General features: G+C 41.5%; 3 protein-coding genes and 1 pseudogene across 5 annotated transcripts; 3 read left to right on the plus strand and 1 right to left on the minus strand.

Annotated features, from left to right (window-relative positions):
* Window positions 1–21036: 21036 nt before the first annotated feature.
* On the plus strand, window positions 21037–47796 carry LEO1 (LEO1 homolog, Paf1/RNA polymerase II complex component). Of its 2 annotated transcripts, none has more exons than XM_037143042.2 (12): window positions 21037–21219; window positions 25400–26158; window positions 28121–28225; window positions 31003–31097; window positions 32178–32323; window positions 33052–33136; window positions 36921–37015; window positions 37514–37648; window positions 39016–39151; window positions 41074–41260; window positions 42681–42778; window positions 47550–47796. In XM_037143042.2, the coding sequence occupies exons 1-12, from the start codon at window positions 21162–21164 to the stop codon at window positions 47652–47654; spliced, it is 2004 nt and encodes a 667-aa protein (XP_036998937.2). In that variant the 5' UTR covers window positions 21037–21161; the 3' UTR covers window positions 47655–47796. The 2 variants fall into 2 exon arrangements, with proteins under 2 accessions (XP_036998937.2, XP_036998938.2); XM_037143043.2 differs by having other exon boundaries at window positions 21091–21219; window positions 47554–47622.
* A 405-nt stretch (window positions 47797–48201) lies between these two features.
* LOC119047587 (60S ribosomal protein L39-like) lies at window positions 48202–49001 on the plus strand (annotated as a pseudogene).
* Window positions 49002–52566: 3565 nt separating this feature from the next.
* LOC119047596 (RNA polymerase-associated protein LEO1-like) lies at window positions 52567–62697 on the plus strand. Of its 2 annotated transcripts, XM_053669997.1 has the most exons (10): window positions 52567–52644; window positions 52764–52858; window positions 53694–53839; window positions 54549–54633; window positions 55932–56026; window positions 56582–56716; window positions 58400–58718; window positions 59581–59788; window positions 60579–60676; window positions 62509–62697. In XM_053669997.1, the coding sequence occupies exons 2-10, from the start codon at window positions 52778–52780 to the stop codon at window positions 62569–62571; spliced, it is 1230 nt and encodes a 409-aa protein (XP_053525972.1). In that variant the 5' UTR covers window positions 52567–52644; window positions 52764–52777; the 3' UTR covers window positions 62572–62697. The 2 variants fall into 2 exon arrangements, with proteins under 2 accessions (XP_053525972.1, XP_036998936.2); XM_037143041.2 differs by having other exon boundaries at window positions 52628–52858; window positions 58583–58718.
* An 8251-nt stretch (window positions 62698–70948) lies between these two features.
* Window positions 70949–136243, minus strand: TMOD3 (tropomodulin 3). The gene is made up of 10 exons (XM_037143039.2): window positions 136058–136243; window positions 112051–112243; window positions 107309–107465; window positions 91631–91753; window positions 90205–90294; window positions 86480–86610; window positions 84546–84653; window positions 81369–81512; window positions 80051–80195; window positions 70949–75002 (listed from the first exon to the last, which is right to left on the minus strand). The coding sequence occupies exons 2-10, from the start codon at window positions 112174–112176 to the stop codon at window positions 74968–74970; spliced, it is 1059 nt and encodes a 352-aa protein (XP_036998934.2). The 5' UTR covers window positions 112177–112243; window positions 136058–136243; the 3' UTR covers window positions 70949–74967.
* Between the last annotated feature and the right edge of the window lie 7936 nt (window positions 136244–144179).

Raw genomic sequence — 144179 nt, forward strand, 5'->3', positions numbered from 1 at the left:
TGTTTAATGCATACATTGGTAGAAACTTTTTAAAAAGTGCAGCATTCCCTGATTCCATATTTATCCCTCAAGGAAATGTGGTCAAATAGTGGAGCTTGAGACATGCTCAGGCTTGTTAGTGCAAAGTAGAAGGCCTGCATCTCTCCACAGAACACAAGAGTGCCTCCTTCTACTCCCAGCCTAGGAGAGAAGGAAGGGGAGGTCCAGAGGCGGGCACAGCTGACGAGACAGCAGGAAGGGGATGAGGAGTAACAGTACATAACCTCTCAGATCCCAGCAACCATGATTATGATAAATAGATTTACTTACATGACAGCATCTTAAGGCAATCTCCTTTAATTTAGCCTGTGGTTCATTCATCAGAGAAAAATTTCTTCCATTTTTAGAAGCCTCTGGTGAAGGTTTAGAGATACTGTTCCAAAGGAAAAATAAAAGGCAAACAATTTGGGGGGGGAGGGAAAAATTTTTAAACCATGATTTAGCTATACAGCAGATTACGAGGGAGAGGAAAAGAGATTAAAATGGTTCTTTCCCTCCTCCCTCTATGACTCAGAAATTAACCCTAAAAATAATGTTCATTCCAGTACGAGGAAGTTGAACGAAGACTCACATCTCCACATTGCAACTTCCGTGATGGCCTGGGAGAGGAAGGAAATGAAAGGCAGAGGGAGATACGGAATAGCTATTAAAAATAATCTGGGCCCTGGCTGGTGTGGCTCAGTCGGTTGGGCTTCATCCCACAAAGCAGAAGGTTGCTGGTTGGATTCCCGAGTCAAAGCACATGCCTGGGATGCAGGCTTGGTCCCCTGGGGGGGGTGTGAGAGCAGCTGAGCAGGTGTTTCTCTCATTAGTGTTTCTCTCTCTTCCTCCCTTCCCCTCTCTTGAATAAACAAACAAATAAATAAACAAATTTAAAAAGGAGATAATCTGGAAAAGACTACTTACTCAGAAATGGTGAGATGAAATTGAAGGCCAGTCTACCTGTGATGAAATAGGTATTTTCTGTTCTTGTCCTATTCTGAGCTATGTTGCATAAGCAAGAATGAAGCCTAAATTTGCCTTTTCATTCTTATCTCCTCTGAACTCTGCTGGTGATCCATATTTTACTCGCTCAGATGAATTCTCATCTTTCAACATCATACTCCTTTATATCAGCAACAGGAGGCTCCTTTTAAGGTGTTTCCTTTGTCACAATTTAAGTATGTTCATTTAAAACAAAAGCTATTTATTCTGAGAGTTTCAAGCTCACAAAAAAGTTGCACACATAGCATAATGAACTTGTTGGTTTTATCTGAACAATTTGAGAGTAAGTTGATAACATGATACCTGTGGTGGACATTGAGATGCATTGACCGGGCTGCCCTGTAAGGAAGGACTTGTCCCCCAGACGTGGGGACTGTGGTCAGCACACAGCTGCCAGTTTCCATTTCCCTCCTGGTTTCCCCCTCTGCCTCTTCTGCAGAGAGCCACGTTGCCCGAGGACAGGCCCCTTTCCCAGGTGACCCAAATTCAGTGACAGATCACAGCAAGGATAGAAAGGCCCGGCTGTTTCAGCCCCGTGCAGCACAACTTCCATGGGCCAGTTCTGCTCAAGAGCTCTCTCTGCGGTCAGCTGAGGCTATCGGCCCCCATCTCAGATAGGCTTCTTCCTCCGTCCAGTACTCTTTCTTTCCCCACCCATCCACAGATACTGATCCCAAGAGCTCCACCAAATAATTACCCTGAACACAAAGCCTACCTGAGTCTGCTTCCTGGAAAACCCAAACTGTTGGAGCCAGGAGAGGCCTGAGAGAACAGTTGACTGGAAGGGTTTTTCAGGCTGGATCACTTTAATGCCCAGCTGATGGGAGGACTTCGCCACTGGTGGTAGGTGGGGCGCAGATAGCCCCTTTCACAGGGTGCCAGCCAGTTATGAAAACTTTCACCAGTGGTGAGCTGAGATAGTTCACTAGTGAAGGAATGTATTAGCAGCACAATATATGATGGAAATAGTAACTACAACAACAATCGATTGGATGATTATTGCTTAGCTCTTTTGAAGCTCTAGGAAAAGAAAACAAAAAGCTAAGAGGGAGACTACTGGGCACCTGAAAACCAAGTGTGAAAGCTAGAGGGTCTCTGGTAGCATATAAAGAGGTTTTGTTACCTGCAGTGGGAGGGCGGAGAAAACCAAACTAGATGTTTAATGCACAAATTGCTGAAATTGCGGAATATTATTTGGCTATAAAAAGGAGTGAGACTCTGATACATGCTACAACACAGATGAACCTTGAAAACACTATGCTAATGTTTTCATGAAAGAAGACCATCATAGGAGGCCACATAAAGTATGTTCCATTTATATGTGTCCAGCATAGGCAAATCTATAGAGGCATACAATAAATTAGTCATTTCCAGGACTGTTGGTAGGGGAGGATAAGGAATGACTGCTAATTGGCACAGGGTTACATTTTGGGTGGATGAAAATATTCTGAAATAGATTGTGGTGATGGTTGCACAACCTTGTGAACACTCTAAAAAACACTGAGTTGTATACTTCAAAATGGTGAATTTTATGTATGTGAATGCTATCTCAATTTTTAAAAAAGAACTCACAGAAGTAGATGTGCTGGTGTGGATATACTCTGTAAAGCCAGAAAACTCACCAGATGACTGTTCCACAGGAGGACCTGCAGGGTACGCCACCTACCAAAGCAATAAACAACATTTTGGTGGGCCCTGGATGGTGCAGCTCAGTGAATTGAACACCACCCTGTGAACTGAGAGGTCACAGGTTTGATTCCCAGTCAGGGCACATGCCTGGGTGGTAAACCAGGTCCCAGGTAGGGGGTGTGCAAGAGGCAACCGATTAATGTTTGTCTTGAACATTAATGTTTCTCTCCTTCTCTTTCTCCCTTCTTTCCCTTTTCTCTAAAAAAGAAAGGAATGGATTGGTGAGAGGGCACCTGCATCACTATGAAATTCAGTGGTGGCTCACTTTTGCAGGCTGGACATGTTGGTAGGAGACGCCGTTGTCAAGCTGAGCTCCTATTGTCAGTGGAGATCATAGCCCAGAAGTAATTGAGCCGGATGACATCATGCACCTGTCATAAACCATATGGACATAATTATGATGATGAGTGGCAAGATCAAAGTGCCAACCAGGGGTACCTGACCTGCAGGGCATTATGGAGATATTTAATAAAACATGGTTCCACTTAGCCCTGGCAGGGTGGTTGGAGCATTATCCGTAAACCAAAATGTTGTAGCTTTGTTTCCTGGTCGGGGCACATGCCTGGGTTGCAGGGTGTATGATAGAGGCAACCAATCGATGTTTTCTCTCTCTCTCCTCCTCTCTCTAAAATCAATAATAAGAAATATCCTCAGGTGAGGATTTTAAAAAAACATTGTGTCACTTGATGAAAAATAGATGGACAACCTATAAGGGTACAATCAAAGAAAACAGGGTAAAGAGAATGGAAGTATTTGGGAGCAAAGCTTTTGTATACTTTTGAAATTAAACTGATGTTATTCTGAACTAGATTGTTAAGAATTACTAGTTAATTCACATGTATAAAGAACTGACAAGGGAATTAAAATGGTACATTGGAAAATATCTTTGCCCTGGCTGGTGTGGTTCAGTTGGTTGGAGTGGCATCCCATAACCAAAAGGTTGTGGGTTCAGCCCCCAGTCGGGGCACATACCTGGGTTGCATGTTCCATCCCCACCCAATCCAAACGCATACGAGAGGCAACTAATCGATGTTTCTGTCTTGCATCAATGTCTCTCTCTCTCTTCCTTCCTCTCTAAAAGCAATCTTTGAGTGAGGATTAAAATAATTTTTAAGGAAAATATCTTTTTAATACAAAAGAAGGCAACAATATAGAAATAGAAGGACAAAAGGATATGGCATATGGAGAAGAAAGCAAAATGGCAGATGTAAATTCCTCATGCATAAAACGACTCAGCCAGTTGATTTTGCCTCTGTCCCTGACCACACTGTTGCTGGCACAATGGATAAGCAAATAAAATAGCCATATCAGAAGAGACTGAGGCTATTCTGGGACCAACAGCATGGGTTCCCACTTATCAGGGTTGATCAAGTTATTGCCACAGGCAAATGTCCAACTTGACAGCAAAAGAGACCCAATACTGAGCTCCTGATACGACACCATTCCTCAAGAAGACCAACCCATCATTTGGTGGCAAGCTGACTATCTTGGGACCCTTCTAGCCTTAAAGGGTGGATTCGTTCTTACATGAATGGAGACATTCTGGGTAAGGGGCTTACATTCAGGCCTCACCCTTGGCTTGTACAATGTTTGATTCACCAGCAAGGGACCTTACATAATATTACATCAGACTAGGGGACCCAATTTAAAGCAAAGAAGGTATGAGAATGGACCCATGATATGGTATCTACTGGTAGTATCAGCTACTGCAGCTTCCTAATACTCCTGGCCTAAGAGAGCATTGAAATGTCTTCCTGAAAGCACAACTGAACTGTTAGCTCGAATGCAATGCTCTGTGAGTGCCATCTTGCAGGATACATTAAACATACCAAATCAAAGATCTTTATATGGTGCTGTGTCCCCAACAGGAAGAACACAGGGATGGGCAAAAGTAGGCTATAGTTGTTTGTATGGAAAAATAATACAATTAATAAATAAGACAAGAATAAACTTTGCATTTCGCACACTCATGACTATAAACCTACTTTTGCACACCCCTCTACATGAGTCTGAGAGCAAAATATGGAAGTAGGAGTGATCCTCTTTATCATCACTCCCAACGACCCCTTAGGGAATTTAAGCTTCCTGTTCCTGCTATTCAGGACTCTGCAGGGTTAGAGGATCTGATTTCTAAAAGGGGAATATTTCCACCAGGGGACGAGTGGGCTGAAAGTAGAGGAACAGTCTTGGCAGGAGTACTAACTCCAATCAGGAGGAGTTAGGTCTGCTATTGTACAACAAGGGTAGGGAAGAATATTTAGCACCTAAACAATCTACTTCGATGCTTCTTGTTAATTCTCTTGCTCCACTGCAATGGCGAATGGATAAAGGAGCAAGGACATGGCAACCAGGAACTCATACCTCTTTGGGATGAGAATCTAGATTATGTCCGCAGGTAAGTCAGCAAGGCCAAGAGAAGTGAGGCTGAAAAGAAGAGACATTTAGAAAGGCAGGAGGCTGTTAAGTTTTAACTGCAAATCTAAGAACAGCTGCAGTGATGAGGGCTTTTCTTCTAAGTTTCCCCAGGAGGAAAGGCTCATCAGAAACCTGGAGCAGCTGCTCCTCAGCATATACGGAAAAGTGGATCTGACAACAGCACAGGGAATGAACATGGAGGGAGATGAGCCACTGCAATTTCCCTTTGCAAAAGGACTTCTTGTCCCAGCTACTCGGAATACTGTCTGGCAGACAGCCTTCAGTTACCAGCTCCTACAGCTGCAGAGAGATGCCTCATCAAAGCTCACACACTCTTTGGGGGACAGCCCACATCCAATGACTAATCAAGGCATGGTTTTATTTTTTAAAGATTTTATTTATTTATTTTTAGAGAGGGGAAGGGAGGAAGAAAGAGAGGGAGAGAAACATCAATGTGTGGTTGCCTCTTGAGCACCCCTCACTGGGGACCTGGCCCACAACCCAGGCACGTGCCCTGACTGGGAATCAAACCAGTGGCCCTCTGGTTTGCAGGCCGGTGCTCAAACCACAGAGCCACACCAGCCAGGGCAAGGCATGGTTTTAGAGCCCAGACATGTCAGCCTGGTTTGGGACAATGCTGAAGAGCCATTTCATCTTCAGAGATCCTTGCAGGGTCAGTTGAGGCTGCTGGGCCTTCCTTACCGACAGCTTTCTTTTCCTTCCCCCTCAGCCTACTTCCCTCTCTTCCCTACCACAGGTGTTAATCTCAGAGGACCCCCTAGTAAACATCCTGGACACCAAACTCTGACTCAGAGTCTTCTTCCTGCAGAGCCTAAACTGTGAAAATGCCCCATCATCCCAAATACTTTCAGTGTGTGTTTCTTACTAATGGTAGCCTTCATCTACATAGCCCAGTCCAACTCTCAAAATCAGGAATTTAACATTGACATGTTACTGTCTAATCCTCAGTGGTTCCAATAGTGTTCTTACAGTAAAAGGTTCCTGCCCAGAAATTATGTATTGCATTTAATTTTGTCTATAGTATTCTTCAGTATTGAACAGTTCCCTAATCTTTACTTTCATGACCTTGACACTCTTTAAGATTACAGGCCACTTATTTTTGTAGAAAGTCCTTCATTTTGGGTTTGTCTGAGGCTTTTTCATGATCAGATTCAGGCTGTGCACCTTTGGTAGAACTGTTAGAAAAGTGGTCCATTGTTCTCATTGCCTCTTAGCAGGTGGCACAGGACTTTAATTTGTCCCACTACTGATGGTGTTAACTCGATTAAGGTGGTGTTCACCAGGCTTTTCCACTCTAAAGTTACTCTTTCTCTGCCTTGATAAGTATTTTGTTAGGGAAATACTTTGAGGCTATGTAAATATCCCATTGTTCACCAAACTTCTTATTTTTATGTATTTAGATTCATGTTGGCTAGCTAAGGAATTCTTATTTTACTCAATGGATTATAATCCATTACTGTCATTATTTTGATACTCTAATTGTTCCACATTTGGTCAGTGGAATCTCCTTCAAATTGGTTTCTTTATCCTTTCAACATGTCCCCATCATTCTTTTTATTTTTTCTGGTTTGCTCCTCAAGGTTGTCCAAAATTATTTTGTATTTTCTCTGCCCTAATCCTGGAAACAGCCATTTCTCCAAAGAGTTCTTGCTCCTTTGGGGGGAGAATGGCATTTAGAAACTAAGATCTCAGCCCTGACTGGTGTGGCTCAGTGGACTGAGTGATGGCCTATGAACCAGAGGGTCACTGGTTTGATTCCCAGTCAGGGCACATGCCAGCGTTGCAGGCCAGGTCAGTAACCTGATATTTCACACATTGATATTTTTCTTCCTACCTCCTTTCCCCTCTCTCTAAAAATAAATAAATAAAATCTTTAAAAAAATAAAATAAAGTCTTTAAGAAAAAAAGAAACTAAGATCTCAGTCCTAGGTGTTCTCATTATACTGAGGTGTCATTGTTCTCAGGGCCTTACAGTGAACAGAGCTAGGGCTGTTCTGAAATATATGTATGTATGTTGAATAAATACATATGTGTATTTCATATATGCTTACAAAAGCACACATTTACTTCTGTATTTATTTCTATATCTATCTATATATTGAAAATCATGGGTTTATGCCAACTATTTTTTTTTTAGAGAGGGGAAGGGAGAGAGAAAGAAAGGGTGAGAAACATCAATGTGTGGTTGCCTCTTGCACACCTCCTACTGGGGACCTGGCCTGCAACCCAGGCACATGCCTTACACTGGGAATCGAACCAGCAACCTTTTTTTTTTTGCAGGCCGACCGACACTCAATCTGCTGAGCCACATGAACCAGGGCCCAACTAATTTATTCTTGTTTTTTCACTTTTCATATATGTAACTACTATCTCCACCAGTGAGAAACCTGATTCCCATTATCTTTAACATGACCGCTTACTCATGATCAAATCTTCTGTACACAATATCCTGTGATTGTCCCTTACCCCCAGTCTGGACAAGCTCCTCACCCTCCATTGAGCTGCTGTTCTGCCCAGGTACCTTCTGCATCTTGTTGGGCTCCAATGCCTTGAGCTGGACCACCCCCTGCATAGTCACCCTCCTCACCCTGGTCTGACCCCCTGTGCCAGATGGCCTTCCTTCATGGATGCCATAGTCACCCATCTTGATCTCAGCACCCCTGATACACCTCCTCTCTTCCTCTCCCCTTTCCCTGCCCAATGTGGATAGCAATCTCACCCCCACTGGACTTCAGTGCCTGGCACCAGGATGCCCTCTGCAGAAACTCCTTTCTCACTCTGCTCAGGATACCACACTAGTATCCCCCTCCATGCAGAGACCCCTCTTCATCCCAGTCAGATCATACAGATGTCCTTCTCATCCTGCTTGGGCTCTGACACCTGCGCCAGGATGACTTCTCTTCAGATGCCCTCCTCATACCTCTTGACCACCATGGCTTCACACCCGTACCATAGACACCTACCTTGCATGGCCCCAACAGTGGTCTTTGGATTGATTTGTTCAGGAAGGGGATGGCAGAGAATGGGAAGGTGGAGGAAGAAGTGCCAGACCATTACTTCATTTCTGAGTTCATTTTTAATAGAATCATTTTTCTGAGATTCACTTGCATTTTGTTTTTGGCTAGATCTATTTCTGTCATCGTGTCTGTTGAAGTCGTGTGTGCTCCGAGAGCCCAAGCTGCCTGCTCAGCCCATTTTTTTTAAATCTATGATGGCTACCATCTCATTTACCAGAACCATTATGGCTCACACAGGTCAATACATAACAGGTCAATACATACATTCGGGTTTAGCAACCTGAGTTTTCATCAGGTTGCTAAAAATTCCCTTCTCTTACCATGCTTTTCAGTTGGGTTTTCAGGATAATATGTAGATGGGGCATGCGTATATGGGAAAGGGTATCTTGCTTCAATATTTTCAACTTCTCTTGCATTTCATTTATTCTCCTATGAGGACTCTGTTAATCTTGCTAGGTTAGTTTAAATAGGACCTCAGTTGACCCTAACTTTGTTAGAATTTTTCCCATAGGGATTTACTTCAAATGTCCTAAAGTTTTATAGATCTCAGATCTCACTAAGAATGGATTTAGTCACTTCTCTTAAAATGTGTCCAAGCTGTTCTACCTGTGTGCCCTTATTCATCCTGTGCTCCTGCCTGGTCCATCCTCTCACTGCTTCTCTGAAAGTCAAAGACCTACATCCTGCAAGGTACACTTCACTTTGCTACCTCCCACCCAAGTTTTTGCCAATATTCTGGGCTCTGGACCCCCAGAGAATATTGTATGTGTCCATAACATATATCTGTTCCTGACATATTCTGATTATTGTTCCTAGGAGACTGGAAACTAGTTCCTTGGGTATAAGAACTATTTCTTTTTCATCTCTTTACTCCCTAGAGGCCTTGCACATGGTAGAGGCACTACACATATTTGTTGAATTAAAACATAACAAAGGCTTATATATTTTTACACAATGGAATACTATTTGGCTGTAGAAAAGAAGAAAATTTCACCTTTTGTGACAGTGTGGATGGACCTAGAGAATATTGTGCTAAGTCAAATAAGCCAGTCAAGAAAAGACAAATACCATATGATTTCACTCATGTGTGGAATCTAATGAACAAACTGAACTAACAAGCAAAACAGAGATGGGCTCACAAATGGGGAGCAGGATGAGGGCTAGTGGGAGGGGAGAGGTTAGCGGGTGGAGGGATCGAGCAAAAAGGAAAAAGGACTCACGGACATGGACAACAGTGTGGTGATCGGTGGGGGGAGGGGTATAAGGGGGCTAAATGTAACGGGACAAAATACAGTAAAGATTTAAAAATGAAACATAATAAAAGTTTATATATTTGTTATTAATTTTTCCTTACATAGTACACTCTTCAAAACCCAACTTCCTAAATATTCTACCTGACACCTAAATATTCTACCTCAAAAGCAAGAAAGACCTTTACTTTTATTACCTGAAGGGCAAAGGAGTGAAGGTGTTTACCTTTTTCCAACATGATGCAATGGGTTGGGTTAGTATACCAAGAGATAAAAAAATCAATTCTCAAAGCAAACTTATATTTGCCTATGGAAGCTTATATTTTTATCCTGCCCAAATGGTACACCATTTGGAAGCTATTAGATATTGACAGTGTCTCTAGAACATATGTATTACTTTTCACAGTGAATAAAATCAAAATTTTCACTTAAAGAGAGATGGCCCCAATTCATCACTCCCCCTGGGGATTATGTAACTACCGTAGGAGACCAATCTTTTTTAATTAAAAAAATTAGATTTTATTTATTTATTTTTAGAGAGGAGAAGGGAGGGAGAAAGAGAGGGCGAGAAACATCAGTCAGTGGCCTCTCCCACACTCCCAAGCAGGGACCTAGCCCACAACCCAGGCATGTGCCCTGACTGGGAATTGAACCAGTGACCTCTTGGTTCGCAGGCCAGCACTCAGTCCACTGAGCCACACCAGCCAGGGCCTGACTTGTTTCTTTTGTGTCAGTCTTAGACTGGACTCTCATAATCTGTTCCAAAGTGGGCATTATACAAAAACTCAGGCTGCTTTGTCATATTTCCCCCTCTATTTTAACTGCTTATTGCAAGGGCAATCATTAGATTGTAAATTCTTTGACTCAGAGATATCTTCTATTTTGTAGTCTTCTTTTATGTATGATAATAGCACACTTTAGATGTGCAATGAATTATTTCACCAAGTGAGTCTTAAGCGTGCTTCACTTCCTAGGCTGTCACCAGTAATCTTGTGTTCACTAGCCCAAAATATGAACTTTCTGTGTTCTTCCCCTCATGCTTGATCCTCCAGAAGAATGTTAAGCTTCTCTTTCCCTTTTTTTGACACCTTTTAACTGTGCTTTTATTCACCCTGGCTGGATCAAAATGTACTTGTTTTAAGGATCCTATAAACACAGAGTGACCACTGACTAATACGGGACATCAGCCACCCCTCTCACCAGCTTCTCTTTCTTTGAAATTGGAAGAACTGAGTAGAGAAAGAAGGGTTGGGGGCCGTGAAGGGTTTTTCCTGCATACTGATAGAACTCTTTCTGACAGTTATCTGGGGTAGGCTGAATCAGTGAACATTTTGTCCATATATACTTGCCTATCTGTCAAATTATTTTCTCAGGATAAATTTCTAGACACAGATATGTTGAATCAAAGAGTATACCCATTTACAATTTAGACAGATAATGCCAAATTGTTTTTTTTAAGACTTTATTTACTCTTTAGAGAGAGGGGAAGGGAGGGGAAAGACAGGGACAGAAACATTGATGTGTGAGAGAAGCATCAATTAGTTGTCTCTTGCGCATCCCCAAATGAAGAACCTGACCCACGATGTGGGCATGTGTTCTGACTGGGAATCAAACCAGTGACCTTTCGGTTTGCAGGCTGGCACTCAATGCACTGAGCCACACTGGCCAGGGCCAGATTGGCCTTTCAAAAAGATTGTCTCATTTTTATACTCCCTTCACTAGTATATGATAATGCTCTGAAAAACATAATCTTAAATAATTACATATCATTTCAGTTTATGGATGTCTGATAATTTATTTGTTCAACTCCCTACTATGGTGTTTCCAGTATTTCTCATTTCTATAAATAATGCTATAATAAATACCCTTATACATCTTCATGTGAATATCTTTGAGATAAATTCTTTGATGTTGAGTTACAGAGTCAAAGATAAGAGTGTTTTTATGACATTCTGATATATACTATTTACTTCAGATCAATACTTAGAACTTAAAGTTGTTTTAAAAATTTACTTGATGCTGAATAGAAAAATATTTCTAATGAATAATATAGTTTTTGGAAATAGAGGCTTATGGAGTTTAAAAAAAAACTTTAGACTGTTTTCCCTTTAGTTACTTCTTTGGTATTTTAGGCCCAGGATTCTAGCTTATTCCCCCATCTGAATTTTGTTCCTGTTTTAAGTAGCAGATAAAAGGTATGTGTATGTGCCTTTGCATGTTGGAAAGTTAAATGTATCCATACATCGATATGAATCATTATTAACACAAAATGACACACCTATTTAAGGTAAGGGATTAACCCTTAATGAGTAAGAAAATAAACTGCAGTCAAGGAAATAAAATCTTCATTTAGCTCTTCAGGGAAAGTTCCTTTTATGGAGCTGGAGGAAAAAATTGACATTTTCCCAAAAGGTAACAGTTAAAGTGCATTGCTTATCAGTAGATAACAAAAATCAGAGTACCTGTAGCTGAAAAATAATTTCCTCAGTGTTGACCAGTCTTAAAAGTACTGCTTTTTTTTTCAATTGGGAAAAAAGAGAAACCAAAAACAATACTTTCAAGTTTTGTTGCAAGAAGTGTTTTGATTACCATCTAAAGTTAGTCAGATATTCAAATCTCTTCTTCACACCACCGCCTCTCTGCTGAGCCAATTTTTTGCTGAGGAAAATTGGCAAGGGGGTGGTTTTGTGTGTGTGTGTAATTTTGGGTGTACTATCACCCTCTTGTGGTCTTTAGCCATATTACCATTAAGGGTTTTGATGCCCCAGTGGGGTTTTTTGTTTTGTTTTGGGGGGTTTTTTGCAGTTGGAAGCGTGACTACAGTGTATCTCCTGTAGAAGTCCCTCTATAATGACATATGCTAAGAGTCAGATTTGGTCAGCATGCTCAGGGCTCCCACCTGCGTGAGATGTTATTGCTGCATTGATGCTGTGTTCTCATGTGGTTCTACAGTGTCAGATGGAAACCAGATTTATCAGGGGAATCACTAAGTTATACAATGCCCAATCACTGGGTTATACCCCTTAAACTAACATAATATTGTATATCAACTGTCATTGAAAACAAAAGAAATTTTAATAAAATAAAAATTTGAAATTTGTTTATCAAAAATAAAATTAAATAACTAGTTGAATAAGGATATCTGGTAAAGATATTTAATCCAAGTGATTTGGTTGTAAAGTGAAATTTTCACTTTGTAAAATATTTGAATGTATTGGGGTGACATTAATAAAAGGATATCAATTTTAGCTGTGCAATTTTATAACACGTCATCTGTATATCCCATTGTGTGCTCCTCATCTCGTCTCCTTCCCTCACCACTTCTCTCCCCTCTACCCTCTTTTATCTCTCTCCTCCCTCTCCCTCTGATAATCACTGCACTGCTGTTTACGAGTTTTGTGGGTTTTTTTTTTTTGCTTAACCCCTTCATTTTTTTTCACCCAGCCCCACAACCTCCTTCCCACTGAGAGCTTCAAATTTTTAGTTTTTGTTTTACGCTTGAGCTGAATCTGTTTTAGTGGTTCCTTTTGATGTGTAAGAGTATTGGCTGGCAGGGAAGTCTATAAAATCTTTTTTTTTTTCTGTCTCATTGGTTAAACTGTTGGTTTTCCCCTTTTTCTTTCAATAGTCCCCTATCTTAGTACAATTTTATTATGCTCTTTTTTCAAAAATGCCTTTTCTATCCTGTTCTCTTGTGGATGGTTCCTCCTTTCCCTTTGTCTTCTTCGTTAATTTTTTTCTTCTTTTCTCCCCATCCTCCCGCTTTTCATTTTCAGTTTCTTTGGTATCCCTGGTGCACGTCACTTACTTATTCAGCTTCCTCTACTAACACCCACACCCAAGGCAGCCCGCCCTCCCCTTTCTTTGTCCTCCTTTTTTGTTCCTTCCAATTCCTTCCCCCAGAAGTTGATGTTCCGGCTCAGTAGTGTTGAGTGCACTGACCTCATCCGGTCTGCTGTTTAGGTCTTTTAAGGACACAGCTCTCTCGTAACCCTTGAGTTTCCGGGAGGAACCTAAATCCTCCCTGTCCAAGGAAGCCAGTCCCTATGTTTAGCGATAGATTTAAGAGGAAAGGTTTCAAAGAGACAACCTTTGCTTCAGTCCTAAGAAATAGTTTCTGACTCATTACCTTTTGATCTTTTTTCTCAACACAAGTGCAGATTTTCATAGGACGTGTACTGGGACATTTCCAAGTCCATATTTGCCTGTCCAAACTCATATTTGCACAGAGAACAATTATGTAGCCGTGCTTTGGAGCTGACATTTGAATCTCATGAAAGTGAGTTAGATTAATAATAATGAGAGGAAAGAAATTTTGTGGAAAGACTTATTATCATTTTGGGAAACAGTTTAAATTTTATTATAAGGTGTTTATTTGATAGCCTGAAAACTCTTCCACAAGGTAACCAGTTTTACATGTAAATAGTTTTTGTCACTCCAGCTGAGTAAACAGAGCTCCTGTAGAAAAATAATTATTTGAGGACCACCATAGATAATGACAATAGCAACAACTTTCATTTGTTAATCCAAGAACCCCAGATTTACACATTCTTCAAATCTGAACATGTCTATAGTTATAAAATCTTAGATACCAAATTAGTAAGAAAAATATAGTTGAAGAATATACATACTCCCAAAAGAAGGGTTTCTCCTCTCCTATTCTAAAACTGATCCATGTTCATTGTAGAAAATTTAGAAAACAGAAAAGAAGAAAATCTCAGCATCCAGAGTTAAATAGGCAGTACTGACATTTTGGTATCTATCTTTTCACTACTTTTAAATTTAGTTTTGGGAGAAGGGTTTGCAGGAACAAGTATAAAGGACACATGGACAAAAACAAGCCGGGGGCGGGGTAGGGGTGGAAACAGGAGGGAGGTGGGAGGGCTGGGGGGTTGACTGGGATGGGGGTAAAAGGCAGAAAACTACTTGAACAACAATTAAAAAAATAAAATAAATTATTTTAAAAATTAGTTCTGCATTCAGTTACATGGGACAAAATTCAAATAGCACAAAAAGGTACACAATGCCAAGTGACATTTCTCTCCTACTGCCTTCCGGTCCCCTAGCTCCTCCCCTCTGGGGCAGCCGTGTTTCCAGCTTCTGCTGCAGTCTCCCAGAGGTAGTCTAGCCATTTCCACGTCACGCATACACACTTACATTTCAATGGCAGCTTTATACACACGCTAATCAGAATGTTTTTTCTCCATAGGTACCTTGAATCCTTCCATAGCAAGACGTGAAAACATTCCTTGTTAAAATCATGAGTGTGTGTGACATTATAAAAGTTAAGTATTACTACTACACTTAAAATATTCAGTGTTTACTATACTATGACTAAGCAAGTTTCAATAGCTTTGTGACCTATGGCAAAGCCACTTAGCTTCTCTGTGCTTCCTTCTGGTTCTTCAAGTATAAAATAGGAACATAATAGGATCTATCTTAGAGGCCTGTTGTGTGGATTGAGTAAGTTAGTTCTGGCCCACAGGCCCTTATCCACAACTCTGAGATCCATATAGCTCTAAAATGGAAAATTCTTTCATAATTAATTTTATGGCAAATGCTGCCTGGAATGACCTAAAGTTATTTAAAGTTTTGTGTATCCCTTTTAGTTTGTATTTTCATACATTTTACCATAGAAATTTAATTTTGGTTATAGGGTACTGCTCAGACATGACTGGATATGTTAAATAATAAAGACTATGTGTATGTACTGTTTTACCTTTCTAAAGTCTGGGAAAAGTTCTGACTTTTGAAACACATACAGCTCCATGGTTTTTGGATTACAGACTGAGGACCTATATATAAAAAGCACTTACCACAGCGCCTGGCACAAGGTATTATCAGTTATCAGTATCAGCTTAACCACACAGTATGCTGTCTGCACATTCATCTTGTTTTTCTTGGAGTTAATAATTACCTTGGTTTTCTGTTTGCTTAGTTTTAATGTGTCAGCTACAAATTTTTATATGCTCATCACAAAAAATACTCATTCAGAATATTCAAACATATCAAATATAAATATACAAAACTAAAAGTGTGTGTATAAATGTATGTATGTTTATAAATACAGTGTATTCTGTTATTGTCTCATCTTCTGCCAAAATGCAAGTTTCTGAGAACGGACAGTTGGTCTATTTTATTCTCTGTTGTATCCAGTGCCTAGATCAGTTTCTGACACAGAGAAAGCACTAAAACCTCTTTGATGAGTAAACATAGCAGGTATCTAATAGTTCGTTTCCTACTTAGCCTGCTTGCTCTTGGAACTTCTGTGCTCTTGCTCCAACCTGGACCAGTGCCCTCTAAGCCTGCAGGCCCAACTATCATCCTGCTAATTTTTTTTGTCTCTTTCCAATCTTGGGTTTCCTTCCTCAAAAACTTTTCTTTTTCTCGGTTTAGTCCCTCATTCTCATGGACTACAATTCATAGACTGTAAAATTTCTGAGTAACTATCCCAATTGGTATTGCTGCGTAACAAACCTCCTTGAAACTTAGAGGCCTTATGCCACAACACCCATTACTGTCTCCTGGTTTCTGGGAGGCAGAAGTAGGGGAAAGGCTCAGCTGGGCATTTGTGGCCTGGGGCCTCTCACTGAGGTTGCATTCAGACTGGAGGGGGAAGGCCAAAGGCCAAGCGTCTGCAGCCCCTGGGGCTGTCAGCATTCTGCACAGACTCAGGGCCTCTCCACTTCGTCTCTCAGTGTGGTCTACCTGGGCTTCTTCAAAGAATCACAGCCTCAGGGCAGTTACAGCGCTCACATAGGTGCAGGCTTCTGCCCAATATCACGATTCTTCCCTTGTCCTTAATGATAATTTGATGGGTATAGAATTCTAGTTTGGATCATTTTTCTTGATGATTTTGTTTTCTAACAATTCTTCATTGTTTTCTAACTTTCAGAATTGTTAAGTCCAATGTCATTTTAATGCCAGATTCTTTCTCAGCTGACTTTTCTCTTTAGAAGTTTTTAAATGTGCTTTTTATCCCCAGTGTTCTGAAACTTCATGTGAATAAGGAAATAGATTTGATAAACTAACTGAAGTCTCTAACTGAATTCCACTAACTTGGTGGAATTTTATGTTCTGCTCAATTTTATGTCCTGAAAACTGGGTTCCCTCCCGTTACTTCATCAATCTAGCTTGAATTATCCTATATGTCTTAGTCTCTCTGGGCTGCTACAACAAAATACCACTGACTGGGTAGTTTATAAGTAGTAAAAATTTATTTCTCACAGTTCTGGAGGCCAGAAGGTCCAAGAACAAGGGGCCAGTATAGCTGCATTTTAGTGAGAGGTGCTCAAAGCCAGCCTCTCCTGTGTCCTCACAGCTAGAAGTGCTAGACAGTTCTTTGATAAGAGCACTAATCCTATCCATGAGAGCTCCACCCTCATGACCTAATCATCTCCCAAAGGCCTTACCTTCTACTACTATCACTTTGGTATTAGGATTACAACATGAATTTTGAGGGGAGCACACATCCAGACCATAGCACTGTCTAAGCAACCTTACCTGACTAATCCCCATTCATAATGATCATTTTCTGATTTTCCATTCTTCAGCACCTGCACATAGTTTATAATTTACTTCTGAAACTACAATTCTTTAGATATGTTAGGCTGTTTCATTTCTCCCAAAACTCTTTTCCATATATAAACAAATCAAGTTTGCCATTATCTTTATATTCCTATTTTTTATATCCCTATAGCACCCATTGCAAAGGCCCAATTCAGAAAAGAATCTAAGGCAGACTTTGAGTGAATAAAGGCTTGGCGTCTGCCCAGAAATGAGCTGCACCCCACTGTTTACTGCAGGACTTTTCTCTTCCTTTCTTTAATTCCAATCAACCTGCCCCTTCCAAAGACTAGTTCCTTCTACAGTACGCAGAAATAAGTCACGTGATTCTCTTACAGAGTGGCAGTTTACCATAAATGGAGTGCATTTTCAGTTAATGTATTATTTAATCAAGCTGTTGATTTTTTTAAGTCTTTAAAATATTATACAAATCTAGCCCTGGTTGCTATGGCTCAGTGGATTGAGTGCCAACCTGCAAACCAGAAAAGGTCCTGGGTTGGAATCCCAATCCGAGCACATGGCTGAGTTGTGGGCTGGGGCCTCTCCCTGAGGCTGCATTCAGCTGGGGGTGTGCAAGAGGCAACCGATGGATGTATTTCTCTCACAGTGATGCTTCTCTCCCTCCTTCTCCCTCCCTGTCCCTCTCCCTAAAAATGAATAAATTAAAAAAAGATATTGTACAAACTTAAAAACACGTATTCCTATTTTCCTACTTGATATGAGTACATATTTTATGAGTTTAAAAGTACTTTTGCTACATTGTAAGAACACAATGGATACGCTGTGTTGTAATGTAAGCAATTAACCTAGCTGAATCTCTGTCCTTTGACTGGAATATCGTGGTGCCTCACAGGTCACTGTTCTGAGGATCTCTGTTCCTGTTATGAAGGCAGAACATGGGGGACAAAAGACAACCTCTCGAAAGCCAGGAAACAAGAGAAAGTTACCCTGGAGTTGTTTTATTCAATCTTACACACCTAATACATGAAATTCTTCACCCCTGAGAGGAAATCAAGAAATTACCTTGCCCCGACCAGTGTGGCTCTGTTGGTTGGGCATCATCTTGCAAAGCAAAAGGTTGCCAATAGGTTTCCAGTCAGGGCACATGCTTGGGCTGCAGGTTCCCAGAAAAGATATGTACTTGTACCATCATTTTTTTTCTTGCTCACATCAATGTTTCTCTCCTCTTTCTTGCCCTCTGTTTCCTTCTCTCTAGAAATAAATACATACATAATCTTAAAATAGATATATTATCTTGCCCTGACTGGTGTGGCTCAGTGGACTGAGCAAGTGCTGTGAACCAAAGGGTCACTGGTTTGATTCCCAGTCGGGGCATATGCCTGGGTTGCAGGCCAGGTCCCCAGTATGGGGCACGTGAGAGGCAACTGCACATTGATATTTCTCTCCTCTTCCCCCTTGTCTAAAAATGAATACATAAAATCTTAAATATACATATATATATATATATATATATATATATATATATATATATATACTCTTTTAACACCTTATACTTGGTGTTAGTCAAACACAAACCCAATAGGATAAACTTTTCTATCTCTGCTAGTAAACGAAAAGGTTATTCTAACACTCTATACATCAATGAAAGTGATCTGGGTGTGATCTCAGGCAAGCTACATTGGAAAACAATTGTGATTGATTTAGCTGAAATCTAATTGATTATATTATATCCCATCTGAAGAACGACAATGAATAGGTCAGCATGATGTGTGGTAAAAACAAAAAATATATATCAAAGTACTAGAAATTATTTGCTTTGAATTATCCATGTGGGACAAACACACTAATTCTGCTACCCATGATATGGGCACAGTGCGTCAGCATGCCTCACTGTAATTCAATTTAAGATTTAATCAATGCACGTTTCAAGGCTAGTACTTTATTTTTTTCTACTTTATTTTTATTTTCGACACTATTAGAATTGCCCCCCCCCCCGTTTCCTCCCTTTTTGCCCCCCTCCACCCAGCCCCTCCCTTCCCTCTGGCCATCACCAGGTGGTTGTCTGTGTCTAAGGGCTATGCATACAAATCATTTGGTTAATCCCTTCTCCCTCATCCAGTCCCCTCTCCCCCCTCTCCTCTGACAGCTGTCAGTCTGTCCTCTGTAAGGGACAGTACTCAAGTGAAAATAAAACTGAATCTCAATCAAATAGGATAGTTGTTTTTCCAGTATTCCACAAAGTTTTTGTATTTTTTAAAAGGTTTTATTTATTTTTAGAGAGGGGAGGGGAGAAAGAGGGAGAGAAACAGCAATATGTGGTTGCCTCTTGTGCGCCCCCTGCTGGGGACCTGGCTCGAAACCCCATGTGCCCTAACTGGGAATCGAGCCTGGGACCTTTTGGTTCAAAGTCCACTGAGCTACACCAGCAAGGTCCAGTATTCCACAAAGTTTTAAAGTGATCCCATCTACCTACTCTTACATCACCCACTTTATACACAACAACTCTAGGACTGATGACAACATACCAAGTTCCATTTCTTTCCCATTGGAACCCTGCCAGGCACTCTGATTTGCAACAAAAATATATCTCATAACCTCCAAACTAAAAACCCATGTTACTTGTCCAAGGTCAAATCCTCATAGTGGCTTAATTAGGTAATAATTTAACACAGGATGTACACTTTTAAAGAAAAATTGAAGCTTTTGAAAGAGACCCAGTTTTTGAACCTATGCAAGCCACTTCATTTTATTTTGAGCTTCTGTAAGGCAAGATGATTTACCCATTACTGTCTGATTTTCTAGCATACAACTGTGGTCATGTTTTCTAGAAAAGCAAACTTTTTCTCTGCAAAATAAACAAGCCAATGGACCCCTCCGAAGTGTTTCAGTGGTAATTTATAATCCATTAGCAAATCATGAAACCAATTTAGTGGGTGCATTCCCTGCCAGCATTAAAAATAAAACAAAAAAGGCGATGTGGAATAAAATAAAGGAGAATAGGAAATCTTAGATTGCATCTTACAGAAAGGAAAGTATTATTTTGTGAAATATTTATTTCAATATTTTTCATAATGTGTGTACTGCATTAGAAAGGAATTTTAAAAAATCCTCCTTTGAATACATGTTTATTGATTCTAGAGAGAAGTACGGAAAAGTCAGGGAGGGGAACCAAAGTAGAGAAAGAGAGAGAGAGAAACATCCATGAGTTGCCCCCAACCCGCCCCTGGTCTGTATTCGCCCAGACGGGTTCAAACCCACAACCTAGGTAATGTGGCCTGACAGGGAATAAGGGCCTTCACCTTTTGGTGTACAAACAGCATGCCAAACAACTGAGTCACTCCGCCACCAGGGCAACAATGGGAATTTTTAATGTGTGAGATAACACATTGCTCTAAAGCTACGGTTGCAAAAGAGTGGTCCGAGGAAGACCCTTTCTCCGGTGGGAGCTCTGAAAAGTCCTCCTTTTTCCAATCACATACACGTGCATGCGGCCAGATTTTCTTCATATGCCTTCAACCAAAACAGACTGAATGTATAAAAGCAGATACGAGAATTCAGCTGTCTTCTTTTAACAGATTGAATGAAAAAGCAGGTACGAGAATTCAGCTGTCTTCTTTTAACAGTGATTGTAAAAGCAGGTATGAGAATTCAACTATCTTTTTGTAAGCCAGATACTTTCAAATTTGTGAGGCAATTTCACTTTTCTAATCTTTTTCTTAGAAAAAAATTAGTCATTTTAAAATTTAAAATGCTACTTATGTTAACCTGTTTATTATTTTTAATGAATTTCTTAAATTTATGCTTTAATAATAATTCGGTAGCGACAGATACCCATATATAATAAAGCGCTTTGGAATTCGCAACAATTTCAGAACCACTTGTCAACATGAAACAAAGGACTTCAGGCCTTACTCCTGGCAGTTTTAACACGGTTAGAGCCCTTTCTAGGGAGCGTGCCAAGCACCAACCAATAACCGACACCCGGACGAGGAGAATCTTTGCCAATAAGAAGAGATTTTGATGAAAGGGCGGGGTTTACCCACCGTGTAAACGTACAAGAGTCGACAAATACACGTTAGTGGGGCACGCGAAATCTAGGTCACAGAAAGAAAGAAGCTTTTTAGCGGATCTTTGCGACACTGTCGCGTGTCGTTGGTTCTGTGCCGTAAAGACAGTCGCGGAGCAGACTCCAGCCAGGCAACGGTGGAAGTGCGCGGCAATGGCGGATATGGAGGACCTCTTCGGGAGCGACGCCGACAGCGATGCTGAGCGTAAAGGTGGGGTCGGCTGGGCTTCGCGGGAGGGGCGCGTGGCGGGACTTCTGCGGCCAGAGCCCAACCCCGATCCTGTTCCGGGTCTGCGGACCCTACGACGCTACGTGCGAGTGGTCGCTCTTCTTCCTCTCCTGCCTCAGCGCCCCCTGCAATCCAGGCGGTGCCAGCTTCCCTAGGTGTTCATAGAGCATTCTTAGTGTTCGTGGAGCATTCGGTACCTTGGCAGTGTTTGGAGAGAAGGGGGCACACGGTGCAGGGGTGCAGGCGCAGAATCTTGGGGTGCAGAATCTTGGGGTCCCGCTTTGACTTGTCTTGCATAACCTAGGGCAGAGTGTTTTTTGTAAGTAAATGGGAATTAGGTGTTCAGGAATATGAGGAATGGGGGGACAAGTTTACAGAGGACCTGGGAATGTCCTCTTGAATGAAACCAGATAGACCATGGTGTGATGGGCAGTTCCAGATGTCTGGGTAGAGGAATTGGGAGGGATACCGGGGTTGGGTGTGCATGGGCGTTGCACACCCGAGAGAATGTGTTTTCTGATAGCCTGTGCAGAAACTCGAGAATTTCTTGAGTCAGTCGTATTAGGTCCAGGTGGGTATGGGGTCTGTGTTTGGAGAGGAGAGATGAGGTATTTGCAGATGGAATGAATGAATGTTTATGGAGCATGGAAGTATTTCTGGCACAAGGACTGGACATTTTAGCTTGAAATATGAATAGGAGTTAATTTGAAGTAAAAAGGGGCCCAAGTTCAGAATTCTTGCAACCCTCCAGGCTCAAAGTAATTTTATCTACATTTTCCCTAAGCAAAGTGCATTATTGTGGTTGCTCTTGTTCCAATATATTGGAACAAGAAGTTTGTGGTTGCTCTAACTCCAATTTTTATATATATTTAAATATATATACACACACACACATATATATATACATATACATATATACACACACACACACACACATACATACACACATATTTTTTAAGAGTGTAGAAAGGGGAGCACCAGGTGGAAATCTAATCTGAGGGCTCTATCCAGGATTCTAGTCAGGATGAGTCTGGAAATACAGAGTCCTGTATACTACCTCTTGTTCCACTTCCCTTGCTAATGTTTTCATTCCCCCTCATTTTCGCTTGTCGGTATCCCATTTGCTCTTCAAGTCACACTTCTGTGTGAACCCTCCCATGACTCGCTTCCATGAAGTTAATTCAATTCAGTTAAGTTTTTATTGATCGCCTATCTTGTTCCGGCTACTTTGCTAGGTGTCGAAGATATAATGATGAAAAGATTGTCTCTGTATTCCCCCCTTCTCCACTAGCTTACATTGATGCTTAATGCATATTCGATAAATAATTAGATGGGTAAAAACAATAGTTTAGTAACATGTATCTTGCAGTGCCTTCCCACTCAGTGTATGGGGAAGTGACGTATGGAGGTAGCTGCTTCTCTGGGCTCCATGTTTTACCTTCTTTTAAGTTAGGGGTGTCAAACTCATTTTCACCCGGGGCCACGTCAGCTTCATTGTTGCCTTCAAAGGGCCGAATGTAACTTTAGGACTGTATAAATGTAACTACTCCTTAACTAGGGACAAGGGGCTCTGCGCTGCAGCTGGGTAGAAACCAGGTGCCGGGCCAGATAAAACAGGTGGAGGGCCGGATTTGGCCCATGGGCCTTGTTTTTGCCACCTGTGTTTTAAGTCTTTCTTTTATCTTACCATTAGATAATAGGCCTCCGTAGGACTTAGTTCCAAATCTGCCCGTGAAGGTTTCTGTAGCTCTTTAAGGTAGTGTGGATGTGACAGTGTAATTCCTGTTGTGCCTAGCATATTTTATTATCCCCCTGTAGGGCTAAAGGAGTTGTGGAAGATAACTGTGCCTGACAAATGTGTTGGCATAACAATGGGTAGAATCTGTACCAAGGTCCCGAGTGTTTGTTTCATGCACAAACGTGCTGCATAAATCCTGCACCTACTAGGTTAAATTTATTCCTAAGTATTTTATTCTTTTGGATACTATTGGAAATAGAATTGTTTTCTTAATTTCATTTTTGGATTGTTCATGGCTACTGTGTAGACAACTGATTTTCATACGTTAACCTTGTATCTTGTAAACTTGCTGAATGTGTTAGCTCTAATAGTGTGTGTGTGAGAGAGAGAGAATTCTTTTGGATTTTCAACATATATGATCATGTCATCTATGAATAGAGATAGTTTTACTCTTCCCTTTCAATTTGGATGTCTCTTTTTCTTGCTTAATTGCCTTGGCTAGAACCTTCTGTGCAGTGTTGATGAGAAGTAGTGAGTGAACATCCTTGCCTTGTTCCTGACCTTAAGGAGACAGCGTTATGCCTTCATACAGTATTAGCTGTGGTTATTACACAGATGCTTTTTATCAGTTGAAGAAGTTCCCTTCTGTTCCTAGTTTGTTGAGTCGTTTACACAGAACCATGTTGGTTGTTAAGTAAATCTTTTTTTTTTTTTTAGATTTTATTTACTTTTAGAAAGAGGGGAAGGGAGGGAGAAAGAGAGGAAAAGAAACATCATTGTGAGTACATTGATCATTTGCTTCTTGCATGCTCCCAACCAGGGACCTAGCCTGCAGTGCAGGAGTTTGCTCTGACTAGGAATTGAACTGGCAACTTTTTGGTTCACTGGCTGGCACTGAATCCACTGAGCCACATCAGCCAGGGCGTAAAGTGAATCTTTTTAGACAGCCTATAAATGGATCATTTTTAAAAATCCATTCTGTGAATTTCTGCCTTTTCCCAGAGGTTAATTGGAGAGGTTAATCCATATTCTATTTCAAGTAATTACTGATAAGAGAGGACTTCTGCCATTTCGCTGCTTGTTTTCTTTTATTTTTAACAGATTTCTTGGGGTGACATTGGTTCATAAAATTATATAGGTCTCAGGTGCACAAGTCTATAATGCATTATCTGTATGTTGTATTGTGTGTTTGCCACCCCAAGTCAAGTCTCTTTCCATCACCATTTACCCCCCTTTACCCTCTTCTACTTTCCCTCCGCCACCTCTTGGTAATCACCATGCTGTTGTGTCTGTGAGGTTTTTGGTTGTTTTCTTATTCCCTTTAACTTTTTCACCCAACCCACCAACAATTGTCAGTCTGTTCTCCATCTCTATGAGTCTGTTTCTATTTTGTTTGTTAATTTTGTTCATTTGATTCCACATATAAGTAAAATCATACGGTACTTGTGTTTATCTGCCTGGCTTATTTCACTTAGCACAATACTCTCCAGGTCCATCCATGCTGTCACAAAGGGTAAGATTTCCTTTTTTTTTTTTTTTACAGCCAAGAAGGGAAGGGAGGGAGAAGGAGAGGGAAAGAAACATGAATATACAGGAAATACATCAATTGGTTCTTCTCTCCAACTGGGGACCTGGCCTGCAGCCCAAGCACATGCCCTGACTGGGAATCGAACAGGCAACCTTTTGGTTTGCAGGCCAGCATTCAATATACTGAGCCACACCAGCTAGGCCTATACCACAGCTTTTTTATCTACTCATTTACTGGTGGATACTATTAATTGATTGATTTTAGAGAGAGAGAGAGAACCATTGATTTGTTTTCCTACTTACCGATGCATTCATTGATTGTTTCTTGTATGTGCCCTGACCAGGGATCAAACCTTCAACCCAGGGGAGGGGAGGGGAGGGGAGGGGAGTGGGTGGGGGTGGGTGGGGGTGTAAGAAGGTATAAGGGAGATGAATAGTAATGGGAAAAAATACAATTAAAAAAGTAAACATTAAAAAAAAACCCCAGCAACCTTGGTGAATCTGGACAATGGGCTGCCCAGTCAGGGCCTGTGATTCTTTTTGAATGAGGTCCTTTCTGCTCCCTCAGTAGTGGTGCATGTATCAGAAATTCAGGCTCTTATCTTCAAGGCACCACTGAGCTGGGGAGTCGGTGGCAGGGTGTGGTGGGTGACAGGTGTGTCTGGGGTACTGTAAAATACCACAAAGTTCTGTTTTCTTTCTGAAAATTTAGCTGGTTTTTTCTGTTAAGCATTCTCTTGGTTGCTGCAACTTGTGACTAGTCTCCAGAGTACCAAGAAGACTCATACTAACAGTTTTTGAGAATTGTTTTCATTGCTTTTATGTTGGGATGGGCTTTTAGTGTTCCTTACGCTGTCTTTTTTGCTGACATCACCCAGTGTTTATGTGATTCCATAGATTCTGATTCTGGATCAGACTCGGATTCTGATCAAGAGAATGCGGCTTCTGGCAGTAATGCCTCTGGAAGTGAAAGCGATCAAGATGAAAGAGGTGATTCAGGAAAACCAAGTAATAAGGAACTGTTTGGAGATGACAGTGAGGATGAGGGAGCTTCTCATCAGAGTGGGAGTGATAATCGCTCCGAGAGATCAGACAATAGATCAGAACCCTCCGAGCATTCTGACCATGAAGACAATGACCCTTCGGATATAGATCAGCACAGTGGATCAGAAGGCCATAATGATGATGAAGATGAAGGTCATGGATCAGATGGAGGGAGCCATCACTCAGAGGCAGAAGGTTCTGAGAAAGCACCTTCAGATGATGAAAAATGGGGCCGAGAAGATAAAAGCGACCAGTCAGATGATGAAAAGATACAAAATTCTGATGATGAGGAGAGGGCACAAGGATCTGATGAGGAAGAGAAGTTGCAGAATTCCGATGATGAGGAGAAAATGCAGAACACAGATGATGAGGACAGGCCTCAGCTTTCGGACGATGAGAGGCAACAGCTGTCTGAGGAGGAGAAGGTGAATTCTGACGATGAACGGCCTGCAGCTTCTGATAACGATGACGAGAAACAGAATTCCGATGATGATGAGCGGCCGCAGATGTCTGACGAGGAGAAAATGCAAAACTCTGATGAGGAACGGCCACAGGCCTCAGATGAAGAACGCAGGCACTCAGATGATGAAGAAGAACAGGACCACAAATCAGGTAATTCGTTTCTGAGGGTCAAAATGGATTAGTAGAAGCATCTAGGTACAGATATACCCCATTTATTCTTTTCGCAGCCTCATCTTCAGTGCCCTGTTTTTTCTCTCCTGTCCTTTCATTTCAGCCTTTTCTAAGTATATACATTTTGCTTTTGGAAAAGTTTCTTAATCTGTGTATTATTTCGATTCCCCTTCCATTTGTTAATTGATGATAGATCAGGAAGACTGATAATTTAATAATTTAAAGATGACAGTCTTAGAGAAGGACATATGGTGCAAGAGTAGTTAGAGGTGGTTCCATTTCTGTGGGTAACTGAGGAGCAAGCCTCCGGTGAGAATAGGTTTGCTTAGTGGGAAAAAACTAATACCATTGAAACGTTCCCATAGGGAAGCTGTACTGAGATGTGAACAACATGTTTCATCTCAGGTTTCTGAGGTACAAAACCTGATTATTCAGAGATAATTAGGCTCCAAGTCAACTCAAAATAATTGAATTCACAGAAACTAATTTATAAAAGTTGAATTGCAGAATTGTCTCAAGAGAATCAGTTATTTCTCTTCTGATAGTATTCTTTTTGGGGGGAAAATCCACATTGGGTGCCAATTTATAATAATCAGAAAGTTGCCTGGGGAACATAACATCCGGAAAATGAAGAAGAGCTGGATGATCTCAAGGAGCTATGACACTTGCAGTCTATGTTCCTACCCTACGGAGATGTGTTTGGGTCAGAAATGCATCCGCTGAAGCATACTGGGAATGTACACAGGGCCTTGGGCTCTGGACCCCTTTCTATAACAGTCGTCTACACTGTTCTGCTCGAGTTAACACATTCTTGATGTAGGATATTTTTTTTAATATGTAGAGATTTTTTTATTATATAAAATTCACCTAGATTGGGTTGGAAGTCTTTCAGAAGGAGTATCTGGATTGCTTCATTTCTGTAGGTGATTCATTATATAGTAATTCTATTTTCTTAACTTAAATATCAGGGGAAGGGTTTTTTCTCCTGCAATACGTATGTCATGGGGTCGTATTAAAGATCACATTTTGTCATAATTTGAGAGAGAAGGCTAGAAAATTTCCAGAAACATATGTAGGTCTATGTGGACTATAGGACTGCAGTAAGTGTTCAGTGACTAGTTCTGGGTGGAGTTACACTGTTGTCAGAATTGTTAAGGCTCATGTACTGCTTCTCAAATACCAGCAGACTGACCTAAGACTAGGGTCATAGTCTTGTAGCTAGCTGGTTATTCTGCTTAATTCTTAAATTAGTTCTGGCAAATTAGTTCTTAGTGGTTCAGTTGATTTTCTTAAAATTTACAATTAGGTAAACAGTCGAACCATCCAGAACATGATGTGTTTTTCTTTTCCATTGCAGTATTTTTACCTCTTTTTTTATGTGATGAGTTATAGATGAATTTAATCACAAGTTTCAGTGCAGCTTTTCTCATTCTACCAGGTTTTTCTGCTTACAGAAACCAATGTTCTTTTTATTAATTTTATTTCTAAATTAACTACAGTAAGTTGATTTTTATTTATGTGGGTACAGTTATTTTAGTGTTAATACACATACAGTTTTGTGCAACAACCACCACTACCAGTCAGGATACAGAGCAGTTTTGTCACCTTAAAAAACTCCCTCATAGCACCCCCTTTTCAGTCACATCCTTCGCCCACCTCTGACCCCTGGCAGGTACTGGTCTGTTCTGTCACTACTTTGGGTATTTTTGAGAATGTCATACAAATGCGATCATATGGTATGTAGCCTTTTTTCTTTCACTGAGGCTTCTTTCCGTTAGCACAATGCATTTGAGATGTATCAGTAGTCCCTTCGAAGTCATTGCTGAGTAGTTCATTGCGTGGGTGCACCAGTTTGTTTATCCCCACGGTTGCTTTTAAACCCAAAATTCAAAGTTATGATGTGACTGCGATTATGCAGAACCTCTCATTTTACTCTTACAGAGTCTGCACGAGGCAGCGATAGTGAAGATGAAGTTTTGCGAATGAAACGCAAGAATGCAATTGCATCTGATTCAGAAGCAGATAGCGACACTGAGGTTCCAAAAGGTACTTGGGTTACTTCTTTGTTATGTGTTTATTTCTGTTCCTCTTTCTGCATTTAACGATAGTACATGCTTAGTGTGGGTACACTGAGTGTACATGGGGAAGTTGTACAGATAAGAGAAACTGCTTATGCTGTTTCACTTGACGGACCTGTTTCTTCATTTGCAGTTAGAATGACTCTGTCGGTAGGGGCCGAGGCTGTGGTTCAGGCGGAGGCGGCAGGGTTCGTGCTTCAGTTTGAATGACAGTTCCAGAACAGCTTGTTCTTAAGTTCTTAACAGGTTAATATCAGATGAAGAACCTGGTTCTTTGAGCTCTGGGTTAGATGAAGCGTTCATAGAAACCAGTGTTAGATAAGGTAGGTTTGTTGTAAGGATAAAAGATCTACCTCTTCATCTCTATGGATGACTGTTTCAAATGGCAAATTACTGTGCATAAAGATGTTACAGCAAACATCTTTATAAAAGTTACAGCAAACAATTTTGATAGTTTGATTATGCACAACCATTATCGCGCTGACTGGTAAATAAGCATTAGCGTTAAATAGCTTATGTAAATTGTCATAAGTAACGTAACTAAAGCAAACCTTATACAGGCAACTAAAGAGAAAAGGTGAGCTGCACAGAACAGCATGCTCTTTGAATCTATAGCTAGTGGTTATATGTGTGGACCTCAAAATTAGATAATCCAGGTTAGAATCTTTGTAGCTCTACTTTCCAAACATATGATTTTGGTCAAATTAATTACTGTACTTCAATTTCCTTATCTGTAAAAGGGAGATGATCTTATAGGGAGTATTGGATATGTTCATTCTTTCATTTCATTCATGGTTATTTCTTGAGCATCTCCTGTGTATTGGACTGTTCTGGGCACTGGGAATACAGCAGTGATCAAACAGATAAATGCCGCTCTCTAGGAGAACTCACAATCAGGTGGGGCCCAGGGAGGGCAGGGAGGCTGATGATAACAACACAGTAAGTAAATTAAACATATAGTATTTTGGATGGTGGTAGAACTAAGAAAAGGAATCAAGAAGAGAGATGAGAGTGTTGATAGGTGGGTTGTAGTTTTTGTGAATTTTTTTCTTGTATAGATGAATTCTTTAGTACCTGACCATCCTTGTCTCCTCTTTACTATTATTGGCTTAATTTTTAGACCAATTTAAGTTTCATAGTAAATCTAAGGAGAATGTGCAGTGATTGTCTGTATACCCATAGCGGTCCCCGTTGTCAGCGTTTGTTACAACTGATGAACCTACACTGATACATAGTTACCACCCAGAGTCAGCATTGAAGCTCACTCATGGTGGTTTGTATTCTCTGGGTTTGGACAAATGTGTAATGACATGTATCCTTCATTAGAGCATCATACAGGGTAATTTAATTGCTCTACAAATTCTTTTTGTTCTGCATATTTGTCTCTCCTCCCTGCTGACCCCTGGCAATCACTGATCTTTCACTGTCTCCATAGTTTTGCCTTTTCAGAATATATAATTGGAATGTAGCATTTTCAGATGATTTCTTTCACTTAGTAATAGACATTTAAGTTTCTTCCATACCTTTTTATGGCTTGACAGCTTGTTTCTTTTCAGCACTGAATGACATTCCATTGTCTGGAAGTAACAGTGTATCCACTCACCTACTGAAGGACATCTTAGTTGCTGTCAACTTTTGGCAGTTATGAATAAAGCTGCTATAAATATGTGTGTGCAGGTTTTGGGGTGGATAAGTTTGCAGTTCTTTGGGTAAAAATACCAAGGAGGGGAGTTGCTGGAGTGTTTGGTAAGAGTATGTTTAGTTCTGTGAGAAACTGCTAGACTTCCAAAGTGGCTGCGCCATTCTGCATTCCGGCCGGTGAAGAATGAGAGTTCCTGTTGCTTCACATTTTTGTCACCATTCGTTGTTGTCGTTGTGCTGGGTTGTGGCCATTCTAATAGGTTGCCTCTCCTTTTTCAGTGATCTGCCCTCCACTTTGTCTCAGTAACTCACCGTTTTATCCTAGACTATGTCATCAGTAATTGTCACACTTCTATGATCTCAATTTCAAGCTGTCCACTTTCTGACCCCCCTCTTATCTTTCTCTTCACCCCTATACTACCCACCTTGGTTTATTACAGATTATTGTTGTTTTGCCCAAACCTAGGTGAAGTTCTGCTTGTGAAGAGGGGCCTGGGTAGATATGGACCTGTAATTTTTTGTGTTTTTTTAGAAGATGTTATTTATTTATTTATTTATCAAGAGAGGGGAAGGGAGGGAGAAAGCGAGTGAGAGAAACAGCAATGTGTGATTGCCTCTCACGTGCCCCGAACTGGGGACTTGGCCTGCAACCCAGGCATGTGCCCTGACTGGGCATCAAACTGGCAACCTTTGGTTCACAGGCCTTCCGGTACTCGATCCGCTGACTCACACCAGCCGGGGTGGGCCTGTAATTTTAAAACTTGAAGGACTGTGTAGAGAATAGGCCAGTATGGACTGTTGAAGCCCCAAATTTGAGTATGTGGACTGTAGGAGGACATTTGGGCTCCTGGGGTTAAAGGAAAGTAGAAGAACAAGGATGCTGTGAATGGAGAAAGAAGTGTCTCCTCTGCAGCTCTGCGTTTCACTGGATTTGCCCCATCCCCTCTCCACAGACATCTAGTCAGGTCTTCGAGAGCCAGGCTCAGAGTCGTGTTTGGGTGGTTTCCTGGTGTGGTCCAGAAACCTTGGGAATACGTTGAAGTGATAGCTTGGAAGAACCTTTGTTATGATGTTAATGCTGTGCACTTTTCTCCTAAATTGAAGATAATAGTGGAACCATGGATCTCTTTGGAGGTGCAGATGATATATCTTCAGGTAGTGATGGAGAAGATAAACCGCCTACTCCGGGACAGCCAGTTGTAAGTAAAATTACTGGTGTGAACTGGGCCCTTATTCAAGGTTAATTAAAAAGTTTCTCAGACTAAGGATCTCTCTTCCACCAAGAAGAGGAAGTTGAAAACTGAATTACAGTATGAAAATACAATGAACAGATGGCTTTCTTACTTATGTAGGGAACTCTTGGTTTTAAGGGGGAGTAGAAATAACTGACCTGGCACATCTGTCCTGAGGCAATAAAAAGGATTGAACTATTAATACATGAAGTTCAAGGAAAATGCTGAGTTAAAAAAAAAAGCCAATCCCAAAAGGTTACATACTATATGATTCCATTTATGTGACAGTCTTAAAGTGACAAAAGTTATAGAAATGGAGAAGAAAGTAATGGTTGTTGGAGATTAAGGGGGGTGAGGGCAAGAACCTAGTAGATGTGGCTGTAGAAGGTCAGCATGAATCTTTATGTATGGAAATGTTCTGTATCTGACTCTGAGGGTTAGCTTCCTGTTGTGATATTGTACTGTAGTTTTGCAAGATGTTACCATTAGGGGAAACTGGGTTAAAAAAGAAAGAAAGAGAGAGAGAAAGAAAGAAAGAAAAAGAAGAGAAGAGAAAAGAAGAGAAGACAAGACAAGATGAGAAGACAAGAGAAGAGAAAAAACTGCCTAGCATGAGGTTGGTGCCATGTTTTAAGAGACTAGACTGCAAGGGCCTGTGATTTGAAAACCGTTGATTTAAATGTTTTTCTTGTTCATGCCGAGTAGTGTATTGTGTGCTGTGTTGATAATCTTTGATCTTAATCGGTAGAGTGACTTCATAACATCCCATTGAAGTGTTGATTAATTTCTCACTTCTCTTGGTGAGTATGTGGAAGACAGGCTTATCACAGGAGATTTTCTATATCGATGCTTCTAAGCTGATCTTGTGTCTCATGAGGTTTTGGGGGCCGGGTGGGTAGGAATGGGGATCAAGGGCTGCTTTAGCCCTGTAGCAGTGTCTCAATGTGCTGTTGCCTACCTAAGTAATTAAAGTGCGGAGGTTGAGCTAGACCATTTCTAAGATCCCATGAAGCTCTGAAATTCTATGATTTTTTTTTTTTTAATTAGGATGAAAATGGATTGCCTCAGGATCAGCAGGAAGAGGAGCCAATTCCTGAGACCAGAATAGAAGTAGAAATACCCAAAGTAAACACTGATTTAGGAAATGACTTGTATTTTGTTAAACTGCCCAACTTTCTCAGTGTAGAGCCCAGGTAAGGGGATCAGCAAAAAGTTTCTAAATGTTGGGTAGGAATATGCAGGATGGTGACAGCTTTCTTAGTTTACATGAGTTGACCAGTCACAAAGTGGTAGACTGGTCATGTGTCTCTGAAGAAATAAATGAAAGATATTCTGTAATAGAAAAAGTGGGGACTATTATATCGATGAAGGAGATTTCTAATGCTTGTAATTGTTTTTAGCAGTTTGACACTTAGTCATTAACAGATATTGTAAGCCTTTGAGTGTTTTTGACTAGTACAGCCCTGAAAATACTGAGATTGAGAGTAGGAAGTTTGCTAGAATGTCCACCGGGGCAGCCATTGTGGATCTAGAAAAGCTAATGGTTTGGGACAGTTAAATGGTGTTCGTGGGTATTTTTCACTGCTAACATGCAAGTTATTGTGTGATTTAAACTTTTTTTCCAAGCAAAATGATAGAGAATGTGTGGCCTGTTTCTTAAAGACTTATATAAGAATAAAGAATATTTAGAATAGTTAGCCTTGCTTGCAGTCTATTTCAGACAACATGCATTAACACCAAATTTCAAGAAAGTGCAGTGATTTGAATTTTCTTAAAGTTGAACATGAAGATACTTGACCATTATGAATTTTAATTACATTATGATTTTTTAGTATAGTAGTATTAATATGTATGTTATTATATAGCAGTGATAATATTCTTTACAAAATATGATTACTAGTTTGTTTTTAAAAATTTTCAGACCTTTTGACCCTCAGTATTATGAAGATGAATTTGAAGATGAAGAAATGCTGGATGAAGAAGGTCGAACCAGGTTAAAACTAAAGGTACCATTTCATGTGTCACTCCTTTCTGTTTCTCTTTAATAACAAAGTAAAACACAGAGACCCTGACTTGAGACTTGGGCCTTTGAAAATGATTGTTTAGGGTCAGTAATCACACAGTACAATATACAGATGATGTGTTGTAGAAGTGTATACCCCAAACCTATACAATTTGATTAACCAATGTCACTCCAGTAAATTGAGTAAAAAAAAGAAAAAGGAACTTTTGTTTTATTAACAGATGGATTTTCTTCCTTTTCAAATTATTTTTAGGAAGAAAATATATAGCTTTTGCTCTGTAAATATGTTACTTCTTGGCACTTTTCTTGCTATTATACTTCTTTGGTTCTTTAAAAAGTTATTAGATTAAAAATTATTATTCCTTTAGAATAAATGGTACTATGGTTTGATGTTTTGAACCACTCTCTCCATGTGTACTGTGGGTTAAGTTGTAGCAACTTCCTGCAAGAGTAAATTGTCCAGGCTCTTTGATCTATGAATAAATAAATCATGTACAACGGGAGAATTTGTTACTCATACCTAACACGTCCCCTGAGGCTCTCTTTGTATTCTTCTGATTGCTCTACTGACTCTTTATTGTACTGAGTTCCTATTGACACTTCTCTTTGATGCCTTGTATAGTCTTGTTACGTCTGTCCAAGGACTGTCTCTAATCCTCCTTTAATGCAGGTGGGTGTAGATTAAGCAGATGCTTTAGCAGTTTCTGTCATCACACTAAAAAGAACAAGAAGCAGTTTCTCTCATTGCACTAAAACGAGCTGTGCATTTTAAATTCTTTTTTATTTGTTTATTTTTCTTTAATTATTGTTCAAATACAGTTTTCTGTCTTTTACTCCCATCCCAGCCCTGCATTTTAAATTCTTAAATCTGAAGGACTTCCTGTAAACACTTTTCTGTGAATGTTGCACATGGTGTTAGACTGTTAAGAAGTGGCAGCCTGGCATTCTTAGAATTCAGGAGCTAAATTTTTAGAACAGTTTCATCCCTTCAAGTGCGATAGATCCACAAGTGCCTGAAACGCTTGGTGTAAGATAGTTTCTATCCAAAGTGAGTGGGTGTCCAAAGCTTTTCAGCAAAATTTCACCACTCCTCCCTCTTAATGCAAATGCAAATCAAATGAGAAAATGGAGATATAAAGGGGTGAATAACTTGCTCTAGGTCACAGAATTAATAGGTTTGGGGCTCAGTGGTTTTTTGTTGTTGTTCTCTGTGTCCCTTGCCTTGCTTCTCCCCAGCTTCCGTTAGCCCATCTGTTAGTATTTTTCCGTGCAACATGTGTATCTATTTTCCACGCCTGTTTTCCTGCCTCTGGCATTATTCTGCTGCTTTTCATTATTTCTCATCATTTATATAAGTTAATGTGGTAGTTCCTTATTTGTTCACTTTTTACTGGTTTTTGCATTTTCCCTTATTCTCTATCATGACACATCAGTGAGTACATCAGTATATCTATTGTATTTTCAGATTATGTAACACCAGACTCTAGTAGAAGCACCGAAGTTTAGAAATAAACGTTTTCTCTAAAACTTTGGAGCCTAGAGTTCAAAATGTTGGCGTTTAACAGACTACTGTCTTAAAACCTTGGTGCACGATGGAAAATAACACCAGACCCTTTGTTTATTGAGTGATGTTCTTGAGGCTTAGGCGGACCACTCTCAGAGTGAGTTGGTGGGGTAATTAATTCTTTAATGTGCAGGGACTGGGCACAGTTTATGTACGTACCTCTGAGAGGTCCTTTGTCTTTAGAAATACCTTCATGTGTCTTTCACTCCAACAGGGAAAGACCTAGCATTATTATTACTATTTCTATTACTATTATTATTAGTATCACCTTATATAATAGAAAGCATTTTTTTAAAAGTGGCTTCTCAATTAATAATGGTCCATATGTGTTTCCATATTTACATGTGGCTAAATATTTTGTATGAGAGGGAAGAAAGAAATTAGTGACAGGTATTTTTTTTTTAAGATTTTATTTTTTTATTAATGTTTAGACAGGGGAAGGGAGGGCAAAACTGAAGGAGAAAAACATTAATCCATTGCCTCTTGCACACCCAGAACTGAGGACCTGGCCTGCAACCAGGCATGTGCCCTGACTGGGAATTGAACTGGGGTGCCCAAACCACTGAGCCACACCAGTCAGGGCATGACAGGTTATTTTGTTTTGTGTACTTAATTTAGAAAAATTTATTTTTTTAAAAAATATTTATTTATTTATTTTTAGAGAGAGGGGAAGAGAGGGAGAGAAACATCAGTGTGTGGTTGCCTCTAGTATACCCCCCACTGGGGACCTGGCCCACAACCCAGGCATGTGCGCTGACTGGGAGTCAAACCGGCAACCCTTTGGTTCACAGACCAGCACTCAATCCACTGAGCCACACCAGCCAGGGCTATTAAGAAAAATTTAAATATACACAAATCTAGTGAGACCTGTATAAGAAACTCCATGTACCAATCACTGACTTAAATGTTTGTCAAGTTGACAATCTATAGTCCCCATGCCACTGTACCCTCATTATTTTGAAATGAATTTAAGAATGACATCATATTTAATTAATGCATATAATTGAGTTTTTCATCAGCTTGCCTGACAGTTTGTGTATTTAACAAGGAATATAGAAAGAAAGGGGAAAAACTGGAAGGGAACCATTAGAAGCCAGTTGCAAAGACAGTCGCATCTAACAGAACGGAAATCCAGAAATTCTAGTGGAAGTGGGAGCATCTGCTTTTAAGGTTGATGGTGGGGGACTAGACCTAGGGAAGCATGGCCTTAGCCGTCAGTTTTCACAATGTTGGCTACTCATTACTGCCATCTTCATTCACAGTCTCTTTATCCTTGTGAGTGTATCCTTTTAAAATTCTTCACTGTCACATTAGTGGGTTTCAAGGATGCAGCAGAGATAAACTACATGCATTTAGTGTACTACATTTTTCTGGACATCCCACTGAGTTGGTTTTTTTTTTTTAAAAGATTTTATTTATTTATTTATCTTTAGAGGGGAAGGAGAAAGGGAGAGAAACATTAATGTATGGTTGCCTTTCGTGCATCCCCTGCTGGGAACTGGCCTGCAACCCAGGAATATGCCCTGACTGGGAATTGAACCGCAATCCTCTGGTTCGCAGGCCTGTGCTCAATCCACTGAGCTACACCAGTCAGGGCCCCACTGAGTTTTTGGTTGCAGTAACAGTGGCTTTCATTGTCAGAAGCTCTTGAATGTTTTTTTACGTCTGTCTGGTATTTCCCCTCTGTGGAGTTAAGATCAAGTGAGACTCTACATCTGCTCAAACCTGGGGTTTCTTTTTGCCTGCACACGTGTGGGGGCCTCCCTAGCTCCCTAGGCTGGTAGGCACAGTGTGTAGTCCCACGTTTACAGGGTGTGTAGCCTTGTGAGACAACCTGCTTTATATAAGGAGTTGCAGTTCTGAATTGTTCCCTCACATGGCTTCAAGCCTCACCTTCTGTCCTGGTAGCTCTTCCTGTGACTTAAAACATCCCAGGGCTACTGCAGGTTTAGTGTCTGCTCAGATGCTCTGGCCCTCAGTTCCTTCTGTGGTTCCAGCCCTGGGAGCTCAGAAATTCACTCCAGCATATTTTTGTTCTTGTAGTTGAATTATTCAGCATCTCTTAGGTAATTAAAATTAGAGGGTTTCAATGTTTTATGTTTTTCTGTCACTACCTGTGCAGGCTTATTTTATGATTATGTGTTTCTAGAGAAAAAAGGAAGCACAAACTATAGTGTTCTAAGGCACCTATGCTTTAAAACAGGTAGAAAACACTATCCGATGGAGGACACGCCGGGATGAAGAAGGAAATGAAATTAAAGAAAGCAACGCTCGGATCGTGAAGTGGTCAGATGGAAGGTGAGCACCAGCTGCCTGCGGAGTATTGGGATACCCAGAATCAAGTTTTAAAATAAGATCTTATTGATGAGTCACCTCTTATTAAAGAATTTCCAGTGCCCAGTCCCTGGCATTGAATAGAAAACCTGAAAGAAATAAGTAGGTGGTTGAGGGTCTTTCAGGCTGGTGAAGACGTTAGGGTGGGCCGAACATGTGATCATCCCCTTCGGCCACAGCGTAGTGGTTTGGAAAAGGTACACCGCTCCCCTCCTCCTGTGCGCTGCCCACTGTGAGTGGACATTTTAGAAAAACTGCCTTTCGCTGGGAAGGGAGGGAGGCTGAGTCAGTGTCACAGCACGTTGTACTTCTAAGCAGGTTGTTTTCCACATTGTGCCTTCTTTACTCTTCTGCGTTCTGTGTGAGGAGAGAAAGCAGCAGTCGAATCACATTTTCAGTGAAGTGAAATGGTAGGAGGAAAGCTTTGTAACTTTTAATACGCGAAGTGTTCCTTCTTCTCAGCATGTCTCTGCATCTGGGCAATGAAGTGTTTGATGTTTACAAAGCTCCACTGCAAGGCGACCACAACCACCTTTTTATAAGACAAGGTACCGGTCTACAGGGACAAGCTGTCTTTAAAACCAAACTCACGTTCAGGTAACTATTCTTACCAATGTACTGTTCCTTACAGTAAAGCAGCAAAATACAGGTGTCCAAAATGCCTGACTCCTGACTGATGTAATCTCACAGTATAGTTTGCCAAAGGTCAAGATCTGGCCCTTAGCTGTCTCGGTTCAAAGGCTATTCTGTCTCATGCAGTGAAAGTTGCTGTTCCACAGGAAACCAGGTCATGCTAACCAGACTTACAAAAGACTGTTATGTAAACCAGATTGTCAACTTATTAATTTCAAGTGGCTACTGTACCTGCCAAGAGGCCTCGAATACTTGCTAGGCAGTGTGTCCTGTCTTCATGGTGCAGTGGATCTGGGAGACTGATGACTAGAGGGTGTTAGCGTGCCTGCAGTCAGAGGAAGGGCGTTGGGGTGTGAGGCTGGGGGCTTCCTGTCCCTGAGGCTGCTGCATCCAGGACCGCTCCAGGGTGCACCCCCCTTGCAGTCCCGGACACACAGGTCAGCTGGTGAGAGCAATCATCTGCTCCAGACGGTGGATACCACACTGAAGTGTTCGTGTTTTTCTTTCCTTCGCACTGAGCAGATTATCCTTCTTCGATAATGCTCATGTTTGAAAGGGCATGATAATCTTGGTCAGGGCTTAGCTTTTTGAGAATTGTAATGGTCAAAAGTATAGGCTTGAAAATCAGATAAACCTGCCCTGGCTGTTGTAGCTCAGTGGATTGAGCGCGAGCCTGCGAACCAGACAATCACGGTTCGATTCCCAGTCAGGGCACATACCTGGGTTGCAAGCCAGTTCCCTGCAGGCCAATTCCCAGCAGGGGATGCACAAAAGGCAACCATACATTGATGTTTCTCTCCCTCTCTCTCCTTCCCCTCTAAAGATAAATAAATAAAATCTTTAAAAAAAAAAAAAAGAAAATCAGATAAACCTGTATTTGAGTCCTATTTCTACTTGTATGACCTTGTGCAACTCTCTCAACCCCTCTATGCCTTGGGTTTGTAATGTATAAAATGTAATCATTATCTCTTAGAGTAGCTGCGACATGAATTAATATAACATCTCAAACACAAAGCACAGGGCCTGGCACTTAGTGTTCAGCAAATGCTGCTTGAGCCTATCCATGGGCTGTTTTTAGAGGGTGATTGTTCTTTGTAAAGCCTTTTTGAGTCCAGCTTTCCATTCTTCACTTTACTCGTGAGATACCGTTTTGGTGAGCCATAGAATTAAGAAGGTTCAAAATGTCCCACTTGCTATATTCACGTTAGCGGCCCTGCCTATTTCTAGAGACTTAAGTAATGGTCACTGGCCCTTTGGTTTTGTGATGTTTGATGTGACTAGCTCACAAATATATATGGGAAGTAGTAACACGTTTTGTTCACTTCCTGCAGACCTCACTCTACAGACAGTGCCACGCACAGAAAGATGACCTTGTCACTTGCAGACAGATGTTCAAAGACACAGAAGATTAGAATCTTACCAATGGCTGGTCGTGATCCTGAATGCCAGCGCACAGAGATGATTAAGGTACGTTTGCTAAGCTCATTCTGGGACTTTTGGTATATTAACAACAGCATTTCCCAAAACGTTTGTTAATCACCTCTGACTGACCCACCTTCATTCCTTGCAGCTGGCATGAACAGTGAGCCGGGTTCGTGTCCTGAGCATGGGCTGCACAGCGGGTGCCTTGTGGTGGCCGTAAAGCGGCTGGTGACTGAAAGAATATAAATTTCAGCAGATACTTTCAAATATGACTAAATCATATGTCTGCTTTAGAATCCATGTCAAAAGCCAGTGGAAATGCTAGAGATTTAGTCTAAAATAGAATAAAAATAGGACAGAGGATTGACGGGAAAGTGCCTAACAGAGAATTGGGCAAAGAGTAGGTGTGGTTTTTTCGGGGCAGTTTATAACATTCTGCATGGTAGGCCGTCCACCCTGACACAACTGTCAGTGAGGCACAAGTGCAGCCGTGGGGCATGGCCGCTAGGAGCTGGAGTGTGTGTGAGCATTGACACCGTTGGCCTTCCTGCCGCACTTGCTTGGGGAAGCTGAAGCGGGGGCGCAGGCTCCCTCGCTCTCCTCCGCCTTCTCCGATCTGAGCCAGGTCTCGCCGCAGCCCTGCTGCTTCGGGAGGTTTCATTCCTTAGCGCACGCAGCAGGGCACGCTGAGGCGGGGGTGCTCTGGTTGCCTCAGGGTCTGTCTGAGCAATCTCGTCATCAGGTTCTGTGGAAGGTTTGGCCCTTTTCACTCTTTGTGTTTGCTTCTGGGGGGCAGGTGAGTGGAACCAGATTCAGTAGCAATGCCTAACTCGGTGTTAGGGGACATTGGCTTTGAAGTCTGACGTGTTGGTGTTTTCTTGCTCCATTTCCCCACCTTCTTTTCTTCATGGGAGCCAGAAGGAACTGCAGACTCCAGTCTCAGTGTTATTGGAAGACCCTTCTGGATCACCCTGAAAAATCCCCCAAGCTCTCCTCCACTTCCCCCGCCCTCCCCGGGAATTCACAAGGGGTCAGCTGGCTTGTTCTTGCGCCCTGTCGTGCTGACAGTGGTTTTTACTCTACAGGGTCCGGCACAAATAATGCCCCTCTTCATTACAAAATCTTTTATTACAAAATCATAAGCATGTGATTCTGTAACATAATATCATGACACTCAAACACACCATATGACATTTTAGGTGAAATGTTCAAATTAAAACTAAATTATTACACCTATATTATTACCCTACCAAGCACACTCAGGCAGGCATTACTGCTGCCAGACCCTGTATATTCATTCAGTACAGCCACATTCTACTCAATGAAACAATTTGCTGCATAGAATGTCTAGCAACAGAATCAGAGTTGTATGTAGTAATACAGAGCAAATGCCAGGGTATCCCTGACCTCTCATATCCTGCCTTTGCCTTGTGCACCCCAGCATGTGGAATGCCAGGCAGATGGACGGGGAGGAAGCCTCTACTTTGGGGCTCAGGGACCCTCCCCCACCCGCACCTCTCGTCAGCAGGTGCTGTGGGGAGCTAGCTGTCCGGGTGGAGGGCCCCGCACAGGAGTGTCCGGGCTCAGCGGTGGTGTGGTGGGGCCTGGGCAAGTCAGGTGTGTGTGTCGGGGTGACAGAAAGAGCCTCCCTCGGGCGTCTGCTGGGCACAGGTAGCGTTGCCGGGCTGGTCGCTGCTCTCCGGGCCCTGCCTGGCCGCACAGGGGACGCTGTGGCCCCCAAGGCTGTGCCCGAGCCAGTTCTGCTGAGACGGTGAGTGTGGGGGCATTCTGCCTCTTCACCCGTGTGCGGCCTTCACGCCCCAGAAAGCAACGCGGCGGTCACTGCGTGGTGACAGGTGCGGCATGGAGAGAGTGGTCCTGACAGAGGACATAGAGTGGAAGTAGGTTCCAGTGGGCACAGAAGCGGTTCCTTTGTTAGGTTCAGTGATTTCTTTGCTTCTTTACAGAAAGAAGAAGAACGTTTGCGGGCTTCTATTCGTAGGGAATCTCAGCAGCGCCGGATGAGAGAGAAACAGCACCAGCGGGGGCTGAGTGCTAGTTACCTCGAACCCGACCGCTACGATGAGGAGGAGGAAGGCGAGGAGTCCATCAGCCTGGCCGCCATTAAGAACCGATACAAAGGGGGCATTCGAGGTGAGTCTGTGCAGAAACTTTATTTCAGGGTTCAGGACTTCATCTTTGCATTGGACTTGCTCTGAATGCTCACTTACTGGACATTTTACTTTTAAGGGGTGGTACACTTCAAGGTCTAATGACTAATCGGTGCAGAACTCTTTCAGGTGAGCCCAAAAGAGAGAAAACTGCTGTCACTCCCACTTTCAGACTGTTGCTAAGCTTCTGCTTTTCTGGTTTGAAAGTTTCCCAATTATACTTGTAATTTTCCTCAACCTTTTAAAAATTACTAATTGGTACAAAACACCATGAGGTTGTTTTGACATTTAAGGATAATAGTACATATAAAGCACTTCGCCTAGTCCCTGCCGCATCACAGGTGCTAAATAGATGTTACCGAAAAGTGTTGTCATTGTTCTTACCACTCCTCCGCTTTGGGCGGGTGACTTCACATCTCTGAGTATTGCATCCTGTGTCTGTACATCGAGGCTTTGGTCCTCTCTCCAAATCAGCTTGGTGAGAGCTCTGGGAGTACTGTTCCCTGTAAGATATTACCGTGTATAACCATGCACTCCAGTTGTGTCCGTATTAAGGGATAAATTTCAAGTACACTTCAATTTTCCCTTCTGTGACTATTGTAAAACTCTTTTCTCCTTTTCTTTCAGTGATTGCCTCTGTTCTGGTGTGCTTCCTTCCTGCCAGTTCTTTAGTTCTGAGCTATATACAGAGACCTTTTATTTATTTATTTATTTGTTTGTTTGTTTATTTATGTTAGTGCTAATTTCCCACAGAAAGCATTCATTGTGGAAATAACCACACACACATGCAAACCAAAATAAAAACAAAAAATTGAGGATGCTTTTAAGGAGAGAGTTCTGTAATATTCAACTTACCAGAGAAGTAAAGCCTAACAGCCAAACTCATCAACACGTAGTGCCCAGGAGTCAGATAGGCAGGGACGGGGACACCGGGAAGGCTTTGGTTCCGAGGCTAGAGGTGCGTCTGGAACAGGCTGCTGCTCCCTGAGGCTCACCTGGGCTGGGGCATCGCAGGAGATTGCTGCTCATCCACATCTCCTTTTGAAATGTCTGCCTGGTAACAAAAGGTCCTCAGAGGACCAGGAAACCACCTCTTGCTTGTATCTTAAGCTTATTTTGGAATTATTTTGGAACTGAGAGCAGTGGTGTCTGCTCTCAGTCACCTTGCACACAGCCTTTTTCATGTGTCAAGTGGTCGTGAATCATTCTTGTATTTTGAGAGGGTAAGTGCTTTATTGCAACATTTCTAAATTTACATTTATCTTTGAGTCAAAACACTTTAAATTATTTGCTTTCTCTGGGAAAAATGAAGGAACTAATGACATTCATCAGAAGAAAAATCCAGAAATGAATAGCTAGCCATCTTTGAAAGTCGCTCACTGAACTCATTCCTTTGCTTTCAGAGGAACGAGCCAGAATCTACTCATCAGACAGCGATGAAGGATCGGAAGAAGATAAGGCTCAACGATTGCTCAAAGCAAAGAAACTTACCAGTGATGAGGTAAAACCAAATTTATTCAGTCCCCGCTTTCCTCCATGCCCACAGGGCGGCTCCTGGGATGAAGAGGTGCCCCCAGACAACCCGGGGGCACAGCAGCCGCCTGCGCCGTCACTAAACCTCAGATGATTGTAGTGGCCTGGACCAGGGCCTGCTGCCTGTTCGGGTGGGTGTTGGAAGGCTCAGAGAAGGGGACCTCCCCCGGCTGTGGAGGAAGGAGTGTTAGCGTGTAGGGCGTACTGGTCAGGATGGGCGTGCCAGGTGGACGGGAAGGCTAGTGAGGAAAAGCATGTAATCCTGAGGTGCCAGGGCTGGACTAGAGAACTAGAAATCATTCAGTGTGGTGGATCAGGGGTGTATCTTTTTCGTTTTAATTTTTATTTTCAATATATTTTTTGAAGTAATGGGAATAATTCTGATGGTAGAAAAAACTGATTTCTTTTTATTCAGGTGAAATAATATTTGAAATAATATTAACTCAAGAAATTAACATAAATTTACAATTTGTTATTGAAACATTACTTCAAAGTAACTTTTTATTTATATTCTTAATAGTATTCCTTTCCAATTAGAAGAGAACAGGCAGTAAATTTAAATTTTTTTGAGATATAAATTTATGTATATAGCATCAGTTTCAGATGTACAACATAATGGTTGATCGATATATGTATGAGGTCTGTCCAGAAAGTATCCAGCCATGGACTGTGAAAAATAGGGACATTCATTGAAGAAGCTACAAGAAACTGTATACATAGGACAACGACACCTAAGTCCTACTTCAAAGTAGGGTCTTGGGACCTCACATAATTCTCCCAGTCACCATCAGCTTCTCTGTTTCATTTTCCTGAATCTCATCAATGGTCTGAAATGTCTTCCCTTTCAAAGGTGACTTTAGTTTTGGGAAAAGCCAGAAGTCATAGGGCACCAAATCTGTGCTGTAGGGGGACTTAGTCACCTGGGTGATTTGATGTTTCACAAAAAAAACTGCACAAGATGTGATGCACGAGAGGGCAGGTTGTCATGAGGAAGCTGCCAATCACCAGTTGCCTGTCACCGTGGCCTTCTGAATCACCCAAATAGTTCCTGCAGGGGAATGTTCAAGCTTAACGCAAAAATTGATGCAGGTTCGTTACTCTACTTACTCACTCATTTTGATTGTGACGGCCACACAGTACACATGCTTACTCATTGGCATCCACGGCCCTCACTGACTAGCACAGTGAAATTGTCATTGTTCACACATGCACATTCTAGTCCACTCTCCTTGGCTGCCAGGTTACATTGATGCCGCACAAGGCATTCTAATTATATTAACAATGGCTCGACTTTTCTGGACAGACCTCATATATTTTGTGAAATGATTACTGCAGTCAGTCTAGTTAACTTTCATCACCTCATAGTTTTAAATTTTCTTGCAATGAGAGCTTTAAAGATCTCTCTGTGCAGCTTTCAAATATACAGTATAGTATTAACTCTACCCTCCATGCTGTACGTTATATTTCTAGGACTTATTTACATTTTTTAAAGTCTTTGGATTTTTAAAAAAATCTGGTGTTCTGGAATTATACTGTGATACCTATTTTGTGATTGGAATTTGTTAGACTTCTTAATCTGCAGATTGTTATCTTTTTATCAGTTCTGAATACCTTTTAGATATTAACCCTTCAGATATTAGTTCTGTACCATTTTTTCTTTCATTTGTGAAACTCTGATTAGAGCATGTTATTCTTCTCTACTCTCCGTAACTCTCAAACTGTCTTTCATATTTTTCATGTCTTTGCCTCTGCATTCTGGAATAGTTCTTCAAATCCTGCTTCTAATTCACTTCTTTCTTCAGCTGTCTTACGTGTTAGTATCTGTCATTGAGTTTTTACTGTGTTTTCATTTTCATTACTAGAGGTTTAGGTTTTCTTTTTTTTGTCTTTTTCTTTAAAAATCTTTTACATTTTTATTTATTTTTTGGAGAGATGGGGAGGGTGGGAGAAAGAGGGAGAGAAGCGTTGATGTGTGAGAGATACATCGAACTGTCGCCCCTTACAGGTTCCCAACTGAGGACTTGGCACGAAACTGAGGCATGTGCCCTGACTGGGAATCAAACTGGCGACCTTTCAGTGTGCAGGCTGGCACCCAGTCCACTGAGCCACACCAGCCAGGGCCAAATTGTCATTTTTAAAACTCTGGCTCCTAACTCATATTTACAGTTTCTCCTTTTTGTCTTTAAACTTTATTTATATATATGATCTTTCATGTCTGCTGTTTCCAGTGACTGGAATCTGTACATGTGTGATTTTACTGCCTGTTGCACAGGCCCTCAGATAATGTCTCGTTGAGCGTCGTTACGTTACACACTGACGTGCTGCCGCGGGAACTCGAGTCTGTGCGTTCAGTCGGCCTCAGCGTCCCTTCTCCTCACGTTGCAGGACCTACTGACAGTGGGGACTTACTGTACTTCTGCTGGCTCGATTTCATGATGACTTATGTCTGTGTGATCTGTAATTAAATCATTTACTTAGTTCAGCTGAGTGGAAGTTTTTGAGGCCCGGATTGATTGGTTTTCTCCCAAATTGGTTTATATTTCCCTCTGCCAGTTGCATTGGATAGCCCCTCCCTGGGCCCTCTCTAAACTGTATTCTGGGAGTAAGGTCTTTTTAGATTACCTGGAAGTAGGATTTCTGACTTACGGTTATGAATTTTCCTAGAATTTTGTTAAATCCCCTGCTAATTAGTTCTGATGTTTCAGATTAGAAATTACTCTTTTTAGTCACTTAGAACGGGGGCTGGCAGATTACACGGCACTTACTCACCTGGCTTGTTGGACTGGAGCCCATGTGTGCTTATTTGCGTGTCGTCTGTCAGTGCTTTCCTGCCGCGGTGGCAGCGTTGAGTAGTTGCAGAGGCTGAGGCATTTATTATTTGGCCCCTACCAAACCAGTTTGCTGACCTTCGCCTCAGAGAAATGGGCCTGGGCGTGTTTCTGGGTCACCGGTACATTAAAGAGGAAGTACTTGGGGTTTTCTGTTAACCGCTGCGCTTGGCCTTTGTCTCCTGTCCTCAGTCGCCCTAAGACATAAAAGCCCAAGCTCAGGTTCACAGAGTAGGGTAACTGTGTGCAGGGAGAAAGCCTGCTTTAGTGTCTGCTCATCTCTGGGTTTCTGGCTTCACTTCATTTTTTGGCCTCTGATCATACTTTGTTTTCTTGCCATTACATTGATTTGTTTATGTTTTCCCATCATTGTTAGTTGTTTTCAGTGGCAGTGTTGTTGAAAGATTATTCCGTCATCCAGGAAATAGATGTATGTTCTTGGTATCCATGGTTTCGGTGTATTTCGGTCAGTTTGGCCCTCTGTGACCCAAGCTCCTGGAAGCTCTTTTCTCATGTGAAGCAGAATTCCTTTCTTGCGTTATTGTTTGTTAATCACAACATGGAATATTTCTCAGTCATTCTTGGAAGTAGCATGCTATGGAAGATAACCAGATAGAAATTGTTAAATTATTCTGCAGCATATTTGTTGTAAATTATGTAGGAAACATCTTAGTGATGCATTTACAGTGTGTTGAACTGTTGGCAAGTGGGAATCTTCGTCTGAACAGATGCTGTTTTATTTCTTGGCAAGCAAAGACTGAATGAAAATTGAGAAGTGCCATGGGATTTCTCTTTATTCCTTGTATTCTCAGAAAGGAGATTTTAAAATGTGACCCATTAAATAGCCTTCTTTGAAGTTGAGCAGTTATCAACGTGTAACTGCCCAATGTACAAAGGTCTCTGTGAACGCCTCCCAGCTGTCTGTTTTAGCAACCATCCTCCGTCTTCCTCACCCAAATACTGTTAGGTCTTCCAAAACCCTCCCTTCCTTTTTTGTGACACCAAAGGTTTTACTTCTGCCCGGACCTCCCATCTCCCGCCACTACCTCTGCACATTACCCCGGGTCGGGTCCTGGCTGTGGGTTACAGGGGGAGAGTAGGAAAGGGCCATGCCTGCTCCAGGTCCCTCTCCAGTATGCGCTCATGAAAGCCCTACCTAAATGCCACGAGCCTGGGCGTGCCTCAGACACACAGGGAACTTTTCAGACCCCAGTTTCCCTGGGAACCACTGTTAATCGCCTGTCACAGCATTTCTTGGTATTTGAAGGAAGGGTCATGGGTCTAGATTAGACTGAACTGGATTATCGAGTCTTGGTGCTGCGCTTTCCCTCTCACACAGCCTGGAGCAGGTCACCTCTCTGTGTTTCCTCATCTGCGCAGCGGGATTTGTGCTTGCTGCCTTGTAAAGTCGTCGTATTACAGTACAGTCAGACGCGGAACTGGGTAGCACAGGGACACGCAGTAGCCGAACAGTCTCCCTTCCCCGAAAGGATCTGCGTTACAAAAGGAGACAAACAGAGCTTCTTATCTGCCCTTATTTTTGAAAGCGGTGAAAACTGGAAAACCTCAATTACTTCAAAGGTAGAAAAACGGGCAGAAGGAGAAACTGTGGGAAAGGGAAGGAGGAAACATGAGAACAGTGGAAAGGAAAGGCATCGTGGCCCGGCCTCAGCTTTTTGCGTCTTTATAGCGTGAGTTACTCTGTGTGGTTCTTATTTTGAACGTCTCCTGGTACTTGTTGGTTTGGAAACTGGCCATGACCTTGACCACTGTTTTTATTCATCTGGTGAATGTTCTTTTTAAAAACAGTTATTTTGAGTTATATGGAGTCATTCATCCCAGAGCTACTTTTGATAAACACTTCTAGAAATATTCTGATATTTAGATTGAACATTTTTTTTATCTGTTTAGGAAGGTGAACCTTCTGGAAAGAGAAAAGCAGAAGATGATGATAAAGCAAATAAAAAGCATAAGAAGTATGTGATCAGTGATGAAGAGGAAGAAGATGATGATTGAAGTACAAAATGTGAAAACATTTTATATATTTTATTGTACAGTTTGTTTTATAAATATGATGTAAACATGAGTTATTTTGATTGAAATGAATTGATTTGCTTCCCTGTAATTTTAATGTAATAAAATTTTTTTAAAAAAACAAGTCTTTGTTCAAGAAATCGACTTTCCCCAAGATGAGTTGGTTTTGTTAATGGTGAGTCCTAGGTTTTAGTGAATTGCTGCTGCTCTGCTGTACCCGGTCCCTCCCACAAAGGAGCCTCAGGGGCAGGACCAGATGAGGCTAGTGAGGTAGTCTTCTGGGGTACAGAGTTTGAAGGGGCACCCAAAAGTCCATAACTGGATGAGTTTGCTAGGGCTGCCATAACAAAGTACCACAAAGTGGGCGGTTTAAGCCCACTGAAATGCATATTCTCTCAGTTCTGGAGCCTAGAAGTTCCAAATCAAGTTGTTGGTGGGGCCATGCTTTCTCTGAAGGCTCTAGGGAAGAATTTTTCCTTGCCTTGCCCTAGCTCATGGGGACTCCCAGCTATCCTTGGTTTGTGGCAACATGACTCCAATCTCTGCCTGTCTTCACATGACTTATTTCCCTGTGTCCTTGCTCTGTTTCCCTGTATCTCCAGGTCTCTGTCTCCCAGCTGGACGCCAGTCAGTGAGTTCAAGGCAAACCCTAATCCAGTGTGACCTCATCTTAACCAATTAACATCTCTAAAACCCTATTGCCAAATTAAAATCACATTCTAAAGTTTTGGGTGCCTCCGAATTTTGGGGGATCCCAACTACAGTCACCAAGATAAATAATAATGTAATGCGACATTTAAAAATTGGCATTAGTGACCCTGGCTGGTATGGCTCAGTGGATTGAGCACTAGCCTGCTAATTGAAAGGTCACTGGTTCAATTCCCAGTCAGGCAGGGCACATGCCTGGGTTGTGCAGGTGGGAGTGTGTGAGAGGCAACAGATCGGTGTACGTCTCACATGATTCTCTTCCTCTTTCCCCCTTCTCTCTCTAAAAGTAAATAAGATCTTTTAAAAATTTAAATTAATGTAAAACCCATGATGAACAAAATGTCAACATTTTGTGTGAAGACAGGATGCGCTCAGTCTCTGCCATCGGGGGGTGCGGTTGACACTTGCCGTGTCTCTTCACAAGACTTGGAGGATACAGTGGTTCCTGCACAGGAAACAAGCAGAACTGGGCCACTCCCCAATGGACTCAGATGAAAACTTGCCATAAGATCAGGTACGACAACAGGAGGAGACATTGGAGCAAAACTAAGCTGGGTCTTTAAGGAATCACACATGAGGTGGCTGATGTGTGGTATCGGGTTGCTTGCATCTTACCATGTTACTGCTACCTGGACAGCGGGGGGTGTTATATTGAGAAATTATTGGAAGAATGATTTTTCTCCTTGTCACTATGCTTCTGCACTACTAGGCTGGTTCAGTGATCCATGTGTGAGACCTTTAAAAAAGGATGGGTTGTGACAGGGCCGGGTTAGAGTAAGGAAGTGAGGTCTCCTCGAGTACAGCTGGCTGGGTTCCCTCTACAATTCTGATATTTCATTCTTTCTTTTTTTTTTTTTTGGCTTGGAGTTTAAAAAATACTGCAGTATTATTTATCTTGATTACTGAGATTTTGGCCCCCCTCATATTTTTCACCCAGCGGGAGTATCTCACTTGTTGCATCCTGGCCCTGGCCCTGCTTTCTCCCAGCACGGTGGCTGGGTTGCAGAGGTGAGTACCACAAAGGAGCGCGCCGGGTGAAAGCCACGTTGCCTTTTCTTGGTATTTCCTTTTGTGACTAGCATCAGAAGTCACGTAGAAATCTACATTCTGTTCATTGGAGTGAGTCAACAGTGCGAGTGCATAAGAAGCAAAGCGTGGGGAGCTTGACACTTCTTGATGGTAGGAATGGCAAGGAATTTGCAGGTGTGTCTTAAATCCACCCCCCGCACTTGCATGTCTTTTCTGTGGCTCCTTCATAACACTGGTCCCTCGCGAGTGGACTGGAGCTCCCTTCCTTCCTAGAGCTCTTAGTACAGTCGGTGTGGTGGCTGTGGGAAGCTTATCAAGTTTCAGAAAAGTGACATCAAGACGAAGGTTCTGGCCCTGGCTGGGGTAGCTCAGTGGATCAAATACCAGCCTACTAATGAAAGGGTTGCCAGTTCAGTTCCCAGTCAGGGCACATGCCTGGGTTGCAGGCCAGGTCCTCAGGAAGGAGCCTCCGAGAGGCAATCACACATTGATGTTTTTCTTGCTCTATTTTTTTTCCTTTCCCCTCTGTCAAAAAATAAATAACATTTTAAAAAAATACACACTGCGCCCAAAATGAGCTCGAATTATTCTGAACTGTTGTAAACTGCTCTTTAAATAAATACATGTGACTGAGTCCCTACATGTTGGGAGTTCAACGGTATAACCAGAGTTCCCCAAAGTAACTTTGAAGTATATACAATTTTTGTTTAAAGATAAATAATATGCTCATATGAATACTGCATGTTATTAAAATAACATTCAACTGTAATTGCAGCAAATGTAAAAGTGGAGCAACAAAAGTTTTGCTTCAGGAAAGAACCTTGTGTCACTGACGTTACTTAGAATGGCTGGCTACCTCTACTGAGCAGTTCCAAGGTCGACCTCTCCCACCTGTCCTGTTCTGGACACCCCACTGTTAGGGGACAGTTTTTTTATGAGTGTCTCATACTTACTGTTTGGTGAACTGAGGCACTCACTTGTTTCTAGACTATCTTGCTAAGAAGCATAGTTTCTTTTTGTCTCTTCAGTCTTTTCAATTTAATTTAATTTTTTTTTTTTTTTAGGGAGTAGGCACTTGGGTGTCTCTCATCTGCAAACCCACCTAGTAGGACACCAAGCCTGGCAACGCTGGGGCCAATCAGGTTTCAGCTTCGCCAGCAGCCCCCTGTTAGGGGGCGCCACAGAAAGACTGGCAGCCTGCGTAGCCAGGACAAGATTGCTCCTTCCTGTTTGTTTATGGTCCTTTCCGGGGTTTCCTGTTGCCTTGCAGGGGCCAGCACTTCTTCCCCCCTGGAGAGGCAGTTCCCTCCCACGGCGGCCGGTCCGGTGTGCAGACTGCTGGCGCCTGGGGGGCCAGCTCCCCGCCTCCCCTGAGCTCCCCCTGAGAGTCGGCAGCACAGCTGGGCACCCCCTCAGGTAGGAGTTAGGTTTAATAATCCCCCCTCTTTGTTCCCTCATCTTCGGCCTCCTCCGAGTCTGCTACTTTTGTAACCCCTTAGACTTCTTATACTTTTGGAAACATAATTAACAACTTTAAACCTAATGGTGTTTTCTATGAATTCCTGTCTGTACAGACAACTGGTATGTTTTCTGTTGCTCAGCTGGGACCTGCCTGCGTGGCCCAGGAAATAAATCCTCAAAGATGAGATTTGGAGATTGGCTTGGGTTTGGCCACAGGTCTGGGCCCCCACCAATGGGGACGGGGGTGCTGGTGACCCACCGTGTGCAGGGGCACCTCCATGGATCCAGTCGCTCCCTTGGGGCTCAAGGGCTGCTGCCCTCATTCAGCAGGAACTGCTCCGTGGGATGGATACTTCTAACTGCTCAAAGCACTTACTGAAGAAAGATCGCAAGCTTAGGTCTCTTAGCTGGGCAGCTCGAGGCCTGCTCAGAGAAGCAGTGAGCTTTCGCGACAGCCCTAAAACAATCTCGTACTCACAGTCAGGGGGCTCTAGTATCTGGAAAGGCAAAGGGCACTCGACAGTGCGCTTGCAGAATTACCTCGCCCACTGAATTCGCAGCCTCTTCAAGTCTTTCATGAGAAGGGCCATTGGAGTGAGACAGAAGCTGGGGTGGGGAAATCTGGACTCGATGAAGCTAAAATACTCAAGTTTCCTGGTCACTCTGAGCCTCCCTGGCCTGTGAGACGCAGCTCGCCCCCCTTGTGCTTTCTGAGGAAGCTAGTCGTTCCCGTTGGAAAACGCTAGAACAGCATCGCCTGGGTTGGTCTCCACTCTCGGGACTCGTTCAGCCGAGCACTGTCTGAACCACTGTTTACTGGTAGACCCATCACTAGGGTATCAGCACTCTGGCAAAGAAAGCGCACACAGACTAGAAGAAATAGCTCATATACCAAAAGAATTACACAGTTTTGCTGACAAATACAGGCAGAAACCTGGGGAATATGTATGGAAGTGGATTCTAAGAATTCGAGGTGCAGGGCAGACTGTAACCCTAGTCTGGGCCCAATTTACCAATCTGGTTGCACTTGAATATTCTGAATTCGATGTGTTAGTGCGTATAGCTGGGCCTGGCTCTATACGTGGATGGTTAACTGCAACAAACTCAACAGTTACTTACCTCCGTTAATGAAGCTGAGATGTCAAAGCTTCCCTGGCATCATGTGGAGGGACCCCAAAGGCGGAGGGAGGACGGACTGTTGGAGAACACACCTCCTGTGAGTGGCATACCACTCTCCCCTTCTCAAACCACACCCGTGGAGGGCCAGCTGAAAACAAGCACTTTCTGTAACTCCCAGTGTCTGAGGGCCAGAGGCAGCTGAGCAGGGCGGTGCTGCCAGCTCAGGGTCTCTCCGGGCCTCTCCCAAGGCTGCAATCAAGACCTTAGGTCCTGCTGAGACTGCATTATCTAATGGCTTGCCTGAGGCTGTTTCCAAGATGGCTCGCCTGGCTCCCTGTGGGAGGCTCAGTTTCTTACCACAGCCTTTACACCAAGGGAGCTGGCTTTCTCTAGAGCAAGCGACTCAAGAGAGAAAGAGTGAGGCAGAAAAGCCACAGTTTGGGGCCTGGCCTCGGAAGTGAGGTGGTATCGATCACAAAACCACCCAGGATCCAGTGCTGGAGGGGACCCCGCCAGGGCGAGGACACCAGAGGCAGGAATTGGGAACCACCTTGAAAGCTGTCCGTCACAGTGGCATTGCCTTCATTGCCTTCCGCTGACCAAATTTGTCCCCTTTCGTCTCTATAGACACTCTCACCAGGCTTCCGAGATGGAGGTTAGGCTTGTCGAGTTTTGGTTAATGGATCTTGGGAATATGTTGAAGTGATAGTCTAAGAATCATGTGAAGGATTTTTCAGAGAAATTAATGCTGTGCATTTCCCCCCTACACTGAAGATTGTAGCAGAGCCATGGATTTGTTTGGAGACATAGACGACATTTCTTCAGAGAGTGACGATGACAGTCAACTGCTCATTCCAGGACAGCCTGCTGTGAGTACAGTCACTAACCCGCCTGGTCCCACTGTTCAGAGCGAAGAAGAGATTCCCAGAGGCTGACGGGTCTGACTCCCTCGTGTGGGGGGGCACGTGGGTAACTGAGTGGTGTTCTGAAACTTCCTATGAATGGGTGACTTTCTTAGCTATGCCGAGAATTCCTGGGTATTAATGGGCAAAGAGGGAACTGCTTGGAATGCGGTTGATATCAAACTTTAGGGTCTAGACTGTGAGGACTCAAAATTTAAAAACCTTTGATTTCCAGGTTATTCAGACCTATGTAAAAAGTGTGTGCTATTTGATATTCTTCTCTGATCTTTATAGTTACTTAACCTTGAGGTGTTGCATAATTTCACACTTCTGTTGCTATCTTACGCAAAGTAGATATGTCAGCAAAATAAAGTTTTTTTAAAAGATTTTATTTATTCATTTCCACAGAGAGGGGGAGGAAGGTAGACAGAGAGGGAGAGAACCATTAATATGTAAGAAAAATATCAATTGGCTGCCTCTTGCACACCCCCTACTGGGGACCTGGCCTGCAACCCAGGCATGTGCCTTGACTGGGAATCGAACCAGTGACCTCTCAGTTTGCAGGCATGCTTCTTAACCCACTGAGCCACACCAGCCAGGGCAGAATAGACAATTGTTTTCCCTGGTAATGAAGGCTACTGACTCTAGTGGATTTTGTGGGGTGCAGGGGGTGAAATTTTAGGGAAGGCCTGGAGGGGTTGCTGACTGCTTTATCCCTAAACCCGTGTCTAAATGTACTTCCGGTCAAACCTGTACCAGTCTGGTGTCACTTCAAGCCCTGACGTTCTGATTCTTCTCTTAGGATGTACACAGATCGCCCCAGGGCCAGTGGGAGGAAGTGCCGATTTCTGAAGCCAGGATGGAAGTAGAAATTCCCCATTTCGACCCTGATTTAGGAAATGAATTGTACTTTGTTAAGCTACCCAAATTTCTCAGCATCGAGCCCAAGTAAGAGAACTGATTAAAATTTTCTTTTTACTCAAGATACTGAATGAAAATATGTAAAATGTAAATGGTTTTGCTTATTTATTATGAGCCAGCTAATTGCAAAGATGGGTGATTTCTCATGTAACTGAAAAAAATAAGTTTAGGGTGTTCTGTGATAGAGAAATGATGGATTACTGGTGTGAGTTTAAATGCTAATGCTTCTAGCATTTTGGCACTTTCTTATAAATAAACAGACATCACAGGCGATAAAGGTATCAGAAAATGAAAGTAAGTTTGCTAATCGCGAATGTTCAGTACAAAGGCCATCGTGAATCTAGAAAAGACAATGACTTTTGGACAACGAGATAGTGTTCGGGATGATTTACACAGGCACATGAATGTAGCTCTCGTGCAACTAAACATGACAGTTTTCTTTAAAAATACAGAAATATACATCATGTGTTACCTGTATTTTAGAAGACATTTTTGTCAAGCAAAGAAGACTTTGAATTATAAGTCATGTTTGGAATCTATTTCATGTAATATATTTTAAAATCAAATTTCAAGAATGTATAGTAATTTTCATATTTCCTTGAAGTTTTTACATGAAGTGATCGGTCTACTGTGATTCTTCAAACATATTGGTACATGTTGTAAAGATTATAATTTATAGTATTAATCATATTTATTACTAAATGTGGCTAATATGATATTAAAAAACAATTTTTAGACCTTTTGATCCTCAGTATTATGAAGATGAATTTGCAGATGAGAAAGTACTTGACGAGGAAGAAAGAACCAGGTTGAAAATAAAGGTACCAGTTCACTTAAATCCCTTTTTTTTTGTAAGCTTTTCCTTTTATAAAATACAATGGAGGCATAACTAACTTGAGACTGGAGCTTATGAAATGATCTTTTATGCAAGGAATAAATGTCTTTAGGGGAAAAGGTATATCGTCTTTTGTTTACAATGTTTTTATTAATTTTAGAGAGAGAAGAAGGGGGTGGGGGAAAGAGAGAGATGAGAGAGAGAGGAAGAGAGAAACAGAAACATTGATTTGTTGTTCCACTTATTCATCCATTCGTTGGTTGGTTGTTGCATGTGCCTGACCAGGGATTGAACCCACAACTTTGGCGTGTGGGGACAACGCTCTAATCAACTGAGCTACCTGACCAGGGCCATCATCTTTTTCTAATCTCTGTAGAATTGTCACTTTCTAACCTTTTATTTGTTGTTGTAGCTTTCTGACAGAAGTAAAGACAAAAATTCTTGAAAATTGTTAGCTACTATTTTGAGATAAATGATAATGTAGTGAGGGACAAGGTACTGCCTGCACGTGTTATAGGGGATAGATGCTAGTGACTTCCCACAGCGGGAGTGTCTCAGGTCCTTTATGGACATTCAGACTGGGCACAAAACGAGAGTCCCTCTTGGGAAGGCCTGGGACGGTCAGGCACGACCGTCGCCCTCACAGCGCCTCACACGCGCGTCCGTCGGGGCTCCCGTGGCAGCCGTGGGCAGGATCCACTTCCAGGCTACTTCTGTGACTTGGAGTTCCCTACCATATGGGTAGGGTGAACGTGAACTAAAAAACAGGGCAAAGCACAGATCTTAGGTTTGAATTGTTGTTAATTCCTTGTTTATTCTTTGAAAATATTTTTTAATGTAATGCCCAGAGCTTTGTTGTCCTATTAGTCGAATGGGTACTTTTTTAGCCTTCTTTCATTGGATTCAAAGCCCTTCAAGTGGCCTTGCCACAGGTGGAGGTCTCAGCCTCAACTGCCCACCTCAGGGGACCCAAAGCCTCCTCTTCTCCCCCTCGGAGCTCTCAAAGTGCTGATAACAGCTCCGTCCACCTCGTATTTAGCTTCTGCTGCCACTGCTATCTGTGAACTGGGGCTCAGAAGAGATTTCACACAACATCTGGTTGGTTTAACCAGTACCTCTAGGTCTTTGTGGCAGGAGGGTGTCAGTGTGGCCCGATCAGCTGTTGTTCGTAAGCTCGTTCCATCACTGCCCATGAATTCTTGGCACGTGATTAGAAGTCGCTTGAGGGCAAAAACATGCAGGCCCATCACGCGGGGTTTCTAACGCCTTTGCGCTGGGAGCCAGGTGGAGAACACTATCCGATGGAGGGCGCGCCAGGATGAAGCGGGAAATGAAGTTAAAGAAAGCAACGCTCGGATCGTGAAGTGGTCAGATGGAAGGTGAGCACCAGCTGCCTGCGGAGGGAGCCCTGGGTCGCGTGTGAGGTCGTCTGTGTAGGACCTTCTTTTGGGGTCATGTTTTGTTAAACCGTGAACAAAGTCTACACCTCTGCCATCACCTGGAAAAGCTGAGAGAAAAATGGGGCGGCAGCCACAGTGCTGTGCACGAGGTGGGACTTGAGGACCGGACCCCGACGTGGTTCGGTTCAGGGTGTCTGCCCGCGCACGTGAAGCCGCGTGTTAGTTCCCATGTGTGAGCTATTAGATATTTTATACCGGTGTGTTTTAAAAAGTTGTTTGTTTGACTAATGAAGTGTAGAGACTGGGAAAATGACAAAACAACTGTATTTCCAGTGGAAAGGAGGATGGATTTTTACCACCTTCTGCTTTGAAAGGAGACAGATTAGTGATTTACAGTGTTTTTTCTTAGGATTTCAGCATGAGGACGGGGCCCTGCGCTCCCACAGCATTTTAAGTGAGGCTGACGGGGTGGAATGGAGGCTGCAGGACTGCTTGACTAGCCACCCTCATAACGGACCCGTTTCTCATTTCCAGCCTGTCCCTGCACTTGGGCAGTGAAGTGTTCGATGTCTACAAAGCCCCACTGCAGGGCAACCACACCCACCTGTTTGTCAGAGAAGACACCGGCCTACAGGGACAAGCCATCTTTAAATACAAACTCACCTTTAGGTAACTATTCCTACGGGTGCATTGCTATTTGCAGTTAAAGAGCCACAAGGGAGAGAGGTATGCAAATGCCCTAATGACCTGATTTTGAGGTGCAGTTCACCAAGGACCATGGGCTGGTTCCCACACTACTTTTCCCCGCTGCTGCAGTGGCAGTCTCCCAGGGGCCCGGTTCATGCTGACAAACCACCCTGAGAAAGCTACATAAACCAGAGGGCCACGGTAGTAATTCGCCTTGATCAAGGCGCCTCAGAAGAGGCCTGGAAGGCATGTTCATGCTGCTCTACTGGTCAGCATGTGCTTTCTCTGTACCGAAACTTACCTGGGAAGCGAACAGATCATGAGAACATTGGTGTGTGTGTGTGCGGTCGAGGAAAGGGAAGAGCTAGACGGTGCAGTGCTACAGGCGGCTGCCCGACCCACGCAGTCAGCTGCTCAGCGCTGTGCCCGCCCGTGCTCCGGCCCCTTCCCTGCCGCAGTCCGCTCCTTCCCACGCCCTCCCCCTGACGGGCACACCAGGCAGCTGTCCTGGAGAAGTGCAGCACTTTAAGACTGTAACAATGCGCAGAAGGCTTTTCTGAGGAGATCGTGGAAAAGCTCTAATATCAGATTGCAGTAATGGTCGCCAACTGTGTAAATTAAAAATCATTGAGTTATATATTACAGTGGGTGAATTTTATGGTGTGTAAATTACACGTGATAAATCGTTGTTCTGTTTTAAAGACGGTACTGGATAGCTCAGCGGTGCTGCTTCGCATCCGTCTGTGGAAGCTGGAGGAGGAGTCTCAGCCTCACTAGTGTTTACTTTCCTCGTCTGTAAAATGGAAATACAGCATCCGCCTCCCAGGAATGTTGTGTCACTTCAGCTCTGGCCAGGCGGTTCACTTAGGTGGAGCACCATCTCTTACACCAAAAGATTCAGGGTTCGGTTGCCAGTCAGGGCACATACATAAGTTGCAGGTTTGATTCCCTGTCGGGGCGCATACGGGAGGCAACTGATCCATGTTTCTCTCACATATTGATGTTTCCCCCCCTCTCTTCCCTCCCTTTCCTCTGTCCTTGAATCAATGAAAACATATTTTGGGGTAAGGATTTTAAAAAGCATCCTGTAGTGCAGAGACCTCGCACAATAAATGTTGCTCAATCCGACCTCCTGGTGACCTCCTCCACAATGACGTCCTAAGAGACAAAGGCTTCTGAGAGTGTGCCATTTTCATGGTGCCCCACGCTCCCCGCTGGGACAGCTCTTCACTGTCCAGCACGGTTTCATTCCTCACGTCCCATCTCTCACGGCCACGCCCTCCTTCAGATGCTCTCTCTGAAGGACCATCCTTTCTTTGCTATGATGTCCTTAAAAATCTCCCCTCCTTCAGGCAGGAGGTAGTGCTTTCTGCACCAGGGCCTCCTGTCCCATTTTGGTCCCCCTGAGCTGTCACGAGGCCCCCACGCCACTATGACCTGCCTCCTCGCTTTGACTTCCCTTTCAATTTTATTCAGACGGAGGGGCTTGTCTTTAGTTCTTAAACTGTGCCTTTTCCAACCTCCGCACCTCCCTCCCGGAACTGAGATTGCATAGCCCTTCTCTCCTGTGATTGTAGTGGGGGTTTTCTTTGTAAAAATCCTGACCCTGCCACGGGCCTCTCCTCCTCTCATCCCCCTCCCATTTCACCCCATGCTGTTCTCCAGCTGGTGGGCAGAGGGAGAAACTTCTCTGGAGGCAGAAGAGAAGGGAGGTCCAGAGGCACCAGGACCCGCGCACCGCCTCCCTGCTCTGCCCAAGGAGAGGTGGTCATTGTCTGCAGCTGTTCGTGTGGTACGATTGCCTCCAAATGTTCTTAGTCGCCAGACTTTCTTGTTCACGTCCTGCAGACCTCACTCTACAGACTATGCCACACGTAAGAAGATGACCCTGCCACTCACTAATATATACTCAAGAACACAGAAGATTAGAATCTTACCAATAGCTGGTCTCGACCCCGAATGCCAGCGCACAGAGAAGATTAAGGTACGTTGGCTAAGCTTTATCCTGGGATTTGGGGCATTAATAACTGTATTTTGCAGAATACTAATTCACCATTTTTATTGCCATAGTCAGTTTATCTCCTGTAGTTATCAGGGAGCCTTCTGATGAGTGGTTACCCACCGGCCGCAGGTGAGATACTGCAGATCAGGCGCTTTCTCTCCGCTCTGAGATTTCAGAGGAAAACTGGTAATTTCTTTTTAAGATGACGGCCTTTGGCAGAGGTCACAAAATTGTGTTAGCCTGATAAGAAGTGATTCAGGAAGGTCAAAAGGACATTCCTGACTCCTTCGAAACTGGCCCTACCTTGTGCACCCCAGCATGTGGAATGCCAGGCAGATGGATGGGGAGGAAGCCTCTACTTTGGGGCTCAGGGACCCTCCCCCACCCGCACCTCTCGTCAGCAGGTGCTGTGGGGAGCTAGCTGTCCGGGTGGAGGGCCCCGCACAGGAGTGTCCGGGCTCAGCGGTGGTGTGGTGGGGCCTGGGCAAGTCAGGTGTGTGTGTCGGGGTGACAGAAAGAGCCTCCCTCGGGCGTCTGCTGGGCACAGGTAGCGTTGCCGGGCTGGTCGCTGCTCTCCGGGCCCTGCCTGGCCGCACAGGGGACGCTGTGGCCCCCAAGGCTGTGCCCGAGCCAGTTCTGCTGAGACGGTGAGTGTGGGGAGCATTCTGCCTCTTCGCCCGCGTGCGGCCTTCACGCCCCAGAAAGCAACACGGCGGTCACTGCGTGGTGACAGGTGCGGCATGGAGAGAGTGGTTCTGACAGAGGACATAGAGTGGAAGTAGGTTCCAGTGGGCACAGAAGCGGTTCCTTTGTTAGGTTCAGTGATTTCTTTGCTTCTTTACAGAAAGAAGAAGAACGTTTGCGGGCTTCTACTCACCAGGGAACAATCCTCCTGGAGCAGCAGAAGCAAGAGGGGCCAAGGGTCCCCAACCAGGAGTCCAGCAGTGACAACGATGATGATGACAATGACAATGATGATGAGGAGGAGGAGGGAGAGGAGGAGGAAGAAAGGGATGAAGCCATTAAAAACCAGTGCTTCGGGGAACTTGGAGGTGAGTAGGTGTGGAGGTAACACTGCACCTCGGAGCCACAGGCCGGCTGCCCCGCTGGGCTCTTTGTTATTCCCCAACCTGCTGTTATTTACTCACGGCCACAGTCCAGAGGTCTTTTTGTTGGTTTGTTTTTGTTAGGGCCACTGTCCCACTGTAAAGCCAAGGTGGGAAAATAAGGCAAAAGAAAGAAAATGAAATAATTCTGTCCTTATGGAGGAAAATGTGTAACAGAGGCACTTTGCCTTCTTGTAAAATTAAGGACCCAACGGTTAAACTTGGTAGCTTGAAACACAGTGTGTGCTTCAAGCCTCTTTGGTGTTTAAACATGATCAGTCTGAGAACAAAACCTCTCCAGGCTAAATTATTTCAGCATGTCTGAGAGCTACACAGGGGTGGGAGGTGTGTGTGCAGTTGTGTGCGTTGCAGGGCTTTGATTATTCCAACAGCCTCACTAACCCAGAGACTGTCACGGTGGCGCGGCAAGTGCAGCGACGGGCTCCTAAGTGCTCACATCGCCGGCCTTCTTCATGCACACATCCTGCAGTCCACTTGCTACGCAAAAGCACACTTTGGCACAGAGTGCTCACCTACTTTTGCCCAGCCCTGTATAGAGCTTCTCATCAAAACTTTGAAAAAACTGTTGATTCATCAAGAAAACTTTGAAAAAACTGTTGATTCATCAAGGAAGAATGCGCAGTGGGAAGTAACAACAGCCAGCAGGAGAATTCAGTAATAAAAGGGTCTCCATCTGGGAAGGTCCGTCTCACGTCTGTAGTTGCTTCGCTTTCAGGGGAACAAAGTGGAATCTGTTCATCAGACAGCGACGCGGGATCAGAGGAGGAAACAGCTCAAGGGTTACTGAGAATGGAGCGACTCTCCAGTGATGAGGTAAAGGCACCTTTGTTTAGTTCCCGAGGGTTTGCTCTGTACCCAGGAGCCAACGTCTAAAGAGCAGCCCAGAGCCCGGGACACATCACCAAGCCTAGTGAGTGACAGCAGTGGCAGGACTGGAGCGGCCCAGTCCTGTGCTCGGGCGGGTGTGGGGCACGCCGCCGGGGTGGGCGGGCCAGGGAGACGGAGAGGCCTGTGAGAAAAGCTGGGGGCCTTACCCACCAGGTCTCGTCTGGAGAGCGAGGAAGAGTTCGGTGAGGAGAGCAAGGGGTCCGCCATGCTCACTGTGGTAACTGGGCGTCTTTGTTGTTTAGGTGTAACGGTAGTGGAGACATATTTCATTTCCATGTTTTTTAAAAAATATTTTAATTGTATGTTTCCCATTACTGCTCATGCCCCTTATAGCCCCTTCCCCCAGCAATCAGCACACTGTGGCCCATGTCCACGGGTTCCATTTCCTTTTCGCTCAACCCTCCACCCTTAACCACCTCCACCTTCGACAGCTGTCAGCTTGCTCTCCATCTATGAGACTCTCTTTTCCTTGTCAGTTCAGTTTTTTTTAAGATTTTTAAAATTTTATTTCTCTTTAGAGGGGAAGGGAAGCAGAGAGAGAGAGAAACATCAACGTGTGGTTGCCTCTCATGTGTCCCCTGCTGGGAACTGGCCTGCAACCCAGGCATGTGCCCTGACTGGGAATCGAACTGCGATTCTTTGGTTCACAGACCCCTGCTCAATCCACTGAGCTACGCCAGCCAGGGCTTGCTAGTTCAGTTTGTTTATCAGATTCCACATAAAAGTGAAATCATAAAGTATTTGTCTCTCTGACTTATTTCACTTAACATAATGTCTCAAAGGGTAAAATTTTTGGTTTTTTTTACAACTGAGTAGTATTCCATTATGTAAATGTCCCATAGTTGTTTTACCCACTCACCTACTGCTGGACACTTCGGCTGCTTCCATATCTTGGCGATTATAAATAATACTGCAATGAATACAGGGGTGTTTATGTTCTTTCGAATTAGTGTTTTGGGTCCCTTTGGATATATTCCCAGAAGTGGAATTGCTGGGTCAAAAGGCAGATCCATTTTTAATTGTTTGAGGTATCTCCACACTGCTTTCCAGAGTGGCTGCACCGGTCCGCATTTTTATGCTATTAAAATATTTTTTCTTTAGCCCTGGCAGGTGTGGCTCAGTGAATTGAGTGATGGCCTGCAAACTGAGAGGTTGCTGGCTCGATTCCCAGTCAGTGCGCATGCCTGGGTTGCGGGCCAGGTGCCCCAGTTGGGAGCATGTGGAGGACAGTGCAGGAAGCAGGTGATTGAAGCATCTCTTGCACATCGATGTTTCTCTCCCTCTCTTCCTCCTTTCCCACCTCTCTAAAAATAAATAAATAAATAAAGATATTTTAAAATTTGTATAAGGGAGGTATTCATTTTCACTCATTCATAAAAATATATATTTAAAACTTTAAGAGGACATAAACACCAGCAGTTGTTTAAAAAATCAATAAGCTTTAAAATACTGAATTTTAGACAGAGAGAGTAAAGTACCAAGGAAGCAGAAGGGAGTATTTCAAGACACTGATGGAAATATCAGTGAGCGCAATGAGAAAAGAGTGTCCCTCCGGCCATGACCACCTCCGGGGGGAAGGGCGGGTTTCCTTCGCCAACCCGCTAGACACAGTGTCTGCACACACAGGTCGCCAGTGGGGGGTCATCGAGTTCTCAGGTGAAGGTGGGCTCTCCTCAGTGAGCTCTGAACCACTTTCAAAAAAATGTCCGGAAACGTCTGATAGTGAAGTTTACCTCTTACCTCTCATGTTTTTTCAGGGGGCGAGCCCTCCAGAAATAGGAAAGCAGGGGGAGAAGAGAAGGAGGATGTCGGAAGCTTGAAACGTGCGCTCATTGTCTGTTTTGTTTTGAACAGTTTGTTTTAAAATAATGATGAAATAATTTGTTTTGTTTGAAGTGATTGAGTTGCTTTTGTAAATGCCAGTTGTGAATAAAGAATGTTCAGAAGCAAGTCCGTGACCTTAGAAAATTCACTTTGTAACTGTTTGCTCTGGGTCTTAGTTTCGTGTGCCTTCTTGCCATGCGGGCTCATCCGGGCCCTGGTGCGGCCCAGAGGTGAGGTGGCGTTTAAGGCTGATGTCTCCTCCTCTTGGATGTCCTCCCTGTTCTTTCTAGCTGGGTTCGGATTCCTCAGTGCTCTGTTATCTCTGTTGGCATGGCACTAACTTTCCATTGACCACATGGCCCTGTGACCTTCGAAGATCAGGTTCAGCAGGGGAGGGCTCACTGGACTCCAGGTGCTTTGCCAGGTGCTGTGCAGACCTTACCAACTCTAATCCTCAGAATGACGTGAAGGGCCAGGGCTGTTATTCCAATTTTACAGATGTGAAAGCTGAGGTGTACAGAAATTAAGACTGAGCCCTGGCTGGTGTAGCTCAATGGCTTGAGCACAGGCCTGTGAAGCAAAGGGTCGCTGGTTCGATTCCCAGTCAGGGCACATTCCTGGGTTGCAGGCCAGGTCCCCAGTAGGGGACACATGAGAGGCAACCACACATTGATGTTTCTCTCCTACTCTTTCTCTTTCCCTTTCCCTCTCTCTAAAAATAAATAAATTAAAAATTAAAAACCCCACAAATTTAAAAAAAGAAATTAAGACTGGCCCTGGCTGGTGTAGCTCAGTGGATTGAGTGCCAGCCTGTGAACCAAAGGGTTGCTGGTTCAATTCCCAGTCAGGGCACATGCCTGGGTTGCGGGCCTGGTCCCCAGTAGAGGGCATGTGAAAGGCAACCACACATTGGTGTTTCTCTCCCTCTTTCTTCTTCTCTTCCCCTCTCTCTAAAAATAAATAAATAAAATCTTTATTTTAAAAAAAAGAAATTAAGACTGCTATCCAAAGCCTTTTCTTCTCAAGTAAAGAAAAATTATCTGGTTCCCAGGTATGTGGGCTTGTGCACCCTCCAAAACCCTGTGGGTCTCTCCAACAAACTCTCCAACAATCATCATTTTTGATGATTTTGAAGTCATTTTGAAGTCAGGATCTTCTATGCACAGCCACAATGCTTAGCAGGCACATTAGTGACCTTATGGAAAAAGACACCCAAAATACCTACATGACATAAACAGCCAGCACAGAGCAATGGGAGACAAAACATAAGATTTGGCTTCTAATTTCATGACTGGTTTAGTAGCTGGAACGTAACAGGTACCTAGTAAGTATTTACTGAATGAACAAACCATCAGTGATATATTGGGCAAGTCACTCAACTTCTCTGATGTCAGTGTCCTCAAATCAGTGGTGTTTGGACTTGAACATGTAATACGTCATGATTTAATATTTGTATTTCTCTACCTTTGAGGATTAAAAATACTAATTAGATGTTTTAAAAATGTTTTATTGCTAACTAGCAGAAAACATGGATTTACATTATATTTCCCTCCCTTTTATACTTTAAGAATAATTTTAGCACTAGCTCTCAAAGGCAAGTTAGAGATTCATCAAGGACACTGAGAGGTACTAGCACAATTGTAAGTTTAGCTATGCTTCCCCCCATTTTTCATGTTTTTATTTAACTATATTTTATTAATTATGCCACTACAGTTGTCCTGATTTCCCCCCCTTTGTGCCCCTCCACCCAGCATACCCCCCCCCTCGGGAAATCCCCACACCATTGTTCACGTCCATGGGTCATGTGTGTAAGTTCTCTGGCTACTCCATTTCCTATGCTGTACTTTACATCCCCATGGCTATTCTGTAACTACCTATTTGTACTACGTTTTCTTTTTCTTTATTATTCAAGTACAGTTGTCTCCATTTCCCTCCCACACCACAGCCATCCCCACCTCCTACCCTCTATCCTGTTCACCTTCTACTTCTTTTTTAAAAAATATATTTTATTGATTATGCCATTACAGTTGTTCTATTCCCCCCTTCATTCCCCTCCACCCTGCACACCCCTCCCCCACCATTCCCCCCCTTTAGTTTATGACCACGTGTCTCAAGTTCTTTAGATTCTATATTTCCCCTACTATTCTTGCCCTCCCTCCTATCTATTTTCTACCTACCATCTATGCTACTTATTTTCTGTACCTTCTCCCCCCTTCTCCTCCTCCCATTCCCCTGTTGCTAACCCTCCATGTGATCTCCATTTCTATGGTTCTGCTCCTCATCTAGCTGTCCTCTTAGTTTGCTTTTGTTTTAGGTGCGGTTCTTAATAACTGAGTTTGCTGTCCTTTCACTGTTCATCTTTTTTATCTTCTTTTTCTTAGGTAAGTCCCTTTAACATTTCATATAATAAGGGCTTGGTGATGATGAACTCCTTGAATTTGATCTTATCTGAGAAGCACTTTATCTGTCCTTCCATTCTAAATGAAAGCTTTGCTGGATAGAGCAATCTTGGTTGTAGGTCTTTGGATTTCATGACTTGGAATACTTCTTTCCAGCCCCTTCTTGCCTGTAAGGTCTCTTTTGAGAAATCCGATGACAGTCTGATGGGGACTCCTTTGTAGGTGACTGTCCCCTTATCTCTTGCTGCTTCTAGGATTCTCTCCTTCATTTTAATCTTGGCTAATATAATTATGATGTGCCTTGGTGTGTTCCTTCTTGGGTCCAACTTCTTTGGGACTCTGAGCTTCCTGGGTTTCCTGGAAGTCTATTTCCTTTGCCAGATTGGGGAAGTTCTCCTTTATTATTTGTTCAAATAAGTTTTCCACTCGTGGCTGTTCCTCTTCCCTTTCTGGTACCCCTATAATTCAGATGTTGGAACATTTAAAGATGTCCTGGAGGTTCCTAAGCCTCTCCTCATTTTTTTGAATTCTTGTTTCTTCATTGTTTTCTGTTTGGTGATTTTTTTCTTCCTTCTGGTCCACTCCCTTGATTTGAGTCTCAGTTTCCTTTCCATCACTATTGGTTTCCTGTGCAATTCCATTCATTTCAATTAGTTTAGCCTTCATATGTTCCTCTAATTTGTGACTAAAATCAACCAGTTCTGTGAGCATCCTGATCACCAGGGTTTTGAACTGTGCATCTGAAAGGTTAGCTATTTCTTGGTTGCTTAGATTTATTGGCTCTGGGGCTTTGAGCTTTTTTTCTGCTTGAGCCATAATTTTTTGGTCAGGTCGCACCTATTACGTATGAGGGGCAGAGCCTTAGGTGTTCACCAGGGTGGGGCAACCCAGTCGCTGTTTTGTGATGCTGTATGTGGGGGCAGGGTCAGAGAGGGGCAGTGGTGCTTGTTCCTCTTTCTCTTGGATTTCTGTCCCCTCTGCTGCTTCCCACAGGCAAACTGGGCCCTTCTGATGCTGGTTCCCAGGTATATGGACTTGTGCACCCTCCAGGACCCTGTGGGTCTCTCCAACAACTCTCTGTGCGCCTGGGAGCTTCTCCCGGCACCTTGACCCCAAAAGTCTTTCCAATTGGTGCTTTCAGGCTCTAATTCCTGTTGCTGGGGCCCTGGCCTGAGTGGTCTGTCTCACTGCTTGCTTCTCCGCCTGGTTTATCTGTGTGCAAATGTGTGACCACGGTCAGCCTGCCACCTTGCGCCCTCACTGGGTCTGCCTGTTGCCACCCCACACCTGGGATCCGCCAACCGCCACCTGTGCTCCTGCCTCCTGGGTCCGTCCACTGATCTTGCCTTCCTGACCCGCTCTGCCGCTGACTCCGCCCCTCTTACTGGTCTGGATGAGCTGTTCGTTGTTGTTGGACTTCTGCACAGTTCAATTTTCTGTATTTTGGCTGTGTTTTTGTTACTAAAACTTTGTTGTCTTTAAACTTGGTTGTGTGAGGAGGTACAGTATTTCCACCTACACCTCCATCTTGGCTGGAAGATGCCCTATGATTCTAAATGATAGCTTTGCTAAAACAGTCACGGCTTATAGGTCCCTGCTTTTCATGACTTTAAATATTTCTTGCCAAACCCTTTTAGCCTGCAAAGTTTCTTTTGAGAAACCAGCTGACAGTTTTATGGGAACTCCCCTCTAGGTAATTAACTTCTCTTCTCTTGCTGCTTTTGATTCTCTTTTTATCTTTAACCTTTGGCATTTTAATTATGATGTGTCTTGGAGTGGGCCTCATTGCCTCCCTCTTGTCTGGGACTCTGCTTCCTGGACTTGTACGTCTATGTCCTTTGCCAAATTAGGGAACTTTTCTTTCATTATTTTTTTAAATAGATTTCCAATTTGTTGTTCTTTCAGTTCTCTTCATGGCATCCCTGTGATGTGAATATTGGACCTCTTGAAGTTGTCCCAGAGGTGTTTATATTATCCTCATTTTTAATTTATTTTTTTCTTCTTGTTTTGTGTTGCTTTTTGCTTCCTTATGTTCCAAATCATTGATTTGATTCTCATCTTCATCCACCATACTGTTGTTTTCCTGCATATTGTTCTTTATTTCAATTAGTGTATCCTTTGTTTCTGACTGGGTTTGGTTTTTTTTTTTTTTTTTTTTTATGTTGCTGAGGTCCTCACTAAGCTCCTTGAGCATCCTTATAACCAGTGTTTTGAACTCTGCATCTGATAGATTGCTTTTCTCCATTTCATTTAGCTCTTTTTTTCTGGAGGGTTTTTTGTTTTTGTTTTTTTTAAAGATTTTACTTACATACATTTAGAGAGAGAGGAAGGGAGGGAGAGAGGGAGAGAAATAGCAATGTGTGAGACATACATGGTTGCCTCTCACATGCCCCCAACCAGAGACCTGGTCCACAACCCAGGCATGCGCCCTGACCAGGAGTTGAACCCTTTCGGTTTGCAGGTCAGCATTCAGTCCACTGAGGCACACCGGCCAGGACTTTTTCTGTAATTTTGATGTGTTCTTTTATTTTGGCCATGTTTCTTTGTCTCTTCATTTTTGGAGCCTCCCTGTGTTTGTTCCTATGTATTAGGTAGAGCTACTTTGACTCTGTGTCTTGGTAATGTGGTCTAATATAGTAGGTGTCCTGTAGGGTCCAGTGACACAACTCCCCTCTCATCCAAGCTGGGTACCTGAGGTGGGCTGAGTACACCCTTCTGTTGTAGTTAAGCCTTGGTTGCTGTTGGCAGGTCAATGGGAGGGATTTATCCAGGCCAGTCAGCTGCAAGGACTGGCTGTGACAACTGGCCACTAACCTCTGCCCTCCATGGAGGATCAGCTGTGCAGGGAGGGTCAGGGTGGTGATGTTCCAATCCAGCCTGTAGCTGTCCACTGGGTACACTGGCCATAGTTGTTACCTGGATGCAGGCTAAGGTTGGTTCCCACCTGTGTTTTGCCTGGGGCCACCCTGCCTGAGCTATAAAGCAATATGAGTTGGGCTTGGAGATTCCCAAGTGAAGCCAAGCTGTGAATCTTGGCTAGCTGCTGCTATTTTCAGACCTGAGGCTCACTGAGGCTGGCTGTTGCTTGAAAGGATTTAGGAAATTGTGTGGTAAGAGCCAAGACCAAAGGAGCTTGGGTGGGCCCACAGTTGGGTGGGGCAGTCTCTGGGGATCTCCAAGGTGGGTCATACAGTGTTAGCCAGGTTGATGGTCTCAGATATGGCACCAGCTTGCTGACTCTCTGGCTCTGTTGGGGGAGGGTTTAGAAAAGGGCCAGTGGCCTCTGGTTGCCTTGATACCAGACACATTCGTTTCTCCCAGTTTGTCACTAATGTCTTTCAAGCTTTCAAAGTGGAGCTCAGAGGGACTAAGTCTGAGTGGTGAGTCTGTGCGTGGGTTAAGAGGAACTGCTTGAGGCTCTAGAAGTTTCTTCCAGCAACTCAATCCCTGCTGTTTTTTTGCAGCCAGAAGTTGTTGAGACTTATCTCCTCGCACTAGAACCTCGATGTGCAGCTGGGAGTCCTCACTCCTGAGATATACCTCCCGAATTTTTATCCACCACACATCCATGTGGGGTCAGCCCATTCCATGTCTGCAGCCCTCCTACCAGTCTGGATGGATGTGGTTTCTTTAATGCTGTAGTTGTCAGACTTCCATTCAACTCAGTTTCTGATGGTTCTGAGTGATGGTTGTTCTATGTTTTAGTTGTAATTTTGATGTGATTGTCCAAAGAGGCAAGCTGTGTCTTCTATACCATCATCTTTACTGGAAGTCCCTCCCTAAATTTTTAAAAATTAAATCTATTGGGCTGACATTGATTAACATAAATTTCAGGTATATGTCTTTCTCATATAGCATCTGTATACTATATTGTGTACTCACCACTCAAAATCTAGTCTCCTTCAGTCACCATATATTTCAGCCCCTTTACCCTCTTCATCCTACCCCCACCTCCTCTTCCCTTCTGGTAGCCACCACTGTTTTATCTGTTAACTTTTTGTTTTGTTTTGCTCCTGTTGCATGTTATGTCCCACATGAGTGAAATTATATGGTTCTTGTCCTTTTCTGATTTATGTCACTTAGCACAATACTCTGAAGATCCACAAATAGCAATGGTACACCTTTTTCATGGATGAGTAGTGTTCCATTCTAGATATGCACCACACCTTCTTTATCCAGTCAAACAACATTTAGGTTGTTTCCATGTATTGACTATTGTTAATAATGCTGCAGTGGACACATGGGTACGTATGTATCAGTGCTCCAGAATTTGTTTGGTTCCTTTTTTTATGGTTTGTCTCTTTGGTCATTTATTAATTTTATTCCTCAGCTTCACTGAACTGCCTTTTTGAGTTTTCTTGTATAGAGCTGAGTTTATTCATAACTGAGATATTGAATTCTCTGTCACTTAAACCACTACCCCCGTGACTTTCAGTTTGGTTATTGGAGACTTTGCTCCCATTACCTTGGTTGTTCATGGTACTTGATGGATTATTTCTCTTCCTGCACATTTTAGGTAATAAAGCCTTTTCTCGTTTAGTATTTTGCTTTTAACAGTTCAAGTTGACAGGTAGGGTACTTTCTTTTTTACCGTGGTGCTGGAGTATCTCAGCTTTCTTTACCAAGCTCTGCTGGCATGTGTGGCAGGAAAGGCAAGTTTGTTCTCTCCAGCTGTTGTTTTCTCTTTTTTTAAAGATTGTTAGAAAGGGAGACATCAGCATGTGGTTGTCTCTTGCTCGCCCCCTACTGGTGATCCTTTGGCTTCCAGGCTGGCACTCAATCCACTGAGCCACACCAGCCAGGGCTGTTGTATTTTTAAAGCTGCCAGCCACCTCTACTGGGCTCTGCTGCAGGGGGGAGGAGGGGTGGTGGCTTTTCTGGGAGGAAACTGCTTTTGCCCCTCTTCTGTTCACTGCCACCAAGCTCACTGAACCCTGAACTGCGTCTGTGGCCACCATCCGTGTCCTTCCATCCCACCTCTCCTACTCATTCTGTCATGCTCCCCTTCCTGTGTCCCAACGAGTGGATCTTTAGGCATCTTTGTATGTCGAGCAGGGGATCCTTTGTGGAGTTATAATAGTCCAACTGGTAAATTGAAGGGGAGAAATAATGGAGTCTTCTGACTCCTCCGAGACACAAAAGTCACTCAGATCAGCTGCACTTCACAGGGTGGCTGTTAGGTTCTGCTAAGTCCTGCAGTCAGGACTGGGCTGGGGGAATCAGGCTGGACTCTCTAGGCCCTCAACCTTTGCAGACATGCAGGAAAGCTCAACACTGGAAGGATAAAAGATGTCTGGCAATTCCGGGCCACATGTGGTTGGCCACTTGTTATCTGGCACCTAAAAGAACATGAAGGGCACTGTCTCCACAAGGCCACAGTTCCTGACACCACGGACACTGGGACTCACAGGAGCTGAAGTTACCTGACAGCGCCTGAGCCTCCAACTTGCCAAAGGGAACAGGCGTCAGAGTTTTCTGGAAATGAACCGAACCCGACAGCCATCCTCAGAAGACCAGCCAACATTCAAGATCCAAGGGGAATTTCTTTATTCGCCTAAGTTTTAGAACTGAGGAAATTATAAACTGACACTTATCCCTAGAAGTCTCCTCAAACCCATTATGCATTTCACCGTCTCTCTGGGTTTTGGGGCACAGGTGACTGATGGAGATGCCTTTGCCCTACTGTGAGAATACCCTCCACTTCACTAGCAGGATCGATCCCAGTCAAGTCCCAGTTGCTCTATCATAGGCCCTGCTTCTTCACATCTGTCAGCTCAGTCGATTGTATAATGGCATTGGATGCAATCACATGAAATTCTATTTTTATGGGTAAAAATGTTCAGGTATTGACAATTTTATGTTTAACGGAATAGGGTGGGGTAGAATAATTCAGGGAAATTAATGAGCATGTTCTTGAAGAGGTGTATAAGGAACAAACTTTAGAACATCCAAAATAATTTTTAAAAAGTCAAAGTCTACAGCATATTTGATAAAATTTATTGAAATTCATTCCAGTGTGAAGTGGTAAATTTTCAATGCCTATAGTACATATCTTTGAAAAGAACTTCACTGCACTATTATGAACCAGGTTGATAGTATTTTGTAATATCCAGACATCAGTATTATAAAATTTAACTTTCATATTTATAAAATTGAAAAAATAAAGCGCCTAGAGCATATTTTAGTATTAAAAATATACTTAGTATCTATTTGATGTGACAAAGACTGATGCTTTGAGACAGGTGATTTTCAAGCTTTTTACATAACTAAAACCAAATATAATTCATCCAAAAGACTAAAAATTAGAAAGTGGGCATTTACTGGAAACCAGACATTCACGTGTGATGTGTGTGCGTGTCAGCGCGCGTACGCGTGCCACTCTCAGCAGACAGATCTGAAAAGGGCCTCGTCCGAGGGCAGCAACAGGAGCGGCTCTGCCACACCCGCGTGTCTAGTTTTTGTAGAAGTGAAGTGGCCGCAAGGACATTAAGTAAAATAAGTCAGAGAAAGACAAGTGACGTGTGATCTTGCTTATGTGTGGAATCTAAGAAGACTCAACTCACAGAAACAGACAGACTGGTGGCTGTCAGAGGCAGAGGAGGGGATGGAGGAAAAACAGGTGAAGGGGGGAAGGTACCAACTTCCAGGTATGAGATAAGTAAGTCCTGGGGGGTAATAAACAGCGTGGCGACTGCAGTTACCGACACTGTGTTATATGCTTGCAAGTTGCTGCGAGAGGAGAGCCTAAAACTTCTTATCACAAGGAAAAAAAGTGTTTTAAACTATGTCAGGTAATGGATGGTAGCTCAAGTTATTGTGGTGGCCATGTCTATATTCATTACTAAGTCACTGTGTTCTGTAACTTACACTAACACAGTGGTATATGTCAATAACATCTGGATAAAACTGGGAAAAAAATCTTTAAAAGAAGTGAAGTGGCACTGAAGGAAGGAGCAAAGTTGGGCAGTATATGACTTGCAGAGAATGTTAGTTGCTATGGACTGCAGAGAAAGCACGCTCTTCGGATCTGCTGGGAGGCAATGGTGGCTCCTGATTTTATAAAGAGGGAGTGAGGCAGTCCTGGGAACACAGCCAAAAAGAAAAGATTTTATGAAACCCCATGAATCTTTTCATCTTATTTTAATGGCAGCAATGGTTAAATATAATGTTATAATAGAACATGACTAACATTTTATCAAAACCATTTTTTCCTTTATAACTTTTTTAAATGTCATGGAATTCCGTTTTAAATGAAAACACGAGATACTATCAATGTAAAAACAACTTACAAAGTTCTATTTACATGTAACTTTTCCAGAGTGCACCAACTGCATAAAGCAAGTATGTGGGTTACTTCGTTCAAATAACAAGAATCTGCAATTTAACAATCAAGATTACCCTCCTTGAAATCTCTAACAATGTGCTAATTTTTTAAAACACAAAATGTTTAGTTTTTTAAATGACAGGCACCCTTAGAAAATGTACTTCTCCGGTACTTTAGACTTCTATATACTACGTACAAGTATATAGCACCAAAATCCATTTTAATAATATCAACACAAGTAATTAATATTTTTAAAATACAATGTAATTTCATGTGGACATACTAGAAAAATTAGAACTTCGGACAAGTATGAATATAAAATTTTCTTAAATTTTTCTAAAATCAGAAGTTAAAAGTTTTAGAAAATGGCAATTTAAAAACTCAAAGAGTGTTCTTTGACTAGATAACCAGAGAAGTTGAAATTAGTTAAACTACAAAATTTAAGGTCTTATAATGTCTTTGGTTTAAAAGTCAAGACTATTTCATAACTCTATTATAAATTTTAGAGCAATGTAGAAGTTACTAAAAGGTTAAGAAGTGCCAGATTTTTAAAGATCAAACTAAACATCAGTTTACTCCCCTGTAATTAGAATTCTTGAAAAAATTTCCTGTATTCAATTCAATGAACAGTCACCTTTAATGTTATTTATGAAGTCTTTTTCTTCAGTTACATAATGAACTATTGTAGCTCAGAAATGGAATGGTGTAAGTAAAACACTCAACTTCATACTCTGATAAATAATAAGTGATAAAGATACTACTCATGAGTATGACATACAATTCTAGGGAAGGTCTCGCCCAGCTATTTTAAGGAAGGAAAAACCTTCTGGGAGGAAGGGATAACATACTTATCAATGCACGGACTGACAGGACAGTGCAAGCAGGCGGCCTTGCTCCAAGTGTAATTAATGGTAGTCTTATATACCTGCTCTGTGCCGGCTTCCCACCCTGCAGGAGTAGTGCAATCTCTAAAATCAAGTACATTTCCAAAGTTGTATATGAAAAGGAGATAGAGGGAGAGAGAGAAATGTGCTCACTTAAACAAAAAATCAGCAGCCTGTAAGTGAAAGGAAATAGTGCAAAGTCAATCTTTGGCCCCTTTAACATGTCGAATACTGACTCAAAGAAACAAATACACTGGCTGAGAAGGCTTATTACCACAGCACACAGAAGCTGCCTAGCTCACTGGATAAACTGTCCACCCTAAACTGAAGGAGCAGACATTTCGTAATTTCAATTAAAAAAAAATGTAACAACCTCTCTGCTACTCTGATATGAGATTCTTCCCTTTAGAAAAATCTCCCTGTAAATGACAGCCAGGGTTGTGAATTTCCGAGGCCAGGGTTGCTAGATTCCTTTGGCCCTGACCTTGGTAGCTGTGATGCCTCTGCCGTCTCCTGTCCCAGAGGCTGCCCTGAAACAGGGTGAGGACATGGGTCCAAATCCTCTGTCGCGCTGGCGGTTCTGGAGTCAGTCTTCCCAAAACAGTATACTGTTCAGTTGTTCACTTTGACACTTGGAGTAACAGGAAGACAACTTTTGTTATGAGAAATAGCTTTTACATGATATGGACAAAAAAAGCACAAGATGAAAGGAAAGAGATAATAAAACTCAGATTGAAGAAGAGCAGTTTTCCTTACTGGCTGGGAAATCTGCAGAGGGGGACTGAATACCGTCTATGGAACCCTGCATCCACAAGGGAACGTCTCACTATGTATGCAACACACGAGTTATACACATGCCTATTTCGCATTCACTCTGCAGCACTATTAGTTCAAATGACTGCTCGGCATGCTCCTTGGACTTCATCACCGTCGCGTTTACTGTCTTCGATTTCATGCGTGCGACAACAGCTTTCTTTTTCCTTTTACCCTATACGACCGAGTGCTGGCTACTGCCCTTTTACAGGAAAGAAAACAGCTTTCCTATTCAGATGCTTTTACTACGGGCTTGTACAAAAAAATTAATAATGTCCACATAATAAAGTGAAAAACTGTGAGTCTAGACATCATTATACTCTTAAAACTTCAGGTGCTGCTAAGACACATGAGACAAGGGCAGTGAGCCGGAATGCACTTTCTCTCTCCCAGAGATCTGCTCTGACTTCTAAATGGATGACCAGACTTTGAGTCATCTGTTTTGAAGATTCTGTCACTGTGCTTTCCTGACTGGAGCAAAAAGCACACTCTTGCCAAGTTCACGTATTCTGAAACACAAAAGCTCTCCATGTCCTGGAACGAGGGAAGCTTTGGAGCTCCTTGTACCTCAGAGGTGCAACAGCAATTCTGACTTCAGCCAATGTCCCCCCCCCTTTTTTTTAAAGACTGGTCTTTAAATTGTTCATATTATTCTACATAAGTGACTAATTTCCTTATAACTGTATTTTATTTTACCAAGACCCATCATAAACCTCTCAATTAAGCTAAATTTAAATTGATTTTTAGCAGAAAGTAAAAATAATGCTTTAAAGTATAAAATATCACCTACTGTTTTACAATTTGAAACTGGTAACTTAAACTAGAAAAAAATATACATGTAGATAAAAAAAAATGAAGAAAGAGTTCCAGTCTTTTCCCTTCTGCCCAGAAAAAATTCTGTATCTGGTATCACCAGCTCGAGTCCTTGGTGCCCTCTCGGAGTCCTGCTAAGGCGTATGCACCGTGGCGGGCTCACTGCTGGTCTCCTTCAACCCGTCTCTTGCGGACTATGAGAAAAATAAAAGAAGGTATGTTAGAAATCCCTGTTCATTTTTACAAACCTAACGCTCATTACAAACAAGTTTCTGTATAATCCAGCTATAGCTGTACAAAAATGAAATGTCTGTTTCCAGTCCACATGGTCGTTAAAATAAAAAATTCACATCCTTCTTGTCATTTGCCTGCTGAGAAGCGAGGGGCTTCGAAATGAGAACCACGTGTGTTAGCTCCTCTGCGCTCACACAGCCACAACGTTAGAAACCTGCAACAGAACGGTCAGCAATCGCCTTCAAGTCATGGTGCCTGCTTATCTGTTTATTAAAAAGTTATACTTCCATTAAAGATGATTAATAAATGATGCAGCTGGGATTAGAAAGTATTAAGTGTATTCACATGCTCTTCTGATTAGGTCCTACAATTTATTTCCTTAGTCTGAGAAAGAACACAGCAAAGACAGTTTCATCATTCATTTTAAAAAGTGACATGCTACTGCTCTCCAAATTTTCCTTCTCTTGTCCCCTACAAGGTGAGCCAGCTTGGGGCTCTGACCAAACAACAAATACGAAGTGATGGAAAACTCGGACCCTGGTAATCAGGTCTAGTCACAGCTGGCTACCACAAACCCTGGCTGCCAAGGAGGCCAGCCAGCTAGTTCAGCGGACAGAACAAATAAAGGCACATACGTCTGAGGACCCCCAGTCTCTGGGCAGACTGGTGGCCCTAAACCACTAGGTTATGCTCGCTAGTAGCTGGGTAGCTTTAGGACCTGGCTACCTTCACTCTTACCTATCAGCCACCAGAGAGCATTTGCCAAGAGCCACCAGGCCAGGGCTCCTCAGCTCTGTGGCCACACCCTATTTAGGGAAGACAAAAAGCACAGATTTGGAGTCAGCAACAAACAGTGTGAATCGTGGCTCTGTCATTTTTTTTGTAGTGCATGCTCTCTGGCAAGGAAATTAACCTCTGAGCCTCAACTCATCCTTTGTAATAGGAGAATAGTAATACCCGTACCTCACTGCTGTGAAGTTGAAGGCTGACTCGCTACTCAGCGTACTGAGGACATGGTAAGTACTCAGTAAAGAGTACTCGGTATCACCACCCACCGTTACAGGATGGCCCCAAGGTCCTGGCAGGCCTTCTTTTGGGGTGAGGAAAGCCAATTTATCTTTTAGAGAGGGTTTACATGTACACATTATTTGGTTTTGATACTCTTACCAAAGAGTATAAGTTAGATTTTTGGTCTATTAATTTTATACTCTCTTCTGTCTATGGAAGCAAGTAGGTAGGCAACTGCCTTTGTTTGGTCTGAACTTTCTGTTTAACAAAGGAATGAAAAGCCAACAGGCGCACCTGTCCTCCTGGCCAAGCTACAGGTGCTCTGAACTCACGCCACCCTTCCTGCTGGCTTGTCACAGGCTTTCAACAGACGAGAGCAGACAGTCGAGTGATGTACACAGAAGCTTGCCGAGCTACCAGCCAAGTACGAGCTAGAAAACCAAACCCAGAAGGACTAAAGTATGAAGTTCCTATGAACATTTTTATACTTATCTAATTAAATACCCCTCACTCTGATTTTAGTTCATCTTAACACAGCACAAGTTTCATGGGTTTACTGAAACATTAAGGGCAGAAAAATCAGATGGAGACTTTAGTCCTCAAACACAAACCTAGTTCATGTATATAGATCTCTGAGAAATACAGAAATATCTGAAAGGCAAACCAGATAATTCTGTAAGGTAGAACATGTCCAAGAAAATTCTGAATTGCGGTTTGGATGGGTTTGGATGTTACTGGCAGGCTATTTCAAGTGTTAAAATGCATGTTATTAAAAAAAGAGTTACAAACAAGACTGAAAGGACAAGTGGAGCAAACAGTGGAGAAAATCAGGTAGTTAGCTGGGGTGAACAGAGGAATATGAGACTCAGTTCAGTCAAACCCTGCACGTACACCATGGCCTTGCTGTTATAGCTGCGACACTTCTTAGCTGGAGAGACGGTGAGTAGGACCATTTCAATGAATAGTTGAGACTAAGAAAACAATGAGAGGAAAAGACATTATCAAAAGCAGGGCACAAAAGATCTGATTCGGCCCCATTTGCTGGCTGAATAAATACTGTACAACCAAGAGGTTCTGTAAAAGTTTCTAGTTTTGTTCTTTGGTGTCTCTCTCCGAGGACTACATACTGGACTGCACGTAGAAGACCTGGTCTTCAGGCTCACCACCTGGACCCACAGGCAGAGATCACAGTGTAGGGCTGAAGAAGATCAAGCTGAGTGCTGGGAGCACAACACGGCAGAGGACGGGCAAAGAGCCATTTCCGGCTCCTCTTTCTCATGTGGTGCCACTTGTCAGCTTCTGGCAGTGCCTCCATTCAGCCTCCAGATGAGAGGCTGAGAAATTCGGCCCCACTACCAATTTTGGGCAATTTCTTTCCAAAACCCACTCCACAAATAAAAGTTCTCAGTATTTGGTGATCAGTCAGTTACCTATTAAGAGTAAGTCCTAATTAACCTCATATGCTATCACTAGAACGTAATATGAACTTTTTTTGAACTATCCTTTTTTCCCTTCAAATAAGAGAATGTTTCTTTAGAAAGTCGCAGAGGTAGAAGTGAGCGGTAGAAGAGACGGGCTCAGGGAACAAGGTGCAGAGGGAAAGGGTAATGCGGGCCAGGGGACACGGTGGGGGAGGCGTGGGCGTGCTCCCGGAGGGACAGCACTGGACCTGTCGTTTGAATCTCGCGTTCAGTCGTCTATGACGGCTCACAAATGCCTCCCACACAAAACCCCAAGAAATCTCAGTTCTTCCCCATGTTATCTTAGTGCCGTCTCCCAGCGCCCCTCTTAATCTGCTGACGTGGCCTTTTTTATTGTTAGCTTCAAGCAGCAAGTACTTGTTGGAAGTTCATTCTGGAGGCGGTGTCCTCCTATGACAGTTCTCAAATTTTCAGGCTGTCCTCAGCATGCACTTATTGCCCAAATTTTTGAGGGAAAAAATAAGGATGTGCATTATACATGGCAAAATACGGTAAATGGCCTGCCTGCTCACAAATCTGAGCTTTTATTCATGCAAATCCCCACTCCAGGAATGTCCTTAGTCTCATTTCATGTCTGAGAATCTACTTTAGATAAAAATGAATCAGATTGGGAGGGGGTCTAGAGAGCCATCAGCACAAAGCTGTTCACTTTCTCTCAGTTCTGCTTCATGTCAGACCACAAGTTCCTTACTGGCCTCTATCGCACATGGCCAAGGACAGCAACTCAACTGCTCGGCACCGACCTAGAGCAGCCTAGGAAATAGTTTCTGTTTCCTCATCTTCCATCTGCCAAAACTCACAGCCCCCACCCCCTTTTCTTATAGAAATCTGAGCAAAGTGCTACCACGATGGCTCCTCTGAAGAGCACGGCCCGAGGCCCTGCACAGGCTGGTGTCCCGGTCCTCTGACAATGCGGGGTCTCCCTGCAGCTCCCAGAGATGGCTGGGGCTGCCAGTTTGTTGGTGGGACCCTGGATGGATAGCTAAGATGGTTTCAGAGGACACCTTTGGCTTGTTTATCGCTAGGTGCCAGAGAACTGTAACTTTGAGCAGGGTTCAAATTCTATCACTTCCTATGCACCTAATAAATCTTTATTAAGTACCCTTATTGTCGGGCGTGGTTTTAAGAGAGCTGTGGATCCACTCACCCTTGCCCTCCAAAAGCTTGGACTCTTTGAAAATAGATAATTACAATAAATTATAGCTAAATTATTAAGTAAAAACTTTTTTAGAGCCAATAATCTATACGTTCTTGGAGCCCTCCAAGTATTTGGGAAGTTCAGTCGAACTTGAGAAACACTACTCAAAAAAGCAAAATTAAATACCTGAAGGACAATACAGAATCTAACTAGTGAACCAATACTAAAACAATCAGCACAACTTTGCAAACTACATTTACAATAAAAAATACACCAAAGCCTACCAATTTTCTCTTTTAAAGAGCAACAGGTGAAACTACTTGACAGGGGACTATAGTCATCAAAGAATAGAAAGGGTTTGAACTGGTACTTTTCACACCGGTCTGGATTAAAGGAATGAAGGTGTATTTTTTCTAGTCTGGAAACCCTTAAAGAATATAAATTCAAATGTGGCTGAAACTTAAAAGAACAGCCTCACTTTGAAATGTTATTCCCTTTAAAAGGTTTAAATTCTTATCTACATGCAACTTTAAAAATATTTCAATAACACCAAACTTAAAAGAAGAGTCAATTTGGGGGAACATGCAGAAGCTAAAGCCTCAGCAGGTCAATAGGAATGATGAAAGAAAGGAAGACCACTGACCTAGATGGTGTGCAGTGGAAAGAGTTAGGGAGACTGGTTAAATACAGCAAATGTTAACATAACACCGAATATAAGACTTAAATTAAGCCCAGACCAGTGTGGCTCAGCTGGTTGGGCGTCATCCCTGCAAAGCAAAAGGTTGCTGGTTCGATTCCCCACCAGAGCACAAACCCGGGTTGCACCTTTGGCCCGTAGACAGGGTGAGGACAAGAGGCAAACTTATTGATGTTTCTCTCTCTCTCATCAATGTTTCTCTCACTCATTTTCTACCCTCTCCCCCACTCTCTAAAAATAAATAAAATGTTAAAAAAATAACCTGGATTGAAACTATAATTATTTTCTATCATATAATGCATTTGTTTGATAAAGAGGGCAAAAACTGTCCTGTAATGTTGAAATACTTGTTTTATTTTAATAGCTCCAAAGAGTGACCTGTAGCTGAGAATAAAGTATTTGTTACGGAGTACAGATGTTTGCTGTAGAGAAACATGTACTTACAGATGTGAAATGTAACGGTCAGAGGAAGTACATTTTACTCACCACCAACCCAATACCATCTGAAACCTCACTTAAACTGAACTCTGATTCAATCAGTATAAAAAAGACCACACAAAGTTTAGAAATAAAGGCCAAGCAATCTCTCTGTTAAAATACAGTTTAAAAGTAAAAAAAGCTTCTCCAATACCTTAGCTTACTGGCATAACTCAGAAACTTGATTTGATATTGCATATGTCTTACCTAAGTCATTGTTTTTCGTTATAGCATTTGCTGCCCTGGTTCGGGGTCCCTGCTGTGTAAACTGATATCCAAATTTAAGGATATTTGTGTTTTCCTCAAGCATCTTGGCCATTTCCAGTTCTACAGCTGTCCCCAGCTGCTGCCTCTGAAACAAACAGAAATAAAGAATAGTGTTAATAAATTAGATCAAAATACTTTTCAAGATAAGTCAAGACTAAGACACTGAAGTACATGCTAATTCTGTTGGTCTATTCTTTTAACTAATTGCACATAAGAGAAACAAACATTTTTTTAAAGATTTTATTTATTTATTTTTAGAGAGAGAAGAAGGGTGGGAGAAAGAGAGTGAGAGAAACGACACAACCCCAACTGGGGACCTGGCCTGCAACCCAGGTACATGCTCCAACTGGGAACCAAACCGGTGACCATTCAGTTCCCAGCTGGCAATCAATTCACTGAGCCATACCAGCAGAGGTGAGAAACAAAATTTTAAAGTTCAGTATAGATCATACAGGTATCAAAAAATTGTGAATTACCACAATGAGATACCCTTCATATCCACTATAATCAAAAAGACAAAAAGTAATAAGGGTTGGCAAGAGTGTGGAAAAACTGGGACGCTCAGATGTGCTGGTAGGAATATGAAATGGTGCAGCTGCTGTGGAAGACAATCGGTCCTTCCTCAAAAAGTTAAATACAGAGTCACAACGAGACCCAGCAATGCCCCTCCTAGGCACATGCCCGCAAAAGATGAAAACACATGTGCATATAATAAGAACCTGAGTATGAATGTTTACAGCAGCTTTGTTCCTAATACTCAAATCGTCGACACCACCCAAATGTAGCAGAATATCAGTAAGCCATAAAAATAAGCACTCATATGTGCTACAACAAGGATGACCCTCCAGAACATCTGGCTAAGTGAGAGGAGGCCACACAAAGACCACACGTTATACAAGACCACGTGCACGAACTGTCCAAAAGAGGCAAACGCACAGGGACAGAAAGTAGATCAGCGCTGGCCCGGGGCTGGTGGGAGGCATGGACGGGGAGCGACTGCTGATGTGTCGTGCGGAGTTCCTTTTTGAAATGATGAAAATGCTCTGGAATTAGGCAGTGGTGACGGTTGCACAACTCCATGAATATACTGAAAATGTTAAATTAATATTCTGGATGCCTTCAATGTCTTCTCATTCCCTTTCATGCCACCACCTTGCCAAATGGCTCCCTGAAAGCCCCCCTCCCACACCCTTGAGTCCCCGAGCCCTACCCAGCAGCCTGGGCTGAGCTTCCTCGGTCACCGCTGCAGAACACTGACCTGATTGTCAACCTTGAGCTCTGTCAGGGCCTCATTATCTCTTAGAGCATCGATGAGTGCTAGAATCCCAGTTGCTGTAATAAAGTTGGACTCCACATTTAAGCTCTTCAAATTTTTGTTCACTCTCAGCATATCTGCAAAAGCCTAAAAATTAAAGAAAACATTTGGTGATTATAATTTGATGGCACCTAATATACACTATACATGCCATTCACAAACATACTAATTAACATAACTGCCTTAATGTTTCTCATTAGATTATTTTAGCCTGACGCATACCTCACAGGTCTCACATGTATCCCTTTGTACACGTACCCTGTTACAATCTTTAGATTTTGTTTTCACATGTAATTAATTCTGTTGGTAACATTTTCCTCTGCTATTTACATTCTTATGTTCATTCACACCCTTTGTTGTATTTCTTTTTCCTGTCTCTCATCCTCTCTGTCAGTTTCTGTGTAGGACTAACTTCATCAATGTCTCTTTGGAACTTCTGTTCTTATCTGGGTCCTGGTGCAGCTGGGTTACTGAGAAGCCAAAATAAGGGTAAATTATGGACTAATTTCCAAGGCAGAGACCAAAAGAAATGCCTAGGGCACATGGCCAAAAAAGATCACAGGTCACTAGAACTACAAGAGCACAAAGACCACGGAGAAGAAGGGAATAACTACATATTCGGTTGCTCAAAGAATGCTATGCCTTCCACCCACTTCCATTCCTTTCTCGCAGGATACTGTGGTGCTAGGCATTCGACTGAGTGCTTCATAAACACCACTGTAATTAATTCACTGACAGGAATCTGTGAGAAGAGGAGGAAAAGGAAAGGAAGAAGTTAGAATATAAGTGAGTTTATATAAAACTCCCTTAGAGGGGTCAAACACAAGGTCAAACTCCAGAAAACATGGGTAAGATTCAGCTTCAAGTCAACTTAAAGAAAAGGCAATGGGAGGGGATGGGGATACTAGAAAGAACTTGAAACAGATTATCCGCACACTGGTACTTTCCATCAGTGACAACTCACTACCTGACCTGGAACCAATCCCTTATTCATCCTTCTGTACATCCACTTATTCAAATATCATTTATGGCTTATTATTTGATAAGTACTATTCTGTACATTCAGAAATAAAACATGCCTAATGGGCCTTGCGTTCTCATGGGGGGCCTAGATAATAGGTAAGCAAAATGTCACGTCAGACAGTAAAGAGGGCCATAGAGGAAGGAAAAAAGGCAAAGACGGGTAGACAGGGAGTGCGAGGGGTAGGGCTGGTGGTGAGGAAAGACTCAAAGTGGTGAAGTGAAACCGGAGTATATGTAGGGAGGGAGCTCTGCGCAAGAGGAACCAGAGTAAAGGCCCTGAGCTGGCGGCCTGCACGGAGGGCTCTGAGGAAGACAGGGAGGCTATATGGTAATAGCAGAATGAAAGAAGGGCAAGTAAGGGAGATGAGGTCTGCTCATGCAAGGCCTTGTAAGGCCATAAGAGACTTTGATTTTTACTTGAAGTGAGATAGGGAGCTTCTGGAAGGCTCTGAATACAGGAATGAGATACTTAAATTTAAGCTTTAAAAGAATCACTTCTGATGTTGTGCAAAGAGCTGGCTTGGGGTGGGTGAGATGGAAGCAGGCAGCTCGTCATCAGAAGGCCCCTGCAGTAGTCCACATGAGAAAAGATAGTGGCTTACACTGGGAAGGTGGCCGTGACAAGGGTGAGATGTGGCTGCATTCGAGAAATAGTCGGAAGACACGGTTGGGTATATATTTAAGGTCATGGGGGAAAAAAATCGAGGGTGACTCCATTTCTTTTTGTCTTGAGCAGATGAAAGAATGGAGTTGCCATTTGGTGAAAAGGGAAAGCGTGTGAGAGAAGCAGGAATGGGATGGAAACTAGAAGTCTGGTTTGGGACTTCATTAGACACTGAAATGAAGCTGTTAAGTAGGTAGCTGGACAAGAGTACAGAGTTCAGAAGAGAGGTATGAACTAGAGATAGTAACAATCAGCATATACAGATAATATATAGCAACGAAACAGAATGAAATCACCTGGAAAATGAATGCAGACCAAGAAAAGAGGGCCTGCAGCCGAGCCCTGAGTTGTTCCAATGCTTAGAGGCTGCAGAGAAGAGGGAGAACCAGTATTAAGACCAAGAGAAGAGACATCCAGATGAGGCAGGAGGAGATTCAAAGTGAGTGATGTGCCTGCCTGGTGTAGCTCAGTGGATTGGGCGCAGGCAGCAAACTAAAGGGTCACTGGTTCAATTCCCAGTCAGGGCACATGCCTGGGTTGTGGGCCAGGTCCCCATTGGGGATGTGTGAGAGGCAACCACACAGTGATGTTTCTCTCCCTCTCTTTCTCCTTCCTTGCCCCTCTCTCAAAAAATAATAAAATCTTTAAAACAAATTGAGTGATGTCCCTCAGAGCCAAGTGAAAAAAAGGTTCACAGCATGATCAAGAGGGCTTTACCCCAGGAATGCAAGGCTGACTTAACATACAACAATCAATCTAATATACCATATTAATAGAATAAAAGACAGAAACAGTATGATCATCTCAATAGAAATAGAAAAAGCATTGGACAAAACCCAACTTTATTACAGATCCATAAATGGAATCTTCTGCAGATGTTAAAAAACTGGTGTGGAACTTTATGTACTGATGTGAGAATACCTCTAAGACATACTATACTATTGGTGAAAAATTAAACTGCAGAGTAGCATTTTTAAAAAGTATAGAAAGGAAATATAGAAAAAACATAAATAAGCAATAAATCATGTACTGCTTAAGAGAGAGCTAAATACCAATTGAAAAAAGGGAGTGAATCTTGTTCATAAAATCACAGTTTAGCCATCTCTGTAAGACCCTGGTATGTAGATGTAGTTTCAATACTATCGGTAGTTAACTTACAGAGAACAAATTGATGGTTGTCAGAGTGGAGGGGAGTTGAGGGTTTGGGTGAAAAAGGTAAAGGGATTAAGAAGTAGGTATTGATAGTTACAAGGCAGCCAGGGGACAGAGTCAACACTACTGTAACACTTACGTACGGTGCCAGCTGGCCACTCGTCTTACAGGGGATCACTCTGTACGTTATATGAGTGTCTAACTACTGTGCAGTACACCTGAAATGAATATTGAATGTCAACTGTAACTGAAACATTAAAAAAAAAAAGTAGCTTACTTACAATAGCAACAGGGTCATTGCTTCGTGTGGCTGCAAGACTGAAATATTTCACGTGTGTATTGGTTTCCAAAGCCTTCGCAAAATCTTTTAGGGTTGGAATTGGAATATTCTGGAAAGACAATAATGTGAAACATTATGTTTGTTTTCAGGGCATTCAGTTCATTAATCAAGTAAATATTTGTTATTACCTCTCTCATCAAAATCTTCTCAGGAATTATATAAACACACAATCGCTGGTCTACAAATGAAAACAAGTAACTCTGCTCCCTCCATACCACCATACCACCTACCTGACTTCACCATCATGGTACAGCTGCCCCAACTGTTGACCTCGAGCCGACTGTACTATCACCATTTCTCTAGTAGTTAGGTTAATGAAGCTCTTGCTATTCTACATCTGATCGTTAATATTATCAGGAAAACCTGAGTATTCAAAGTCGATCCATTTTCTACAAAAGGAAGACATGGGAGCAAACCCACAATGATTGTGATTCTTTTTTTCTTTAAATATTTTATTTATTTATTTATTTATTTTTAGAGAGGGGGAAGGGAAGGAGAAAGAGTGGGGGAGAAACATCAATGTATGGTTGCCTTTCATGTGTCCCCTGCTGGGAACTGGTCTGCAACCCAGGCATGTGCCCTGACTGGGAATCGAACTGCGATCCTCTGGTTCACAAGCCCGCACTCAATCCACTGAACTACACCAGCCAGGGCTGATTGTGATTCTTGAGGCAGAAGACATCCTGTTCTTAGTCCCTCAGTTTCAGCCACAACAGATTAAGGAAGATTAACCCTATACTACTTGAGACGTGGAAGACGGAGTTCTAGAAGGCACTAATTTTTCCCTTAGTCCCAAGACCTCAATTCCCTGTAGCCTGGTTATTTTCAGATCGCTACCGCTGATTTACAGAGATGAAGATGAAATTTTTAAGGAATGAATAAAATTAATGACCAACTATGGGAATGTCAACTTTTCCGAGGCTCTCTTTCCTCTGCCCACAGGAAGGAAAGCCTACTAAAGGAGTGTGGAGGACTTATTCCCTAGGCTCCTACAATTTCCAGATGTTTCCTCCATCCCCAATTCAGATAAATCCAGATTTCAAACTCCAGAGAAATGAAAACATGTTCAGGCGAGACTGCGTGTGAATGTGTATAGTGGCTTTATTCACCATCATCCCAAAATGGAAGCAATCCATATGCCTGTCAACTGATGAATGGATAAACACATTGCACTATATCCAAACAACAGAACACTACTCAACAATACAAAGGAACAAACTACTGATACAGGCGACAACATGAATCAATCTCAAATGTGTTATACTAACTGAAAGATGCCTCAAAAGGCTATGTGCTACATGACTCCATTTATATGACATTGTGGAGAAGGCAGAATGATGGGGAGAAAAACAGATCAGTGGTAGAGGCTCGAGCTGGAGGCAGTGAAGGAGGACACAGGGCACACAGGACACACAGTGAAGGAGGACACAGGGCTGCGGCACGTTCTACGTCCGACTGTGCTATGACCGTGCAAAGGTATGTGTTTGTCAACACGTGCAGAACTGGATACCAAAAAGGGAGAATTTCACTATATACAAATTACACCTCAGGAAACCTGATTAAAAAAAGAAAACCCAAAGGACTAAATGCTTTGAAAGGTGGGCAGTACTGTGAAAGCCAGAGAGACTGGACTACACTGGCAGTCCAGTGGAGTTTACATTTTCATATGAGAGTCTCTTAAAAGGCAAGTCAGGAAAACCATATCTTACTTTAATTTTTGAAATATGGAGGAATCTGTGTTACCACAGTGTTAGGAGCAAAAACTTGACCTTTAAGTAGTCATGGAAAGACTTACACTACACCAAGGCTGCCCCGCTCTCATCCTGCATCCACCTGACTCAGCAACTCAAAACTCTGTTTGCTTAGCATACCTACCTTTATATTATTCAAATTAACTTCAACAAGATGAACATCATTCTCTTTAATTCTCTTTAAACTCTCTTCAACGTTGGTTGGATTTGGTGGCTCATCAAACACTGGAAGAATCTTTTCACCTTTTACCACATCTGTAGGAACCAATGAGAAGAGCAAGAGTCTCAATGGTTGATACTATTAACGGCAGATGCATATATTAACTTGGTAACACCACACACACACATATTCAGTAGGACTAATTTAAAGTTTCCTCCCACAATTTCTACAACATCCTTTATGTGTTGGCACGTAAAGTGTGCAAATAAAACTTCAATGAATATATAGCAAAAATAATTCAACATTTTATTTGGGATATATCAGCCTTGAAAAATGAGCATTTTCACTGCCTCTTGGTATATTACAAGATATCTTTACCACTAAAACATATTTGATAACACAGGCCAATGCCCCAATTATTTTTATATAATTTATTAAATTGTAATTAAATTTTTATAATTAAAAACATTTTATATAATTTTATAGAACACTTCATATAATTTTCTCTGAGATCTGACTAGTTATTACTGTAAAAACAGTAAGGATCCCAGACTTGAAGAAACACAGCCTTGATGAGAATAACAGGTGACAAGAACAGGACACCTCTCCTCCTCATGGGGAGGACCACAAAATGGGAAAGAGGCGGACTCTCCATTTGGAAGAAGTGTACAGTAAGGGATGGGGAGACAGACAGAGGTGCTAATACACAGAAGAGCTACCCGGGTCCTTCACCACACGTGCTACGCCCACACACACATGGCCAGGGTACGACTATGCAAAGCTGAAAGAGGGCATGGAAGCCCTGAACCCTCTAATGAGCTATGTGTGCTCTGACATGTGTGTGGAGGTCTATAAACACCTACGACAGGCAAACTTCTATAAGTATGTTTTCTGGGAAGAACACCTGTGGCATGAGATTCTCTGAGTCAAATGACCACAAAATGTTAAGAACCACTGACAAGGAAAGACTGACAGGGTCACTGTCTGGCTTAGTTATACCCATCTGCCCTCCTCTAGTTTCTAGCTTTTAGGAGCAAAACTCATCTTAAGACAAGGTATACTGCCTATGCACCCAGTGAATCCCCTCTAACAGTACTATGTTCTTTTTGAACACACATACACCTGCAGCAGCCTGAGGAGACTGACTTAGATGAACAAATTCTTCCTCAATTCTAACTTTTCTAAAAGCCAAATGATCTCTTTCCCCACTCCATAAAATGCATGTATTTAAAGATCTGCTCCCCAATGAAATAATGGATCCAATCAATAGGCTGCTGAAACCATTGTGAAAGGAACTTTTTTTTTTTTTAAAAAGATTTTATTTATTTATCTTTAGAGGGGAAGGGGGGAAGGAGAGAGGGAGAGAATCATCAATGTATGGTTGCCTTAGTGCATCCCCTGCTGGGAACTGGCCTGCAGGGAACCGGCCTGCAACCCAGGCATGTGCCCTGACTGGGAATCGAACCGCGATTGTATGGTTCGCAGGCCCGCACTCAATCCACTGAGCTACACCAGCCAGGTGAAAGGATCTTTAAATGGATGGATCAGGCTGCCAAAATTTGAACCCACTGACCACCCATAACACATTCCCCAGACAGGTATGACTAGACCTGATATGCTTCCTAATGTGATTTAATCACCACCTAGGAAGCATTCTCACCAAAAAACAAAAACCAAACAACTGCACCTGAATCTCATCAAGACTCTATAAAATAAGTAACAGTTTACAGAAACACAGCAAATAAAGAAACATGTAAAATGATACCATCCGTTTGCAATCAGCCAAATCTAGAATGTAGAATATTCTACATAACTAATAACCCAGGTTCTTGACCGAACCAGCGACATTTTGACCTTTTGTTTTATAAAATGAAGCTCAATGCAGAGCCACACTAGCCAGGGCCTAATAAACCAGTTTCTTAAAAATGGCATGAAGAAAGCAAGGAAGAAGCTGAGGAGGGGAACTATTAAAAAATTACAAAAAAACTGAGACCAAATGATAACCAAATGCAATCTGTGACCTTTAGTTGGATCCTGATTTGAACAACCAATTATGAAATGAAGCTTTTGAGAGAACAGGGAAAATCTGAACACAGACTGGGTATCAGATGATAAGAAGGAATTACCCATTTTAAGTCTGATAATGGCATGTTAAAAGGAAAGTCTTTATTTGGAAAAGCCACATGTGGAAATACTTATGGATAAAGTGATACAAATGAACAGAACTTGCTTTAAAATATTCCAGGGGGGGAAAAAAAAGGGTGAGGAGAGAGGCAGGCAATAGATGATACAAGGCTGGCATAATGTTAAAAAGAGCTGAAACTGGGTGATGAATGTATCATTCTCTCTTCTATTATGTATGCTTGACAATTTCTGCAACAAAAAATTTAAAAAATATGGGGAAAGGCCAAACCACAGAACAGTCACAAACTGGAGCACTGTACCAATACTTGGGTGAGGCAGCTGTGTGTGTGCTAACCAGGGAGCAGGGTACGCTGCTAAGTGATATGCTACACGGCAGTGATTTTCGGCTTTTTCCCCCCTTCTTGGCACTCACGAACTAATTACTAAAATTCTGTAGCACACTAAAAACTACATTTTTTTGCTGATCTTACAAAAAATATAGGCATAATTTTGATTCATTCACACCAGACAGCTATTGTTGTATTGGATCTTGTCACTTTTTAATTTAACAATCTAAGGGAAAGAGTCAGGTACTGTATATTTTAAAAATTCTTGTGGCACACCAGTTGAAAATCACTACTATGTAGCATGGTTTAAAATTGTCACCACTGACTTTGTGTGACATTCAAGTTAGTTATTTCAATCATTCTCATATCTCAGCTCCCTCACATGCAAATAAAGGACAGTAATGATAATACCTATTTCATAGATTCTTGCAAGGATTAAACAGGAACAATTCATATGTTCAACATTCAGCAAATCAGCCCACAGCATTATTTTTGAAAAACAAAGTTATAAGGAATATCTATGGTATGATCCCATTGGTGTACACAAACAAAAAAAGGACTACACATACGGAGATATATAAGTTTAGACAAACACTGTACAAAGCCTAAAAGGGTATATGCCCAATTGTTAACAGGGTCACGGGAGCAGGGAACAGAAGGCATGGTGGCTATGAATAGACACTTCCTCTTCTTACCTTATACATTTAAGTATTTTTTACATGTGCTACACAAAGTATATATTACTTCGGTAATTTTAAAACATCCTACACATACATTTTTTAAAAAGCTTTGCTTTGGGCTATTTAATATTTTGCCTCAGACCAAAAGTTTTAGGGGCTGAATCGTTCTGTGGTTTCTCCTTAATCAGATTTTATAATGTAGTTTATCAGCATTGTGTATACATTTCCTGAAAATCAGTAACATTGAAAAAAGAATGTAAACAAAAGTCAAGTTTGACTAGCACTCATACTGTTTACCATTAGTATTATTAGTGAAGTGAAGTGAGAGTGGTTCCTATTACAATTGCTGACTCACTGAGCATAAAATGTCTAATATTCTATTTTTAATGGTTTTCTGTATCAATACCATCTAGCTGGACTCTCAGGTTGCCAACAGAAATACATAACATTTGGTATGTATACACTGAAGTTGATACATGGATAAAACAAAATATTTTTAACAAAGGACTAGAATTTACAAAGCACTGTAAGTACTTACTTGAAAAATGTTCTTGGTCAACACCATTACTACTTCCCACTATATTACAGAACTGTGTATTTGTTATCAAATTGTGCATCCCAAGAATAGCTATAGAGATAGAAAAAGAGAGTTATTTTTATTTCCATCAGCTTTAAACATGAAGAATTAATTTTACAACCAAAAATTTCTATTAATGATTTTAACATTCTCTGGAAAATTCAATTAAATACAGACTTTTGCATCCAGAAAGGGGGACACAACATGATTAAAAATCACCTACAATCCTTTTTTTCAGCAATGCCCTTATTGTTTTCCCCACAGTTCTGAATTTAGATTTCCTCACATTTCTGAATTGAGAGACATACTGGAGCCAGACTAACCCTAAATGCAAATCTACACTTAGCTCCATCTGGTGGCTAAGAAAAAAATTTTTAAATGATCTATTTTTGATGTTTGTCTTCACGAGGTTTCTAGCAACATAATCCAAAAGAATGAAAGTTTTCAACTTAACCTTTAGTATTTTTACATTCATTAATTCTCATATTAATTTACATTCATATTTTAGCCAGACTAGAATACTCAAAGTAGAGTTGAATTCTACTTAAGATTGAAGTAGCATATCCCCAAAATGACACTTAGGGGAAATAAATCTGGTTTTTGATTTTGATGCCCTTTTGCAAAAATGAGGCAGAAGCTACAGTGTGCCCCAGGCCCATCCCACTCTGATGAATTTACAAACCCACAGACAGAACACCTGCTCTGGCTGTGGCTGAACACCCTGACTGTCCTGTTCCTGGGTCCTTCCCGAAGAATCCCCACTGAGCCTTTCCAATGTGTCGTTCTTGGGGTTACTTGAGACTAAGATCTCCCATGTGTCGTATTTTTCTATCTCGGTAAATGGGTGTGTGTGGGAACAGATGGGGGAAGATTCTAGTCCTTATAAGAAACCAGCAATGATAAAAATAAGGAGGTTTGGAGAGTTCCATGTATACTTTAGAGAGGTTGGGAAAGTGATGAGTATAGCTCAGGGCTGCCGGTCTCATCTGCTTTCCAGTTACCCTCTTTGGTTCTATCTGATAAAATGGGACAGCAGTCGACCCTGGTGACTCTTTTCCGGTGCTCAAAGGGACAGCTTCTAGCTGAGCACCAGCTGATGAAAGATTTTTATAAAGACTTTCAAAATGGGCAACACGAGAAAAGATGTAAAGCAATACAATCAATTCCATTAACATAAAAATTTCACCGCTGAGAAAATGTAAAGAAATGAAATTCTTTATTTCAGATTTAGAGTGTAAGAAATAAAGCTAAATACGTGGTCACTGATTCAACAGCACTTTGCTGGGCTAAGGAAGCATCTGCATAACGTACACAGATGCACACAGTGTACACAGGGGTTTCCCTCCCCTCCACACTCACTCACAAATCAGTGCGTTTTAGGAGATACCTGCGAGGTCACACAATTCTGTGTCAGAAGCAGCTGTCAGAGCTTCTTCTAATTCTGGATCAAGAGATACTTTTTCTTCTGTAAGAGTCTGCATAGGCTTCTGTTTAGGGATAAATATTTTCCCTGTAAAATAAAGTGGTTTGTTAGTTTATTATTGCTATACACTCATTAGCATTTTACTCTTCTAACAAAAATTATTAGAAGTATGTGCAACTGAATCTAAAATAAAAAGTCAAGATTAACATCAACAATAAGTAAGTTTCATCTTCAATATGTATTTATGTTTCCAGGGTAATACCATAAAAGTTGGAGGAGAAAACCTAAGAAACTTTCCCATTTGTGAAAACATAAATAGGCTCTTTTTGGAGTAATTAAGAGTGAGTTACTTTACTGAATCAAAAGATAATGAGTAAAGGAATAAAGGTAAAAGTCTATAAAGCTTTAAAAAGATTAAAAGAAATTTTACTTTCTTATTTTTAAGCAACAAACTATCCCAGTCCCTTGGGGGATGGCAGAAGCAAGTATTCCAGAAATTCTGGTTCTAATTGCAAATTAGTTTCTGCATGTCCTGAGTGGCTGTCTGAAACTTTCCATCACTGTTCTTATGGCTTGTTGGACACTAACAAGGTGACCTATTAAGAAACTAGTTATTCTAGAAACCAAGAGTATTTATTATGTGAAAAATCAGTATTTTATTATTACATGTTCAATGTAAGGGTAAAAATATTAAGGGAATAGTAAATAATGATGATACAGCTGCAGCACAAGCTGAACAAACAAGAGTTACTCACACACAGGAGGAACTCCGTTGCCTAGGTTGCCTCTAGTTTCTCTCCCAAGACAGGTGACAATTCTAACTAAATAGTATGGAAAGGCCTATGTATGGATTCACAGAAGTGCCAGGTATTTTGTTCTCTATGAGGAACCTACCAGGGAAACAGGTGAGAACATGTGGCCTGATGAATCCACCCAGTGCTCCACCAAAAGGAATGTCTGTGGGCTCATAATCAGTGCGGTGAGCTGCGTACTTCTTGTTCAAGGTATCAGTTCGTGTAAACAAGGAACCATCCCACGAGACAAACAATACAAACTGCTCCCAGGAATCTGGCCAAGGCCACTCAGTTATTTTTTGTTAAACCCATCTAAAGGATCTTAATTTCTGATATGTTTTTTATTTTTAGCATTTCTATTTGGTTCTTTTAAAAAAAATAGTCTCTGCCAAAATTCCTCATTTCTTTGTACCTCTTATGAAGGGCTTGTCACTTTCTGGAATCATTTAGATTTGTGTCCTCACAAATCTAAGTTCTCTGATAGGTTTTTGCAATTTTAAACAAACATGATTACATAGAGTAAATTGCTTGTTTTGGTTGTTAAAGTGAGAATAACAAGTCTTTTGCTACTTTCTACATCTGAATCAAAAGTCTTTCTGATCAAGGATATTCTTATTTAAAAAAAATGGCATTTGATCCATCCATAATAAGGATCCATCCATATTAATATTCCTATTAATAAGGACTTTTCAAAAACTTTATTTTTATTGAGACTACTACAGATGTCCCCATCCCCCCACCCTCTGCCCACCTCCACGCAGCTCCCACCCCCTTCCCTCTGGCCATCACCACGCTGTTGTCTTGTGTTCATGTGTCATGCATATGTTTTTTGACGAATCCCTTCACCTTCTTTCATCTAGGATGTTTCTAAATACACATAACAGACTACTCAATTTACAGTGTTTAAAATGGCAATTCTCAAGCTTTAATTTGCATCTCATTCACTTAGGGATATTAAGGCAGGTCTGATGTGAGTGCTTGTTGGGGACAGCTCTGACTGGTTTCAGGAATTGTAACTAGCCCCCATGGCTAAGGATGAGTGAGCAACCTCTGGAATGCGAGCCACAGGAGACAAAGGCTTGTCTCTGGTAGCGGACATTGCCTCAGTTTCCTCCCCTTGCCCCCAAAGCATGGTCAGAAGTCAATGACGGGTAAGACTCCTCACAGAAAGGGGCAACCTTAGCCAGATTGGATCACTTGGGAGGCCGTCATGGAAGGACTCGGGGGCTGCAATAAGGAGGGAACAATGGACCCCCCCCCCCGGGGGGGCTATGTGACATAGCTTGAGTCCCCATGTCCTCTGGAAGAAGCGCTTGCTTTCTGGCTCTAATCCACTTAAGCCTGAAAACCTGATGGGAGAGGGTGCAGCCTTGCCTTGCTAGAGCGGTATCCAGAGATAAATCTGGCATCAGAAAGAATTCCTAAAAATCCTGTGAAACCTGCTTTGCTAAGAGTGCTTTCATTCTTATGATAAGGGTCTGAGTAGGAAATGAGTATGTCTCCCAAAGTTTCTGCAACCCCCTTCCTAAGAGACTGACTCAAACTAAGCCCTCAGATTTCTTTGAAATGTTATCTACTGTTTGATCCTTGCTGCCCTGAATTCCTGTGTATTACAACCTAATAAAAGCCCCTGGGGGAAGGGGCTTCTGGCCTTTTTTCCTCTGAGAAGCTGGCCACTGCTCCTCCCCAAGCAGATCATGTCTTGGTAGTGTTTATTTTCATCCGTGGCGAATGGGGGACTTGAGGGCAAAGTCACCCCCACAAGTGCTGCAATTCTGCAGCTCTCATCAACCTCCCATGTGATACTGATACTGTTAATCCATAGACTACCATTAAAGAAGCAAGGGTTTAAGCCATAAGTATTTTTATCTCAGTAAGTCCCCACATGTGGTTGTTCAGCTCAATGTTGACATCAAAGATACAGGCTCTGTTCATTTTTCTTTTTGGCTATAAGGCCTTTGTTCTTAGCCCATCAGTCTCAAGATAAGTTTTGTTACGGTAAGTAAGGACCTGTTTGCATGCAGGTCTTCCCGCAACAAGATCAGGACAGGACAGGGAAAGAAAGAAGGAAGGAGGGAAGGAAGGAGGGAAGGAGAGAAGGAGAGAAGGAGGGAAGGAAGGAAGGAGGGAAGGAGGGAAGGAGGGAAGGAGGGAAGGAGGGAAGGAGGGAAGGAGGGAAGGAAGGAAGGAGGGAAGGAGGGAGGGAGGGAGGGAGGGAGGGAGGGAGGGAGGAAGGAAGAAGGAAGGAAGGAAGGAAGGAAGGAAGGAAGGAAGGAAGGAAGGAAGGAAGGAAGGAAGGAAGGAAGGGCACTTTCTCAACTGTCGTCAGCTCTATAAAGAAAACTCTCTGGTACGTTTCTCCTCTAGTGTTACAAACCAGGTCTCAGTCACACAACCAAGCCCCAGCTGTAAGGATGGTTAGGAAAGCATCTGGCATTTTCAGTGTATTTCAGAGATGAATTCTGCTAGTAGGGAAGAAGGGACCCGTGAATGAAAACATTTGTCTCAATGTCAAACCTGATGAAGTGCAGTTCTGTGCTCCCTTAATTCCCTGAACATTTCCCTATAGCTACACTTACACATTCTGTATTTTGTCTGTCTTTGTTTTGGGGAGCTTTTCAATGTTCTTAAGAGTTGTGCAACTATCACCAGAGCACACAGTAGGCAATCAATCCAACTTGTTGAGTAAATAATTTGGTGATCACTTTCAGTTCCACTACTACTTTTATAAGGTATAATTTAAAGTTCAAAGTTACACAGCAGCGCGAACACTAGAACACAAATTCCCAAACTCTTAACCTATGCTTCTTCCAATAAATTGGTGGCTTTCAAACTTTACTCTCTCTCTCTCTCTTTTTTTTTTTTAGTTTTAGAGAGAGGGAAGGGAGGGAGAAAGAGAGGAAGGAAAACTCCACTGGTTGCCTTCCACATGCCCTTAACCAGGGACCTGGCCCACAACTTTGACTGGGAATCGAACTAGTGACCTTTTGGTTTACAGAATGATGTCCAATCCACTGAGCCACACCAGTAAGGGCTTGAACTCAAAACTCTTTAGCAGTGGACTTTCCCCCTCAAACAAATGCCTATCTACATGGTGGTATGCAGAAATTATCTTCTCAGAGCAAAATTTTAGACTTCTGGTGATTATTAAATAATTTTTATTATTGGTTCACGGAGGCAAATTCAAACCATTACACCCTGATAATTCCAAAGTACTTTTCCTAGTGGTTGATATTATCAGTGGCAAATAACTCAGACAGCGTACCTTAAATCGCCATTTCAGGATAAATACGTTTTCCTGCGTGCAATCTCATGTGCATCTTTGGAGATCTACGGCAGTGGTTCCAGTGGTGGCTGCACATTAGATGCATCCAGGGAACTTAAAAGGTTCTGATGGCCAAGTCCCAGCCCCAGAGATCCCGATTTAATTGGTCTGGTGTGCTGTAAGGGACATCTGCACTTTCACAAGTGCTCTAGGGCTCTAATGCACAGCAGCAAAGGTCAAGTACCACTGGATCATGTCATTCGCTTACTAAAAACAAAACCACATAGGCTATCGAATAGCTGCCTATGTCTTATTATAGGGGCCAATGGAATGTAAAGCATTACAAAAATCTAAAATATTTATTTTTGTAATCCTCATCTACATTCCATGGAGTTATGATTTATATCTAATTTTTCCTCATACATAAACTTTTGCTAATACTTACAAAATAAATCTCATCAGAAAAAAAAAAAACCCAAAAATTTCTAAGGGCTTATGAAAACTGTTCTGCGATACAGAATTTCGGTCTTTTTAACACAGCTCCAAAAGGGCTCTCCTGGCCTTCCTCATTATGATATTTTCTCTGCACAGAGACTTGTGTTGCGGAAGTAGTTAGCCTAAACACAGTATTGTAACAATACAAAAAAGTAATAACTTCATATTTCTTCATGGTTAGTTTAACACTAATAATACATATGAGAATGATCTTTTAATGTGTACATATAAAATCTAATTATAAAAATTAAAAATAAAGATGATTATTTTTGTAAGAAAGGATAAAATAGGAAGAACTTAAGTTTAGTGCGAAGAATACAAATTCTAAGGGGCTCTCTTCAAATTGACTGACAGACTTGAACAAACCCTTAACATATCTTAGCTGATTATCTGCACAAAGTGACAAGGTGATGTACACTTCATGTAGAAATCCAGGGTACCCAGAATGGCCAAATCATCTTGAAAAAGAAGAACAAAGTTGAAGAACTCACACTTCCCAATTCCAAAACTTAATAAAGCTACTATAATCAAGACAGTTTATGGTGCATAAGGAAAGACATTTAGATCAATGAAAAAGAATTGAGAGCCAAGAAACAAACTGTTACATTTATGGTCAACTGAATTTCTCCAAGGGTACCAACACAATTCAATTGAGAAAGAACTGTCTTTTCAACAAATTGTGCTGGAACAACTGGTTAGCTACATGCAAAACAATGAAATTGGATCCCTGTATCTCACACCATACAAAACTTTAATTCAAAATTGATTACAGACCTAAATTTAAAAGTGTAAACTGTAACACCTTTAGAAAATAACGTAAGAGTAAATCTCCATAACCTTGAGTTAGGTAATAGTTTTTCAGAAGTAAAAACAAAAGCACAAGCAACAAAAGAAAAAGTAGATAAACTAGACTATACAGAAATTAAAACCTTTTGTGAAACAAGAAACACCCTGGCTGGTGTGGCTCATTGGGTTGCCAGTTCGATTCCCAGTCCGGGCAGTTACCTGGATTGTGGGCCAGGTCCCCAGTAGGGGGAATATGAAAGCAACCACACACTGATGTTTCTCTCTCTCTCTCTCTCTTTCCCTTCCCCTCTCTAAAAACTAAAATAAATAAAATCTTTTAAAAAAAAGGTTAGGATGAGTTATCTTGTACTAATCTAATTTTACTTTTTCTCTCCTTAAAATATGGTCAACCCCCCTAACTTATAACTATTATTATACTTGTATTTATTTGAAAATAACACAATGTCTGAGAAAATACTTTTATTCTTCAGCAGACAGAATACTATTTAAATGACTTTAATTTCCTCATTTAAGATAGCAAAGTCTAACACTGGAATTTTTAAAAGATTTTATTTATCTATTTTTAGAGAGAGGGGAAGGGAGGGAGACAGAGGGAGATAAATACTGGCCTGCAAGCCACGCATGCGCCCCAAACAGGAACCAAACCCGTGACTTTTCAGCTTGCAGGCCAGCACTTAATCCACTGAGCCACACCAGCCAGGGCTAACACTGGATTTTTTAAAACTGAAATTATGGTTCTTTACATTGCAGCAAAATATGGAAATAAACAGTGACTAGATCAGAAAAAATCTCTGACAAGTATGAATGATATGTTCCGCCCCACCAAGGAAACAAGACAAACAAAGACAGGGCTATGACTCTTGGTTGCTAAAAATGTTAAAATGGTTCAGTAATGTTTCTGCAACTATAAAATGGCAGCTAAGGAAACAGAAGGAACCGAGATAAGAATTCATATAATAACTTAAATGTATGGCATTCATCCAAACCCATGCCTGTGCCAAGAGGGGAGGGGGAAAGGAATATCTGCCAAGATCCTAATCATTGTTCCAAAATCAGTAAGAGATGTTACGAACTGTGCTAATTTTATTGCCAGGACTTTTCTTCACTAGTTCTTACCGTTTTTGCTCTGATTTCAAGTTATAGCTATCACAATGTTAAGAATATCTTAAGTTATAGCTCCCATCCTTGCTGCGTACATAAAGTATAAAAACTAAAAAGGGAGATGGCTCTTTGTTATTTCATCCTTACAGAGGTGAAAGGCCCTAATTTTAAAGTTTGCATATTTATAAGCTACCTTGTTCCAGGGAAGATTTAAGGCAAGTCTGCCACTATAATAGCCACAGTGGCCCGTGGGATATACCTTTTTGACAAGAAGCACACAAACCTCAAATTAACCAAACTAAAGGATGAGGGGGCAGATCCTGGAAAGGCATTTGTTGGCCCAATGACACATATGACACCTGCTCAATACTACAATATGATCATCAGTAAATATTCCACAAATGTTTGAAGAGTTTGTACACTAGGTGGTGAGCTAGAAAAACACCATAAGGAGTAAAATAAGAGATCGTTTCCTTTGGGGATCTGTAATCTAGTTGGGGATAGACTATCTATAGTAAATTATTCTGGAGACTTCTTCTGGCTGAGATGCAGTATTAGAGACTTAACCCAAAAATGGACAACATATGTGAACATTATTAAGACACCAATCATCAGGCAACCAAGGACGGTGATCCCTGAGAGATGAGAAATGAAGTGAGCCCTGTCATCGCCCAGCTTACTTTGGCCTGGGAATAGGAATGCAGGCAGAGTCTGGGGAGCTCTTGAACAGAGAGACAGAGCTGGGGCCCAGAAAGACCAAGGAAGCCAGCATTTGCAGGACAGAGTACCAGACAGGGGAGAGTTACACACAGCATAAGCTCTGCAGATCTGCTGAGGGCTACCTCGCAGTATTCAGCAGAGTACGGATCAGGGAAGGAAAAAAAAAAAAGAAAAGCAAGTATTAGTGATAATAGTGCCTGGGCTCACGAAAGGTTGGAAATAGAACCAGCCAAACTGGAAAACCTCATAACTGACAGGACACTGGATTGAAAACTCAGAAGGGTCTTGCCTCAGCATCAGAAAGAACATAAACCCTAGACTGAATACTGCTCCAGTCTTGCCTACAAAATCTTATAAGCAAGACCCTAAAGGATCACCAAACTGTTTCCCACAATGATGCTCAAGAATATGCACAGGAAAACCAAAATATTCAGCACCCGACAAGTTAAAATTTATGTGTAGTACCCAATAAAATTTATCAGCATGCAAAGAAGCAGGAAAATTCAATCCACAAGAAAAAAAAAATCAATCTATCAAGACTGACTTAGCAATGACAAATGATAAAATTAGCAAGTGGGGTATTAAAAGTTATTATATTTCATATGTTCAAAAAGTTAAGTAGAGACATGATATATATAATAAAAAGAAAAGGAACAAAGAACTGATGAGACAGAAGATATGTAGTACTATGTTACTAATCAAAAAAAAAAAAGCAAGGTTAGTTAATATATAGTATCAGACAATGCAGATTTCAGAGTAAAGAGTATTACCAAGAATAGAGAAGGTCATATCATAACAACAAAATGGGCAATTCATGCAGAAGATGTAACAACCCTCAGTTAAAAATTTTTAAAAATCCTAATAACAGAGCCCCATAGTGTATGATTCTGGAACAATTAAAGGTCATATTCTATGGTACAGTAATTACATACAGACATGTTGGAGGGAAAAGAATATCCAGAGTGAGTATGGTTATCCAGGGAAAGCTTCCCATAAAACAAGGTCTTACCATATTTTGCTGTGTACAATGTGCACCCATGTTTTTGTGCACATATATATGGGATTATTATACTCATGCTATGTATTCATTATACCTATGTATAATGTGCACCCTTATTTTTTCCTCAAAAATTTGGGCAAAAAAGTGTACATTACACATGACAAAACATGGTAACATGAGTGATGAAAAACCCATCTGGCTAACTTCTTATCCCTAAAGATTAAGGAGTGATTCATTCAAAGATGCAATGAGCAGTCTGAAAAGAAATGCCAGCATCTGCATGACTCATTTAAGCAGCCCATTTCAAACATTAGCTCCAGTGCCTGGGAAGACCATCTTTTAGAGGTATTTAAGGGGCATTTAGAACTCATTAACTATGAGTACAAAATAGGAGCCAGTCTTTACCCTGAACCTAGTGGAAAACAACTGCGCACTAGCAGTCACATAATCCTGTTGATTTGGACAGGTGACAAGTGCCACGTTTCTGGTTCACCATGGGATCAGGTCTGACTTTCCCCCAAGGAAATCATGTACTCAGCAAGGTAAGGAAAGTCTCTTTTAGAAGAGTGACTACAGTAATTTTTTCTGGAAGGCTAAGGTAACTGTAAATAAATAACTTGAAAAGTATATGGGAGGTCCTTAGTTGAAAGCAATCTGGTTCAATTCACCTTTAGTAAGCAGGGTGGAGAATATGAGATTCTTGAGAAGGAAACCCAAGGGCATTCCTTTCTTAGGGAGGGGAAAGGAAAACAATGAAAAGCTTAGAAGGCTCTACCCCACAGGCCGACAGGGAGGGCACTTGTGCTATGAAAGGAAGGGAGGAGCCCGACCTGGGTGAGTCAAAGAAGTGCAAATGGAATCGGGTGGTGCACCTGATACAGGGTGCAGCCAAGGGGTGGGGGTGGGGGCAAAAAAAGATTTGGAATGCTGTCCAGAACTCAAAGTGTATAGGAATACTGGAGAGACATATAAGATGTCCTCACCACTTCCCCCACAGGTGTGAGTTGGGGGAAGGGACACATGGAGCAGGAACATGCAGGGCTGTTTTGTACAGCCATAGCCTTGGGGCTAATCCACAGCCTGGTCATTTAACATATCTATAGCCTTTGGCGGTCACTTAGATATGTTAAATGGCTGTGGCCAGGCTTGGAGCTAGGGGGATGAAGTCACTTCCCCCCAAGATGTAACTGGGGGCAGGTTCCCTGAGTTACAGCGTGGAGAAGATTGGCTCTAGGACATGGGGCCATACCTGCCCAGACTAATGATGGCAGCCCAGTAAACTTGTAATAATACAGAAGTACTGGCAGGTATAACTGACTGTGGGAAGAGTCAGAAATAGGGGTACAGAGGAATACTGGAGCAGGGATTTAAACCCAGACACAGCAGCCACTGGGGAGAGAGCCATGCGGTTTTGGGCAGAGTGAGGACCCCCTCTTTCCCAGGTGAAAGGGAAAACCACGCAGCTTTGCCAGAATGGAGAAGCTGCAGCCAGATGAAGAAGAAAGATGTGCTTTTGGTGGAGTGCAGACCCCTGCAGCTTTGGTAGAAAAGGCCCACATGGCTTTGGGGTGCTCCCTTTGGCTGCGTGGCCTGGAAAGCAGGAGAGACTTTGACTGGAAAACTGGGTACAAAGAACTCTTGCCAGTGGAAGGTGCCACATGACTTTGGATTAATTGGAATCCTGCCTGGACATCAACACAGCTGATGATACCAGTGGCCTGGAAAATCAGACATGTGCTCTTTTCCTGATTTACAGTACCTGGAGTTAGGACAAGGGGAGAAGGGAGGGCTGTGTGTATGTGTGCACTTGCGCGTGTAGGTGTATACCCTAAAGGACTTTGAAATTTTAATGAAGGCGTTAGGTCTGAATAGTATTAAATAAACATTTCGTTTCCTTTTCACAAATCTCTGCCATTGAGAGATGTCTTTCCAATTGGCGATGGAAGATCGGGCCCAGTAGGGGGGTCCAGACGGTATGAATACACCATCCTCTGGAGTCCAGGACTCTGGTGTATCTGTTCTTTAACAGTTTTTTGGCATCCCTGGGTGGGCCAAATATTGCCCCCCCCAAACTCTGCTCTGTAACACACCTGCAGGTGTACTGTACGAGATGCAGCACAGTCTATTCATGACCTTAGGGACATCCAGGAAACAAATCTTAGTCTAAGGGTAAAGTGCGCTATTAGAAATGGGCAGGAGGACTCCTGGCAGAGCAAAGTAAAACAAGAGTCAGTAAGAAACAGCCAAGACTAGGGCAGATTATTTCTTCAAGTGTCAAAACCATGGCAAGTCTCTTATGCCTTATCCATCCCAGAGAAAGAATACTCAAGATATAAAAAAATACGATGGGAAACAATAATCTGCTATAGAGTCAGCACTCTGTGCATTTTCACCATTTTTGGCAATGAGAAAAGACCTGGATGCATACTCCCCTTCACCCCTGTCTCGCTCACTGCTTCAGTTACCAATTGTGTAAAATTTCGAGGAGAAAGAGGTAAAAAGCTTCCCAACATTTTAATATTATATATATCTTCAAGTGAAAGCAACATATATTTGAGTTATGTTACTGTTTCAATTTTCTCAACCCTTTGGTTTCTTCGAATATAAGTCTTATAGAAAAGACATTTCCTTCGAACTCTGCCAAGATTACTTGATACCCTGTTACCATTCCTACCCTGAGCTTGTTAGACTTAGATGAACAGATGTATATAGAATCCATGACATATCATGGATTCTACTGTAAATAATGCATTTAAAAATTATCCTTAAAACTCTGCCTTACTACCTGCCTAATGCTTTTTTATTTGTCAATAAAACTACACTATTAAAAGCAGAACATTTACTGGTATAGGACAAACTATTCCCCAAAATGTATTGAAGATATAATGCTTTGAACTTCACTTAATTAAGATTAATCTCTCCTTCTTAGAAGTTGACATTCACTTTCAATTTTGTAAAATATACAATTATAAACAATTATTTCACAAATCATAAAATGAAATGACTAATCTATCTATATGTAACAGCACTCAAGTGTCCTTGTTAGTATATCACATCTTTTAACAACATTTCTAGATGATCTAGAAAGACAAAATTCGGCACCAGTACTGTATTTTGCCATGTTTAAAGTGTACCCCACATTTGTGGACCAAATTTTCAGGGAAAAAAAAAATCTTTCATTTTAAATTTTTAATTCAATTTTTATTTACTTATATTTAGAAACAAAACTGATGAGTGTATTCCATTATTGTATTGTCCATATTTTGCATACAGATATCATTATTACTTTCTGGAGTTATACTTTCAATGCATAAGCATAAATCAAAGAATTAAAAACATTTAAATAGATATGGAATTAGTAATATCCATGTATAATGTACATCCTTATTTTTCCCTCAAAAATTACAGATTTTTTTGTAAAAAAAATACAAAAAGTACAGATTATACATGGCAAAAATACAGACTATAGCTTTTGTTTGTGATCAAAATGAAAAATCCTGACTTATCCAATTTTCGGTTTTATGGGGATTCCCTTTGTTATGCCAGTTCTATGTCATTTTAGCTCGAGAGAGAGGGTGAAAGAATAACAAATATAGTCAATTGTCATTTAATTGGTCTCAAAATACGAGAAAGTTGACTTTAATAATCAGATAACTACTCCTTTTGGTGTTTTCCAATTTTTTTCTTTAAGAAACATTGAGTAGTCAGTCATCTGACTGACTTTTAAAAGTAACTTATAGGATCCTTATGTGATTCTGGCACATAACTTGGAAAAAATTCAAGGAATTGAGAGACACCACTGTAACGTTCCCTGGCAGAGAAAGCTAATACAGCCACCGAATATGGGAACTCTGAGAGCAGTCACCTTAATATGAAAAATAAGTTAAAAGACCAATGGCACATTTTTACAAATTCTAACTAGCCAAGTATACCAAAACAATAAAATGCTTGTTTTCTTAAAAGAGGCAGGCTTGCCAACTGTTTTATGAGGAATGAAGAACCTCTACTACCTGAGAAGGCATATTCTCGATTGGAAAGTCTATCTCCTGTGAAATAAGCTATTAAGTAAAAACTTGGGACTCAACCTAGGTGTTCAGGGTAAAGGGTCATGGAGAGGCATCTTTAAAAAAATAATTGTCTAGATTTTCGGAGCTAAGGAGGGAATTCACATTTAGGTTGACTGGGATATTTGCTAATAACATATAGATGAATTATTCTAAGGATCTTCTTCTAGACTGTAATCAAGACCTTGGGAATAAGGACCAAATAAAGGAAGGCCTATTAATGACTAATGATAACCAAGACTAACTAATTTAAAGATGAGTGCCTAGGGTGAATTTGAGAAGATTAGAGCTGGCTTTTAGCTATATTTCAAAGGAGAGTTCTACAACCAAAGTTCCCAACACTGAAGATGAATTTGACGCTGTCAATGGGGTTAAAAAACAAGAGCAAACTGGGAAGCTTCCTGGGTTAGCTTAAGACAAATGTCATTCTTTCACATTTCTTATTTCCTTCTTCAGCACGTATAGAGCACTGTAACATGGCTTTTCACAAATCTTAATGCCACCCAGTCTAGGGTGGTAGTGTTTGCTTCGATCAGATGCATTGCTGAAACTCAAAACTCATCTCTCTGGTTCTGTACAACTCCTCTAGACAGAACGGAAATCTCTTATTTGGTTATGACATCACCATATGATCTTTTTACAATGATTACACTGTAAAGAATTTTTAGTTATTTCACTGTACCTTTTAACAAATTTGGTTCTCAAAAAACTTTATAAAGTAGGCAAGGCAGATAACCAAATGTATGATTTCATTTACATGAATTTCAAACCAGGCGTAAGTGATCTATTGTATTAGAAGCTGTAATGGTGGTTACACCTTTGACAAGAAGAAAAAAAGAGACTGGAGTAAGTATAAAGAGATCTTTTTCTTTTTTTAAATATATTTTATTGATTTGCCATTACAGTTGTCCCATTCCCACACCTCCATTCCCCTCCACCTTGCACACCCCTCCCCCCACATCCTCCCCATAAAGGGATCTTTTAGAGATGCTGATAATGCCTTGATTATATAGGTGTGTTCACTACCAAACTCATGAATCTGTATCCTTCTGTGCACATTCCTTAACATGTTATACTTCAATAAAATGTTCATTATTTAAAAAATGCCCCGGTCTTAATCGCCACATTATAGTTACCCATAAACAGTATTTAACAGACAACTGTAGCTATAAGTAGCAGTAAAAATACTGAATATATTTAAAAAAACCCAACAAAACCTACTGATTGTGAATGCAAAATTACTTGCTCTTTATTTCAATTACTTCCATTTGTCTCTTTTAGGTTTTAGATGGCTAAAACCTGAAGTGAGAAAGAAGGAAACAAAAACAGTCGGTCTATAGTTAAGGATATCCTGACTGTCACCCACATTCCTCACCTCTGTAACTTCTCAATTCTGACATTTTCTTATTTTCTACAATTCTCTACCTCCTCTAATCCTTCACGATCCTTCCCTAGGGAACAGGGTTATGAAACAAGAGCATACTGGGAAGCTTCCTGGGTCAGCTTAGGACAAATGCAATTCTTTCACATATCTTATTTTCTCTTCTTGTCCTCAAATTCCATATTTTTCCCTGCAATCTTTTTGTCACATCTCTCCCTGTTTTCTCACATCTCTCCCTCTAATATTTTCTCCATTTTTCTTCCTAAGTATAACCAGAGTTCATCTGAAACACACATAGTAGTAAAAAGTAATCAATAATTATCATAAAATTATGTTCTATATAAACAGAATTAAAATTATAGTGTTATAGGTACGGCTGTGCAGATGAAAATATAGCCAGCAGCCTTTTCCATGACAAATACAAAAGAACTCATGTTTTTGCATGGTTTCTCCACACTTCAAAACTAAGCACTGATTTTCAAATCTTTTTCTGGCCCCAAACACATGAGGAACATGACATTAGCACCTGTAACAGATCGTTAATCTTATGTGCTAATGTGGCTGAGCATGGTGTCCAGATATGGTAAAATATTGTTTGTTCCTATGAAGGTGTTTTTGGATGAGATTAACATTGAAGTCATTGAACTTCAAGTAAAGCTATAATGTGGTGGGCCTCATCCAATCAGCTAAAGGCCTTAATAGAACAAAGACTCCTATCCCCTAAGCAAGAAGGAATTCTGCCAGCAGACAGTCTCTGGACTCAAAATGCTACTCTTCCCTAGGTCTCTAGCCTACTGGCCTACCCTTACACATGTTAGACTTACTAAGCCTCCACAATCACATAAGCCAATTTCTTAAAATAACTCTCCCTCTCTCGCTTTACACTTATACTTACACACACACGCGCGCGCGCGCACACACACACCCTTTTTGTTTCTCTGGAGAACGATGACTAATGCCAAGTAGCTAAGGGAGTGATTCTCAACTAGAAATGGGGAGGGGGGTATACAGAAAGAGCAGAGGGGTTGGGGATAATTTTTAAAAGGCCCGATGTAGACCTTATGAATACCTACTCAAAAGCTGATTACTAGTCTTCCTCTCCTACAGAGGCTGGAATGCTAAAATAAAATTTTCAGCTGCCCTTACAGCTAAGGGGAAGCCATGACAGAATTGTGGCCAAATTCATGAGAAGAGCCTACTTCACAAATACAAAGCTAACGCCTCACTATGAGAAAGCACTGTTGTTCTACTCGTGCTTCCTGCCCAGACCACCAAGGAGGCAGATGTGACAACAGTGCCAGAGAGAGCTGATCTTCAGCTCTACGACTGCTCACACCACCCCCCAGTGCCCACGCGCAGTACCCTGAACAAGAGTGCAAGCAGAATCTGGTTTCTCAGGCCAACCCATGCCAAAAGCTGAAAAACTTAAGCCATGTCATGTTAAGTGTTACTTTTAAAAACAGAGTGGTACTCAGGCTCCACTGAAACTACCTAAAGTCAAAATCTGCAACTGGAAGGACTTGGACTAGAAAAGTTTTCTGAAAGTAATGATTACACAGTATTGACAATTATAACTATACATTACTAAGGAAGGCTGCAGAATATCCTTTACCAAAGGTCTTTGAAAAGAGGGCCTGAATTATTTTATGGCATTCCACTGTAAAGACAGGCGTTAAAAGAGAGTAGCACTTTGATATCATTTCCATTCTATAATTTACTATGGATTTACAATTTAAAGTGTACCTCAGTACACTTTCAGTAAATGCCACAAAAGAGAACTAAAGAGTGTTATATAAAATCACTGTGTAATAAAACCTAACAAATAATTGGGAAGGAATTTACTAGCCAAGTTGATGAAAAATGTAAATAAAATGCCCAAATTACCTAACAATTTAAGTCAACATCATCATTCTTTAAGGTTATCAATGATATACTTCTAAAAATATTATTTTCTCCAGACCTACTTAAGAAAAATCAAGTGCTAGTGAATAATGATGTCAAAATTCTGTATTTACCTTTTTTTTCTCCAGTGTAGGGCACGTAGTCTTCCCGGTCCTTATACTCCAGAGCCTCCTTCTCCAGATATGACAGCAGATGCTCTCTATCAAACGGCCCCGTGGCGGGCTTCGAGGTCTGGTTCTTCTGCCGGAACCCTGCGGGCAGAAGGGCATTCTGCCAAACAGAATGAATCAACCGTTATGACCACCAAGAATGTCAATGCTATATGCTTACATACATTACTCAAATAAGAAAGAATCACAGATTAGAATGTGATGGAGGCATTAAACATTTCACTACAGGATTTACGGCTGCAATGTGCAAGTGTTCCCAAGTTCTTTTTTTCTTTAATTAGGTAGTATTCACCTATATTATTATTGAAATAGGTACAAATACATTTCTTTAGATAATATTCTTCTACTAGCAGAACACCCTTTTACTTTTAAAATGTCCTCAGGCAGTAATAAAAGGTAGTTTTTTAATGCTTAATAATAGTAATAAAGGATGTTAAATGACTATACATATCACAGTCCTCCTTAACAATGACTTTAATTTCAGGGTGAAGACTTCCTTATGATAAAAACACGTATACCACATATCAGGGTACAGGAGATTAAACACAACACCACAAGTTCAACAACTCTATGTGTATGTATGTGCATGTATTATCACCACTAGGATGTATCTGCAGCATCTACTGCGCACAAGGCACCCGGAGATACTCACGGCCGAGAGTTAAGTCCCTGGGCTTCCCCATGGCTACAGTCTTTCCGAGTGCAGGCAGTGACTGAGCATGGAGGAGGGTGAGACGATGGATTCAAGCTGTCTCCTGTATTCTCTGCTCGGATTTTTCACCAACCCAGGAATAGTAAATGGTGACTAGACAATGTGAGCTCCACCCTTCTGTTTGTCAGAAGTCAAAGAGGTGACCCTGCCTTGTCTCACTATTCCTGGGGTATTCCTTTGCTTTGAAAATGGGAGGAAGCCAAAAGTCGCACCAAAGAGCCAACCCTGTTTTGCAACACCTCTCAGTATTGGCAATGGGGCTGCATCTTATGGCTTTTATGAAAGGTGATCTTATATGGATAATGATAATAACAAATATTCATTTTATAACTAGAAAATACAGCACTCTAACTGGCCATTTGCTGAGGTCCATCATAGTTTTCATACAATTCACCGCTCTGTTCTCATGTAATGGCGTGCATTACACAGAAAGCTCACCTACAAAGATGAAACACAAAGGAAGTCTGTCCCCAACCCCACACCAAGTTGTTTTTGTACCACAAAACTGTCTATGGGAACATACGAAAGGAAGACAAGATTTCTACTCTTAGACTTTGATATCCAGATGAGCTACATGGGAGGAATCAATTTCCAAACAACCATCAAGTGCTATCCATTTTTACTTCCTAAAAATCTCACTAGTCTGTTTAATTTTCTCCATTTCAAATACCAGTACTTTGGTCTAAACTACGATCCAAGCTAGGAAGGATTATCGCATTAGCCCTGGTTTCCCAGAATCAGTTCAGGATACTCTTCGCCTCTCCCTGCCACCCCACAAGGTTATCTTAACCTATCTCACACCCTCTCTGATCTAGCCACACTAGACCTTGTTTCCCCCCTTCATGGGCCATATACTTCCTTCTACCACAAGGTCTTCTCCAGAATGCCCTGTCCATCCTTACTTGCTACTCATTTTTCAGACTGTAGCTCCATTACCCCCAAAGGAAGATTTTCCTAACTTCCCATTATATGCTCTTATATCAATATGGCATGATTATTTGATTAATGACTAACTCCCTCCACTCCTACAGCCTGCATCCTGAGGACAAAGACCACATTTGTTTTGCTCACTCCTATCCCTAAGCCTCAGCAGTACTTAATATCTACAGGCCACATCTCTCCTACCCGGATATTTATTGAATAAACAGTTGAGAATACTTCTAAAGAAAATTGCTCATTAAGACAAATTAATAAAAGTTATTTCTTCTAGCCATCAAAAAGGCATTCATGTACATACAGCCATTTTATGGTGCTAGTGATAAAGAACAGCTTTATTCCACCCACCTGCTTAAGTCCATGTGAAACTTACGAGTTTTAATCAATATGCCAGCTAGAATCCTGGCTCCTTAAATACAATCTTAGACCACAAAATATATGATAGCTAACTGGTTTTCGATGCTTAAAACCCATAAAAAGCTGTATTAGAAGTATACTTTAAGTTAATGAATCATAATTCCTTTTTTAAAAAGATAAAACTATCATTAATATGACTGCTACTAAACATTACACAGCCTTCAAAAATGTAACAAGGCATCACACCTAACCTTATTCTTTCTGCTCTTATCTACCTTCTGAGACTTTGTAAGTTACAGTGGTGTTTCTCTGGCTGAAGTAACTGCTACCGCCTTTGCCCTCTTCTTTTCTTACCTGGTCCTCAATGGCACTCTTTCCAAACACTTCACCCAACAAGTGGCTGTCAGTAAACATCACTGTTCTAGTTTCAACTAACAGTATTTGAAGTTGGGGGAGTTGCAACTAGGGTTGGGGAATTTACAAAATATATGCAGAGATTAAAACTCAAGTCTTCCCATACAAAAAGCAGGCCACATATTTGCAAATAAGAAAATCTAAACAATCAGCTTTTAGATATACAGCACAGAACGTGAGTTAAAGGGGACTCGCTTAGTTTAACAGATAGATCACTAGACTCTGCTAGGGATCAATCAGGCAGTAAGGAACCCAGTCTCAGTTCTTTTGCTAATTGTAGTAACTGAGGCAAGTCCCTTGTTTTCCATCTGTAAACAGAGGGCAAGTTCTAGATCAATGTTTCTCCACCAGTGGTAGTTTCGTCCCCCAAGGGATAATTGGCAATGTCTGAAAATATTTTTGGTTGTCAAAACACAATGTTTTTTATTTTATAATGCTGTGACATCTTGGGGGTCTTGCTAACCCTGAAAAGCCTGCACTCTCCTGAGCTGGCTAATTCCTAAGAGTAGTATGCCTTTCGTGTGAAAACCAACCAATCCAGAGCCTGTACCCCCAGCACCTCCTCTACCTCCCATACCAAATACCAAATACCAAACCAGTATTTCCCTGCCCCAAATCACCCACGGCCAGGTACTGAACAACTAGAGACCACTCTTGTAGCCCAGAGCTCGCTGCATTTATTCAAACCACCTAGTCCTAAACTTGCTCAAACTCTACCTACCCGCCTGCCCCACCCACCACTACTTCTCCTATAAACCATAATAAAGGTTCACAGCCATGCTCATTCCTAGCTCCCGACCAACCTGGGTGCTGCCCCATGTGGCCCTGAACCACATGGTTCTTGTGGCTCGTGCTATTGGGAATTGTAAATAATAAACTCTGGTTTTTAAAACAAACAATACTTAAAGTATTTTATTTTGAAAAAATTGTTTTACTTTATAAAGCATTTCTTTTTTAAAAAATATTTTTTATTGTTATTCTATTGTAATAAACTCTTCTTGCAAGGCAGTGGTCTCCCTGTCTATCATCTTGCTACACACCTGATTAAAACAAAATCCCAGGTGCATTTTAAAACAGAGGGGGTATGTTATTGCTTGTAGAGGTGAGTAGAGGCCAGGGATGCTGCCAGACACCCTACAATGTACTGGGCAGCCCCCACAATAAGAATTATCCAGTCCAAATGCCAATAGTGCTAAGGTTGAGAAACCCTGGACTAGACGAACTGTTTTGTTTCTACCATTTGATCTAAATAGATCTAACAGGTTGAACTGCATGTAGAAGATAATGCTGACACATGATAAAAACAGCATTGTTACTCTAAGTATTCCCCCAGATTTACATGTACTGGAAACTTTTCTTTATAATAGCAAGTATGGTTAAGGAATTGGATCTGTGGTACTGTACTTACCCAAGTGCTGAAGTAATGCTGAGAATACAACTGTATTCTCAATAAATATTAAAAAACATCCCAGCAAGAAACAAAGGTGGTAGTAACAAGAACAATTTTATAAAACAAACTCTACTTCAATCCTAAAAGGCACTACAAACAATGTCTTGGCATAAAGAAACTCGGTAAAGAAAAGAAGCCTACTAACTATTACCTTCCGGTGACCGTAGCCAAAACGTTAGAGTTCTCTCCTCACTGCCTCACTTCTCCCCCAATGCATACCAAGGAATAACAATTCAAAGGTCAAGGGTCTCTACCTTAGCCTGTGTAATTTATAAGACAAACAACATCCACTTTGCAAATCAAAACATATGTATATTTAAGGCCTGCTCACATGGATTGTAGTAATCCTGAGAGTTCATGTAGATCTAGTCTACCAATGACTAGAAAATTACTGTTTGATCAGCATCTTTCAGAAAGGTACCAGTTAGATTCCAAGTCATAAAGAACCTTCCAGAGACACTGCACTGTAGCCATCTGGAATAGATAAACTCTGAAAAGGCACAGAAGTTGGAATACATCAAGGAACTAACCATGAGCTGCATTTTACCAAAAGCCTTCTTCCCTGCCCAGAGAGAAACTATTTCTTACAGTACAGAAAATTTCAGAAGTTTGAAAATAAGGGTGTTGCAGAAAGCAGTTTGGAACAGTCACGTCAAAGATGTGGAATTAGAAGTGAGGAACTAGGGAGGAGGCAAAAAGTTCATTTGAATAAAGAGGTGCTGATGAAAGGTCCCAGAAAAGCTACCTGATCAAAGGCAGCTACTTAGTTTAAAGGGTTTAAAAATTATTTTGTTTTTCTTCATTAGTAGCACTTACCTCAGGGTCAAGATCATCCAGAACAGTTTCCAGCTGTTTCAGTTCTGTTTCTGAAAGGTTCTCAAGGAGCTCATCTTCATCCAGGTCCTTGTACTTTTCTAAGTCCTTCCGGAATGGTAACGCCATTGTTTCCAGTGTCACTTAGCTATTACTATTCAATAAAGTTAGAAGTGATTTCTCCTTTTTCTTAAATCTATGGAGAGAAGAAACAAAGACGTTTAAATACCATCTCTACCCACTTAGATCTATTATTAGTTTAAGTGAAGTTTAATTTCCACAGGTCATATATTCTTTGACCATGTATCATACACCACCCTTTTCTATAAATCATTCATTGCCTTTAACTTTTGTCTTTCGTTAACAACAAAAATAGACTGGAAAGAAAGAGGGAGGGGGAGAATAAAATTAAAACCCATAAAAATGTCTACTTGATAGAATTTAGATTTTCCGATAACTGAGTTTTGGGGGAAAGAAGTTATAATTCATGCTAAAATACATTTTTTCCCATCAATAGCTTTCAAATGAATGCTACCAAAATACTTTGCTTAAGCACAATATGTTTAAGGTACAACTAGCTGTTTTACAAGAAGAACATTATTTCTGACTCATTATTAATATAGCGGGGATACTAATGCACTCACCATGAGACAAGCAGCATCTTGCCATTGGGGAAAAAACATTTCTTTAAATGTGCATTTTAAAAAATTTAAAGAAAATTTTATTTTAAAATTATTTATTTATGTTTAGAGAGAGGGGAAGGGAGGGAGAGAGAGGAGAGAGACATCAATGTGGAGAAATATACTGACTGGTTGCCTCTTGCACCCCCCCCCCCCCACTGGGGACCTGGCCTGCAACCCAGGCATGCACCCTCACTGGGAATCCAACCAGTGACCTTTTGGTTCACAGGCCAGCAAAGCCACAAAGCCACACCAGCTGGGGCCTATAGGAACTTTTAAAGGAAACAACACAGTATTCTGGAATTGTTTCTGTAAAATATGCAAAACCATCAAAGCCATGCTGAGCTACTCATCCACTAATTAGCAAGGGTGGTCAGAAGACTCTGATTACAGAAAAGGACCTTCACCGTTTCCCCACTAGGAGGGCCCAGGCCACTCCCAGAGAGCCGTGAGGTGACTCAGTAAGCACCGCCCTTCAGTCACCACAGGACTGCTCTACAGGGTCCTGCTCTACAGAGTACCTTTAGGAAAGGGTACCTAAAATCCGTCCCACAAAAAGTGTGACGCCAAAGTAAAGTACTTCTATAAGCTTACTAAGTTTGGTAAACCTCCACAAAGTGGAGGTTTAAAAGTAGTCTTGGAGAGGACTTCAAGTGGCAATGTAGACAGACATGGCTCACCTCCTTGCACAACCACAACAAAATTACAACAAAAATATAGAAAACATATCACTCAGAAATGTCAGAAATGGAGTTGAATGGAAGTCTGACCACTATGAAACTAATGAAACCACATCCATCCAGACTGGTAGGAGGGGCAGACACAAAACAGTCTGGTCCCTCACTCACACATGGTGGATAAAAATTTGGGAGGGATATCTTGGGAATGAGGACTCCCAGCCCCACACCAAGCCCCCTAGCCTAGAGTTCCAGTGCCAGGAAGATAAGTCCCCACAACTTCTGGTTGCAAAAACCAGCAGGGACTGAGTTGGTGGAAGAAACTTCTGGAGTCCCAAGCAGTTCCTCTTAAAGAACCCACACGCAGACTCACTCACTCAGACTCACTCCCTCTGGCTCTAGCACTAGGGTAAGCAGCTTGAAAGGCACCAGTGACATACACGGAGGAACTGAAGTATCTGGCACCAAGGTGAGAGCCAGGGGACAGCTTTCTTGCAAACAGAAAGGAGGGAAGCAGCTCTTGTCCCTTTTCTGAGCCCTAGCTCCAGAGAGCCACAGACCTGGCAGGCGGGTACCATAACCTGAGACTCCATCAACCTGGCTAACCTGTTGGCCCCATCCTGGAGATCCCACCCACCTCATGGGATCAGGCAAACTGTTAACTAACTTTTCCATACCAATGGCTGGTCTTGGCTCATGCTTCATAACTTCCTAAATCTTCTCAAAAAGAAAGAGCCGGCTTCAGAGAGTCGCCACACTTCTTGCTAAGTGGACCCAGGCACAGCACTAGCAGCAGCCAGCCTATATTAACAACTTGGCTTCTCCTGAAAATCTCCAAGCCAAGACAGGGAGCAGCCATCTCAGATTCCTTTATAGCTCAGGAAGGGTGATCATGGGCAAAATACAGGTGGGGGCTGACCTTGTCCTGCACTACCTAGAAACCTCCAGAGCCTGCACATCCAGTGGACAACTACAGAGCACGTCAGAGCACCACCATCCTCCTGCCCTTGCACAGCTGACCCTCCACAGCAGGCAGAGGTTGGTGGTAAGTTGTCACAGTCAATCAGTGCAACTGACTGGCTTGGGTAAATCCCTCTCATTGATCTGCCATCAGCAGCAATCAAGGCTTAACTACAAGGGGAGGGTGTACTCAGCCCACACAAAGGGCACATCTCAAGTACTCAGCTTGGGTGAGAGGGGAGGTTGTGCTACTGGACCCTACAGGACACCTACTACAATAGGCCACACTACCAAGACAGGGAGTCATAGCAGCTCTACCTAATACACAGAAACCAACACAGTGAGGCTGCCAAAATTAAGAGTCAAAGAAACATGGCCCAAATGAAAGAACTGATCAAAACGGCAGAAAAAGAGTTAAATGAAATAGAGATAAGTAAGCTATCAAATGCAGAACTCAAAACACTGGTTATGAGGATTTTTAAGGAACTTAGTGAGGATCTCAACAGCATAAAAAGGACCAATCAGAAACAAAAGATTAACTACTTAAAGAAAAATTTACAGGGAAACAACAGTAGAATGGATGAAGCTAAGAATCAAATCAATGATTTGCAGTATAAAGAAAGCAGAAAACAACCCATCAGAACAAGAAGAAAAAATAATCCAAAATAATGAGGACAGGGTAAGCAGCCTTTGGGACAACTTCAAGGGTTTCAACATTCACATCACAGGGGTGCCAGAAGGAGGAGAGAAAGAGCAAAAATTTAGAAATCTATTTGAAAAAATAATGAAAGAAAAATCCCCTGATTTGGTGAAGGAGATAGACATGCAAGTCCAGGAAACAGAGAGTCCCAACAAGATGGTTGCAAAGAGGTCCACTCCAAGATACATCGTAGTTAAAACGCCAAAGATTAAAGATAAAAAGAGAATCTTACAAGCATCAAGAAAAGTTAGTTACCTACAGGGGAGCTCCTATAAGACTGTCAGCTGATTTTGCAACAGAATCGTTGCAGGCTAGAAGGGACTGGTGAGAAATATTCAAAGTCATGAAAAGCAGGGACCTACATCTAAGATTGCTCTACCCAGCAAAGCCATCATTTAGAATTGAAGGGCAGATAAAGAGCTTCCCAGACAAGAAAAAACAAAAGGAGTTCACCATCACCAAACCATTATTATATGAAATGCTAAAGGGACTTACTTAAGAAAAAGAAGATCAAAAGTATGAACAATAAAATGGTAATAAATAGTCCTGGCTGGCGTGGCTCTGTGGATTGAGCACTGGCCTGTGAACCAGAAAAAGGTCTGTGTACACACATACAAAATACACAAAGTAAGCATTTTATATATATTAAATGTATTTTGAAATTTATACATATATGCATGCCAGCCAGGGTCTATAGGTGAGAAACCTGACATTCCTTGGAGAGAATAAAATAGTTTACCCTAATAGATCATTCTTTAACCCAAAGTAAAATCTGTCACACAGAGCACCTTTATGCACTATTGCTTAAAAAATAAAATGAATGCCTATGCATGTAACTGACTGCCCTTCTTCAGAAAGGGAACATTGTTAGTGCCCTCACATTCCCTTTGCCAGGAGCATTTCCATACCCTAAACTAGCAGCCATTGTACTGAATTTTGAATTACTTACTCTCTGGCTTTCCCCTACAGTTTTGCCTTAAGTGTACATATCCTTAATAGTTTTAGTTTTACCCTTTTCTTTTTTTGTACTTTCTACACATGGGCTCATATAGTATGTATCCTTCTGGGACTTGCTTTTTTTACTTATTTTGAGTTGATGCCTGAAGGTATACTTCTTTCATTTTCATTTCTATATAGTATTCAGTTAGTATAGTACTCATAGTATACATGAATATTTGAGGTTTTTGTAGTTTTCCTTCCCTCTATTTTTCTGCTATAAAAAATTCTTATTATTTATTTTCTGATATACACATGCAACAGTTTCTCAAAGTTACTCAAAGGGTATAATTGTACTCTACTTTACTACTAGGTAATAGCAAACTATTTTCAAAGTGGTTATACCTACTTACAGTCTTAGAAGACTCAGTACCTGACAATTCAGGTTGTTCATCCTTTGTAATCGATGGTATTAACAGGTTTTTTTTTCCTCTTTTGGCCTTTCTGGTGAATGTGAAGTTTTATTTCACTGTTGTTTTAATTTGCATTTTGCTGAATTACAAGGCTGAGCATCTTTTCATCTGTTCCTTCATTGGCTAATGGTGTTCCTTACTCTGTGAAGAATCTGTTGCCCATTTTTTTATTATTGTTTACCTTTTTTAAAAAAACAGATGCTCTTTTATATTCTGGATACTAATCTTCATCAGTTATATATTTAAAAAACCTTTTTCATTTTCTTTCAACTCTTACTTAGCTTTTTATGAAAATGTTTTTAAGTGTTTTTTATTTAGTTTTTAAGGAATTGGCTTGTTTTTTTTCTTCACGAAGAAGTAGAATGCCATTTCAGTTTCATATAATGAAATTTTGCCAAGGGGCAAGAAATTCCAGATAATACACTAGAGTTTCCCAGAAGCTTCAATCCAAAGCAAACGACTGGTGCTCATCCCATCTAAAGTCAATGCAAACTTAACGGTAGCATGCTCGCATCAGGTCTCACACTCTCAGATTCTCTAACTTGATTGCAGCTTCCCTCTCCACTCTCCTCCTCTACTGAGTGATGTCTATCTATGTACTGAAAACGTTCCTAGCAGGAGCAGCTCAGAAACTCCTCAGGAAGGGAAACTCTGGAAACAGTGCTTTGCTTTGCTTTCTGTCCTAGGGAGAACCTGTCCTTGCTTACTTGTGCTCTGCCATCTGTCTACTGGAAGGGGAACAAATTCTGAACGATGAAGAAGTGAATCCTATGTGCTAGAAAAGTATTTAAAATCTATTCTGTGTCTACAGGAACTTTTTAAGATCGCCAAGCTAATGTAAAATACAATTAAATAAAAAGTAACAAACATAATTTACATATCACAGGAGTAGTTTAAGTATTGTATTCTCACAGTTACTTAAAATATGTATATATATATATATATATGCAAGAAGTTTGTACATAAGCAAAAAGTTTTGCCAGGTAAGTCAGGAAGTAGAAAATTTTTAAGTCTGAAATTCTGTTTTGTTCAGACTGTTTAATTCTTCCTCCTTATTCATTTTTTGGAGTAGCAGTTTTCAAGTTTTGGAAGTCCCTGCAGAGGCCTGTTGAGACGCAGATTCCTGGCCCCACCCCCATTCTCCTAACCAAGGGGTCTGCGGCAGGGTTGAGGACCTGCATTTCCGACACACTCCCAAGCGGCCCAGGTCCGAAGAGCACTGTGAGATCCACTGCTCTAGAAAGCTTACACCATGCCAACTCTGACAACTAGGTTCACACTCTTGTGGCAGCCTATCTAGTCCTACTCACAGACTAAAAAATCAGCCCCCAAAGTCTACAGAGGCTTCTGCCACTGCTCCACCTGACTTTAGTTAGTAGAGGCTATACTCAGGAACAGCGGGAAACTCCTGGAACATTCTGGGCAAAAACTCTTCATCCCATTAACCAACTTCCTTTTTAAGTATTACTTATCTCTAGAGTTCTACTTATTTTTCACACTAGACTTCCAGGACCTGCCAATTTTCAGATGGATTTTCATCAGTTCATTTCACGGAGACATTCAGCTTTCTAGTTGAATAATTTAAAAAATTAAAACCACATCCTACTAGGGGTGTGCAACCTGTGGCCTCCTGGCCACATGGGGCCCAGGATAACTATGAATGAGGACCAATACAAAATCGTAAATTTACTTAAAACCTTTTTTTTTTTTTTTGCTCATCAGTGTGAGCTAGTGTTTGGTGTATTCAATGTGTGGCCCGAGACAACTCTGTCTTCCAGTGTGGCCCAGAGACACCAAAAGGTTGGACAACCCTGTTGTACTGTTGGATCTCCACCTATTTTCTTCCACTTTCATATTTTTTAGGAAGAGTAAGGTCTTGACACTGACTATATTAAAAAAAAAAACCACACAACTGGAATTACATAATTCAGAGATATATTCTCTCATTTCATGAGGTGTTACCTCCATTTCATCACTACTTCAAGAGGGCAGGCTCAGGGTCCTCAGACCTTTCTCTGTTCCCTCTTTAGTGAACCCACATGACGCTGTTCTCTGATTCAGAAACCTTATATAAGACTCATATTACCACATGTATAAAGGACACATGGATGAAGACAAAGGGGTTAAGATCAAGAGCGGGAGGTGGGGATGGGTTGGGTGGGGGAGGAATGGAGAAAACTGTACTTGAAAAACAATTTTTAAAAAAGGACTCATTATTACCTACAGCAGTGTTAGGCAAATGATAATGTCAGTGGGCAAAAGTCTGCCTGCTACCTGTTTCTGTAAATAACGTTTTACTGTAACAGTCACATGCATTGTCCATAGCTGCTTTTTGCTACAATGACAAAGTTAAATAAATGAAACAGAGACAGGTAGCCTGCAAAACCTAAAACATTCCCTATCTGACCCTTTGTAGAAAAAAATTTGCGAACCTCTGACATACAAGATAAAGTTCAAGTTCCTCAGCATAAAATATAAAGTTCACATCCTGGTCCTGGCCAGCTTTCCAATATTATCTCCAGTCATTCCCCAGCCACATGGCCTATGCTCCAAATACGAATTCTTTAGGTCTCCTATGCCTTTATTTTTGTTCCCTCTCTCTGAACCGAAGGCATTCTTTCTCATCTACCTCTGCCCTCAATCAAACCCCTACACATTCTTTAAGGCCTAGCTGAAGTGTTGACAAGGATGAGGAGCAACCGAAACTCATAAATTGCTGGTGAAGTGCAAATTGATTCAAACACCGGAAAACTATTTGGCAGTATGTACTAAAACTAAACAACTATACATCATACCATAATGACACACCAATTTCACTCCTAGCTATACACCCAAGAGAAATGCTTATTTATGCTAATAAAATAAGATGTAAAAAGTGTTCACTGCAGCTTTATTCATAATATCCTCAAACTGAGAATGACTAAAATGTTCATTACAGAATACACAAAGGAACTGTGGAACAGTAATAAATAGAGATAAAGAGCAACTACTGGTAAGTGCAAAGACATGAATGAATCTCATGCATTATGTTGAAAGGAATATAAAAAGCTAGACATAAAAGAATGCATGCTACATGCTTTTATGCACATAAAATTCAACAGGCAAAACTAACCCATGGGAAATAGCTATTAGGAGGTATTGATAAGACAGGAACATTAGAGAACATCCTGGGGTGATGAAAATGTGCTGTGAATTGGGTTGTAATACACAAGTATATACATAAGTACATTTATTAAGCTGGTCACTTATGATTTTCTCCCTTTACTCTGGAAGTGTACCTCAAAATTTTTTTAAATACACTAAGTCTCCACTTAATGTCATCAATAAGTTCTGCGACTTTAGGCAAAAATACAGATAACGAAACCAATTTTACCAGCAGGATAATTGATATAAACAAGAAGAGTTAAGTTCTTACATTACCCTCTCAATGTTATAAAGGAAACACTGTTGAACAAAACGTTATTTAGGACCTGCTGCATATGTTTGCATTGCACAATTAATTATATGTATTTAAGGTTGAAAATTAAAGTTCCCACGAACATAGAAAAGGATTTTTCTGCAGCCATTTTAACAAGTCATCAAAAAAAAAAAACAACCCACAACCCCCCCCCAAATCAACAATTTATTTTGCTTTGTAAGGGAATTAATCACCTTCAGCTTCTCACTTCCATAGTCAGTCAATTACAGAGAGATTCACTTCAGTAAACACTACTCTTAAGTGTTAGCCAACCAATCAAAAGACTCACCCAAATAATCATGCTTCTACAGTGGTGTCACTATGGCTTTGAAAAATTTGCCAGTTGGGGAATTCCACGCTTCCCAAAAACCCTGTGTGAGGAATCGGTCATCCTTGCTTGGAGAGGCTGTGCCTAACTAGCATGGCTCTCCCTTTGTCTTTCTGTTTCAGAGACTGGTGGCTGGAGGTCTCATTACCCTTTCATGGCAAATAAGACTTTTAGTGATTACGGGAGTTTATCTTTAAATGAAAGTATTTCATGTTGATATATGTTAAATAATAGTAGTTAGAATCAAAATATCCCCTCTAGATAAATATCCATGTAATCTTTTGAACTGGTAATGGTTCACCATCCAATAACTTCTTAAGTATCTGCTTCAATTTGCTTTAGTTAAAAATTTCAAATTGACATTCCTTTTTTTTTTTGGTTTGGATCTGGTTTCAGAATTAATCTGGAAAGAAGTTAAAAATAAGTGACCTCTGCCCGGAAATTTTAACATTTAAAAGCACCTAAATACTCCCCTTTAATGTTAGGCTTGAGTTTCATCTCTGCTGGTTTGAGAAACATTCTTGGTCGCAGAAGGCTGGAGTAAAGAGAGTCGTCTGTCTATCCCTGGCTCTGTTAAAGAGTATGAGTATCTGTCAGTGATAGTTTGTAGCAGATTCCTCAAGTGCAAGGGAGTTCTAAGTCTCATAAGGTCATTTCCTTTTTATAAGTTTATGATTCTAGATAACACTAATTATTACCAAAAAATGTACTCTGTGTCCACCTCACCCAAAGCACTATGTCCACAGTATTTACTTCTAAAAAATAAAAAACATTTTATTTTAGTTGTATATAATATGTGCTACTTTTATAGTAAAGACCATTTTTAAAGGAAATAAATTAAATACTAAACCTATTCTCCTGTTTGGTTCACTGGCTCTTCCACACAATGAAGCTTAAAAGACAGTACATTAAATAGTGAGTTTTGTGGAGTTCTTGGGATGCTATGGTTGATCCAAATGTGGGCATGAGTGAGGTAGCTGCTTTGCATGCAGAATTCGAGAAAATGGTGGTTGATTATACTGTGTAAAGGCTTCATGGAAACTAACCAACCCATGTATAAGATTAGCTAAGTGGCCCTGCTTTCCTGCTATTGCTATTGACAACATCTTAAATTTTTAAAAAGCTGAGATCTATAGATCCCCGAAGCATATATAGGAAAACAGAGTCTGAAGTCTCAGGGCAGGCCAGAGGAACTCGATTAGGGCCCAGACAAAGAAGAGGTTTAATTGGATGCAAGTTACTGAGGGCAACCTTAAAAAACAATTACAAAAAATCCTCACCCAAGGATATGCTTATTTGAGAGACAAAGAGAGACAGACAGACAGACAGACAGACAGACAGACATCAGCTGCTTCCTGTGTGCGCCCCAACTGGGGATCTAACCCACAACCTTTTGGTGCAGGGATGATGCTCCCCAACCAACTAAGCCACCTGGCCAGGGCAACGAGGACAACCTTTAGGTGGAAAGCTGCCAGATCATATCTGTGACTATTACAAGAAAACAGTTAACATGTTATTCATACCACTTCAAAACCACTCTTTCAATAAGACTGTACTGAGAGACTTTGTGGCTCCCCTATGAGTACCCCACTTTCTTTTCTGGTCCAAAGCGGCCACAGCAGCTCCTAGTCCTAGCTGACTTCTCTTTTTATTCTTCTTGGTGGAGTTGCAGCATCAGAGACACAAGGTAAGGTCAGAGAGGAGCCCAGTCTGTGCATACCAAAGACAAATGCGCAAGAGCCACACCCTTAACACACCCAGTTTCTCAGTACCAAATGTTTTTCAATCTTCTCCTTTTTTTCTTTCTTTCGCTTATTTGTTTAATAGACTGAGTACATTAGGAAATGCTGAAGCTTTTCTAAAAGTTGTTACAAGCAAAAAAAAAAAATCTTAAAATAGACATGACATCATATGAATGAAATCTCCTGGGTAATAAGGTTACAGAACTCTTTATGTCTGCTGGTTAACCTAAAAGAGCCTTCTATACTGTGGACAAAACCAAATATGCTATGAGGTGACTTGCAAGGAAAGCTTATCATTGCTCAGCCATCAAGCAAAATGCTGAACCCATTCCAAGTATATAATGGAGACTAATCTGAGGGTTTTCTTTCTTTCTCTCCCAAAGGGAAGTACCGCTATGACTCATTCTTCCTCTTGCAAATTTTCTTAATCCACTACATTCGTAAGCACTGGACTAAACACAAAGTCCTAAAATAAACGAGGCTAGGTCTAAAAGAAACCATGTTAAAAGCAAGCTGAACTTTACACAGTGAAGAAAGGTAACTGGTAAGTTTCATCTCATGTGAATTTCCTGGGCTTCAGACCAGATTTTTTCCTTAATTCTAAAAAACTCGTCCTTTTCAAACTTACCAAATTCCCCACCTTGAAATCAATATATGTATGTATATTTGTATACATCTATTAAGTGCCTCTTTCACTTAATGTACTGCTCTGGGGGAGGGGAGGCACTGGCCTGGAGGGGTAGGGCAAGCAGAGAGGAAAGGAACCATGGGAATGAGAGAGCACAAGAATCAAAGATATGGCATAAACAGGGCACAGAGACTACAAATACTGAACTGCAGACTTAATGTTAAATGTTAAGAACAAACTTATTAATGCTTTTCAATTTTCTTTTGAAAAACTTTCTCTCAATTTACAAAAGTGGTGACCATAAAAGCTGGGTGCAGAGTGAAAGTAAATCTGATTCTCCCTCAGACCTTCTCCCACCACCTTCCATCATGAGAAACCAGCCTGCATGGCGTCCAGGACAGAATCCACCACTGGGATGCCCCCCCTTTCTCCACCTCCCTTTTACACTGAGCGTTTGCAGAACCCTACCCCATAGCAATTCTATATGTCAACATCTGTATCACAATAAAGATTAAGACCGGCACCATTATTCAACTGAAAATTTGTTTATTTGAAAAAACATACCTCCAAATGAGGAAACTACCCTGGGAGGGAGCAACTACACTGAACAGCATGTGTGTAGATGAAGATGTGCATGACTGGAGCTGGCAATGCTTGCAGATCTGATTACTTACAGTTAATAAGGCATCAAATATTTTGTATGAAAGCTGTCCTAATATTCTATAGACTTTGAAAAAGGTTTTGGTAAAACATGGAAGAAAGTGCTCTAAGGGATTATAAGAACTAATCTAAACCACCAAAATAAGCCCACAAGATGTGGAAAATGTCAGAGAGAATATTTTTAATATGAAGACTTACCAAGTCAATGATCATAAAATAAATACCAATATACGCACAGTATATAAGCTACTATTGTCACATGTGTGTATTGAGTTGTCTGTTTGTAATTGCATAATCCTGGCCAAAATGTAGATAACTGTTGAAAATAAAAAGCTCTTACAGTACCTCCCTACCCTGTGTCATGCTCCTGGTGGTTTAATTCTTCTAGGCCAGGCCTTATGAACCAACAACCTCTTCTTAATAAAAGTCATTCTTTCTCATAAAATTCAACCTTTTCCCTCTTGTTGGGGGAGGATGGGTCTGGTTAGACTGTAATGGAAATAAGATGGTAGCAAGTTTTAAACATTTGAGGGGAAAGCCTACAGTCTTAAAAATAAATGAAAGGTTCTCAATTTTAGCTAGCTGTAACTCAAGCCCCTTTCCTTTGCTAAAATAATGAGAATCTTCTCTATCTTTAGATGGCCTGATGAACACTTCTGAGTCCTTCCTAGACAAACTTAAGTACCTAACAGAACTCAGTTCTCACTCGAAAGGAAAAACAAAATCCAGAAGGAACACCAGAATTCTGGAGAAAAAAGCCCAGCACTTAGTTCCCAGCACTGAACTGGGGGGTGAGCAGACTATGGATTCATGGGCTCTGTGACTTTGAGTAGGTCACTTCACTTCTCAGCTTTCCGAGCTATCTGAGAACAGCCAAAACACAGATAGCCGTGGTTCTGAAAATGGACTGCTTGCACGTCCATAACAGACAATGCAAATCAAACAGCCTCTCCCGCCGCTGGTGCTGACTCTGCCCTAGCCCTCAGGCAGCCACTATCCAACAGAGGAGAGAGAAGTGGCAACAGGATGAGGTGAAGCCTGTTTGTTTAGCCCTGGGCTCAGTGGGCTCAGGTCTCTCTCTCCTCTACCTCGAACTCTATGATCTTAAGAAAACACTAATTAACCCAATATATTTGGGAGAAAAATGCTAACTTATTCTCATCACTAAGATGAATGATACTTAAGAAGAAAGGAAAATATGAAGCTGAATCATGCTAGAAAAGCACAAAAACAGTAACATGAAAAACTTCAGGAAGGTGACTTGAAAAACCAAAACACAGATTAAACAACAAAAAAGTCAACAGTGAAGTCATACATGGGTCAATGTGGTTAAGTACTTAAAAAAAAAAAAAAAGGTGGAATTAAAGTAGAATGACCATATTAATAAATGCTTTTCTTTAAAGTCACTAAAAAAAATTCTACAGACCATTTCCTATATTCCTGTAATAAAATTAGAAATGTTTTTATGACATGAATTCAAAAAAATCATAAAATTAGATATAAATTTTACTAATACAGTAAAAATACTAAAGTACTAATTTATTTATGCCTTGTTCTTTATTTTCTTTTTAAAATGTATTTAAAAGCATCTAAATATTGCTTATATTTTAATTAAACTTGAAAACCAAGACACTCAAGAATAGGACAGTACTAGAAAATATTTTTCAAAACCTTAAATATATATATATATATATATATATATATATATATATATATTTGGAATTTAGAAAGAGATCTTTGGGAAACCGGCTTCATAAAGGGTTTAGTTTCAAACAGTGACGATGTAAGGAATTTTGGAAGGGCCACCCAACCCCATTATTTATCCACATCCATTCCTCAAAGCTGACCCACTTTTCTCTAACATCACAAGAAATGTAATGGTAAAGAAATCCCTAAGATCCTTCCAAATCTGAAAGTCTAAGATCACTCAAATTTAAAAGGTGCCTTGGGAATGACTCCGAGAGGACCGACAAGAACCAGAGACCAGCTGGAGAGCCGAAGACACGGGGAGAGTGTTCACTATGTATCTAGTGGTCCTCTGAGTTTTGTATCATGTGCATTTATTTTATTTTTAATTTCAATCGCTTGTTGCACTGTAACACTGTATATGGAAAAAACAGAACAAATACCACGACTGACTTTTGAATTATGCATGCCACATGCAAATACCAGTAATAACAAAATGTGCTTTGGTAGAAAAGCAAAACAAAAGCATTAGCTATCAAAGAGCCCTACGAAAAGAATTTCAGAGTGGTGAACACACAATACAGTGTACAGAAGATGTGTGGCAGAATTGTGCACCCGAAGCCTGTATAATTTTGCTAACCAGTGTCACCCCAATCACTTCAATGAAAAGGAAAAGAATTTCAGAACATTAAGAAAAAAGACTAACAATCTATGAGACAAATAGCAAAACTCATTTAAAGTGACATATAATTATACAGTCTTCCAAGTTCCACAGTTTGGGACCAAAGTCCCTATGTAATTAAAACTCTGGCACTCATTGCACTGTGATTTTTTAAATATTGGATCCTTGTACCTAAGTTGATTTTTTTGTTTTTTTGTTTTTACTGGTTGTGGGAAGAGAAATAAAGAGAGATTATCAATCCCCCACCCCTCCACAAGTAAACTCTGAAACTGGGACTGAGGCCAGTTTGGGGATGTTTTTTCCTTTTCCATAAGCAAACATCAAGAGGAGTAACTTGAATTATTCTGATGTTCTGAGCAGGCCTTCAAAGCCCCGAGTCTCTGGACCTAGTCAACTTTCGGGAGCCTCATACAGCGAGGAAGTAAAACAATGCTTTACCAAACTCTCTCCCCCAGGGACAAATAAACTTCTGGCCTGGCTCAGGCTCAGGTTTTCCTGCTGGAAAGATCTTGATCATACTCACCTGACTCTGCTTCCTGAAACAGGGCTTTTACACAGCATCCCTTTGTTTAGAAATTTTTCTTATTTGTTAGGTGTTTGTAGTTTGACAATTTCTCAGTAGATCCTGAGAAAACTCCACCTTCTTACTTGCAATAACAATTAGTACTAGGAATGCTCTGCTCTAAACAGCCTGGCTTCCTCCATGTCTCACAAATATCCTACACAGTTCACCCTGACACCTTTACCTCATTTGTTTCCCACAACTCTGTGGGAAAGTGTGCACTTCTCTTCCACCACCCTCCCTTCAACCCCCACCCCCAAATGTCACCTCTCCATCTTAGCCAAACTCCACATGCCCTCAAAGATTAGTTCAAATACCTTCTCCAAAGCCTTTCCTAGCTCCTCTGACCCTAACTAATCACTCTCTTTTCTACTCGAGGGTTACAATGTGCAGGGTGTGCTATACCATTTTGTCCCAATACTTGATTCAGGTATCTGGTGCCCTAACTGGTATGACTGCATGCTCCTCAATGACCGTGCCTCACCCCTACACTGTGAAGGTATTTTATACACACCTTCAGAGAAGCAGCACACTTGTGACTTTTAGGTATAACACTCGTTTCACTCTAAACAATCTCAGGGACCTGGGGACGTATACGGCAATTAAATTAATTTTCAGACTAACATGGAGAAGCAGTTGTATTTGAAGGGCACCTGCCTACAATTTGCATAATGTGTCTTGATGTCTCACATGGGAGGTGGGAAATATAGAACCAATCAAAGAAATTCGGTGTGCCCTGGAGTTAGAGGTACTTCTCATAAGGTAGAGAACAGCTAAAAACAGAGAATGTGTTCCCTTAGTCAATCAGGCAAAGGGGGGCCATTCTTCAAGAAAATGGCACTGCCCCACCACCTTGACCCCGTGTCCCAACTGTTGAGAACCTCACTCTTAGTGAAGTGCTACTGTATCCAGAAGGAGTAACTGAAGCAGTAACCAACAGATGGGGTACCTGTAGGGAGCTCCATGGCAGCCAGGAACAACATCGACACAACCCACCACAGGGATCTTGGGGACAAAAGGGGAAAGGGCAAGATGACTATCCCTGGAAACTAAAGAGAAGCCCAAAGAGTTTCTGATGGGAAAAGTTTTGGTATTGTTGAAGTGCATACTTAAAATGGATGAATTTTATGATATGTAAATTATACCTTGATAAAGCTGTTTAAAAAAAGAAACTTTGGTGATTTGAGCTGGAGATTTGTATGTAGTAAAGCATCCAATAACAACCTAGTAAAGAGAGGGTATTCACGGGTTTTCATTGGAGCTTCAAGACAAAAGGCACAAAACTTCTGGTACAAAAACTGTAATTTTTCATATTAAGTTAGGAGAGTTCACTATACATGAAAATGAAAAGTGCCAAAATATAGCTTTTAAAAAATACATGTATACATACAATGAAATCCAAACTATATAAAATTACTGAAATAATGAAAACCACACAGCTAGTAGAGATAGTTTGTGGCGGGAAAAAATGGAAGGATTAGAGGTAGAAAGAAAAGTAATATTTAAGATGTGATAGTGAAAAAGCAGAACTAACAAAAGAAGGGAAGTCTGAGAGATCATTGCTATTTGCCAAGACGCTTGGTTTACCACCCCCAGGGTCACAAGGTCTGGTGTGGCACAGGTTCTTTTAAAGAAGGCTAAAGGACATTCTTCCTGCGACAGCAAACGAGGGAAATCAGGAGAGCTACACAGAAGGGCAACTTAATTTAATGCAGAGGAGAGGAGGTTGCTAAGCAGTTACAAAGCCAAAACAGAGGTGCAGGATAATAGTCCTAAAATTAACAGTAATGACACCAACTCTAAACATTTTTAAGTGACTGAATAAAACTGTCTTACCTTATTTACATCTTAGGAACATATTTCTTTCATTTACCTGAGTTTCTCATTTTAACTAATAGGCTGTGTGCTATATTCCCATATAATAAAGAGAAAAAACAAAGGAATCAATTTGCATACCTGTTATATGCCAGGTACTTTATTCATATATGTCTCATCATAATAACTCTGCAAAATATAACTACCCCCATTTCATACATAAAGAAACTGAGGCTCAGAAGGGCTAAAAAGTCTGACCAAAGATATGTAAATTGTCAATAGTGGATATAAATTTGAACCTGAACTTACTGGGTTGGCCAAAAAGTTTATTTAGGCTCTAGTAGTGCTTAGTTGTCTTTAACTTCATTTGAAACACTTCTGTTAGATTGTTTTGTGACAACTGTCATGTCAGCGTACATTTAAAAAAACCTGTCAAAATTGGTGGATTTTTGTGCAGCCATTTTAATGTTGAAGATGGAAGAAGATAAGCAACATTTTCAGCATATTATACTTAATCATTTCAAGAAGGCTAAAAATGCAACTGAAACACAAAAAAAGATTTGTGCAATGTATGGAGAAGGTGCTGTGTCGAAAGTGGTTTGTGAAATTCTTGGGTACTTTGACACTTGGCCAAATAATTCTTTGCTGTGGGGCTGTCTTAGGCATTGGAAGGTGTTAGCAGCACCCCTGCCTCTACCCACTAGAAGCCAATAGCAGGAGATAGTCAACATACTCCAAATATCCAAATCAATAAAGTTATTGGTAAAATGAAAAATGTCTTATGGGAAAAATGTAATGGACTTTTTGGCCAACCCAATATTTTAAATATGAAAAATACTGTTGATCAGACTACTATGCCCAAGAGTTAATCATAATGGTCAAATGGTCAGCGAGTCATGGCAATAAACAGATACTAAATAAGAAATACACGTACTTTTTAGTTGTTAATCTACCAGATGCAGTGCAGATACATAAAAAGATACCTGACTCTGGTAGCAGAGTGGGCATGTTTGGGGACGATCAACTCTAAATCCCCTCATTTGGGACCACCATACCGCAGGCCCTGTGACCGCGTATACAGCCTAAGTAACCACCTAACAATGCCCTCTCCCTCCCAGAGTTTGGTAAAGGGGTTACCCCCAACCCAAACAAGACAGATAAAATTCAATTCTCCAGGAATCTAGAAAGCTGGGAAACAAAACCTCAGTTGAGAGATCATATATTAACCAGTCTGGAGGCAGCATCACAGCAAGCCAAAGTCACATTTAAACTGAAGTTAAGGGGGGAAGCAGAAGCCACGAGAAAGCCAATCTATACAGGAGAGAATGGAAGAGAGCGAGAGAACAAGGCACTTGCCTCAGGTGCGAGGGTTGGAGAGTAATCTCAGTAATCAAGATTACAGTGTAAAGCACACAGTTTAAAAAAAAAACAAACAAATTAACATTCTGAAAGTTACAGAAAAAAAACTGAAGAGAGTCCTTGCAAGACAAAGACAGAGGAAGGTGGACAGGGACTTCCCCAGTGTCTGCTCAGGGGTGTAGTTGCAGGTCATTCCAGTGAGCTCCCTCCACACACAGTAACAACCACTACAACTGCCAGGCCTGCTACCATCCCTCCTGGCAGGCTAGGTTAACTGGATTTGTGTTCCCTGAGAGCTGAGAGCCTTGATTAACACACTCTATTTGGGAAAATACAGCAGGCTTAAAAAAAAAAAAAAAATCAAGGCAATGTGTAATTAACTGACCAAAAATAGTACTGAAATTAGTGCTACAGAAGTTCAGAGATCACTGTGGGTGTTCAGGAAGAGATAGATTTAGCCAGACAGAGGCAGAGAGAAGTATATACTAAGCAAACAGATCAAAGTACAGAAGGAGACAGGGAAAGGATCGGAAGAAAAGCGAGGGGGAAGGAGTGTTTCTCACGTGTCCAGTGTCACAGCCAAGGAAGCAAACGCAGCACCATGCTTTCCACTTCCAGCCCTCAGATCACATGTCCATTGCACCTGATACAGTACTGCTTTCCTCTTTTTCTCACACACAAATCTTTGCACATCTTTCAGCAACCCATTAAACCAACATTTCTCTGAAATATGTCCTACTTGAAAGGTACAGGCCAGAACTAAGGCTGTGGCAGTGGAAAAAGGAAGAAAAGAGGCCGTGGCAGGAGGGAAGGCTAAGGGGCTGAATGCAGTGACAAGCGCTGTTCGCTGGAGGAGAGCAAACTATATCCAGGAGTTCACAAGGGATGTTGTACTGTGTCTCAGGAGGTAGGACGTGAGACGGTCTGATGAGGAGGAGTGACACTGGGGGCTCAAGAAACTAGGGGCAGGTGTAGAGGGTGTGCTGATGACTAACAGAAGGGCCGAGCTGCACCAAAGGCCTTGCAGAGGGGAAAATGTGCAAATCTGTTGTGGTTCATTTCTGTGTAGAGCTCTGTGATTTTCTCCAAGAAATAGTAAATATTAGGGACAAACAACAACAATAGAGGAGTGGGCCTCGACTTTCAAATAATCACATACTTATTAATATTTGCCAACAGAATCAAGCTTTCTTACCCACCTCCCCACCCCCACCCATCCTACTTCCCAACACACCCCCACCCTCTTGCCATAGCACCCCAGTCTCCACATTAGAGAGAAAAAGAAAAAAGAGTAGTCATTTAAGAATACTAACGTGAATCCACTACGAACAAAAATAAATCTCGGTGTTATATCAAATTGTGCCATGTTTGCCCCAGGGCGAGTAAGGGCTGCTGATGCCAGACTTAGAATGTATGTTTGAAGGCCCTCCCCTCTTTTCACAGATGTGCATATCCAGTAAATATTCTCCAACCATTTCGAATTAAAATGATAACCCCACACCCAGGGAAACAAAATCTTTTGTTGGTTATAATTTCCCAGATGCAAATCCCTTACTTTATAATTATGATTAGTAATATCCTGTTCAAAGGGCTCGCTCTGTGCAATAGGCTGGGGAGCTACCTACAAGTCTATATACGTATCTATATACGCATTAAATATATACCTACTAGAGAACTGTTAACTGGTTAAAAAAAAACCTAACCAAAAATTCTAGGAATTGCCTTAAACACCAGAGGTCACTTTAAATAACGAACCTGCCCTCAGGCTCTCACTCACTCTCGTGCGTCTGGCCTCGGCCTTGCCCCACACACGTCGGTAATTGTGTTCACCTGACGTTCTTGTAGTGACAGTGCTTAGATAGGCCAGATGCGAGACTGTTGTAAAGGGTTATCTCGGGGCATGTCACCTCGGTTTGTAAGTTTGTCTTGGTGTGTTTGTGTTCTCTCTTCAGTGAGTGTGTGTAGGTGTTTGAGTGTATGTAATGCAGGGAGTGTGTATCTTTACAGGAAGAGGATGCACATCTCTGAAGGAACTTTGCCTGTATTTCAGGGATTCTCAAAATGAACTGTTAAATAAATACAGGAGGCAGTAATAAAGGACTACATATTGCATGATTCCGTTTATATAAAATGTCCAAAATGGACAAATTAAAACCACACAGAGGTACCATTTTACACCTAATGTGACTAAATAAAAAAGGCTGACAACACTAAATATTGGCGACATTAAATATGCGGAGCAACTAGCCCTCACTGGTGTGGCTCAGTGGTTGAGTGCTGGCCTGCAAAGCAAAGGGTCACAGGTTCGATTCCCAGTCTGTGGGCCAGGTCTCCAGTGCAGGGGGGGGGGGGTGCATGCAGGAGGCAGCCACACATTGATGTTTCTCTCCTTCTCTTTCTCCCTCTCTTCTCCTCTCTAAAAGTGGATAAATGAAATCTTTAAAAATATGTGGAGCAACTGGAACTCATACATAAATCACTTAGGCAGTTTGTTAGTAAAGTTAAATATACATCTACCTACCCTATGACTCAGTAATTCAACTTTTAGGTATTTACCAAGAGAAATGAAAACATATATCCAAAAGAGAATTGTAAAAGAATGTTCATAACAACCTTATTCATAATTACCCAACTTGGAAATAAAACAAATATCCGTCAGGAGAAAAAGAGATAAACTGGGGTATATTCACACAACGGAATATTATTCAGCAATAAATAATTACTGATAAAAAAGCACATGCATAAAACACAGATAAGTCTCAAAAACAGTTACATGAAAGAAACCAAACACAAAAAAGCACAAATTACTGTATGACATTTACTTGAAGTCCATGACTAGGCAAATCGATGGTGTCAGAAATACAAGGGGCTGCCTCTGCAGGAGGGCAGGTGAGGAAATGGCGGAAAGGAGGGAAGGGGTCTGGGGGACCGGGGAAAGTGCAGGGAATAAGTAGCACACATGATAGGTACAAAATAGACAGGGGAAGGTTAAGAATAGTATAGGAAATGTAGAAGCCAAAGAACATGTATGTATGACCCATGGACATGAACTAAGGTGGGGTGGAATGTGGGTGGGAGGGGGTGTGCAGGGAGGAGGGGAATAAAGGGGGGAATGGGACAACTGTAACAGCATAATCAATAAAATAATTTTTTAAATAAAAAAATTCTAAAAAGTTTTCTAGCTTGTTTTGGTAGAAGTTACATTGTATAAAATTACTAGAACTTCTTAAACTGGATACTCAGGATATAGGCACTATACTGAATGTTAATTATACCTCATAAAAAATACAAAGTAGGGCTGCTTTAAGGCAAAGGTTAAAGACTTTGTTTCAAATGAAATCTACATTACTGCACATACATTTTCAATTTTTTGCCACTTTAGATTATTCACATCTCTATTCCTTATTACAAATAATGGATTACACACAAGTGTAACTAATGGATTACACACAAGTGTGGGTAGAGAGACATAAGTATGTGTTCATGTTTAAACTTTCATAAATAGAAACTCGAGTTTGAGTCTTCAGGACTGCACTACATGTACCCAATGGACTGTTAAAGGTCCAGTAGAATTTTATTTTTTATACTACTTTCCTCCCAATATGATTTTATAGTTGTGACTTTAGAGGCTTGAAATAAAACTGAGAGTAAGGCATATAAATCAAATGTCAGCAACAAAGACTGATGATAGACAACAGTGCTTTAGCTACTATAACAGCCTAGAAAATAATGCCCTCCTCAATTACTTTAATTAAGAGAAAGCCCATAATATTTAAATTGAAGGGGCCTCCTCCTCCTGTTACCAGGTCCTCCTCTTCCTTCCTTACTCTTCCTCTTTCTCCTCCCTCTCTTAGACCCTATCCAGGTATATCTGTATCCCCACCACCTCTCACCCTCCCTGTAATATTGCTTGAATCTAATTGATTTTCATATACCCGGCTCACCCCAGGTTCCAAATAAAAAAATTTACAGAACTGTACAGTATTCTACTGTAGATATGACACATACATTCACACAATACACAGGCTATAGCCTGGGAAGACACAGATGATCAGTGAGTGGAAAAAAGATGACTTCATTTGTTTCCAAGCCCACAACTGTAAAAGATCTCCCCCTCTGAACTCCTACCAGTTTTTACTCCCTACAGATGGCTCTTATATCCCTCTGAACTATAAACAGGTACACATGCCTAACCTCAAAGAAAGTTAGGTTCTCAGACAAAAACCGTGTCCTCATGTCTGTATTTACCACAAGCCTAATGACTTTACCACAATGACTTACACGAAATGTGGCAAAACACATGCTGAATCTATGAATTATTGAATTAATATGAATGAAAACAATTGAGAGTGGAAGAGGATGAGAGAGGAGAAAACACTATGAGGATTCAGCAAAGAGAAAGGAGAAGCGAAGGAGAGTAGAAATAACAGAAAAAACTTGTGAAAGCAATTATTTTTTGTTAGAATGAGTAGGATTATTTTTTAAAACTGAGAGTTGGAAAAAGCCATTACTATGCATATAATATCAGAGCTAGGAGCACTTATCTTTAAACAGTCATTATTAACACATAAAGTGTCTCCCAACCCTTGATATTCACTTACTCTCTGACAGTAACTTATGACATGCCCTATCCGACATGCAGGTTCTAGGCCCCTACTTCAAACCTACAGGACCCTGGGTGATTTATGCATGTTCATATTTGAGAAGTACCATCCCACACCATTCAGGTCCTTTCTGTTGTACAGAACCTGTGTTTTATTTAAATGGGCCGGTAGCTGAGACTTGAAAAAACCTCTGATTGGAGTGAAACCTGATCATCGTAATGGGATTTGAACTGCTTGTATTTAACTTTAGGTGAAGTGAATTACAGAGTAATTTGGCCCGAAGGGTTTATAACAAAATTTAGAATTAATCATAAAAATATGATTAAAGGAAATTGAGCAGGTCAGTAACATCCTCCAGAACTCATTTTTATTCCTTCTTGCCTAGCACAGGGTTTGGAATGACACATGTGGCCAATGTTTCTTGAATGATAATATAAATGAATTTTTAAAACTCAGAGATGTTTAGGGCCAGAATAATGTTGTGGTCATCTGGTCCAACAACCTCATTTTAAAAATGAGCAAGCTAGAAATCCTGATAAGTAACCTGAAAATTGGAATACCATATTTTGCTGTGTATAATGTGCTCCTGTGTATAATGTGCACCTATGTTTTTAGCCCAAAATTCCAGAAAAAAATTCTTTCACTTTCTTAATTCCACTTTTTATTTATTTGTATTTAGAAACAAAACCGATGATTGAATTCAAGGGTATTATTTTGCATATGGATATAACTATTGCTTTCTAGAATTACACTTAATACATAAGCATGAATAAGATAATTAAAAACATTTATCTAGATACAGAATTAGTACAACCCATGAATAATATGCATCCTTGTTTTCCCCTTAAAAATTTGGGCAAAAAGTGTGCATTATACACAGCAAAATATGGTATATTGGATATGATATTTTAATTCCCTTTTTGTTCCTTTGGTAGGAATGTGTTAGAAAGAGGATGTTAAGTATTACACTAAAATGACTGAGGGCTTTTATAAAAGTGATAGGGTAAAAAGGTGCCTAAGACTAGTAAGAGCCTAGCATAAGTCAATGAGGCTGAACAAAACTATTTTTCTAAGCTTATTTTTCTTTGGACAGGCCAATTAATTAATCAATTTAATCTACTGAAAAAAAATAATCTAAAGGATTCTGAGAAAAAGAAACATGAGCTGCATGAAAATGTTACAAACCAAGGGAGACCGCACATAACTAATTTAAATCTCCACAGGCTTATTTCCTGTTCAAGTATGACCTCCTGGGATAAGTTTTACTGCAGTGTTCATTACCAGATGACTTTTGGTTTTAAGAGAAGCCAAGGGCAAGTTGGAAACGCAATTCTTAACTAAACTTAAAACAAAAACCAAAAGTCCTGCGGCTGTTTCTCATTTGTTTATAATCAGAATGCAGGCTTGCAGGGGAAACATACCAATCTCCGTAGGCAAAAATATAACCACCCAGTCACGTCCTCAAAAGAAATCAATATACAAACTTCACAGCCGGACCCAGCTGCGCTGCACAGAAGCCAGGAATATATTCTAAGAGCAGATAGATCAAAACGGCAAATGCCAGACAAGTCAGATTTCAATTAAAAAAAAAGGGTGTGCCCTAAGGTGTTTTTTGTTTTTTTTTTCCTTTCCACTTTGAACAAGTAGAAGCCTTCGAAAGGGCATTGGTGAGAAAGCCCTTTTAAGATGATCATTCCCCGAGCTAAGCCTGGGTGGGGTGGAAAAGATGGATAGGCACTGAGAGCTTGCACTGTGCGGCCAACGCCGGGAAGGGGCCGGTTCCCACCCCAGGGAGGCCGGGCCCCCGACTGATTCATCAACTCAGGGTTCGCGCGCCTCCACCGCAGGCGACGCCCAGCGCGCCCCACGGCCCCACCCGGTACGGTCGCCCCGAAGCAGCCCTCAGCGTTCCCCCACTCCCCGAGAGGGACCTGTAGAGGGAAGGAGACCAAAGCAGGCGGCTGAAAGGCAGCAACCTCTCCTTCTTGAGCCACCATGGCCGGTGCGACTCCAGCCCGCGCCCGTAGACGGACTTCCTGGAAAGCACCAGGCTGGACTCACCTGACTGGCGCCCGCTGGGGACACCGACTACTTCACAGACCCGCGGGGACTGCCTCCACCTCGGTTCCCAGTACCCGCCGGTCTTGCCTACTTCTGCTTCCGAAGGTGTTGCCGGACCCACAGCCAGCAGCAATCCCAACTCGACCGCGCTGTCGGTGCGGCTAGTTCCCCGACCTCCGTCACCCACGCGCGTGCGCATTTTCAGGTCGCAGGGCATCCTGGGAGTTGTAGTTTCGAGCGAAGGTGTAAGAGCTCAGCGCTTAGCCCGGGTCTTTACAAAAGATCTGCAAGACATTGGAAGCAGCTATGGATAACCAGGCCTAACTCCAGCCTGGGACAACGCTCTCTGCTCGTGGAAATATTTAACTTCGACTCTCTGGAGCTATGAGCAGCAGCTAGAGGCTCTATGGTATAGATTTCCTCTTTACATAAAGAGTTTTACTAAAGAGACACGTGAGGCAGGGTTTGTCTTGTATGGGCTCCTGAAGTAGCTAATGCGAGGACGTGACATCGAGTCCTTTAAACTTGTTATAAAAAACTGATTGGTGAACAAACAAAAGCTAAGGCACAGAGGGACAAGAATCAGGCGTATATCATCTAAAGGGCGTAGTGACTGTAGTGATTTCTTTAGGCCTGCAACCAGGGATGATGTCGTAGCCCTAGCATCGGCATTCCCCTGCAGTTTCGGCCCATCCCTTTCCCGCATTCCAACTTCAAGCTCTGCACCTGGAGGTGGAGCTGGGCTAACGAGAGAGGGCGCTGCTCAAAGGAGGAAACTGGGACTGATGGGTAGCCCAGAAGGGAACAGGAGGACAATGGAGAACTGCCTTTTGTGGCTCTGAGGAGAGGGAACAGCGATGGCCTTCCATTCATTCATTTACTCACTCGGAATTTTTTGCCCTGCTTTTCAGGAGTAAACCATTCCCAGGAGTATTGTTCAGCTTTGAAACACCTCTTACAAAAATGTTGCCAGGAGGAAGACTAAAAAAATGCCTCCTTGAGGTACATTCCAGAGTGGGAGCTGACTAATGGCTAAACCTCTCCTGGCATCTACTTCTTCACTGGGAGCAAGGAGTACCCCAGGTAAAGTAAACATCCTGGAATTTCATGTAACTGGTACCCACTAATCACAGCAATAAAGATAACCGATGATTTGGAGTTTTTAAGAAAAAAAACTCTCCTAAATTGCAAATACTCGTAGATGACCAACAACATTAAATCGTGTGACTATTGCATCTTACTTTTTATTATATTTTGTTGATTATGATATTGTCCCAATTTTTCCTCCTTTGTCCCCCTCCTCCCAGTACCCCACACTCCCTCAGACAATCCTCATACCTTTGTTCATATCCATTGGTCATGTGTAGGTTCTTTGGCTTCTCGATTTTCTATACTGTACTTTACATCCCCATGGCTTTTCTGTAACTACCAATTTCTTCTTCTCAATCTCCTCACCTCTTCACCCATCCCCCACAACCTTCTCTCCTCTGGCAACCATCAAAACACTCTCTCTATCCATGATTCTATCTCCATTCTTGTTTTGGTTCTTTAGATTCGATTGTTGATAGATTCGTATATATTGCCATTTTATTGTTCATAGTTTTGATCATCTTTTTCTTAAATAAGCCACTTTAACATTTCATAAAATAATAGTTTGGTTATAATGAACTCCTTTAGTTTGCTCTTCTCTGGGAAGTTCTTTATCTGCCCTTTGGTTCTAAATGATATCTTTGCTGGGTAGAGCAATCTTGGCTGGAGGTCTTCACTTTTCATGATTTTGAATATTTCCTATTAATCTTTCCTAGCCTAGAAAGTTTCATTTGAAAAAATAAGCTGACCGTCCTATGGAAACTCCACTGTTGGTAACTAACTTCTCTTTTCTTGCTGCTTTTAAGATTCTCTATCTTTAACCTTTCTCATTTTGATTAAGATCTGTCTTGGAGTGAGCCTCTTTGCATCCATCTTGTTTGGGATTCTCTTGGCTTCCTGGACTCGCATGTCTATTTCCTTCACATAATTAGAAAAGTTTTCTTTCATTATTTTTTCAAATAGATTTTCAATTTCTCACTCTTTCTCTTCTCCTCTGGCATTCCTATGATGTGAATGTTGGAACCCTTTAATTTGTCCCAGAGGCTGCTTATACTATCCTAATTTTTTGAATGCTTATTTCTTCTTGTTGTTCTAATTGGTTGTTTTTTTCTTTCTTATGTTCCAAATCATTGACTTGATTTTCAGCTTCATCCACTCTACTGATGTTTGCCTGTAAATGTTCTTTATTTCAATTAGTGTATCCTTCCTTTCTGACTGGATCTTTTTATGCTGCTGAGATCCTCACTCAGTTCCTTAAACATCCTTATAAACAGTGTTTTGAGCTCTGCATCTGACAGATTGCTTATCTCCATTTTGTTTAGCTCCTTTTCTGGAGTTTCAATCTGTTCTTTTATTTGGGTCATGTTTCTTTGTCTCCTCATTTTGGCAGCCTCCCTGTGTTTGTTTGTATGTATTAGGTAGAACTGCTATGACTCCCTGTCTTGGTAGTGTGGTCTAGTATAGTAGATGTCCTGTAGGGTCCAGTGGCACAGCCTCCCCTCTCACACAGGCTTGGTACCTGAAGTGCACCCTTTGTGTGAGGCGAGTACACCCTCCTCTTGTAGTTGAGCCTTGATTACTGTTGGCACATCAGTGGGAGGGATTTACCCAGGTCAATCAGCTGCAAGGACTGGCTGTGACCACTGACCACCAATCTCCACCCTCCATGGAGGATTATCTGTGCAGGCGCAGTGTGGTGGTGCTCCAACATGGCCTGTAGTTGTCTACTGGGTGTACTGCCATAGAGGTTACCTGGGTGGTATGGGCCAATGTCAGTCCCCACCTGTGTTTTGCCAAGGGACACCCTGCCTGAGCTATACAACCATCTGAGATGGCTATTACTTGTGCTGGGCTTGGAGATTCTCAGCTGAAAGCAAGTGGTGAATTAGGCTGGGTGCTGCTAGTGCCAGGCCTGGGACTCCTTAGCAAGAGGTATAGGGGCTGGGGGCTCACTGAGGCTGGCTGTTACTTATTTGAGAAGATTTAGGAAGTTGTGAAGCATAAGCCAAATTCAGCCATTTATATCATAAAGTATCTTGGGTGGGCTGGTAAGTTGGGTGGGACTGAGTCAAAGGATCTCCAGGGCAAGGCAGACAATATTAGCCAGGATGATGGAGTCTCAGATATGGTACCAGCTGACCAGCTCTGTGGGTCTGTTGGGGGAGGGTTCAGAAATGGGACAATAGTCTGCATTTCTGTGTGGAATAAAGCAGTCTCCCAGTTCTTGCCTTGATGTCAGACACTGCAGTTTTTCCTTGCATGCCACTGGTGCCTTTCAAGCTGCTGCCCCAGAGGTGGAGCTCAGAGGGAATGAGTCTGATGAAACCCGTGTGTGGGTTCTTTTAAAGGAACTACTTGAGACTCCAGAAATTCCTTCCACTGACTCAGTCCCTGCTGGTTTTTGCAGCCAGAAGTTATGGGGACCTATCTTCCTGGCACTGGAACCCAGAGCCAGGCAGCCTGGTGTGGGGCTGGGACTCCTCACTGCAGAGAAGTCCCACCCACATTTGTATCCACCACATGTGGGTGTGGCACCAGTCCTCCTACCAATCTGGACGGATGTAGTTTCTTTATGTAGTTGTCAGACTTCCATTCAAGTCAATTTCCGATGTTTCCGAGTGGTGGTTGTTCTCTATGTTAGTTGTAACTTTCATGTTTTTGTGTGAGGAGGCCAGCCATGTTTACTTAAGCAGCCCTCTTGACTGGAAGTCCCTCTATTGCATCTTCGTGTGAATCACTTTCTCAAATATTCTTGCAGATAACAGCTTTCTGAGAGCAACTTCCTATAGAGTGCAGGTTCAACTAATAATTATCGAGTACTTAATTCACACCAGGCAGTGTGCCAACACTTCACTTATAATAGCTATCCAATCCACAAAACCCTAAAAAAGTATTAGTATCTTTCATTTCTACGAATAAGAAAACTAAGATCTAGGCAACTTAGGTGCAATACTTTGCACAAGGTCACACATCTAGTAATTGGAGATCCAGAAATAAAGCCTAGGTACCCTGACTGAAATGCTAGTGTGCAATTTCACTGTTGAGTAGATCAGTGTGTCTCCTAAATCCCATCAAATTCTTTAAAGTGAAATAACCTGGGACCATGTCCAAACTATTTGGAAAAAATTCTCTAACACAGTACAGGAAGATGGTACTCCGACTGACTGGATGAAATTAGTATCTGGTTCGTTTTATAGTTCTATTTTTCATTATAAGTTAGTATATAGGTATTCTGGCTTACTAGCAAGTCTCCTGTGAGTTCCTGCTACATCTCTGGGTCGTCATACTCCAGGGGAAACTGACAAAATGGAATTCTTGAACAAAGCAGAGGACCATGGCCATCCAGATAGAGGGGTTTTTTGGTGTTCTTTTTAAAAAGCTTTTATTTATTTATTGTTTAGAGAGAAGGGAATGGAGGGAGAAAGAGAGGGAGAGAAATATTAATGTGTGGTTGTCTCTTGTACACCCCCCATCCAGGGACCTGGCCCACAACCCAGGCATGTGCCCTGTCCAGGAATTGAACTGGCAATCCTTTGGTTCACAGGCTGGCACCAAATCCACTGAACCACACCAACCAGGTTCAGAGAGGGTTCGTTTTGAGGATTTCCCTGTCATGTGGCTCCTTTTGCTTTGCTTTGTAGGCAGAAATGGCTATCAATGCAGCGTCCAAATTAATCTACAAGTTTCCTTCCTGACCTTCCAATATGGGGTCTAGACATACATTAAATATACATCCTCCTTTTGTTATTCATCCCAAGGGTTTCCTAACAAATGTCTGAATTTTATTTTAGTTTCTTTTTGCAAAATGATCTTATTTGGTGTTTGATTTTTTCCTTTCTCCAGACAATGTTACCATATTGTAATCACAAGGCTTACAAACATGTATCTACAAACATGTACATTCAGTATCACATGTGGGGCCAGGGGTATTAAGAATAACATCCTAGTGTCAGATAACAATGTAAAACAAACAAAAAAAACCCCCACAACCTTTTTCGGTGCTTTCACTTTTGCTACAATCTATTCCCTATACCAGCAGGCAGAATGATCTCTTTGAAAACTAATCAGATCATGTCACTCTCCTGCTCCAAACCACCCATGGCTTCCCATTATATTCTAATAAAATCCCAAGTTACCACCCCTGAAAATGACTATTTTATGCCCTCCCCACTCTCTCACTCCCCTCTAGCCACACTGGCCTCCCTGAGAGACTTCACAATCTGCCAAATGTATCCTGCCTCAAGGTTTTTGCACTGCACAGGAAAATGCCTTTCCTCCCAAATACTCATGGTTCATGCCTTGCTTTTAATGAAGATCTGCTCATATTTCACTCTTGAAAGGCCTTCTATGATCACTTCACCCAGTCTTTCTCCCGTTTTTGGCGTCATAGCACACATCTTGTTTATGTACTTAGCATGAGCTCAAAAAAGACTTTGTGTTGTATATCCCTCTATTCCTAGCTTCTGCAACAGTGTCTGACATACAGTAGGTATTAAGTGTTTGTAAATAAATGACAAGACTTCCCCTTCCCTTCAGTTCTCATTTTGCCGGTAAATGCCTGCCAGTGACCTGATGCAGATATAAATGCCAGTTACGAGAGAGTTGACTCCACAGGACAAGACCCAGTGAAACTCGCCCTGAAATGCAGACAGATTTCTCTTTCAAAAGGACTATATTTTACTGGTTGCCATTATTAGCTTATAGTTAGAAATTCTTGTAAAGAAAAATAAAAAGAAAAACCTGAACATTATACTTACATACACAAGTGAAAAGGTAAATTCACTAAATGTCTGTGGTAGGTTGAAATGTTGTTTCAGATATTTGCTGCCCTCTGAGGAAAAGACAGCCCCTTCCACTGCCATGTGACCTGCGGGGCCTCTGATCTGCTAATGGGGTTTTCCTTCTCTCTCAAAAAAATGTTGACTCTTGCTTAGGCGAATGAAATGTTGAGTGGAAGTGACAATATCACAATTCTGAGCAGAAGCTTTTTTAAAAAAAAAGATTTTATTTATTTATTTTTTAGAGAGGGGAAGGGAGGGAGAGAGGGAGAGAAGAATCAATGTGTGGTTACCTCTTGACCACCCCCTACTGGGGGCCTGGCCCACAACCCAGGCCCACAACCCAGGCATGTGCTCCGACTGGGAATTGAACTAGCAACCCTAACCCTTTGATTTGCAGGCTAGCACTCAATCCACTGAGCCACATCGGCCAGGGCTAAATAGAAGCTTTTAAGAGTCATTGTGTTTCTCACTTATCTGCCTCCCTCCACCAAGAGAATGGCATGTCCTAAACACAGGATGGTCCTTCCTGGGTCTCAGAATGAGACTTCACATGGATCAGAGCCTCAGTCAAACAAGGTTCTTGCTGACATGTAATGTGAGCAAGAAGTAAACTGAAATTTAGGTTTGTTTTGACTATATAGACTGACCTGGCAGAAGCTAGGTCAGTGAATACTGCACCGGCCTACTCACTGAAAGGCGATCCTCTGAAACAGAAGCAGTATGGCACCACTCCCCCAAGTATTCAATCCCACTTCAACTAATGGAAAACAGTTTAAATTCAACATATGAAAGAGAACAAATTCGAGACCGTTAGGTAAAATATTTGAGGAAGGGACAGAGTACAGTTCTGTTAGTTTTCAGAGTTGGGTTATAATGGAAGTGATTGATAAAGCAACACTGCAATTCTACTCAATGTATTACAAGCCCTAATTGGTTATCTTTAAATTTGCAGCTAGAGGAACTCATAAAGCAATGTCACACTGAATCATCGTATGCACAGTAATGCCTGAAGCAACTTTCTTGTTATCGAAAGGTTCCTTTAGGAAATAGTTTCCTTGATACACTTAAGTATTTTTTAGAAATGTATTTCATGGGAGAGCTGAGAAAAACTTAAGCTAAAGACATAAACTTGAAACTAAGAGGTAAGGATTTCATTCTGGGAGATTGGAGTTAGTTAAAGCAGGGGGAGATAGGAATCAGAAGATAAATACCATGGCTGCAGCATAAAATTATACACAAAAGAATTCGAACAAACTCTGGCTTGAAATATCCTTCCCCATCACCCCCGACCTACACCCATTAGAAGCCTCGTGCTTCACCATCCATCTCAAATCCCTGTTTCTCGCTCAAACTTCCCCATGCCATCGGGGGAATTAACTTTGACATGCCTTATATTTTCATGCCCTGTTATGCCTCCACCGGAGGTGCACTAAATACGCATGTCAGCCAGATTCCAAAGGGCTGAGAACCTACATTTTCGGCTGAAGCTAAGCTACTGACAAATAATAAACTTCTAGGATAGACAAACCTAGAGTATTATGTCAAAATTTAAATTATTATTTTAATATCCTTATTTAAAATGTTCGTGCTAAAATTATAAAGTTTAACGTTGTATATTAACAATATATGCAATATACACAAGTACAGAAACGATAATTTCCTAACTCTGTCAGCTGTTTGACTCTCCTACGGTCTCAACAGAGTCAGACTTCAGCTGAGGAGAGTGGACGTACAAGATCTGTGTCCCAAATGGAATTAGATAAGAATTCAATTCTGGTTTTACATCGTAAATGTTAGGTGCACCAAACATTTCCACAAAGAACAGAATTATGATGTAATTTCTGCTTATTCTTCTTTGTATTATTATTTAATTTTTGTAAATAGTCATTGGCTAAAAAATGGTCTTCCTAAGTTACCTACCTAATGCCATCTCTGTATTTGTAGTATCTATCAAGCTATTTCCCTGTTTATCTACTTGAAAGTTCTTAATAATTTTTAATTATTTTCAATTGAGTTTGAATATAAACGTTTAACAATTAGCAATTGTTACAGCATTTTTTTAAAAGATTTTATTTATTTATCTTTAGAGGGGAAGGGGGGAAGGAGAGAGGGAGAGGAACATCAATGTATGGTTGCCTTTCGTTCATCCCCTGCTGGGAACTGGTCTGCAGGGAACCGGCCTGCAACCCCGGTATGTGCCCTGACTGGGAATCAACCGCGATTGTCTGGTTCGCAGGCCCGCGCTCAATCCA

The sequence above is a fragment of the Artibeus jamaicensis genome, unplaced genomic scaffold, assembly GCF_021234435.1.
Source record: "Artibeus jamaicensis isolate MK-2021 breed Jamaican fruit bat unplaced genomic scaffold, CSHL_Jam_final contig_548, whole genome shotgun sequence".
In the NCBI taxonomy this organism is placed as follows: Eukaryota; Metazoa; Chordata; class Mammalia; order Chiroptera; family Phyllostomidae; genus Artibeus; species Artibeus jamaicensis.

Coding starts and splice junctions, on each gene's coding strand:
- LEO1 (XM_037143042.2), top strand. CDS start 21,162: ATGGCGGATATGGAGGACCTCTTCGGGAGCGACGCCGACAGCGATGCT. Junction 21,220..25,399: donor CAGCGATGCTGAGCGTAAAG/GTGGGGTCGGCT, acceptor GTGATTCCATAG/ATTCTGATTCTGGATCAGAC. Junction 39,152..41,073: donor AGCGCACAGAGATGATTAAG/GTACGTTTGCTA, acceptor GCTTCTTTACAG/AAAGAAGAAGAACGTTTGCG.
- LOC119047596 (XM_053669997.1), top strand. CDS start 52,778: ATGGATTTGTTTGGAGACATAGACGACATTTCTTCAGAGAGTGACGAT. Junction 58,719..59,580: donor AGCGCACAGAGAAGATTAAG/GTACGTTGGCTA, acceptor GCTTCTTTACAG/AAAGAAGAAGAACGTTTGCG. Junction 59,789..60,578: donor GTGCTTCGGGGAACTTGGAG/GTGAGTAGGTGT, acceptor CTTCGCTTTCAG/GGGAACAAAGTGGAATCTGT.
- TMOD3 (XM_037143039.2), bottom strand. CDS start 112,176: ATGGCGTTACCATTCCGGAAGGACTTAGAAAAGTACAAGGACCTGGAT. Junction 86,611..90,204: donor TGACCAAGAACATTTTTCAA/GTAAGTACTTAC, acceptor TGGTTCCTACAG/ATGTGGTAAAAGGTGAAAAG. Junction 80,196..81,368: donor AGCTCAAGGTTGACAATCAG/GTCAGTGTTCTG, acceptor TGTTTGTTTCAG/AGGCAGCAGCTGGGGACAGC.